The sequence below is a fragment of the Macaca mulatta genome, chromosome 11, assembly GCF_049350105.2.
Source record: "Macaca mulatta isolate MMU2019108-1 chromosome 11, T2T-MMU8v2.0, whole genome shotgun sequence".
Lineage (NCBI taxonomy): Eukaryota > Metazoa > Chordata > Mammalia > Primates > Cercopithecidae > Macaca > Macaca mulatta.
In genome coordinates this window covers 17,052,432-17,196,610 of record NC_133416.1, presented here as the reverse complement: position 1 = coordinate 17,196,610, position 144,179 = coordinate 17,052,432, and the positions used below count along the sequence as shown (strand labels likewise).

At 38.8% G+C, this 144,179-nt stretch overlaps 1 protein-coding gene across 1 annotated transcript; it reads left to right on the top strand.

The window, feature by feature from the left end:
• The first annotated feature begins 45,141 nt into the window (after positions 1-45,141).
• GUCY2C (guanylate cyclase 2C) lies at positions 45,142-126,850 on the top strand. Its single transcript, XM_001089601.5, has 27 exons — positions 45,142-45,509; positions 53,446-53,558; positions 55,280-55,344; positions 58,489-58,704; positions 60,171-60,292; positions 61,897-61,993; positions 64,679-64,796; positions 66,897-67,032; positions 68,693-68,778; positions 71,896-72,007; positions 80,844-80,925; positions 85,621-85,726; positions 87,821-87,883; positions 88,786-88,857; positions 89,306-89,410; positions 95,595-95,681; positions 97,189-97,321; positions 100,305-100,442; positions 101,571-101,659; positions 110,932-111,023; positions 113,840-113,998; positions 117,283-117,475; positions 118,254-118,428; positions 120,141-120,239; positions 122,730-122,824; positions 124,534-124,610; positions 126,194-126,850. The coding sequence occupies exons 1-27, from the start codon at positions 45,293-45,295 to the stop codon at positions 126,366-126,368; spliced, it is 3,222 nt and encodes a 1,073-aa protein (XP_001089601.1). The 5' UTR covers positions 45,142-45,292; the 3' UTR covers positions 126,369-126,850.
• Positions 126,851-144,179: the final 17,329 nt, after the last annotated feature.

The window sequence follows — 144,179 nt, the reverse complement described above, 5'->3', positions numbered from 1 at the left end:
TTCAAGCTTATGTACATGGCATTTGAGGTTGGGGCATGGAAAAATACGGAGGCACTGTGTGTATGTTCTTTGTGCATGAGCATGAAACTCCTTGACCCTGAAAACAGGACAGGGAGTGGAGTGAGTGGTGTAATAAGGAATACTGAAAAGAGCCTCCTGATAATGCAGTTTGAGTGTTTTTACAAGGCCACAGGTGTCTCACGACCCGACCTCAAAAAGGCCATCTAGTGAATGTTTGTGGTTTAACAAGCCCTTTCAATAAATACTTGGCAGACGGATGCTGGGACGGACTCTCTCAGGCTGCCCCCCGGCCCCACTCAGCTGGAATAGTCTGAGAACTTATTCTTGGTGTTCACTGCAAGCTATAAGCTCTGCAGGAGCTAAGAAATTTTGCACTCCATGACTATCTTTTCTTCATGCTGTCTGTTAAATGCTATCTTAATGACATTTCAGTCTCTTTTTTTTTTTTCTCAGAAGTCTAGATAGTGTTCCATGGTACTGTAGATTCTGAGGTTAGCTAAGGGTCCCATGCTAAGAGAAGATTTGAAATGTGCTCAGCACAAGGAAATGGTAAATGTTTGAGGTGATGTATATTCTAATTTCCCTGAGTTTATCACTACACTTTGTTTCTTTTTATTTTTGGTTTTATCGCGATGTTATTTGTGACAAACACTGCTTGTGACACCCTCCATTCTCTCTTTTGTTCTCAATATCAGAATCTAAACACGCATGTATCAAAACATCATATGTACTCCCTAAATATGTACGATTATTATGTATCAGTAAACATGTAAACATAAAGGAAGAGTATAATAACGAATAAAGAAGACCATCCACGATAGTTCTTTGGCCTTTATCTTATTGATTCCATGTCTCTGCAGAACCCTAATGCAACCTTCTAACACTTCATCATATTTATACATGTTTTATTATGTATTCAGAGCACAGTTGTTTGCATTTTCCATTTCCTTTGAACCTATATACAAAGGCACATGGATAAGGACAAGATATTATATCTCTAGATAACCTTAATTTATGTACAAATATTTTTCCCCATTGTCTTTTTCCCATTATCCTCCAAATATATTCATATCCCATCCTCTTTTTTTTTTTTGAAACGGAGTCTCACACTGTCACCTGGGCTGGAGTGCAGTGGCACGTTCTTGGCTCTCTGCAACCTCTGCCTCCTGAGTTCAAGCAATTCTCCTGCCTCAGCCTTCCGAGTAGCTGGTATTACAGGTGCCCGCCACCACGCCTGGCTAATTTTTTGTATTTTTAGTACAGACGGGGTTTCACCATGTTGGCCAGGCTGGTCTCGAACTCCTGACCTCGTGATCCGCCTGCCTCGGCCGCCCAAAGTGCTGGGATTACAGGCGTGAGCCACCGCACCCAGCCCCCATCTTCTTTTCCCTCCATCTGACCTCTCCAAAACTTGCCCTTGTTTCTCACTAGTGCTCCTTAATGCCAGATGTTCTGAAGGGCAGTCTACATTCATTGCCTCCACTTCAAGTCACACTCACTACTCAAATTTTAAAATCTTCCACACTTATAACATACTGAAATTACTCTAAGGTTATCAGTGACCTAATTTTAAAAACCCAATTTTGTAGCTTATTTTCTCATTACAAAAGTAGTGGTTATTTAACGGGGGAAATGGCAAAATATATAGAAAAAGCACACACACAAAAACAAAATTTAAAAGCCTCCTAAATACAGCACTCAGAGGTCATCGCTGATGAGCATATAATATATGCTAATAATGTGTTCGCATATACTATATGTGCTAATAATATGTTAGCATATATTATATGCAAATATATTCACATGGAATGGTATATTTTTATATTTGGGAGAACTTTCAAACATATAAGCAATGGATAATCAGAATAATAGTATACATATTACTTAAAATTTTTCTTTTTAACTTGTCAACATCTCAAGAATATTTCCATGTCAAAAAATACGTTTCCACAATGTAACTTTTATTAAATATCATATAAATACACCATGACTTATTTAACCAATTTCTTATTGTTTGACATTTTGTTTGTCTCTTTTTGAGAGCTATTATGAATTATGCCACAACAAATGTTACTGTTTATAAATCACTGTGACCCTCTGTGATTATTTACTTAGATACATACCCACAGGTAGAATATCTACATCAAGGGAAATGCATGGCTTTTGAAATATGGGCCTAACTTGCCCTTTTGAAGTTCTGCAATTAATGTGTTGAAATCCCCATTTCTTCACACTTTCATCAATCCTAATGGTAACATAGTTTTAAAACTACCATTTTTATCTGAAAATGATATTTTGATTTTTCATCTGAAAAAATGAAAAATAATATGGCTCAATAGTTATTTATTGAATGAATGAATGATTATAAAAAGATTGATCACTCATTCATATATATATACATAAGTCATTTAGATTTTGTTTTTTAAGAATTGTCAAGCTAGGCGCAATTGCTCATGCCTGTACTCCCAGCACTTCGGGAGGCCAAGGCGGGCAGATCACTTGAGGTCAGGAGTTCAAGACCAGGCTGGCCAATATAGTGAAACCCCATCTCTACCAAAAATATAAAAAATTAGCCAGGTGTGGTGGCACATGCCTATAATCCCAGCTACTCAGGACGCTGAGGCAGGAGTATCGCTTGAACCCGGGAGGCAGAGGTTGCAGTGAGCTGAGATCAGGCCACTGCACTCCAGCCTGGGTGACTGAGCGAGACTCCATCTCAAAAAAAAAAAAAAAAGAATTATCAGTTTCTGTTCTTTACCATCTTATTTTCAATACAAATGTTAGTCTTTGAAAATTTGCTTTAAAGAATCATCTTATATATTATGACCATAAACTGGTATGCCATATTTTTCAGATGCATTTTCCCAGTTTCTCCTGACACTTTATTTTAGTTTTTGAACTAAACCAAAACTTGAAAATATTTATTAAATGACTTGAAGTTTTCCTAGTAAATAAAAGGAGCATTTAAAATTTTACATAGGTTTTAACTAAAAAGTTATAAAATCTGAAACATGATATTGAGTTCTGTGAACATAGTAAAGCAAATATTGGTAAATGTTTTGAACTTATACTTCAGTAATAATATTTACTCCTCCAAATAGCAGGGTATGCGCCTTTGATTAGTGTGGGAGTAAGTAAGGTTTTTGAACATTTAATCTTCAGAAACAAAGCGAAAGGGAGAACATTTTCGTGGGGGCTCACGACAAAGTCTCACTTTTTCATTTGGCCACGTAATCCTGAAGAAAGACAGAGTATATGTGACTGAGAGGCAGGGAATGGAATGTTTCTATTTGCCTCGCCCGTAGCATGTTGCACAGGTAACAATTTTTTCTAAACACCTTGGATTCTCTTAGCTCTGTTTGTAAGCACTCTTCTTTGCTGTTTGCTTGCTCACCCCTTAAAATTGCCAGTGCTTATTTGTGGGGGATTCCATTCATCTTCTCTACATCTGGTTTTATCTGGTTTCACTGGGTGATAAAATTCACAAATGCACCTTCTTTTTTCAAAGTTTTTTTGTTTTGTTTTGTTTTTTTGTTTTTCTTTGAGACAGGGTCTCACTCTGTCGCTCAGGCTGGAGTGCAGTGGCACGATCTCCGCTCACCGCAACCTCTGCCTCCCAGGTTCAATCGATTTTCGTGTCTCAGCCTCCTGAGTAGCTGGGACTACAGGTGCCTGCCACCACACTCGGCTTATTTTTGTATTTTTTGTAGAGGTCAGGCTGGTCTCAAACTCCTGATCTCCAGCGATTCGCCCGCCTTGGCCTCCCAAAATGCTGGGATTACAGGCATGAGCCACCACGCCCAGCCTCCAAGTTTTTATATTGATACACAGTTGTATACACGTTTATGTGGTACATGTGATCTGTTGGTACATGCATAGAATGTGTAGTGATCACATCAAAGTATTTAGCATATCTATCACCTCAAACATTTATTATTTCTTTGTGTTGGGAACATTTCAAATCTTCACTACTAGCTATTTTGAAATATACAATACACTGTTGTTAACTATAGTCATCCTATTGTGCTAATCAAACATTAGAACTTATTCCTTCTATCTAACTGTATGCTTCTAAATTATTCTACTCTCTACCTCCATGATAACAACTTTCTTTTTTTTTTTTTTTTTCTTTTTTTTTTTTTTTAGATGGAGTCTCACTCTGTTGCCCAGGATGGAGTGCAGTGGCACAATCTCAGTTCACTGCAAACTCCGCCTCTTGGGTTCAAGTGATTCTCCTACCTCAGCCTCCCAGGTAACTCAGATTATACTCGGGTAGCTGGGGTGCACGCCACCACACCCGGCTAATTTTTTTTTTTTTTTTTTTTTTGTATTTTTCGTAGAGACGGGGTTTCACCATGTTGGCTAGGCTGGTCTTGAACTCCTGACTTCAGGTGATCCACCCACCTCAGCCTCCCAAAGTGCTGGGATTACAGGCGTGAGCCACCATGCCCAGCTGAGACCAAATTTTTTTTGTTAACTCCCATATTTCCTTATGAAATGCACCTTCTTTCTAAATTAATTTTCTTTTTCCTCCAAACTGTTCCTTATATTATAACTGTAAATAATGTTTTCTATTACAAATATTTATAGAGATTTATAGGTGCTGAACAAACAAATCCCAAACTTTCAGAGGCTTAATGCAATACAAGTTAATTTCTCACTAAAATAACAGTTCAATGAAGGTGGGTATTTGTAGTCAGAAAATAGTGTTCCTTCCAGATTTGATTCAAGTGTGCCTAATTGTTTTAATCAAGTGAAGCTATAAGAATATGATGAGTGTTCTTTAACACTGATCTTCTGTCTTCTACCTGGAACCACAGGTATGCCACCATGCCCAGCTATTAACAGGAAATCTTAAAAGATGTCACACATGCTGGAGTCAGTGGAGGTGTGGTGTGTGGCCATACAACGGTGTTCAGGTGACTACACGAATGCCATAAAAGCTTCACACAGTCTGGGATAAGGGTGCTCAATACATCATAGTTCTTTTCTTTAAAGAAGATATATTCTCATGAAATAAAATCAAGATTTGCTTACCATTAGAGGCTTACAGAAAAAAAGGAAACCAGCAGGCATGATAAGAGTTCTATGACTGCGCTCCAATTTATTAAATTTGTATTCCACTAGGGAATTCAACCCTACCATTCCCGACACATCTAAGTATGTATGCTAAGTACAAATCTCAAGTGCTGCCTTAGAGGATTCGGAAAAGAAGATGGGGCAATAATTTCTTCAACGCATTATTATTTACCATAATCATACAAGTTATATATGACAAGCATTTTCTTATACCCTAGTGAAACACATCATAGGCCTCAGGGTCTGTACAATTACATATAGTAAAAACAAGTATTTGCAAAACTGTTTTATAAGTGTAACACTAGAAATAAGGAAAAGAATATGGGTATAAAAAGAACCAGTAAGAGTGCTTTTTAAAGAGGAGTCAGGAAATTTATACCAGAATTTATGCACTACGCCTCTGACCTAGTCTCTAATAGAGGGAAGGGAGAAATGGTGCCCGGGGCATAGGAAATGACTATACCACTGTTAAGGAATTTAGATTTTCATCTGAATGAATGTGAAGTTATTTAAGAATAATCAGAGGAGTTGTATAAACCAAATTTCTGTTTTAGAAAGACCACTTTGGCTGAGCGCAGTGGCTCATGCCTGTAATCTGAGCATTTGGGGAGGCCAAGACTGGCAGATCACTTGAGGCTGGGAGTTCAAGATCAGCCTGGCCAACATGGTGAAACCCCATGTCCACTAAAAAAATACAAAAATTAGCTGGGCGTGGTGGTGCGCACCTGTAGTCCCAGCTACTCAGGAGGCTGAGGCAAGAGAATTGCTTGAACCCGGAAGGGGAGGTTGCAGTGAGCTGGGATCGTGGCACTGCACTTCCACCTGGGTGACAGAGCAACACTCCATCCCCCCCAAAAAAAACAAAAGGAAAACAGCTAGGAATGGCAGCATACATCTATAGTCCCAGCTACTCAGGAAACTGAGGACAGAGGGTCACTTGAGCCCCGGAGTCCAAGTCTAGCCTGAGCAACAAAGTGAGATCCCATTTCAAAAATAACGAAAACAGAAAAATGAATTAATTTATAGAAAGAATAATGAAAGATAAGAAAAATAAAAGAGATCAGTAAAATAAAAACATTAAGAAAACAAACTTAAAAAACTTTTTAAAAAAGGAGAACCAAAGCTAAAAGCAAACTTTTTGTAAACAATAATAAATTAGAAAAATGTCTGCTATGAGTAATTTTATTTTATTTTATATTTTTATTTATTTATTTAATTTTTGAGATAGAGTCTCACTCTATTGCCCAGCCTGTAGTGCAATGGCACCATCTCAGCCCACTGCAACCTCCGTCTCCCGGGTTGAAACTATCCTCGTGCCTCAGCCACCCATGCAGCTGGGATTACAGGTATGTGCCACCATGCCTAGCTAATTGGTTTTCTTTCTTTCTTTTTTTTTTTTTTTTTGTATTTTTAGTAGAGACAGAGTTTCACCATGTTGGCCAGGCTGGTCTCAAACTCCTGACCTCAAGTGATCCGCTCACCCTCCCAAAATGCTGGGATTACAGGCGTGACCACCATGCCCGGCCTGCTAAGAATAATTTTAAACAGCACACATATATAAAGAATATAAAAACAATTTAAGAAAACATTATGAGTAACTACAAGCTAAGTTTTTTATAATCAATAGCTAATTGCATTTACCAGTGTTTTTTACTGACACCTGATTCACAGTTGTTTCTTGCATCCTATTCCCTCTCCTGGACTCACTTGACATCTTTCTGAACCAGGTCTCTTTAGTATTTCTTTTAGCAAGAATGTGTGGGTTGCAAACTTTCTTTATATTTGTATATTTGAAAATGGCTATATTTGGTCTTTATTTTTTAATGATACGTTAGCTATTTATGACATTCTAGATCGAGGGAAATTTTCTCTCAGCACTTTAGAACTATTTAATTCTGGCAACTGCTACTGTAGCATGAAAAAGAAGCATGCTTTCCATTAGATTCTCAGTCTTTGAGGTGTTTTGCCTCAAGTACACTTAAACATATGTGGGTTTGGCCAGGCACAGTGACTCACGCCTGTAATCCCAGCTCTTTGGGAGGCCGAGGCAGGTGGATCATGAGGTCAGGAGTTCAAAACCAGCCTGGCCAATATGGTGAAACCCCGTTTCTACTAAAAATACAAAAACATTAGCCGGGCGTGGTGGCGGGTGCCTGTAATCCCAGCTACTTGGGAGGCTGAGGCAGAGAATTGCTTGAACCCGGGAGGCAGAGGTTGCAGTGAGCCAAGATTGCACCACTGCACTCCAGCCTGGGCAACAGAGCGAGACTCCGTCTCAAAAAAAAAAAAAAGATATGTGGATTTCAATTTGGGAAAATTCTCAGCCACTTTCTTTTTAAATATTGCTTGTTTTTAATTTTCTTCATTTTTTTACTTGTGGAACTCATAAAATACTAATATAACAAAACAAGAATTATTAATAGTATAAATAGTATATATAAGTATACTTATAGTTAATATTTTCTGAGTGCTTACTTTTTTTAAAGGGTGATTCACAAAAATTCTATGGAACAGGTGCTGTCTTTCCACCTGTTTTACGGATGAGAAAACTAAGAACACTGGCTGATAAGTAAAACTGGCTAGCATCACACCGTCAGTAAACAATGGATTCGAGATTTAAATCGTTATAACATAGCTTCAGGGTCCGCACTATTAACTCCTTACCAAAGTACCTGGGTCAATTGCCCATGACCTAGCCACTTGGTTTTGCATCTTCTCTCTCTCTATGGCATTCTGGGTTGAGGCTCCATACACTCTTTAATTTTACTGTGTCTCTGATTATTTTAAGATTGTGCCCACATGACTGACTGGGCTTCTCAGCTCCATTCCAGGCTTAAATTGATAGCTTATATTTAATGCTCTGTTGGCTATTGTGCACCTAGCAAAGGTTGGCATGGCCCTGGTCCTGGTATGCAGGCTGCCAGTCTTCTCTCTTCCCACTCTAAGCAGCAGCTTGACACAGGCCACCCCTCCCGCAGGGACTGTAATTCGTTTTAAGCCATTCCTTCGGAGGTGAGAGGGCCTCCATGTAAGTTCCTAGTTTCTCCCCAGATGATAGGCATTAATGGATCATGTTACCTGCCCATCCACCACACCGCGCCCTAAAATTTGAGTTTCTGGATCTTCAGTCTGTTTCTAGCAGGAAGGCTCATTCTCTCCTCATTCATTATTTGTCCTAAAATGAGTTCATTCAAATTAATGGATTAATTTACCACCTCGCTAAAGATGATGCTCGAATTTATGTTTCTTACCTAAACCTCCTTTGAAAGCATTAGACCCTTGTTTTCAATTACCAACATTTTCTGGCTATTTGGTTTTTAGCTCTTTGTAAATTGTTATTTATCTTTACTTTTATTTTTTGTCAGGAGTCTTGGAGCTTAGTGGGAATATGTGAACTCAACATACTTTCACAAGAAATTCTCCATTTAATCTTAGCGTTTCTTTTTGGAATTTAATCTTGTTTTTTTAATCAAAATAAAACATTTATTTAGTCTTCAAAATTTGTTTTACAAAGTGTATAATGAATGACAGAAATCTTTTGCTGCACCTATCCCAGCACCCAGTTTCTGCTCTCCAGATGTCAACCAGCTTTTTCTTCTGGTAATTATCTCTATACTTCTAAATAACATATAACAACTGCTACATCTAAACTTTTTAGTTTTGGATTTCATCTATAAACTTCCTATCACGAAGGAGGAAAAATTACCTCTCTTACATATCCCTCCCTTCTAGCTACTCATGAACTTTTCCAACCCCCATCTGTCAAGTCTATTTCAAAGTTTTTGTTTAGATCAGTATTCAAGTATTTATATTATTATAACTACATGAATATTATTCATAACTGAGCCATATATTTTATGATTAAATTTCTTGTAAAAATTTTTGTTTTCCCTGGAGTTAAAAATTATCAATCATGGTTGATCCTTTAATTCCCCCTATAGAAGTGAAAAATGTTGAATTTTTTTTCTGAAGCCTTCTGATTCAGTCTGTATGGGTTGGTCTCTAGGTCTTTGAGAACTTGTATGTCTAAATTAATTTTTATTCTCCTCTTAAAATTGACTGATACTTTTAAGTATAAAACATCATTTTTCCCTTGAATTTGAAAACATTTTTCTATTGTCTGCTAGTGTGTTAGTCCATTTGCATCACTATAAAGCAATACTTGAGACTGGGTAATGTATAAAGAAAAGAGATTTCATTGCCTCACGGTTTTACAGACTGTACAGGAAGCATAGCATTGGTATCTGCTTCTGGTGAGGCCCTCAAGAAACTTTCAATCATGGCGGAAGGCAAAGGGAAGCAGGCACATCACAGGAGGAGAGAGAGAGCAAGAGAGACTGGGGAAGTGCCACACCCTTTTAAACCACCAGATCTTAACCTGAATTCATTACTGCAGGGAGGAAACCAAGCTCTTCATGAGGGATCCACCCACATGACCCAAACATCTCCCACCAGGCCCCACCTCCAACATGGGGATTACAATTCAACATGCGATTTGGAGGGGATAAAGGTCAAAACTATATCAACTAGCTTCCATCAAGCTATTGAGAAATTTAAAGACATTCTGATTTCTAATCCTGTGTATTTGACTTTTTACGTCTTAAAAGCTTTTAGAATTGTATCTTTCTGGCTGTGTTTTGAAATTTCTTCATAGTGTTTGGTGTAGGTCTTCATTTATTGTGCAGGGTACTTGGTAGGCCTGTTATTTCTTATTATTTATTGATAATTTTCTCTTCTCTGTTTTCTCTCTTCCCTCTTAATAGAAATCTATTATTTATTATTATATTTTTATTCATTCTCTCTTTGCATTTTTTGCTGTACTATTGGAAGTTTCTTAAGCTTTATCTTTCATCCTAATGGAATTTTCTAATAGCTTTTTATTTCTTTGTGAGATGTTGTTTTGGTCTTTGAATGTTGCTTTTTACATAAACATAGAGTTTTACTTGTTTGAGGGTTGCAATATTATCTCATATCTTTGGGGCTGCTTAGATTTTTTTTTTAATGCTTCATTGTTCTCCTTACACTTTTAATTTTTTGGAGTACTTTTTCGGTTTTTTTTTTTTTTTTTTTTTTTCTGTATATTTTATAATGGAGGCTTCCCTCTAAATGCCAGATAATATTTAAGCTTCCCATTCATATTTAATCGTGAGGCACTGGAAAGCTGATTGCAAGCTTTGTACTTAAATTCTACCTGTTGACCAATGACTTTCTCTGTTTGGTAACAGGTAGGGACTTATTTTTAAGTGAATCATTAGCTGCCAGTATCTTTGGATTTTTTTTTTTTTTTTTTTTTTTTTCTGTATCAGTTTTCCATGAGGAGAATCTTCTGCCTGTAGAATAATAAGGCTACATGTAAACAAACCCAGAGTTGTGGAATGGAGCTTGGGGTCTCATTTTTCAGTGTGTAGGCTTCTAGTCCCTACCCTTTTCAGTTCAGCCTCCTCACCTTTCTGCTGTCCTGAGTGTGAAGGATAGCAGATGTCTATCCTTCACATTGAATCCTCTCATTCAGTGTCTCCAGAGAATAAACTTCCCATCTCTGTTGAGGTAAGGGTGGGCCTCACAGGCTCTAACTGCTTCTCAAACCAACTTTAAACCAAACCTTCTCTTTTCAGCCCTATCTGCGCAACTACCTTCAGAGGCACCTTGCATTTTTAATTTGTGACACTTTTGGAGTTCCTCAATGCCAACGGAGGTTGCTTTTTTTTGGCTCGCCCCTGAACTTGTGGAGTACATAGTTTTCATCTTTATTCAGTCTTCTAAGTGAATTTTCTCATGTCCATATTCTTTCCAATTTTTCCCAATTTTCTTGCTATCTCTGGTCTGCTATTATCTTCTCTTTTTTTCTCTTTTACAGTTTGTTTTTTTTTAATCTATGCATTATTTTAGAGAAATAAGGAGAAGTAAAGGTAAGCATTTACATTTAATTCACTGCACTTAACTAGGAGTTTGTATTTAATAATCCACTTTAATCAGATGTCTACCTAACATTTTATTGAATCTTTTCTGCCTCCTTGCTTTTCAGGTTTTTTTTTTTTTTCTATTCTTGTATCTACCATGTAGGCTTGCCTATTATCTTAGTTTAGCATCCTCAGGCAAAGCTATTTTTTATCATTGCCCTTCCATTGCACTGTGTACAACTCTGCTATTGCTGCCTTGATTACATATTGATGTAGTACAAATATGTGGATGGATGGCTCTCTTCTGTTTCTCTGGGTAGGGAATTTTTCTACAACCAGGGTCCAACATAGGACCCACTACTGATTCATGTTCCTTAAACCTTATTGAATGAAAAAAAAATGCCTCAGGGAATTTAATGGGGAACTCAATGCAAAGACCTGCATGTCCATGGGCCAGTCAAGCTATATTCAGAATCAGGATTTAGAAGCTTCGGAGATCATCTATTTAAACTACTTTGTTTTACAAATGAGAAAACTAAAGCCTAAATGAAGAAAATAAAACTCATTATATGGTATATAGCAGGGACTTCAATTCACATTTTCTAAGATCCTTACCCACAGATGTTTCTTCCACACTCTATTTCTTTAAGCAATGACATTTTGATAAGCAGAAGTCAGCAAATTAATGGCCATATTGTAAACAATACATTTTGTTTTTGTTACTGAATCTAATTACATTTGTGAAATGTGATACAGATAGCTGTGTAAAAAACAAACTGAGGTTAGGAAACTTTAGCAAACCAGATAAAAGGCTGATGTTTGAAACCATGTGAAGTGATAAAGACCTGAACTAAGATGGCATATGGAGAAAAATATTGATGGGATATATCAAAAAGCAGAAGAGAGAGATGCATTAAATAATAGGCAGGATAAGGAGGATGTTTGTACCATTTTCAACAATAGGGTGAGTGACAGAGCAGGAGCACCATCATCTTAGACAAACACCGCCACTTTAAGTTCCAGCTCCCTTTCTAGCCTCATGGATTTCAAGGAAATCACTTCCTTTCTAACAAGCAGCAGCCAGAAAGAGCAGACAGTGAAACAAAGACAAGACAGCTCCAGCACAGGGGGAAGTGCGGGGGAAGTCTCTGCCAAACTTCACCTTCATACGTTGGGTCCCAGTAAACAGTGGGCCTTAAAAAGTGCATTCCTTTCCCTTCAGGTGCACTAAGACAGGGAAGCTAAAAGCAGACTGGGGGGGTATTCCTGCAGCTGCAGGAAGATGTATGGGAACAGACACAAAACTCTCCCTCCCAGATAAACACAACAAAGACACAGAAGCAGTCCAAGCCTCTGATAAACTCTTCCACCCTGAATCCTTAAAAACTCTTAAGTCTGTAAGAGAGCGGGTTCTGACCTAACTCAGCCAGAAGCCCCTCTCAGGTTTGTTTTCTCTAAAATAAACCTGTCCTTGGCTGTCGAGTCACCTTTCATGTTTCCTTCCTCTTTCTTTAATTCTTACAGAGAGATTTTATATAATATTTTTGCAAAATAATTGGTCTTTTTTCCATGGAACCACATATACTGATACGGAATTCATTCTATAACAAAAATAAAACAGTGGATAATAATGAAACTTCAGCACCACACTTAGTTAAAATGTTTCTCTAGAAGAAACAGCCTTTTTAAAAAGTATAAGCCCTGATTCCTCAGTGTGGACTCTTTGCGATACCTCATTTTAACCTCTTAACTAGTAATCTGGTTTCAAATCAGATGTGCTGCAGTCCCCACCTTGGGCTCATAAGACCACAGACTTTTCCATAAAAAGAGATGAAAGGGAGATATGTGGCTATCACCACTTCCAGGTGTACAAAATGTTTAACTCTCTGCAGAGGTCAGTCTTCAGTAAATGTTACCAGGTAGTGAAAATTTTGGTGAGTGTATCTCTTATATTTTTTCTTTCACATATTCAAGGGCACACTGAGAAATTCATCCTTTCTTGGTTTTCATTATGTATCTTTTTTCTATTTTTCCTCCCAGGCTATTCCTCTTCAGTCTCTTCTCCAAGATCCTTGTCCTCTGCCCTCCTTTAATTTAATTTTATTTTTTTGTTTTGAGGTGGAGTCTCTGTCACCCAGGCTGGAATTCAGTGGCGCAATCTTGGCTCACTGCAATGTCTGCCTCTCTGGCTCAAGCAATTCTCTTGCCTCAGCCTCCCAAGTAGCTGGGACTACAAGTACCTGCTGCCACACCTGGCTAATATTTTTGTATTTTTGATAGATACAGGGTTTCACCATGTTCGCAAGGCTGATCTTGAACTCCTGACCCCAGGTGATCTGCCCACCTTGGCCTCCCAAAGTGGTAGGATTACAGGCTCTGCCTTCCTTTTAGATGCCAGGGTGTCCTGATTATCTTTCTCAGTGAGTTGTCTCTTTATTATATTGTGTCTCAACACATTCCCTGGGTAATCTCACACCTTTCCATGGCTCCACCTACTACCTCTTACCTATGGACTCCAAGTCTCTGTTGAGAATTCAGACCAATTCAGACCAATCTCCTTAGCTCCAAACCTGGATTTCCTACCTAATATTATCTCCTCTAAAATTTCCACAGTCACCTCCTCCTCAACATGTTTAAAACTGAATTAATAATTGTATGTCAAAATAAATTTTGTGTTATATATAAACTAGACTAATATATTGACAAAATAAGAGTCTTGCATGCATTATTTACAATTTAAGTACTCTTCCATTGTTGTAGATAAGTCATACAGTTACATAATCTTTGCCCACTTTCCTTGTTACCTCCTTTCTTCTCTTTAACTCTCATATCCACAGATCAGCTTTGCACTTAGCCAGTAATGCCACTCACAGCTAACCTCCATTCTTCCATCCTCCCAAAACTGGAAAACAGCTCCTGTAATCTCTGGTCTTTAACTGTTTATTTATCAGTTAATTGAATGCCATAGAAAAATTGCTTGGCCTCCCCACCTAAGCTATCTGCAAGCTAAGGATCTAGAAATGAAGTCATGGTGTAAAAGAAGAAAATTATAGCAAATATCAATGACAGACTTCCACTTCCAGAAAAATAGAGTTTATGTACTTTTTCCTATTCCTCATGCTAAGTATACCAGAAACCTTGTATATTATGCATAAAACAAACATAAGAAGACTCTGAAAGGTGGAGAGAAAAACACAGACCAATGAGGAGACTTAGAATGCAGTGAATAACATGGTGGTGAGTTTCCTGGGTCCTCCTCCGGCCTCATATATCCCAGACATGGAACTGCAGAAAGTGGCAGTCAGGAAACACTACAAGTGCAGACAAAACAATTCCCAACAAAAGCCTGCTGTCTCTATCCAGAGGACTAGGAAAGGGCAGCTTAGTAAGAAAAGTTTTAGATAAGAACTGCTGTATTCCAGCCAAATATCACAGAAAAAAATTTAGCTCTACCACCACCAGCAGCAGCAAAAGCTGAGTGAAATCCCAGATTTTCATCCTTGCCAGGATGTAAGAAGGTCCTCCAAAGGCCCATACCCCAGGATGGTATTAGAGAGGATCAAGTAGAGAGCCAGAAATTTTATCTTCACTGGGTAATAAGCACCCGCTCCCCCTGTCACAACACACACCCTCACCCATGTTGTTAGTGGAGACTACATGGGAACCTGAACTTTTACTGCCACATGACAGTAACTAGGCACCCCTACCACTACCTGCTCGGGTGGTGACAACAGAGCCCTACTGGAGAATAAGGACTTCCACAACCACCCAGTCAGTAATAATAAAGCCATGTACACATACTCTCACCATGGTGTCAGGGGAGGCCACCCGGGGTGCAGGTACTCCAATTCCTCCCAGTTAAGGAGTTATCAGTGAAGACCTCATGGGCAGCTAGAATTTCCACTCTTACACAGCAGGAATGACGAGCATCTACACTGGATGTCAGCAGAGGCTGAGTGGAAGACCACGATTTCTTCTTCTACCTGGCAGCAATGAAGCAGTGCTCCTCCGTTTCTCTGCCAGAGTGATGTTCAAGGACTAAAGAGAAGGTTAAAATAAAATCCACAGTCTCATTGCATAATACTCAAATGTCCAGATTTCAATAGAAAATCACAGTATGTCAAGAAGCATAAAGAACTCAAACTGAATGAAAAAGATGATCAATAGATGCCAACATTGAGGTGATGGAGATGTTAGAATGATCTTTTTCAAGCAGCTATCATAAAAATATTTCAATGAGAAATTATAAACACATTTGAAACAAAAAATTAAAAGTCTCAGCAAAACAATAGAAGATACAAAAAGCTATATAGGCGATTTTTATGGCAGTGAAATTATTCTGTATGATACTATAATGGTAGATATATAACATGACACATTTTTCAAAACCCATGGAATGTACATCAAGAATGAGCCCCAATGTAAACTATAGACATTGGTTGATAAAGATGTGTTGATGTAGATTCATCAGTTGTAACAAATGTATGACTCTGGTGTGGAATATTGATAGTAGGGGAGGCTGTGCATGTGTGGGAGAAAGAGATGTATGGGAATTCTCTGTATTTTCTGCTTAATTTTGCTGTGAACCCCAAACAACTCTAAAAATAATATCTATTTAAAAATAGAAAACTTATAACTAGAAAATAATTTTACCTAAAATTTTAAAAAACTGTGTATAGGTATAATGCAAAATGTAGAAGACAAAAGAAAAAAAATAGCAAACTTAAAAATAGAATAAAAATTACTCAATCTGAACAATAGACCACAAAAAAAAAAAAATAGACCACAAAAAGTAAACAGAGTCTCAGGAACTCATGAGAATATAACAGAACATCTAACATTTTTGTCATTTGAATCCTGAAAGGAGAAAGAGAGTTGAAAAAGTACTCAAAGAAATAATACCCTGAAACTTCGCAAATTTGCCAAAATACATAAACCTATAGATTCAATAAGCTAAATGAACTCCAAAGAGAAAACCTCCACAAAAATTTACATCAAGACACATCAGATTCAAATTTCTGAAAACTAAAGAGAAAGGAAAAGTCTTCGTAGCAATGAGAGGTAAACACCTTATATAGAGGAGAAAACAATTCCAGGAAGAGTATATTTCTCATCAGAGACCATGACAGCCAGAAAAATATGGCACAACAATTTTCTAGTGCTGAAAGAAAATAACTGACATCCCAGAATTCTATATACAGCAAAAATATCCTTTATGAATCAAGGGGAAATTGAGATATTCTCAAATCATGGAAAATGAGTATAATTTTCCCCAGTAGACCCCTCTAAGATAATGGCTCTAACCAGAAGGCAGAAACATTCTCTAACCAGAAAGACAGAAAAAAAAAAAAAGAGAAGTCATTAAACATTACAAAGGAAGAAAGAATATGGTAAGCAAAAACATCAGTAATTACAATGCACTTTTCTTTTCCTGTTGAGTTTCCATAATTCTATTTGATGATTAAAACAAAAATTACAACACTATCTGATGTGGTTCTAAATGTACACAGAGACAATTACTGGGAATGATAGTAAGAGGAAAACAAATAATTTTTTGAAAAGACAATTATAAATTGGGGAGGATAAAGAAATATAAAAGGAAGTAAGATTTCTGTACTTTGCTTGAATTGGTAAAATGATGACTCCAGTAGACCATAATAAGTTATGTATATATAACACCTAGAGCAATAATTTTAAAAACTATTACATCGGGATACACTACAAATACAATAGATAAACCAAAACAGAATTCTACAAAACTTTCAAGTAATCCACAGGAAGGCAAAACATAAAAATAAAAAACAGAACAAACAGAAAACAAAATAAAACAAGAAGGCAAACTTAAGCGCTAACATATTATTGATTACACTAAATGTAAATGGGCCAAATAAAGTAATTAAAAGAAATCTTGGCAGAGTAGACTTGAAAACATGACCCAAATATATGACGTCTATAAGAAATTCATTTCAAGTATAAAGATAATAGGCAGATAGAAAGTAAAAGGATGCAGAAATTCACATCATGCAAACATTAATCAAAGACAAATGCTGCATGATCTCACTTATATGTGGAATCTAAAAAAGTCAAACTCATAAAAACAGAGAGCAGAATAGTGACTGATGGGAGATGTCCATCAAAGGGTATGAAATTTCAGTTAGACAGGAGGATTTACATTCTGGATATCTATTGTACAGCATGGTGACTATAAAATTTATAATATAATGTATACTTGAAAATTTCTAAGAGAGTAGATCTTAAATTATTCTCATCATAAAAAATGATAAGCATATGAAATGATGGATATGTTAATTAGCTTGATTTAATTATTGCACAATATATACCTACAGTAAAACATTATGTTTCATGCCACAAATGTATACTATCAATCCATAAATGTATACTATTAAGGTTTAATTTGTTATTATAGACTTTTAATTTGTCAATTAAACCTTAATACAGCTGAAAAAATAAAATAAAAATAATCGAAAAAACTCTATCACATGCTTTTCCAACCATTTTCCCTTCCAATTCTAATTTCCAGTGCCTTGATATGGGTTTACATAAATCCCTGTTCTTCCTTTAAAACATACTGTGGGCCAGGCGTGGTGGCTCATGCCTGTAATGCTGGGACTTTGGGAGGCTGCAGTGGGCGGATCACAAGGTCAGGAGTTAAAGACCAGCCTGACCAACATGGTGAACCCTATCTCTACTAAAAATACAAAAATTACCCAGGCATGGTGGCTTGTGCCTGTAATTCCAGCTACTCAAGAGGCTGAGGCAGAAGAATCCTTGAACCTGGGAGGTGGAGGTTGCAGTAAGCCGAGATCACACCATTGCACTCCAGCCTAGGCAGCAGAGTAAGACTCCGTCTCAAAAACACACACACACACACACATATTGTGTATATTTATTTATTTAAGTAAATTATTATAATTTTTAGTGTCTGTCTTGGCTGGACACAGTGGCTCAGACTTGTAATCCCAGCACTTTGGGAGGCTGAGGTGGGTGGATCAGACATTGGAGATCAGCCTGGCTAACATAATGAAACCCCATCTCTACTAAAAATACAAAAAATTAGCCAGGCATGGTGGCAGTTGCCTGTAATCCCAGCTACTCGGGAGGCTGAGGCAGGAGAATCACTTTAACCCTGGAGGCAGAGATTGCAGTGAGCCAAGATCGTGCCACTGCACTCCAGCCTGGGTGACAGAAAAAGACTCCGTTTCAAAAATAATAATAATAATTAAAAAGTAAAGCATCTGTCTTTTCCAGTAAAACCTCTACAACTAGTAAAAGTATTATTTGCCAGTCACTAACATAGCAACCTAAACCCTATAGGCTTTTAACATATACTATATTTGATAATTAATGAACAATTTTACTGGTTGATATAAGTGTATCTGTGTTCTTTCTCACATGTATATTTATTTTAAATGCTTGAGAATAAGTAAGGCAACCAAATGTAAAATTATTTCAGCACAATTTTGGAAACCATACAATAGCAAGCCATCAGGAATAGCATTCCTTAATACCACACACCATACACCCCCTTGACATATTTCCCATTTGTGTCATATGCTAAAGAATGAAAATGATAGAAGAGCATAATCTGGCTTAGAAATGCTAGATTCTAGGACATTTGAAGGTATTCGTTTATATCTTCGCACAAATGTTCCAAGTTAATTAAATGTATTATAATAGTTTCTGTTCTCACACGAAAATTTCAATAAAGAGCCACCATGTTTCACTTTAAAAAAGAAGCATCAGTGACTGTATTAATATCAGACAAAGTGGACTTCAGAGCATAAAAAAAAAACAAACAAACCCAGAAACAGAGACAGAGACAGAGAGGGACACTATGTAATGATAAAGGTCAATCAACCAAGGAGACATATCTATCCTAAATGTGTATGCACCAAATAGCAGAGTTGAAAAATATGTGCAGCAAAGACAAATAGAAACAAAAGAAAAAATTGACAAATCCGCAACTGTAGTTGGAAATGTCAATACCCCTCCTTCACTAATTGATAGAACTAGACAGAAAATCGGTACAGTGATAGATGAATTCAACACCATCAACCCATAGGATTTTATCAATGTTTATAGAACACTCCATCCAACAACAGCAGAAAACACATTCTTTGCAAGTGCTCAAGAAATATGTAATAAGATAAATCACATCCCGGGCCATAAAACAAACCTCAAATTTTTTTTTTTAATTTAAATCATACAGAATGTGTTCTCTAACCACCAAGGAATTAAACTAACAATCAATAACAGAAAGATAACAGGAAAACTTCCAAACACCTGGAAACCAAACAACACATTTTACATTGTTCTCTTTCAAAGAAAAATTTCAAGGGCAATAAAAAATGCATTTAATTGAATGAAAACACAACATACCAAATTTGTGGGCTAAAACCAAAGCATTGCTAAAAAGGAACTTTATACCACTAAATTACATACATTAGAAAAGAGGAGTCTCAAAGTATTAATCTAAACTCTCTTCTCAGAAACACAGAAGAGAAAGAGCAAAGTAAACCCAAAGCTAGCAGATGGAAGAAAATAATAAGGATGGGCTGGGAGCAGCAGCCCACATCTGTAATCTCAGTTGTTGCGGGGGCCAACATGGGAAGATCACTTGAGACCAGAAGATCAAGACCAGTCCAGGTAACATAGCAAGACCCCACCTCTACAAAAAAGGTACCAAAAATTAGTTGGGAAGGGTGGTGCAGGCCTGTAGTCCCAGCTACTTAGGAGGCTGAGGCAGGAGGATTGCTTGAGCCTAAGGGTTCAAGGTTGCAATGAGCCATGATTGTGCCACTGTACTCCAGCCTGGGCAACATCGCAAGACCCTGTCTCAAAAAATAACAATAAATAAATAAAATGTACAATTTTAAAAAAAGAATAGGAATAAGAGCAGAAATAAATGAAAACAGAAAGGCAATACAGAAAAATCAGTGTGACAATCATTCTTTGAAAAGGTCAATAAAATTGACAAACCTCTTGAAAAGTTGTTTTAAAAAAGAGAAAAGACACAAATTACCAATATCAAAAATAAAATAGGGTATAGTGCTTCAGACCTACACACATTAAAAGCATAATAAGGAAACCAATCTATACACATAAATTTGGCAACTTAAAGTAGACAAATTTCTATTTTATTCTATTATATCTAAGATAGAATTATCTTAGATATTAAAATTATCTCAGATATCTAAGATAAATTTATCTTAGATAAAATAGAACACAAACTACCACAACTCACCAAAATGAAATATGTGCTGATAGACAGATAAGTATTAAGCAAATTGACTTCAAATTTTTTTAAACTCTCCAAGAAGGAATCTCTTCAGGCTTAGATGGTTTCATTCAAGAATTCTACCAAATATAAAGAGAAGAAGTAATGCCAACTCTACACAGTCTCTTCCAGAAAACAGAAAAGGAGAAAATATTTTCTGAATTAATTTTATAAATCTAGAATTATCTTGATATCCATACCAGACAAAAACAGCACAAGAAAGCAAGAAATAAAAAAAGAAAGAATGAGGAAAAGATATTAATAACTACAGACCAATATTTCATGAACATAGATAAAAAATCTTTAACAAAATACTAGCAAGTAGAATTTAGCAATTTATAAAAAGAATTATAAACAACTGTCAAGTGGGGTTTATTTCAGGATACAAGGATGGTTCAATATTGAAAAATCAATATCATTTATCACATCAACAGAAAATTACACAGTTTTTATCAATTGATGCAGAAAAACCATTTGTTAATATTCAACATTAATTAATGATAAAAATTCTCATAAAATGAGAAAGATGGGGGAAATGCTTTAACTTGACAAATATCATCTACAAAGAAACTACAGCTAACATGATATTTAATGGTGAAAGACTGAATCTTGTGAACCCCAAGATTGAAAATAATGTCTGCTCTCACCAGTTGACTATGTTAGTCAACATAGTCCTGGACATTACAGCCACTGAATAAGGGAAGAAGAAAACTGAAAGGCATATATTTCAATGAAAACAATATTAAACTGTCCTTACTTACAGATTAGATGATCATTTGTGTAGAAAATTTTAAAGCATCTATAAAAAGGGTCTTGGAACTAATAAGTGAGTTCAGCATGGTCACTGACCCAAGATCCACCTATAAAAATTAATTCTATTTCTGTATACCAGCAATAAATATTTGAACATCAAAATTTAAAATATCATTTATAATCACTCAAAAAATGAAATACTTAGGTACACATCTAAGAAAATATGTATATTATTTTAATGCTAAAAATTACAAAACAGTGATGAATAAAATCAAATAAAATATACAGACTGTCAGCTCTCTGAACCCAAGCTAAGCCATCATAACCCCTGTGACCTGCATGTATACATCCAGATGACCTGAAGCAACTGAAGAACCACAAAAGAAGTGAAAATAGTCAGTTCCTGCCTTAACTGATGACATTTCATTTCACCATTGCGATTTGCTCCTGCACCACTCTAACTGATCAATTGACCTTGTGACATTCCTTCTCCTGGACAATGAATCTCAAGAGCTCCCCACTGAGCACCTTGTGACCCCTACCCCTGCCCGCAAGAGAAAAACCCCCGTTAACTGGAATTTTCCACTACCTACCCAAATCCTATAAAACTGCCCCACCCCATCTCCCTTTTCTGACTCCTTTTTCAGACTCAGTCCGCCTGCACCCAGAAGATTAAAAAGCTTTATTGCTCACACAAAGTCTGTTTGGTGGTCTCTTCACATGGACGCGTGTAACAGAGACAAGTCAGCAAAATGGTATAATAGGAAGTCACCACTCACATCCTCTCAAAACAAGAATTCTGCATTCATCCACAGACAAGTCTCTGCGGGATTCAGTTAGGAAGCTATGAATCCCTGGGGAGCCCAAGAGCTAGAAAGACTGTTTTGAGAGTGCAGACCAACAGCCAGGTGGCAGACCTGCTGATCATGCCCCTGGGATTTAAATCTAGAAACAGCCTTGTTTCCCAAAAGGCTTAGGTACAGTCCTGTTTATCCTTGAACCAGTACAAGTTGCCAAGGGGTCCAGGAGGAATCGTGCACATTAGTGCCTTGGCAGAAAGGCTTGTCTGTCCACTGACAATGGTCTTCGAAGTGAATTTGAAAGTTACCTTGTAACTGGGCTCTAGCCCTCCTCATCTGGGATCCCAACTCATTACTGTTTGTGCAAGAACTCAAGAGAAAGACTCGCCAATATCTCACAGTCTAGGGATTACACATGTCAGTCACGTAAGCCTACATGATAGAAACATCAGCCTCCATCCCAAAGCAGTTCCTGAGGGGGCCCAGTCAGCTCCAGCTCCTCAGTCGGGGAACTGTCCCATTTGTGCAGGAAATGACTGTGGGATGTGCACCCACCTGACCTACTGGGGTAAACTCACTGGCCTTCATCTCACAGTGAATTCTGAGGGGAACCAGTCTCAACTTCAGCATCTCTGGAGAACTGTTGGGATACATGCATATATGGGCCACAAGCCCCCATCCCACAGCAGGTACCAAGGTGGTCCAGGCTGAGCTCCATCCCCTCTTGTTGCAGTTGAGGAATTGGCCTGGAAACCTCGCCTGTCTTGGCCTATGGGACAGGCTTCCAGACTCGGGTCCCTGGCCAATATTCTCACTCTACTTGGGTACACTCGTTGGATCTTCACCAGGTCCATCTCTGCCAGAGTGCATGCCAACCTTGGAACTTTTGTGAAACTCACAGCAAATATGGGCTTAGGGCACCCTCTAGTGTTGGAACAGCTGCAATGTTCACAGTCTTTCATAACAGTTGGCTTGGATAACTGAACAGGTCCACTGAAGAAGGATGGGCACATATAAAGCCAGACTGAAGATTAAAATAAATACCTAATTTTTCGATGTGCAGACATCAACATGCAACCACAATCACCAAGTACAATCAGAATTATAACCTCACTAAACAGACAAAATAACGGGCTACTGACCAATCCCAGAGAGAAGATGTGTGACCTATTAGACAAGGAATTCAAAATAGCCATGTTAAGAAAAAAAATTGTACGGAACCAAAAAAGACCCTGAATAGCCAAAGCAATCTTGAGCAAAAAAAAAAAAGAAAGAAAGAAAGAAAGAAAGAAAGAAAGAAAGAAAGAAAGATGAAAACATCACAGTAGCTGACTTCAAAATATACTGCAAAACTATCATAACCAAAACAGCATGTCTCCAGCATAAAAAAAAAAATCACAATGACCAGTGGAATAGAATAGAGAACATATAAATAAATGCACATATTTACAGCCAACTAATTTTCAATAAAAGTGCCAAGAACTCACATTGGGAAAAGGACAGTCTAATAAATAGTGCTTGAAAAACTGGATATATATGCAGAAGAATGAAACTAGATCCTTATCTCACCAAATGCAAAATCAACTCAAAATAGACTAAAGACTTAAATGTAGCCAGGTGGTGGTGCACATCCATAGACCCAGTTACTCAGGAGGCTGAGGCAGGAGGATCACTTGAGCCCAGGAGTTCAAGGCCAGCCTGGGCAATGTAGTGGACATAGTGAGTTTCTATCTCTTTAAAAAAAAAAAAAAAGATCCAAAACTACAAGAATAAAATATAGGGTAAGTGGGCTGGGTGCAGTGACTCATGCCTGTAATCCCAGCACTTTGGGAGGCTGAGGTGGGTAGATAACTTGAGGTCAGGAGTTTGAGACCAGCCTGACCAACATGGCGAAACCGCATCTCTACTAAAAATACAAACATTAGCCAGGTGTGATGGCGTGTGCCTGTAATCCCAGATACTCGGGAGGATGAGGCATGAGAATCACTTGAACCCGGGAGGTGGAGGTTGCAGTGAGCCAAGATCATGCCACTGCACTCCAGCCTGGCAGACTCTGTCTCAAAACATTTATCTATCTATCTATCTGTCTATTTATCTATGGTAAATGGTTCATGGCATTTGTCTGGAGCAAGAATTTTTTTGATAAGACCTCAAAAACACAGGCAACAAAAGCAAAAATAGGTGAATGCAATTACATCAAGCAATTACATCTGCACAGCAAAGGAAATAGACCAAAGAGAAAGCCTACAGAACAAGAGAAAATACCTGAAACTATGCATCTGACAAGGAGTTAATATCTGGATTATACGAGGAACTCAAACAGCTCTACAGCATCCCAAAAAATCCAAACCCAACTTAAAAATGGGCAAGAAGCCTGACTAGACATTTCTCCAAAGAAGACATACAGATGGCCAAAGGGATATGGAAAATGCTCAGCATCACTAATCAGGGAAATGCAAATCAAAACCACAAAGAGATATATTACCTCATCTCAGTTAAAATGGCTTTCATCAAAGAGACAAAAAAAAAAAAAAAAAACAAATGCTAATGCTGATGAGGATGTGGAAAAACGGGAACTTTAATACACTGTTGGTGGGAATGTAAATTAGTATCAGACATTAGGGAAAACAGTATGGAGGTTTCTCAAAAAGTTAAAAACAGAGCTGCTGGGCGCAGTGGCACACGCCTGTAATCCCAGCACTTTGGGAGGCTGAGGCGGGCAGATCACAAGGTCAGGAGATCGAGACCATCCTGGCTAACACGGTGAAACCCCATCTCTATTAAAAATACAAAAAATTAGCCGGGCGTGGTGGCGGGCGCCTGTAGTCCCAGCTACTCGGGAGGCTGAGGCAGGAGAATGGCGTGAATCCGGGAGGTGGAGCTTTCAGTGAGCCAAGATGGCGCCACTGCACTCCAGCCTGGGCGACAGAAGGAGACTCCGCCTCAAAAATAAATAAATAAATAAATAAATAATAAAAACAGAGCTACCATATGATCTAATAGTACTACTACGGGGTATATATCCAAAAATTAAAAAATAGAATTAGTATGAATTAGTGTGTCAAGGAGATACCTGCACCCCATGTTTATTGCAGCACTATTCACAGTAGTCAAGATATGGAATCAACCATCAACCTGAGTGTACATCAACAGATAAGTAAATTTTTTTTTTTTTTGAGATGAATTCTTGCTCTGTAGCCCAGGTTGGATTGCAGTGGCGCAATCTTGGCTCACTGCAGTCTCCATCTCCTGGATTCTAGCAATTCTCCTGTCTCAGCCTCACAAGTAGCTGGGACTATAGGCACCCACCACCATGCCTGGCTTTTTTTTTTTTTTTTTTTTTTTTTTAGTAGAGATAGGGTTTCACCATGTTGGTCAGACTGGTCTTGAACTTCTAACCTCAAATGATCTGCCCGCCTTGGCTTCCCAAAGTGTTGGGATTACAGGCATGAGCCACCATACCTAGCCTGATATATAGATTTTTTAAAATGTGACATATTATATATACATATACACACACACACAGCGGTATAGTACTCAACCATAAAAACAATGAAATCCTATCATTTGTGGCAACATAATGAACCTAGAGGACATTATGTTAAGTGAAATAAACCAGGTACAGTAAAACAAATTCTCACTCATATGTGGAATATAAAAGAGATGAAGTAGAGAGTAGAATCGTGGTTACCAGAGGCTGGATAGGGTAGAGGACAGGAAAGAATGGGGAGAAGTTGATCAATGGGTAAAAAGGCACAGTTAGACAGCAGGAATAAGTTCTGGTGTTCTGTTGCACAGTAGGGTAAGATTAGTTAACAATAATGTATTGTACATTTCAAAATTGTTAGAAGAGAGAATTTTGAATGTTTTAACAACAGTAAATGATAAATGTTTGAGGTGATATATATACTAATTACTAGATTTGATCATTATAAATGTATACACATATCAAAACATCACATGTACCCCATAAATATGCACAATTACTATTTGTCAATTTAAAAAAATTTTAAAGATCTAAATAAATGGAGAGACATACCATGTTCATGAATTGGGAGATGAACTATAGTAATGATGTTAATTGTCCCCAAATTGTATAGGTTTAATGTAATGTCAGTCAAAATACCAGTGAGATTTTAAAAGGCATAGGCAGTATTATTCTAGAATTAATGTGGAATGCCAAAAGACCTAGATTAGCTAAAACAATTCTGAAATATTGCATGTTCTCACTTATAAGTGGGGGCTAAACGTTGAGTACATATGGACATAAAGATGGGAATAAGAGACACTGAGTACTACTAGAGTGGGAAGGTTTGGAGGGGAAAGGGTTGAAAAACTGCCTATTGGGTACTATACTCACTACCTGCATGACAAGAGAGGTCATTTATACATCCAACCTCAGTGACATGCAATTTACCCATGTATCAAGCCTGCACATGTATGCCCTGAACCTAAAATAAAAGTTGAGAATAAATATAGAGAATAAAGTGAGAAGGCATACCTCTGTCTAATAGAAGTTTCAAAAGGAAAGAATGGAGAGCATGAGAATGAGGCAACATTTGAAGAGCTAGTAGTTGAGAATATTCAGAAATGGTGAAAGAAACCAATCCTCATAATCAAAATTATCAGTGAATGACACGTAGAATAAATAAAAATAAATATCCACCTAGAAACTCTGTGGTGGGACTGCAGAACCCAAAAGACAAAAATAAGTCTTTAAAAGCAGCTACAGAAAAAAGATAAAGTGATTATATAAGACAGATAACTTCTTAACAGGAATGATGGATGCCAGGGGACAGCAGAATATGTCTTTAAAGTACAGTCAGCCTAAAGTTGTATAGCTATTGAGAATTATTTAAACTTACAACATTTTTTATTTTATTTTTAATTATTTTCTTTTAACCAACCAAACAAGCAGCATTAAGAAAAGATTCTTGATCCGTTAATAAGATGTTATAGGAATACCACTGAAATATCATTTCTCACCTATTAAATAACTAAAAGTCAAAAATTTTAACAACAGATTCTGCATCAGAGGCTGTGAAGTAGGCCGGGCACAGTGGTTCACGCCTGTAATCCCAGCATTTTGGGAGAACAAAGTGGAAGGACTGTTTGAGCCAAGGAGTTCAACACCAGCCTGGGCAACTTAGTAAGACCTCGTCTGCATGAATAATAATTTTTAAAATGGCTGGGTGTGGTGGCGCATGCCCATGGTTCCAGCTACTTGGGAAGCTGAGCTGGAAGAATTGCTTGAGCTCAGGCAGTTGAGGCTGTGTGAGCAATGACTGCACCACTGCACTCCAGTCTGGGGGACAAAGTAAGACCCTATCTCAAAAAAAAAAAAAAAAAGAGCTGTGAAGAGCCAGGTATTGTCACACACTACAGATTGGAATGTTAACATGAAAGGGCAAAATGAGTAATCTAGCAATATCTACTAAAACTAAAGCCTGCATTTACTCTTTGCCCCAACTATCTCCCTTCTGAAAGTATTTCTGGGATACACTTATACAGCTATAAAGTGACATGTGTATAATGTAACTCATTGTAGCATATTGTAATAGCCAAAAATTGGGAAAAGTTCACATTCACAAAACTGGAGATTTCTTTAAAAACAGTAAGAAACCCACAAGATAAAAATACTATGCAGCTATTTAAAAAATAAGAATGAAGATCTGTATGTACCGATATGGAAATATCTCCAGGATTTTTGCCGTTAAGTCATGTCACTAGATATAAAAGGAGGTGAAACACGAATACATATTGCTCTAAGCATTTAAAAAACTATAATGATTAAAGTAAAAGTAATAAAAATTATTACCTACATTAGGTGGGTGAAACAGAGGAGAATGATTCAAATAAGATTATACAGATAACTTTTATATTCAATTGTTTTCTTATTAATTTGTAAAAGTTTTATTATACACAATTATGCACACGGCAATTATTTCTTAGTTGTATTTTCATTCACTTTATAGTGCATTTGATAATTTTTTTACCTCTTAATTCTAATGTAGGAAGAAAAAAATTAGCATTTCCTCTATGATTTGTACTTTTTTGTGTTTGTTTAAAAAATCATATCCTCCATACACATTCAAGAACAGATGATTCCAACCTTATATAAACTCTTCCAAAGAACAGAAAAAGAAATAATGCTCATCAACTAATTGTATGAGGTTAGAACAACTTTGACACCAAAACCTGAAAAAGGCAGTTTTTTCTCATATGAGAAAGGCAAATTGTGGACCAATATTACTCAAGATACAGATGCAAAAATCCAAATAACATACTAGCAAACCAAACCTAGCAATATATAAATAAGAAAATAAATATATTTTGACCAAGTTGCATTTGTTTTAGGAATGCAACTATTCCATGAATAGTTCAACATGACAAAATATGCTGATATAATTTTCTTATTAAAAAATAAAAAGTTGACTGGGTGCTGTGGCTTATGCCCATAATCCCAGCACTGTGGAAGGCCAAGAGCAGGAGGCTCACTTGAGGCCAGGAGTTCAAGACCAGCCTGGCCAACATGGCAAAACCCCGTTTCTACTAAAAATACAAAAATAATCTGGGCGTAGTGACGCATACCTGTAATCCCAGCTACTCAGGAGGCTGAGGCACAAGAATTACTTGAACCTGGGAGTCAGAGGTTGCAATGAGCTGAGATCATGCCACTGCACTCCAGCCTGAGTAATGGAGCAAGACTCTTTCTCAAAAAAAAAAAAAGTTTAAAAAAGCATTTTGATAATCTCACTAGATGCAGAAAAGTCAGTATCAAGTTTAAATAATAAAGTTTTTATGATTAAAAACTTTAAAAACTAGGGCTAGAAAAAAATCTCTCTATCCTGATAAAAAAAATCTAAAACTATAAAATAAAATAAAAGCTAAATGCCTACAGTAAATATCTTACTTGGTAGTAAAATGTTAAAAGCATTACCTTTAAAATCAGAAACATAACAAGATATAAACTGTTAGGTAAAACGGTAGATAAGACAAGAGGGGAAATAAGAGTATAAAAACTGTCTTACCTCCCCACCTAAGCAAGCTAAGATGCAGATTCTCCCCGCTCCTATTTGAAACAGTATAATAAAGAGAGAAGAAAGGGAAAAGAATATTTAGCAGTTGATATGTTTGCATACATAGAAAACTTCTTTTGTCTAGAAATTACTAGAATGTAATGAAAGAGTTTAGCAAGGTTATCAGATGCAAGATCAATATTTTGAAATTTAAGTTTCTAGCCAGGAACTTATTTTTAAAATATGCAACATATGATTTCTAGTAAAACAAACATATATATACTAGTTATGAATACTTCTCATAAATAATATATAAATAGTTGGGAAGATAAGTATAAAACTTCATTTAGATACATTAAGAAATATGTAAATAAAGGCGTAGATATACCATGTTCCTGAATAAGAAGATTCAATATACTAAAGATGTCAGTTATCCCCAAATTGATCATGTCCATAGTTTTTAAACTTTACGCTATCCTCTAAAGACACAAATGGAAGAAATCTCTTTTTTTACATATAAGGAGGATTACATTGCTATACCTTAAAATATTTTGCACTTCATCTAAGTGTAATAATAGGAAGGAAAAATAAAAGAATACAAGTTCCATATTGCTATATAGAGAATATTAAAATCCGATTATAACATTTAAAAAATGGAAAATAATCATCAGAAGATCATAGTCATCAGGAGATTAATATTGAAAACTATAGCAAACAACTTTGTAAGGCTTTATATGATTCAAATCACTGTCATATTCACCTTTTCTTTTTCATTCCTCAATGTCCTTTGAAAACCTATTTATTTAATAAGTATTTATTGAATTTTGACTATACTGTTCTAAAAGATAGGGATACAGAAATGAACAAGATAGTTCAATTCCTTGAATTCAAAAAGTAAACTAATATCAAATGATAGAATTTTTTCTAGAAAACGAGTAGGATAATGTAATAGGGAATGACTATGGGTAAGGGGTGTCTTCAAACTGGGTGATCACAGAAAGTGTCTTTGCAAGGTGACATTTGAGCTGAGATCTGATAACAATAAGGACACCAGGGGGCAGAGTTTTCCGGGAACAGCAGATATAAATGTCCTTTAGTGGGTGGAACTTGGAGAGCCAAGCAGAGAGTGATAGGAGATGAGACCTGCAATGTGAGCAAGACAATTATGCAGAGGAGTGGTTCTCAAAGTGTGGTTCATAGACACCTTAGGTGAGGGTCCCCAAGACATTTAAAGGGGTCAATGAGATCAATATCACAAGAACACTAAAATGTTATTTGCCTTTTTTTTATATTGACATTCATGTGAATAGTGTGAAAGGAAAATATCTTGAGCCCCAAAAATCACTAAGGAAAACGCAAGCTGGAAACTGTTTAGGGCAAACCTACCTCCCACTCTATTCAAAGTCACTCCTCTGCTCATGAGATAGATGAATATCTGATTGCCTTCTTTGGAAAGACTAATCAGAAACTCAAAAGAATGCAACTGTTTTTGTCTCACCTATCTGTGACTCGGAAGCTCCCTTCCCACTTGGAGTCTTCCTGCCTTTGCTTCAAGTCGCCCCACCTTTCCAGACCAAACCAATGTACTTCTTACATATACTGATTGACGTCTCATGTCTCCTTAAAATGTACAAAACCAAGCTGTGCCCTGACCACCTTGGGCACATGTGGTCAGAACTTCCTGAGGCTGTGTCATAGGTACATCCTCAACCTTGGCAAAATAAACTTTTTAAATTAACTGAGGCCTGTCTCAGATTTCTGGGTTCACATAGTATTATACAAAAGCAATAACGGTAAAACCACTGTAACTTTGAGAGGAGGTGCCAGCTGGGCTTCCTGGGTTGAGTAGGGGCTCAGAAAGCTGTGAAACTCACTCATTTCCTGCATCAGGACTTAGTTTAGTCCTGGGTGAATAACATTGAAGATATATGCTTAAAATATTCCTAACACCAGGATTTGTGCATGTGTTTTCTTCCCCAAGAAAGCTATCAACAGCAAAAATTTTGCTGTAAGTTTCCCTGTGTCCTCTCTCCCTGTCTCCTTTCCTCCTCCCCCAAAACTAAAGTAAAAGAAATGTTAACTGCCGGTTTTTCTGTGATCAGCGGACCTTATCTATACTCCCAATTCCAATTCCTTGTAAACATATTTTGTAAAGTCCTGTAAGATCCTGTCTCCTTTGCCATGCCGCTGCAAGGTCATAAAGTAGATAAAAACCTAAGTTGCAATTCCAGTTTTCCTCAAAATCTAAGACATGTCATAAAATAATTTACTGCCTTTGTTTCTCCCTCTGGTAACATCTTCCCGCCCCACATATCTCCCGCCTTAAAGAGTTCAAAAGGCAATCTCCCAAAACCAGCAGTGGCTACCTGTTTGGGACCCCTTCTTTGTACTTTCACTCTGCTCAATAAAGCCTACAGCTTTTTCTCTCTCTCCGTCGGTGTCTCTAACACTCGCTGCAGTTAGCCGCCACACCAATTCTTTGGCGTGGCTAGGCAAGAACCTTAGGCGTTGCAACCTCAGCACAGATCAAAGTAGTGGCACCAAACTCTACTAGTGGTCATTATATTCTTCATCCACTACAACTTATTTGTATGATTGCTTGAGTCATAAGCTGCAATAGACACTGTTTTATGGAAATGATTTTTACTTGAAAGGCAAATTATGGTTATTCAGACTTGGGTGTTTGATAGATAATCTGAGTAGCAAGTTCCCAGTAGGTGCTCAATAAATGGCAGATGTTAATTCACAGCATTTGAGCTTTCTCCCACTTTCATTTCAGTGGCCTTTTTATGATTCCCTAAATTCTTATTAACAGGATTTATAAAGAAATTATTTTTAGGCAGCCAGAAAGGGTACAAGTTCTTGGTGAAATTTTCTTTTAATGAAAAGCAGCCCCAAATCATTTCTTCCCTAAAAGAAAGCAGCCTGAAAAGTCAGGCATAGATACGCAAACTAGGAGATTTTATATGTAAATGCCGGCAGCTGTACCTGGAAGCCAGGTACATTCAATATGGCACCTCCCGCCCTCTTTCCCTTGTCACCACGTGTGCCAGTGTTTTGGCAGCCTCTAGGTAAAACCATGTGTACAGGTATCATGGCAACCAGCCAGGTAGAAGCCACATTTGCATAATGAAAGACTAGGGTGGGAGGGCCAGTCTTTTGGGGCTATGTAAATGGCACACCTGGTCGAATCAATCCCCTGGGCCGTATGTAAATCAATCACGGCCTCCTCAAGCCTCTGTACAAAATCGATTTCATTTCGCCACAAACCGGAGACCCTCTCTTTGGCAACCCGCTTTCTCTGAATGAAGAAACCTTTTCTGTCTCTCTTCCTTTTTGGCTATTGAACTTTCCGCTCTTAAACCCACTCCTCATGTATGCCCGTGTTGTGAATTCTTTCTCGACCGTGACAAAGAACCAGGGTATATACCTCAGACAACGGAGCCATTTCAGTATCTTACAGCCCAATCATTTCTATTTTAAGTATAGGTTTTTGTATGTTGTCTGCCTCACATGCAGACATTTATTAAGCAAACACAAGCAGAGGAGACAGAGTCAGATGAAGTCAAACCCTCTGTTCTCTAGGAGGGCCTCAATAGTTTCATACTTTCCTGCGTCGAACTTTCCTGAAGGTCCATTTTAGGTCCTCAGCCCTCTCCTCCTTCTCAGCAATCTTCTTCGCCACGCTGTTTACATGTTTTGATTTGGGAATGATTTTTTCTTTGTCTGAGCATACCACTTCCAGGAGCCCTTCAACTTGAAGAGAGGGAATTTGAAATCTGCATCTCAACTGCTGTCATCGCTTCTTTCCTTTTTAGAGTTAGTTTCCAAAGCTTTGAGCTGTAAAACTATTATGTGATTCTTAACCATCCTCCTTTTAAGAGCAAATGCCCAACTATTTTTTTGTCTCCAATTTTTCTGTGGGGGTCATGTAAAAAGTCCACATGCCTTCTGCATGGCAGTTACACAACAAGAAGACACAAGAAAATTGACACCAGAAACTTCATGATGCGACTTCCTCCATGTTCTCGTGCTAAAAACCAAACCTCTTGTATCAGTTATCATTCTTGCTAACTTCGGGTTTATGTTGCAACCTGCTCTTGCAAATTTCTAGATTTTTTCCAAGAATTCTCACTAGCCTCCACATTCACATTTTCTATATAACAGTATTTTCTTTCCCCACAAATTTACAGCTTTGTATTTTGTTGACTCTTAGCTTCTGCTTCTCTTGCAAATGCCTTAATTTAAATACTCTCCCCTTTTATTTCCCAAGGATGTTGTGAGCGCCAGCTGTAAATGGCCTTGGCTTCCCTCTGTTTATTTTCCATCCTTAGTCATCAAGGTCACTCTATCACTGTCTTGGTCTCTGAGAGTTTTAAAAGCCTACAATGATGTTTGAGAACTGGAGGAAAAAGTATTGGGTCCAAAGTACACAAATATAACTGTCACCGGTGGAGGGTGTCCAGGTTCCTGGCCTCTTGAACAAAGAATTGGACAAAATGCACAAAGCAAGGAAGGAATGAAGGAATTTATAGAAAATGAAAGTACACTCCACAGTGTGGGAGCCAGCCTGAGCACAGGGGCTCAAAGATCCTGTTACAGAGTTTTTGTGAGTTTAAATACCCTCTACTTGGGGTCTGCCCTATGTAAATGAAGAGGATGAAGTAAAGTTACAAAGTCATTTACTCAGTGTATGCCCTATGGAGAGGATATTTCCTGTCATAGCTGAAGTGTGAATCGGCCTTATGTTCCCTGCCTCCAGACCCTGTTTTCCTGCCACATAACGACAAAATCAAAACTAATTTATTATCCCAACAGCAAAACTGTACAACTCCTTTCTGTTTTTAACAGAAAAATAATGTGTGTGGAATGTGACTGCATTTAATACATTTGATTTAATGAGTCTTTGGGCAGCTGGTTTTGCAATCTTGAAGGATTAAGAAATCTTTTCTCCTCCTTGATCTTCTTATCACTTTAAATCTGATTCTTTCCATCAGACATTTGTTCATCCTTTGAATAATTCTGCCAAGTTTTAAGCATTAGAGAAATTATTTTTTCCTAATCTCATGCATAACATGAAAAGGAGTATGTACCATTTTATATTTCTTAAATTCTGTTTTTTGTTTCAAATATGTTCTGCTGGTTTGCTGTAAACATATTTCAGACAACAAATAGATAGATCTAAATAAATATAGTTTAAACCTCTGTTCCTGTGGTAGATTCTAAATATTTGTTTTAGAAATAATTTTTGAATCACATCTAGCCTATCATTTCGTGAATATCACTAAAATTTCTTCCCACTACCATTCTTTTCTAATATAATAAAATTGGCATATATTTTAAAATTCCAATTAAATTAGTTTTAATTAAATAAATTTTTAATTAATGTTAGAGAAGAAATATCTATAATGCACAAAAGCATCGAAAAGAAAGGAGTAATCTATTCTGCTGTGTAGAGAAAGGCATCGAAGAATAACAATAATTAACATTTGTTGAGCACCTATTCAGCTAGGTGCCAGGAACTTTATGAAACCATTTTCTGATGTAGTGAGCCCAAATTTCCCCACACTGGGATCTGCAAAGTTTACAGCAAGAGTAGTAACTGTCACACACGTCCCTGTGAAGAGACCACCAAACAGGCTTTGTGTGAGCAATAAAGCTGTTTGTTTTGCCTGGGTGCAGGCGGGCTGAGTCTGAAAAGAGAGTCAGTGAAGGGAAATGAGGTGGGGCCTTTTTATAGGATTTGGGTGGGTAGTGGAAAATTACAGTCAAAGGAGGTTGTTCTCTGGCGGGCCAGGGCAGGGGTCATAAGGTGCTCAGTGGGGGAGTTTCTGAGCCAGAAGGAATTTCACAAGGTAATGTCATCACTTAAGGCAGGAATAGGCCATTTTCACTTCTTTTGTGATTCTTCACTTGCTTCAGGCCATCTGGATGCATACATGAAGGCTTGGGCTCAGAGGCCTGACAGTAACTTACTTTCACTTGTTATTGCCCCTGTATTTCTAGAAGTTGCTGGGCATGTTTTGAACATTGTCCAATGTGCCTATGTGTGCTAGGTACTGCCAAGGACCTACTGAGCATGAGCATTCATCAGGTGGTGCTCAGGCCTAATGAACAGGGCCCAGGTCAGGAACAATAGCCTCACTTTTATGTGATGGAGCCTTGTAGAGGGGCCCTAGGCAATGATATCTATGTCTTAATATTCAACCAGTGCGCCATTGGATTGTTCTTCCAGTTTTTTATTCCAGGCCTTTTTCTCCCTCAAACTAAGGTATGAATTTATGAACTGAACTGCAGACAGATTTGAGTAATATGACAGCTAATCTCTACACGCCAATGCTTGCCTGTTTTTCTTAGAATGGATTACTTACTCTTCAACCACAGGTATCTGGATTTTGTTTGAGCAGATCCCATCAATCGCCTGGTGCACTTACCCATTTCCAAAATCCAACAAGGGTCATAGCTTAGGCTTAAGTTGGAAAATTGGTTAGGATAGAAAGTAAATTTCTTTTAGAAATGAGAAAACTGAGGATCAGCAAATATAAGTAACCTGCCCAAAGTTCATATGCTTAGCAAAGAGTCAAAACAAGGTTCAAATCCAGCTCCAAGTTGTGTGTGTGTGTGTGTAAAACTGTCTCCTAGAATTCAAAGAAGCTCCTCTTTATCTCAAGATATGCCATTCTGTATTTAAATGCTTTCCCTGCCTTTTTAACCACCAGGTGAGGATATGTCAATAAACAAAACTGACCATTTCTCTGTTTACACTTCAGAGAAATAATCACAGTCTTTCTTTCTTCTTTTCCAAGCTATTTTAACCTTCATAAGGAAGTAATCTTTCAACTGCCCTAAAGGGCAAAACCAAGAGTGTTAGCTGGCTTTCCTGTGGAAAATACAGAGTTTCTTTATAACTATTGAAATATCAGCCCAACTAACCATGCTTTGGCACCCTAGGGAGTGAACTCTGTCTGTTCCTTCTGTTATGTTTGATTTAAGAGAAAACAGGAAGTGTTTCCAGCACACAGACAAGTTTATTATAGCTGAGACATATTGCTACTGTCTGCAAACACACTTTCCTTAGTATGTAAACACAACCACCTGGACAGAAGAGCCAATCCAAGAGGCAGAAGAAAATTTAACAGATTTTTCATCTATCCCTGACAAGTATAACAATCACCTGCTCCAGCCTTTCTGGAGCACAGAGAATACTGTACTTAAAAGGTTTGGGAAGGAGGGAGAGGAAGACACCGCTCAAGCATTGAATAGAGTTGGAATGGGGGAGGGGAGAATCCAGGACACAGGTACACCAGGGAAAAGAAACAAGTCTGTCATCTTGAAGCATCCCAGACACTAGCACTAGGTTTAGATGCAAAGCACTAGTAATGATTTTGTGTCATTGGGTTCATCCCACCTTGTTGTCTAGCTAAGACAACTTTGAATCTCTTTTCATACTTGTAGAAGATCCAATAACCCTCCCCAGCTGATATAGTTTGGATGGTTTTCCCCTCCAAATATCACGTTGAAATGTGACCCCTCATGTTGGAGGTGGGCCTAGTGGGAGGTGTTTGAGCCCTGGGGAAAGATCCTTCACGAATGGTCTCCCTATGGTGATGAGTAAGTTCTTGCTCTATTAGTTCATGCGGGATCTGCTTGTTTAAAGGAAACTGGCACCTCCTACTACCCTCTCTTGCTTCCTATCTTGTCATGTGACACACCTGCTTCCCTTTCACTTTCTGCCATGAGTAAAAGCTCCCTGAGGCCTCCCAGAAGCTGAGCAGATGCTGATGCCATGCTCGTACAGCCTGCAGAACTATGAATGAACCTCTTTTCCTGATAAATTACCCAGTCTCAGGTATTCCTTTACACCTGCAATGCAAAATGGACGAATACACCAATGTTTGACCAAGTCTCTGAAGTCTTGAATTACCCTGATGACCTTTCTTACTTTAAACTCCTGCTTCTGTGAATCATCTGGACATCCTGTTCCTGTTCTTATCGCATCAATCTAGACAAGGATCTGATCACCTTTCCATCATTCCCATAAATTAGGCAAGCTGCATATGGCACAGACTTGAAGGTTTGGGAAAAGTTAACTATATTGTCATGTTTCATCAGTTTTAAATTCCCACTAGAATACAATGATCATGAAGGCAGAAATTTGTTTGTTTGTGCCATAACTTTGATGCTGAGAACAATTAGAAGGCTCTCAATAAATATCTGCTGTGTGAATGAAATAGGCATTATTCCTTATGGAAAATAAAAGCAACCTTATGTGTATTTTAGACATCCTTGTTCTTTTGTTTTATTTTGTTTTGTTACTTGAGACAAAGTCTCCCTCTGTCGCCCAGGCTGGAGTGCAGTGGCGCAATCTCGGCTCACTGCAAGCTCCACCTCACATGTTCACACCATTCTCCTGCCTCAGCCTCCCAAGTAGCTGGGACTACAGGCGCCTGCTACCACGCCCGGCTAATTCTTATGTATTTTTAATAGAGACGGGGTTTCATGTGTTAGCCAGGATGGTCTCCATCTCCTGACCTCGTGATCCGCCCTTCTTGGCCTCCCAAAGTGCTGGGATTACAGGCGTAAACCACCACGCCCGGCCGACATCCTTGTTCTCAGAAGTCTTCAACCCATATCCCATTATGTCTTTTTCACTGGCCATTTATTTCTTTGTAGCGCTTCACCTCTTGCCATTTTGTTGTTTTACCTCTTCCTTTTTCTTTATCTTTCCTCTTTACCTCCTTCTTCTTGGATTGCTCCTGGAAACTTCAACTTTTTCTCATTTTATTACATTAAAAAATATGTATTTATGCCTAACTCAGAAAGTTTGCATACCTAAATCCATTTAGTCTCAAACTCCTTCCCTCAAGTGAACCTCCTGCCTTGGTCTTTGAAATGCTGGTATTATAGGCATGAGCCACCGTACCTATCCAAATCCATGTGGGACCTCAGCAAAATCATGTCTCCTTTTTGCTGCCTGACTTATCTGACATTACGTTACTTTAGGTGAAGAGGACCAGCAAGTATTCCTTTCACAGGAAAAAACATCAGTTAAAACAGGAATCATTAAAAATTATAAATTTATTCCTGAAAACTTTTGTCTCAAAACATATTCATGTTCATTTATTCATCTATTGAAGTCAGGCCAATGAATTTTCTTTGAGCACAGATGCCCTGATTGGAGCTCTGAATCAGCTTTTGTAAGTAAACCACACATAGTGCATCGTCTATTTCAGTGTTTGATGTTTTTTGTTGTTGTTTTTGTTTTTCTTTTGAGACAGAGTTTTACTCTTGTTGCCCAGGCTGGAGTGCAATGGTGTGATCTTGGCTCACTGCAACCTCTGCCTCCTGGGTTCAAGCGATTCTCCTGCCTCAGCCTCCCAAGTAGCTGGAATTACAGGCACCCGCCACCATGCCCAGCTAATTTTTTGTATTTTTTTTAGTAGAGATGGGTTTCACAGTGTTGGCCAGGCTGGTCTCGAACTCCTAACCTCAGGTGATCCACCCACCTCAGCCTCCAAAATGCTAGGATTACAGGCGTGAGCCACCACCCCCGGCCTCAGTGTTTGATGTTTTAAAACAATTGACAAGCGCTGTAAGGACAGAACCTTTTTAGATTTTATGTAGTATTCTCCAGCATTTTAGAAAGTCTTGCCACAGTAATTTTCTTAGTAATTTGACTTTAAGATTTCCAACAATGTATGTATGCATTTTATTAGATCACCATTTAATTATATTCATTAAGGACATGATGAAATAATAAATAAAATTGGCAAATTTGGGTGCAAACAGAAGGAAGTTTTAGTAAGCATACAACTTAACTGGACTAAGCAAAAGTGCATGTGTCCACTGACTGCAAGCATACCATGCCTATTTCTGTTAATCTGGTGAGTCTATTAAATCATCTGTTAAGAAATACTTTACTGCAGTCATTGTGCTTTAATACATTTCGATCAGAATTTCTACCATTGTGTTTAGCACACAATTTTCATGTTTTACTTCAGTTAGTTCCTTGGTAAAATTCCTTTTGAAAAATCATCTTTGTTTCTCCAGTGAGATGAGGTGACAAGGGAAAACTAGGATTGCTATAGACAGAGGAGATGCATGTGTTCCCACAGGCCAAAGGGAGGGAAGGGCACTGTAATGGAAAGGATAAAAAAGAGACCCAAACTGTTGTTAGAAACTAAAGAGTGGCAAACACAGGTGACTTGCTTAGCTGCCCCTTCCCATGTGGAGTAATTTCCTTTCTTTTCCTTTTTTTTCTTTTTTTAGACCAGAGTCTTGCTCTGTCGCCCAGGCTGGAATGCAGGGGCATGATCTCCGCTCACTGCAACCTCTGCCTCTTGGGTTCATGCGATTCTTGTGACTCAGCCTCCCAAGTAGCTGGGATCACAAGCGCCCACCACCATGCCTAGATAATTTTTGTACATATAGTAGAGATGGAGTTTCACCATGTTGGCCAGGCTGGTCTCAAACTCGTGACCTTAAGTGGTCTGCCTGCCTCGGCCTCTCAAAATGCTAGAATTGCAGGTGTGAGCCACCACTCCCAGCCTCTTTCTTTTCCCTAATCTTGAAAGGATCTTGTTCTGTATTGAAGAGTGTCTTACTCTGTTTGGGCTGCTATAACAAAATACCATAAACTGAGTGACTTATAAACTTCAGAAATTGTTTTATGTTTTAAAGTTAAAATTGTGAAAAATAAGTGTGTTCACTAGCACTACGACTCCTCCCCAGAAGCAGCTGTATTTGCAGTTACCTCACCAAACAAAAGATACAAATTGTTGGTAAGTTCAACGAATCCAAATGGAGGTAACCCATTAAAAAAAAAATCTATAAAAATTAGACTGCAGCTACTCATCAGTTCACTTGAGTGGCCTTTCGGGGACCTTCTTTTTCTCAGCTGATAACACTTTGGCACTGGGAGCCGCATCCCCCATTGCAGGGCCTACAAGGAGGAAGTCCAAGATCAAGGCACTGGCAGATTCCGTGTCTGGCAAGGGCCTGCTTTCTGGCCCAGGGCAGCTGCCTTTTTTATGTGTCCTCACATGGTAGGGGGAGGAGAGGTCTCTCTGGGGCCTCTTTTATAAGACCTCTGGGACCCTTATAAAAGAGGCCCCACATTTTATAATCCCATTCATGACGGCTCTCCTCTTATGACTTAATCACTTCCCAAAGCGCCTACCTTCTAATAGCATCACTTTGGGGATTTCAACATATGGATTTGAGGGAGACCTAAACATTCAGACCATAGCCAAGAATATGTCTCCTAAAGCTGCCAACTCAAATGTTCTATTATTTGGTTTTGATTCTTGAAACTCTCCAGCAGAACCTACCTACATTTAATTATGATCTGCATGTTTATAGTTTTATGACATGTAGAAGACACACTATTTGTCTTAAGGGATTCAGGAAGGACTGCTATTTTGATCCTTCACATTTGGAATTATGTTCCTGATTGCGTGCTATAATCAGAGGATTCCCAGAACTGCACCTACCAACTGTCTTGATAGCCGAATCAAAGTACCTGGCAGTTTTATCTATCTCACCAACTCCCTCCACGTGGCTTTCTTTTATACTTGTAATTTCTGGACCACATTTTTTAAAAGTAAAAACAGTGTCTTACTTCTATTCCTTCTCCTGCCACAGGAAGTGGAAAGAGCAACAAATTAATAGTTAGAAAACCATGTTTGAGTTCAAACTTGGCCACCAATGTGCCACACAGAAAATCATTACCTATAGCAAAGGCTGAGCCTCCTTGTGATGGCCGTGTGCCTCTCTGCAGCCTGATATTCCATTCTTCCTGACATCCATTACAAATCCCCATGCGGCACCCAGTCCTGACCACTGTCAATCACCTACCACAACCTATCCTACCCCATAAAATAATCACAGCACTTTTCTTCTGTATCAAAGCTGAATCCTGTGAAGGTCCCATCCTCTCTCTAGGAGACCCAGGACTGAACCCATCCTGTTCCACATCAACCATCTCCAAAACAACAGCCCTTGGCATCATGTCTCCTCCAGTATTCTTTTACCCTCATACTATTTCCTCTCCGCCTGATCTTTCTTCCGTCCCATTCTTTATCTCAAACATTTAACAGTGCCTTCTGAAACACCCATGCTATGGTTAACAAATGCCTCAATATTCTTTATCTCTTGGTTAACTGTTCCCTACACCCCTTGGCTACACTGGGAGGTGAAAAGGATGATGTTTTGGGGATAGAGTACCTAGGAGTGCGAAGGTCCTAGGTTGTAACTTGGCTATATGAGTGTTCATTTTCATATTCTTTTAATTTGTACATATTCATTACATATAGCCTTTATATGCATGATCTGCTTCCTCATTTTAAAATATTTTATAAAAACACAATCTCTGTTCTTTTGAGGCACATGTCATTTAACCATAACACTCAATCCCTTTTCATCAGTCTCTGTCAATTATTGAAGTCCTGATTGTTCTCCCTCATCTATTGCTGCATTATAGATCGTCTTCTCCAGCAAGCACCTACTATCAATCTGGTTGATTTCAATATTCAACACGTGACCTGTCCAACAAACTGGATTCTGAGTTCCTTGAGCTCCTTGGTTCAAAGTCATTTTCTTCTCCCCTCTCTCAGCTGCCCTGAACTGTTCAAATCAGTAATGTAGAAAATCTACCCTCTAACTCCAACACTACCTTCCAGGTGTTTGCTTCAGTAATCCCCTTTTTACCGGGGCTGGACTGTGAGACCAGCAAAGCTGAGTTAAGGGAACCAGTGTTATATCAAGCAATCCCTGTCCTGCCCTAGGAGACAGAATCCCCACAATGCTCACTTATACAGTCAGTTCCAGGCTGAGGCCTGAGGAGTCCATCCTCCTGCAATGGGAGATGCAGCTCCCAGTGCCAGGGTGCTATCAGCTGAGAAACAGAAGGTCCCTGAAAGGCCACTCAAGTGACCTCATGAGTGAGGTCATGAGGTCTAAATGTTAGAGTCTAAATGTTAAATGTTAAACAGTCTAAATGTTAGTCTGCAGTCTAAATGTTAAAGATTTTTTTTTTTTTTTGGTGGGTTACTTCTATTTGGATTGGTTGAACTTATCAACAATTCATAAATTTTGATTGGTGAGGTAACTGCAAACGCAGCTGCTTCCAGGGAAGCACTAGTTGACACACTTATTTTTCACAATTTTAGCTTTAAAACATAAATGTTGCCATTAGTGGTCAAGTCAATGTTGTCAACAATGACGTTATCTGATAAATCACACGTTCCTGATTTTAATTCCCAATTCCCATTTAAGTTCAGATTCTCTTCTCAAAATTCCATGGGAACTGTTCTCACAACTGCACAGACACCTTAAAATCCATATGTCCCAAGACAGAAGTCATTATCTTCTCCCTCAAACCTGCTCCCGTTCCAGAATTCTAGAGCTCAGTAACCAGTTGAGCATATCAGGGGTCATCTTTGATTCCTCCTTCTTCCTAATGTCCTGAATCCAGTCAAATACCAGGTCCCATCCATTTTACCTTTTATTTTTTTATTTTATTCATTTATTTAGAGACAGGTTCTTGCCCTGTCACCTAGGCTAGGGTGCAGTGGCATGATCACAGCTCATTGCAGCCTTGAACTCCTGGCCTCAAGCAATCCTCCTCCTGCCTCAGCCTCCTGAGTGTCTATCTGGGTATACAGGCCTGGGCCACCATCCTGGTTAACTTTTTACAAAATTTTTCTTTATAGAGACGGGGTCTCTCTATGTTGTCCAGGTTGGTCTTGAAATCCTGATCTCAAATGGTTCTCCGGCCTTGGCCTCCCAAAGTACTAGGATGACAGGCATGAGCCACCATGTCTAGCTAATTTTTTTTTTTTTTAGTATAGATGGGATCTAACTATATTGCCCAGGCTGGTCCCACATTTTACCTTTTAGATATTTTTTGAACCCATCTCCACTGCCACCATCCTTATCCAGGCGTTCTTTGGCTCTGTCTATAGCAGTAGCCTCCCCATCAGTTCCCTGTTCCTGTGCCTGCCTCTCTCCAGGACATTTCTTCCATGGAAGTCTAAGCAGTCTGTTCAAAATTCATGTCCTTTTCTTGACTCTTAGGATATAGTCCCAAATCCCTATTGCCTTACAGGAAAGTCCATGCCCTCTCCCACCTACTCTTTTGGCATCCTCTACCACCACTTGACTCCCTAGTTCTCTCCACTCCAACCAGGCTGTAGCTCTTCAGTTTCTCAAACATGCTATGCCACTTCTCACATCTGGGTCTTTGCACAAGCTGTCCCCCCTGCCTGGTATGCCCTCCTTCCTTTCCATTCAGCTAATGCATGTATCCTCTTGTCTTAGCTAGTGGACACTGTCTCAGGGATGCTTCCTTGACTCTCTAGAAAAGGTTATGTTAATTTGCAATATGCTCCCGTAGCACTCTGAATTTTTTTCATTGTTGAATTTAGTTATTCATATATTTATTTATCCCATAAAAATAAACAACTACTACATACCCCTAAAAATTAAAATGAACGCTGGGCATGGTGGCTCATGCCTGTAATCCCAGCACTTTGAGAGGTCAAGGCGGGCCGATCATGAGATCAGGAGATCTAGACCATCCTGGCTAAGATGGTGAAACCCCGTCTCCACTAAAAATACAAAAACAAAATTAGCCAGGCGTGGTGGCAGGTGCCTGTAGTCGCAGCTACTTAGGGGGCTGAGGCAGGAGAATGGCGTGAACCCAGGAGATGGAGTTTGCAGTGAGCCAAGATTGTGCCACTGCACTCCAGCCTGGGCAACAGAGCAAGACTCTGTCTCAAAAAAAAAAAAAATTAAAGAAAAGCTTTAAAAAATTAAAATTAAAAAATAAAAATAGAAAATAGACATAATTATTTAATGTTTGCCTTCTCCCATTAGAATGCATGTTCAGTGAGGACATTAACATATCTATGTTGTTCATGGCCATATCTTCAGTGCCATGCCAATGCTCAACACATAGTCAAATCTTAATAAGTAGTTGCTGCTTAACCTACAGAATGGGAGACAAATTTTGCAATCTATCCATCTGGCAAAGGGTCACTATCCAGAATCTACAAATAACTTAATCAAATTTACAAGAAGAAAACAAATAACTCCATCAAGAAGTGGGCAAAGGATATGAACAGACACTTCTCAAAAGAAGACATTTATGCAGCTAACAAACATGAAAAAAAAAACTCATCATCACTGGTCATTAGAGAAACGCAAATCAAAATCACCATGAGATACCATCTCCTGCCAGTTAGAATGGTGATCATTAAAAAGTCAGGAAACAACAGATGCTGGAGAGGATGTGGAGAAATAGGAAAGCTTTTACACTGTTGGTGGGAGTGTAAATTAGTCCAACCATTGTGGAAGACAGTGTGGCAATTCCTCAACGATCTAGAACCAGAAATACCATTTGACCCAGAAATCCCATTACTGGCTATATACCCAAAGGATTATAAATCACTCTACTATAAAGACACATGCACACACATGTTTATCGCAGCACTGTTCACAATAGTAAAGACTTGGAACCAACCCAAATGCCCATCAATAATAGACTGGATAAAGAAAATGTGGCACATATACACCATGGAATTCTATGCAGCCATAAAAAAGGATGAGTTCATGTCCTTTGCAGGGACAGGGATGAAGCTGGAAACCATCATTCTCAGCAAACTAACACAAGAACAGAAAACCAAATATCACATGTTCTCACTCATAAGTGGGAGCTGAACAAAGAGAACACATGGACACAGGGAGGGGAAAATCATACACCAGGGCCTGTTAGGGGGTGGGGGGCCAGGGGAGGGATAGCATTAGGAGAAATACCTAATGTAGATGGCAGGTTGATGGGTGCAGCAAACCACCATGACATGTGTATACCTACATAACAAACCTGCATGTTCTGCACATGTATCCCAGCAACTTACAGTTGCTGCTTGAGTGACTGAAACACAGCTCTTCCTAGTTAAGGATTTCGTTTCGATGTGCAGCTAAAACCTAAGCACTAATAGTCCATTGTAGCTGTGTTTTCCTAAAGCCCTTTGACCTTTATTTTCCATTTCACAAAGTTTGTTATGTATGTGATATATTGCCCTCTTTCTCTTTTCCCTCTTCCCAGTGATGCGTCAAAAATTATTGCATTTTTATTGGGTGAGGCCCAGGTAATCTCTGTTTATAGCTCTGACCTTTCTGGGTGCAAACACAAAGTGAACTTTGGTTTATCTCCTGCCATAATGTAGCTGCTAATTACTGGCAAGCAGGCTGTATTCCACGGCCCATGTGACCAGTTGGGCATGACCAGAGAGAAGCGTGGGGAAGAGTGGGCTGAGGGACTCCACTAGAGGCTGACCATCTGGATTCCCTGCCTCCCAAGGAGCCCAACAGAGCAAAGCAAGTAGGCACAAGGAGTATGGTTCTAACGTGATCGGGGTCATGAAGACGTTGCTGTTGGACTTGGTTTTGTGGTCACTGCTCTTCCAGCCTGAGTGGCTGTACCTGACTTCCCAGGTGAGTCAGAACTGCCACAATGGCAGCTATGAAATCAGCGTCCTGATGATGGACAACTCAGCCTTTGCAGAGCCCCTGGAAAACGTGGAAGATGCGGTGAATGAGGGGCTGGAAATAGTGAGAGGACGTCTGCAAAACGCTGGTAAGAAAATGTTAATAGAATCCTCCTCCACTCTGTTACTACCTCTGGGGACAAAATGTTACTAAGCAAAGACCTTGTGTTCTTTGTCTGATCACACAACTTTCTCTAAGGGCTGTCCCTAAACCTCTATTTCATGACAGTAGATCCTTAGAGAGTAGAATTTGAACCCTATTATGCTGTGCTCACTCACACTTCACCTTGCTCTGGGACTAGCCCTGACTCAGGAAATGTAAAGTGTTCACGGCAGTGAAATGTCCCAGTTAAAACTGGGTTTAGGCCAGATGTTGTGGCTCACGTCTGTAATCCCAGCACTTTAGGAGGCCAAGGAAGGAGGGACACTGAGCCCAGGAGTTCAAGACCAGCCTGGGCAACATAGCGAGACTCCATCTCTTCAAAAAGAAAATAAATAAAAATAAACTCAGTTTATTGCCCAGTTCCAGGAAGGCATCATGTTTCCTTCTGTACACAGAGGTAAGATTTGGTCTAGACCTAAGATTTCACAGGGATACTAATCAAGAAGATGAATTCAGTCAGTTTCACACAGACACCAAGTCTTTCTTTGGGCCTTTTATCCAAAGACATTTGTGTCTAGACTGTTCACTCTTTTTTTTTTTTTTTTTTTTTGAGATGGAGTCTCACTTTGTCACCCAGGCTGGAGTGCAGTGGCATGATCTTGGCTCATTGCAAGCTCCACCTCCCGGGTTCACGCCATTCTCCTGCCTCAGCCTCCCGAGTAGCTGGGACTACAGGTGCCTGCCACCACGCTTGGCTAATTTTTGTATTTTTAGTAGAGACAGGGTAGCCTGTTCACTCTTTACATATTCTGTGGCTGTCATTACCAGACATAGTTAATATAAAACATTTGCAATCAAATTCATTGTTGCAGTTCTTCATTGTATCTTTTAGTTATAAAAATAAATTTTATAACATTACATAAAATGTATAAAATAAAGGGGGAAAAAAAGCATCCATGATTCCCAGCCACCTGGATGTTTCCAGTCTGTTTTCATGTGCTTCTTAGTTTCCTGTTTTTAAGAATGTGGTTGGTGATCACTATGGCATAGAAACAATTTTGAATCCTTCTGGTTCGCTTCACATTATTGCACAAGTGACTTTCCAAGAGCGGCATGGCCTTTCTAGTCATCACGTGAATTGATGTGTAATATCCACTGGATATTATAATATCAAGTATATATCATATCCACTGGATATAAATTACCTAATTTGGGGGATACATATGTTAATATATATAATAATTCTCTGATGTAGGATATTTCATCTGTTTTAAACTTCTCATTATTTTTATAATACTTCAATGAATATTTTCATGTAGTTTTTCTCCATTCTCTGAGATTAGATTACGAGAAATAGACTTACTGAGTCAATGAGTATTTAATGCATCTTAATGGTTATTTGTGGTTTTAAGGATGGTATGTCTTAATTGTCTCTATTTAAAATTCTGTGGAAGTAGGCCAGCTGTTCAGATATGAATAATAAGTTACTTCTGTGCACACACAACATCTCTGCAATTCTGAAACTAGATTCACACATAAGTGAACAGATCTGATCTAGAGCCATAATGGAACGAGGAGGTCATAAAATCCCCTTATTTACCAAGGCAATGTGGTGCAATGGAAAGAACACTTGATTTGTCCTTTGAGGACCTGGATTGGGATTCCTGCCCCAAAGTTTTCTCTCTCTGTGATCCTGGGTTAGTCTCCCTGAACCTTGGTTTCTTCAGTTACTAAGTACCTGTCATGGGGTAGCTAAGTTCTAGGTACTTCAATTACATCACCTCTTTAATCACCACCACTCTGTGACGTTAGCATGGTTGACACTGGTTTCACAGCAGGAGTTCAACAACTTTGGTAAGGTAATGTAGGTTGTCTGTTTGAAGTGAAATTCAGACCCACATCTGTCTGGTCCCAGGGAGTACATGGGTCACCCTTTGGAATCCATCGTAATATCTTTACCCAGTGTGAACTAACTTTCTAACTAAAACAAGGCAGTGGAACATTATGGTTAGAAGCAGATATTTGGAACCTGACAGATCTTGATTTATTTTCCAGCCAGAGCATTCTATGACAGGTATGACCTTAAGCAGCTAAATTTTTGGAACCTGAGTTCCCACACCTATAAATTAGAATAAGTGGTAGTTACCTCATATGGATAGCATGTGGATTCAATCAGAAAACTCATATAAAGTACCTCCTTCACTAACTGAAACATAGTAAGAACTCAATAAATGGTAGTTTTTGTTGTCATTGTTGTTGTTGTTGAGGACGTTAATGTAGTTGTTTTTATTGTTGCTGTGCTGTTGTTACTGCTAGAACATATTACCAAGCACCTAAAATAATTAAATAGTATATTAGTTAGAGCCTTGGTCCCTGACTCATACAACCTGAATTTGAATTCCTACTCCATTATTTACAGCTGAGTGACATTGGGTGCGTTGTTTATCATCTCCAGGTTTCACTCATGTCCTTTGTAAAATACAGTTATTAGTGGGCAAGTTGTTAAATGGATCATTTAAGTGGAGAGCTCTTTGGAGATGAAGGAATGAGCTGTGATGCCAAGACTTTTACATCTGTTAATGCATTTTGTTGGATGGATATGCATGCATAGTAAACACAAAAGGTACAGGTGTTGGAGGGAAAGATAGCTCATGTTCTAAACATGTTGAGCATCATTATTTGGGAAAAATTCTAAGACAATATATCTGAGGATTACATTGAAGAAAAGTAAAAGTTCAGGCATTATAGGTGATGTTCAAAGGGGAAATGACCATTTTTCTAGGAATCAGAAAAGCTTTGAGGGTCTTGAAGAACATTCAGGATCTAGTGGGAAAGAACATGAAAAAAAGAGATTCCTTTGACTTCATGACATCACCTCCCTGAGGATGTATGGTTCCAAGGCTAATCACATGACCCATACCCTGGGTGTGCTCCCTCGTGCTGAGCCGGTCCCACTCCTAGACCCTCGCACAGAGCCTTCAGCTTCATGTTGGTCCATGTTGGTCCAACCCCATCCTTAAAGCCTTCGATAGGAAGAGAGAGTTCTGAGCTCATCCCATATTGTTCAGCTTTCCCATCCTCCCAGGAATGAGATATCATTGTGGGACGGACAGTGCCGGTAGGAGAGGATGAAAAGTTGCAGTGGGGGAAATGGCTTATTTTAAAGGTAAAACTTTGATTTGAAGTTATGTCATTGTCCGAAAAATGTTTAGTATTTTCTAGAGAAATCACTTGAGTTCTGGAGTGATAAAAAGGAAGATATTATCCCCATCAAATTAAAAATAAGAGAAAGTAGTACACATAAAAATAAAATATTGAGAGGCAGCATATTATACTATGCTCCATAGAAGCCGTTCTCAAATATTTTGGTATTAGGACCTATTTATTTATTTTTATTTATTATTATTATTTTTTGAGACGGAGTTTCGTTCTTGTTGCCCAGGCTGGAATGCAGTGGTGTGATCTCGGTTCACCGCAACCTCCACCTCCCAGGTTCAAGCGATTCTCCTGCCTCAGCCTCCCGAGTAGCTGGGATTACAGGCATGCACCACCACACCCAGCTAATTTTTTGTATTTTTAGTACAGATGCAGTTTCTTCATATTGTTAGGCTGGTCTCGAACTCCTGACCTCAGGTGATCATCCCACCTCAGCCTCCCAAAGTGCTGGGATTACAGGCGTGAGCCACCGCGCCTGGCCTAGGACCTCTTTAAACTCTTTAAAATTATTGAGGGTGCTGAAGAGTTACGTTTATGTGATTACATGTATCAGTATTGATTGTACTGAAAATTAAAACTGAGAAACATTTTAAACATTTGTTTATAAATTCATAAAAAAAACAAATAAATACCTGTTAGCATAAATAATATTTTTATTAAAGAAGATCTATATTTCTCAAGCCAAAAAAAAAAAGTGGGTGAGAAGACTGGTTTACACTTTTGCAAATGTTTTTAATGTCAAGCTTAATGGTAGAGATCTATATTCTCATATTGGCTTCTACATTCAATCTGTTGCAATAATATATGTCATATAGTCTCTGGAGAACCCTATCATATGCTCATCAGAGAAGGAGACTGGAAAAAGTAAGGAATGTCTTAGTATAATTATAAAAATAACTTTGACCTCATGGATCCCCTGAAAGGGACTAAGGGTACCTCAGTGGCTCATACTTGGAGAACTGCTGTTCTACAGCATATCAAGTTCTGTATATGCTGTTGGATATGCTGTTCTACAGCATATCAAGTTCTAGAATTAGACTTCCCTAAGTTCAAATCCCTGCCCTACTACTTACTAGCTCTGTAGCCTTAAACAAGTTAATCTACCTCTCCAGACCTCCATTGTCTCATGTTTAAATAAGGATGACAAAATATTACCTTGAAGGATTCAGAGAGGATTAAGTGAAAAAATACCTGTTAAAAATCATAGCCCAAAGCTAGGCATATAGTGAAAGAGATCACCTGGCTCTATTCTGTTAATAAGTGAATGAGGAACTGGGGCTTCAGTAGGGAAGTCACTTGTGTAAGGTCACACTCAACAGATGTTGGTTCCCTTTTTCCCAGGCACTGTACCCGAGTTTCTACTTCAGTTTAGCTGTGTCAGTCATGGGCTGCCTGGAGCACTGGATTTTAAAGTGTCATTTTCACTGTCCCTCATGGTGGTAGGAGAGAACAGAGCCCTCATAGAGACAGGAGGTCAAGAGAGAGGAGCTGCAAGTGTGGCCATCTTCCTGTGACTGTGTGCTACCCTTCACATCACTTTCTGAGTCCTCTTGCAGTGTTCCAAGACCCTCTCCAACCCTATTTTCTATAGTTCCTCACATGCCCTCTGCCATTCCCCCAGATGCACTGTAGCCTCATTCATTCTGTTCTCCTCATTTGAAATTATCTATATCCTCTCTATTGGCATGAGAATTAAAGAAAATAAAGGGCATATGGGGCTTAGTACTGAAGCTGGCTCATGGTTACACTCAATTAAGTGTGAATTGCTATTAAACCCATCACTCCCCTCTTCTCTTCCATTAAATATCCCTGACTGGTCTAATTACATTGATGTCTCCTATTTGGTTAGTCCTACCAAAGTACTGGCATCTCTCATTAAGCTCTCTTATAAATAAAGTATCAGGGTTTTCAAACTTAAAAAAGCAAGGCATGACTTGCAGCCTAGTTGGTAGACATCTCTCAAGTGGCTGTAGAAGTACAAAGACTCCTCCATTCTTTGAAAGAACAAGTCTCTACCTTTTAAAACATTATTTGTTCAGAAGAACAACTTCTATTATAGACACGCTTTGCTCTTTTAAAGGTGTGATTAAAAATTATCCAATTTTACAAACCTGGTTTTAACCTCATTTTACATGCGAGAAACTAAGTCAGAGAAATTAAAATGGCTTGTACAAGAACACATAAGAAATCACTCATAATCCCGGACTGTGGACTGAGGTTTCCAGACTCCCTGTGGACTTGACAGACTTAAGAACATCTCTGCTTAGGAATCAGACATTTGTCCTGATGATTTTTTAATGGAAGGAACCAAAATGTAATAGACAGATTGAGGTCAAATGGTTCTGCTATAACCTTCTAAAACGTGGTGCCTAGCAATCCCCAGGGATATCACCGGCAAGACCCTTGCTTTCATCTAAATACGGGAGTTCTCCATTATACAAACACCCCAAGCCAGAATGAGCATAATTCACTTTGGCTTTGGGAGTAGCCCACAGAGGAAATGCCTAACACCAGGAATGGTGTTCTGGTCAGTAAGGCCAGCCATCCTTGTGACCAAACAGATATTTCAAAGAGAAACTTGTTTTCAATTTATAAGAGGAGAAATGTGTGAGTCAGAGTGAAATCTGAACAAAACTCTCATCTAATTTAAGATGCTAATGAACACATTTTTGTTTTCTTTATCCTTGATGAAAAACATTTTAAAGTAAGAGGACGTGTTTTAAAGACAAAGGGGTTTTCTGGAAATTTTGTAATGTTATACAATCTCCTTCCCTGTCTACTAAGAAAGAAAACAGAATTTTGCAGCACCTTCTTTGGGAAAAATAGATGACAGACTGTTAACCATGTTCATTTCATGTGAGAAGTGTGGCCACGGCTGCAGGGAACTTCCTGAGGGCATGCAGGAAGTATTTTTCTCATCGTCTATTTACTCTGTATCTTGAATGCTCCAGGAGAGACAGGGGCTAAAGATTGTAATACAGCAAGATTCGTTGAGAACAAATAATCATACCCATTGATAAATTTTGGATTTAACGCTTTGATGCATCACTAAGCTGGTAAAAGGCCATTCCCTCATGTATGAGTTTTGATTTGAGATATCAAAAATGTATAATTGGTTTAGGACGAGACAAACATGGCTTCAATTTCAGATCCCACTATTTACTGCATATGGGACTCTGGTAAGACAAACTCAATAAAGCTTTTGTCTCAGGCTTTGATTTGTAGGAAACTGACCAAGACACCCCTTTTGAGCAAGAATGGTAAATCTGAGACACAGATGTGACAGCTTTTATCAATAAGTATGATTGCATTAATAACTATTTCTGATGGGTGTATTTCAACTGCTTAGTGTCCTCTCTATCTGGAAGTGTGACAGGCATCTCACACCTGACTTGTCCACCTCCATCACCACACACACCACATTAGCAAACCTGCTCTTCCCACATTCTTTCTCATCTTGGTCAATAGGAGTTCCCTTCACCCACTTGCTCAGGTCAAAAATATTGGCGTTATCCTGAGTCCTCTTTTTCTCATATTTCATATTGCATTTATTAATTTCCTACCTTCAAAATACACCCTAAATGCAACCATTTTTCTCTACTTTTGCTCCAACTAGTGTAGTCCAATCTAACCTAGGTTATGAAGAGCATCTTCACTAGTCTCCCTGCATCTGTTTCTGTTCCCCACAATCTATTCTCTGCATCAAGATCCAGAGATGTCCTTTAAAAATAATAGTCAGAAAATATCATTTCTCTGCTCAGAGTCCTCCAAAACTCTTATCCTGGAATAAACTGAAAGCACTTACTAACGCCTACGTGGTCATGCACGGTGTGGCCCTCACTCTACCTCACATCTCACCCACACTACCTCTCACTTACTCTGTCAGGACCACACTGGCCTCCCTGTTCTCCCTGAAATGCCAAGAAGGGTCCTGCCTGGGATTTTTGCCCTTGCTGTTCCCTCTGACCAGAGAAACCATGTATCGCATGGCTCAGTCTTCACGAGGTCCCAGTTCCCCCTAGGGCTTTGGTGACCACCCTATCAGAAATGCATTATTCTGTGTAACGCCCAAAGAAAATGTAAGCCTCTTGAAAGCAGGAACTTTTGTTCAATGCTGTATCATGAGCACAAAGAAGAACGCCTGGCACACAGCAGGAACTTAGTAACTGTTTGTTGACTGGATGGATAAAGATCAGAGACCAAGGAAGACTGCAGCCTCCTGCAAGTTGGCAGCAAACAGCACCTGGGGACCATGAAAGAACAGGTTATCATAATGTCTATGTCTTTGCTTCCCAACACTCTCCAGTCCATACAGGAGACTTGCTGCATCTAGGGTTGTGAAAAGATGAAGAGGGCGGTGAACACAATGAAAATGTTCTAAAACTGGACCACGTGGATGGTTGCACAACTATATATATTTACTAAAAGTCATTGCATTGTAAACTCAACATGTGTGATTTTTATGATGGATAAATTATACCTCAATAAAACTGTTGAGAGAGAGAGAGAAACACAGATGCAAAGACATAGAGAGACAGAGACACAGAGAGGAAAAAAGTGACCAGGAGTAAAACAAGGGACCGGGATGTAAATATTCCTAGGCCTGAAAATAGATATCCACTTTTTCCCGGAATCAATCTCATGGCTGGTATCAATTACTGAAAAATAACGCTAGTGTTCTATTTTCCCTCATCTCTGGATGACAGGCCTAAATGTGACTGTGAATGCTTCTTTCATGTATTCGGATGGTCTGATTCATAACTCCGGCGACTGCCGGAGCAGCACCTGTGAAGGCCTTGACCTACTCAGGAAAATTTCAGTAAGTATTTGCTTTTGTGGATACACCTCATGGCCTACGGGTACCGGATAATCTTAGTGTAAAATGTAAGCACATAACCATGAGGCAGCTCTCCTATCATTTCTAGCCACATAGATGAATGAGTGGCCAAGTACCAGGCAGGAGACTCTGGCTTTATCCCTACAGATTACCCAAATGACAGGGGCCCTCCATGAATCCAGGAAAGTGAGGAGAGCCTTGGCTATGTACTGTGCGTACACTTTCAATTGTAAGGAAAGGAATTCTTTTGCTTTAAATTGTTTTTAAAATTTTGCTTTGTTTTGTTTTTTTGGTTGTTTGTTTATTTGTTTTCTGAGACAGGGTCTCCCTCTGTTGCCCAGGCTGGAGTGCAGTGGCATAATCATGGCTCACTGCAAGTTGAGCTCCTGGGCTCAAGTGATTGTCCCATCTCAGCCTCCCAAGTATCTGGGACTACAGGCATGTGCTACCATGCTCAGCAAATTTCTTATATTATTTTAGAGACAGGGTTTCACCATGTTGCTCAGGCTGGTCTCGAACTCCTGAGATTAAGTGATCTGCCCTCCTTGGCCTCCCAAAGTGCTGGAATTACAGGCGTGAGCCACTGCACCCAGCCAGTTTTTAAGTTTCTTTATTTAATAGTATAAACTGCTATGCCTTTGTGTCCCTCAAGAAATAACTGAGAAATCATGTTTAAAAACATATTTCAAGGCCCCACACCAAAAATCTCTGTTTCAAGTCATCGCCATATGTCAGATCATAGTTAATTGCTTAAGGGTTGAATCTGACACCTAACTTACAGTAGTAACTGCAATGTCAAAGGATGGAAATGGGAAGAGGGAGATTCTTGCCTAGTTCCTCCTCCGAATCCCCAAACCCCAGTCCCAACCAGAGCTTTATGGAGATAAAGAGTATTACAAGCTCTCTAGAGACAAACAGATGTGCGATGCACCCCCTTACTACAGAAACTAAAGGAAAGGCTGTCTGAGCAGCAGAGCACTGGGAGTAGAGCCATGCCTCTAAACTTTAATCAATAATATCACACCAACCAGGCAGACCACACTCCCGTCAGGAATAATGGCTCCCACAGCAGTGATTCTCAATCTTGGGAAGGTAAGGTGTGCACAAGCATAGTTCGATAAACTCCACATCACAATTTCAGAAATGTATGCTGCTTTTCTCTGCCTCCACAGAGAGAGGTATAACCTGGTTCTCCAAAACCAGGGAAGAGATGGTCCCAACCAGATTCCCCTTAAGAAATAGGAGAAAATAAGATCAATAATCACCCAATCAATTGCATAGCATTTTACTCACTTCAGCCCTGTTATATAGTTCTCTCCACAACTGAAACTTGCCCTCTCCCTTCAAAGCACCTCCAAATCTCATCTCACCACTATCTGGCCTACAGACACTACTAATGCTACAGGCTCCCAGTCCCTCTTCTGCCTCTTCCCATCCTGCACTGAGAAGGAAGCCAGGTTCACCTCCAGTCAGCGCACCTTTGTAAAATACCTTCCCTCCCTGTAGCATCTTTTCCCTCTTGAACCTCTCCATGCCTCAGTTGATCCTTGTCCAGCTCAAGGCACCCTATGCTGCTCTGAGTTTGAGCATCTTGGGAGGCCCCACTTTCTAAACCTCTGGGAGCCTTCCCCTTGCTACTTCTTTCCTGTCTACGGAGTACTTTTCTTAGTTTTAGGAATTCATTGTTGTTTTCTCTCCTACAGAATGCAAAACGGATGGGCTGTGTCCTCATGGGGCCCTCATGTACATACTCCACCTTCCAGATGTAGTAAGTAATACTACTGTGAACCGAAGTCAGGACATGATATTGCAACTTAAAGAAACAACAGTCTAGTCCAGGCAACACAATCAGAGGTGTTGAGGTCTAGTATTTTGCCATCTCTCCATAACTGTCATTCTCTTATCCAGGTAACTTCCCTTGCTCAGCATGGAGTGAATGTCTATAGCCACCCAGGTTGAGTCATTAACGTGTGACCTTGAGAGAAAGCATGGTATGAGTAAAAAGTCAGAGTATTGAGCAAAAGCAGGAAAGATAGTGAAACTGGATAATTTGAGGAGTTTAATAAATAAAATATTCACAAAAGTATGGGTAGAGGGCTGGGAAACACAAAAGAAAGTGCAGCACCCCAGGGTATTAGTAGGGTTCTGTTCTATCCTGTAGGTCTGTGAAAGTGGGGAAAATAACAATATGTTTAGTTCATGGGGTTATTTGAGGATTATATAAATGAGATGTTAAAGTCCTCTGTACAGTGCCCTTACTATCTTAGAACAAAGCTCTCAATATATTCTAGAATGAATATATTTTTCTGGCTCTGGGAAAATTACCCTCATCTCTTTCATTCATTTTACACAATGTAATTATCACCAAAATATACTGTGTTCTGCTAATTAAACCTCCCTAATCAAAATCCTGCTCAAGTTCCTTTTTTGTGCCTGTTCAATCTGACCCTGAATCAAGAATCACCCTTCATCTACACAGAAAAAACTGTGCAGAGGATCACTCGCAATGGATTTTGGAGGGTAAACATTAGACCTCTGAAAATTCTGTTGCGAAGTTTGCTTTTGTCACCTCACACCCACCATTACAATCAGCCTCAGATGCTCAGGCTCACTGAGCACTTTTTCAGCTTCTCTTTCATACCAAAATGCAGACAGATCCAGAATCTTACTCTTCCTTGCATTTGTTCCTAATTGTCATCTAACCTGATCACTTACTATATTGCTATAGAGTATGCTCAAAAGGAAAGGAGGATTGGAAAAACCAATTCACCATTTATGAAGACCTTCTACGTGCAAAGAAGCATTTTAGCTGTTTCAGAGTAGAGAGAATTAAGTAAAACACAGCCTCTGCCCACCCAAATAGAGAAGGTGACAAGGACTCTCCTGACCAATACAAGGCAGTGAGATCAATGCCACCAGGGAAATAGAAACAGGAAATTGCAGAGGGCAGGGATCAGTGGCACCCGCCTGTAATCCCAGGGCTTTGGGAGATCGAAGCAGGAGGATCCCTTGAGCCCAGGAGTTTGAGACTAGCCTAGGCAACATAGCGAGACCCTGCTCTACAGAAAATTTAAAAATAAAAAAATTAGCCAGGTGTAGTCATGCATGCCCAGCAATGTGGCAGGCCAATATGGGAGGATCGCTTGAACTGAGGAGGTCAAGGCTCCAGTGATCCAGGATCACACCACTTCACGCCAGCCTGGGTGTCAGAGTGAGACCCTATAAAAGAGAAAGAGAGAAAGGTGAGAGAAAGAGAAGGAGAGAAAGGAAGGAAGGAAGGAAGGAGAGGAAGGAAGGAAGGAAGGAAGGAAGGAAGGAAGGAAGGAAAAAGAAAGAGAGAGGAAGGGAGAGAGAGAAAAGGGAAAAGAAAAGAGAAGCTGTAGCGTGCACAGAAAGGAAGAGTCACCTCTGTTTGAGGGGACTTAAGATTCAATGGGGGGAAGAAACCTCAAGAAGGAGATGCAATTGTTTGCATGTTGAAGAATGGGTAAAATTTTAACGGGTAGAGAGATGAGGAGATGAGCTTTCTAGCCAGGCAAGGGAGAAGTATGTGTAAAAGCAAACAAGCAGGGAAATGAAGAACTCTGTATTAGCCAGAGTTCAGGAAATGTATAGGGGAATAATAGAGATAAGACTAGCAAAATTAAGTAGGACCATATTTGGAAGTTCATGGGAGGAAAGTCCAGGTGAAGGAAGTTGCATTTAATGAGATTCGCGTCAGAAATCACTAAGGTTTTAAGCTTGGGAATGCCAAGAGAAGCAGCCCGACTTTCAGAAGAATGATTGACCACAGTGTATAGGAAAGACACAGGCAGAGACTGATGACAGGAAAGTCAGCAGAGAAGGAGGGCCTCGATTAGCAAGAAGGAAGTGGACATGGAAAGGGAGAATAACTGCAAAGATATTTGAAGGTAGAATCAATCAATAGTATCATGCTGGGGTGAGAGATGGAAAGTAGTCAAAGAAGCCTTTACAATCTCAAAACACTAAAATAAATGAAAAACAGTTTGGAGGAACAGAAATGAAAGAGAATGCTGACTGTGAACATTGTAGTTTGAGATGCAAGCAGGAAGCTCACTGAAACCTTTTGATGGAGCACTGAAGAAGGAAGGGGATGTTGTTTTCCTTCCTTCATTAAATACATATTAAGCACCTACATATGAGCCTAGCTGACTGGAGACACCAAGGTGAATAAGCCAGGCATGACCCTGCCTTCAGGGAGCTTATAGTCTAGTGGAAGAAACAGATATTAGATACTCACCCAAATAGTGACATGGTCTTAGGTACCATGGAAAGTTTTCCTGATAGATAAAGAGATACATAATCTAGGAGCTGAAGAATGAGTGAGAATCAGTCTGGCAAAGAGGCAGGCGAACATCATTCCTGGCACTTGTCAAGGCCCTGATTGGGAATGAAGATTGATAAGTTTAAGTAACTATGAAATGGTCCAGGTGTTGAGCAAGGGAAGGAAAGCTCTCAAATCCCCAGCTGATGTCTCACAGGCAGTTCATTGCAGAGCTGGGAAGAAGGCAATGCACGGCAAAGTGTAGATGGCATCTTTTTGGCTTTACAACAATGGTGGCTGTGGTGGTCCATCCTTTTTCTGAGTCCGACTTCCCTAGTATCCCAGCCCAGATATCATGACAACTCACTTTAGAATAAATCAAAATAACCCAGCCACATATTCACAAAATTGCCTAGAGGGTGCTTAGAACACAGCATATGCTCAACAAGTGTTTTTAAACTCAGCTTTGTGAGAAAGACTCCTATATACATGATAAATCTGCTTTAATGACCTGATTTCATTCTTACCACTCATACATACATGCTGAAACAGGTTAAAGAGGGATCTTATTTGTGCTACTAAAGTTAATCCTGATAATGGTTTTTTCTTCTCAACCTCTTGACACAGCCTTGACACGGAATTGAGCTACCCCATGATCTCAGCTGGAAGTTTTGGATTGTCATGTGACTATAAAGAAACCTTAACCAGGCTGATGTCTCCAGCTAGAAAGTTGACATACTTCTTGGTTAACTTTTGGAAAACCAATGATCTACCCTTCAAAACTTATTCCTGGAGCACTTCGTATGTTTACAAGAATGGTACGGAGTCCGAGGACTGTTTCTGGTAAGCAGGATCATGAAATTTCATTAGCACTGGCCATGGAAAGAAGCCATAGGATCATGGAGGCCACCTAGTTATTATCAGATACACCTTCCACCGGTAACAGCATTGGGTATAGACACCAGTTCACTTTCTCACACATAAATAAAAGCAAAGGGGATCAAGTAAATATAGAGTTGTAAAAATAATCAGTATAGTTTGCATCTGCAACACTCTTTACTATTTTGAAAGTACATTCACATCAGTTTTATTGATTTCCTACAGTACGTTATCTGAAGAAAATAAAACAAGTAATAGGATCCCTATTTTACAGATAAGGTAAATGAAAGCCAGGGGTTAATGTTTTCACACTCCTGTGTAAGAAACAATACCAGAGAACGTGCATCTTGCCTATTCCTACAATTAATTAGAAAAAGATGATCTCACACTTCTTCAGAGGAACAAGAGGTGGGGAAGAAACAGGAATAATGGGTATGGTATTAATAATAGTTTGTTTACATACTGCTATAAAGAACTACTCGAGACTGGGTAACTGATGAAGGAAAAAAGGTTGACTCACAGTTCAGCATGGCTGGGGAGGCCTCAGGAAACTTACAATCATGACAGAAGGCGAAGGACAAGCAAGGCACTTTCTTCAAAAGGCAGCAGGAAGGACAAGTGCTAAGCGAAGAGGGACGAGCCCCTTATAAAACCATCAGAACTCATGAGAACTTACTCACTATCACGAGAACAGCATGGGGCAAACCACCCTCATGGTTCAATTACCTCCACCTGGTCTCTCCCTTGACACGTGGGGATGATTGAGATTATGGGGATAACAATTCAAGATGAGATTTGGGTGGGGCCACAAAGCCTAACCATATCAGGTATCATTACTAAAATAAAATGGAAAGATTCATTCAACTCCAACAAAGGTGGTAGAGGAAATCTTCTGGCTGGGTTGCTGCCTGTACTTCCAGGATGCTGCTTAATTCTGCAGTCTCTCTCCACCTAAGTATGCAAAAGACAGATGGGATACCACCAGGGGTGCGCATCCAGGGACCTACAGGAATCAACCCACAGTATCTAATGTGAGGTTTAAACAGGAGCAGAAATTATTCCTATCAACTTTGAATTTTTGTACTGTAGATTCAAGGGTTTCAACTTATCTATGATAATGGGACTAGTTGATAAAGCAGAGGAGGACCCTCTTCCTGCAAGCAGCTGGAAGCCATCACAAAGGACTCACCAAATGTCTACTATTTACGTGTATACATGAAGATCCCTAAAAGCTCCCCCATCCTTTCACTAATTTAGAGCTTCACAATCTAAACTAGTGGTATCATGGTGTGTGCTGTCTATCGTGTTAATAGCAGAAATGAATTTTAGATGAACAAATCTTAGGATAGATCTGCAAAAAAGAAGTGAAAGGCCTGAAAGGCCATAAGGGAACTAAGCTGTTTTCTTAGTTTCTCTCTTTCCTATTCCAGGTACCTTAACGCTCTGGAGGCCAGTGTTTCCTATTTCTCCCACGAACTCAGTTTTAAGTTGGTGTTAAGACAAGATAAGGAGTTTCAGGATATCTTAATGGACCACAACAGGAAAAGCAATGGTAAGAAGACATGAAGATAATTTTGTTGGGTTTTTTTTTTTGCTAACTTCTTCTTTATGACTACCACCTCCTTATAAGTCATTTCAACAAATCTTCCACTGCAGAGCTATCATCATTCCTCCTACATATTTTGTCTATTTTGGGAGATCTATAATTGCGTGCAACTTCATTATATTGTTCCTTTCATTGATTAAAACCTTATCCTCTGAGAGAAAATCCATAAGTATGACTGAGTAATTAACATAATAATGATAATGCTAAAATCCAGCTTTTATAAACCCAAATGATATTATGACCCACCCTCAGCAAACTCTTATAAAATTCACCTTAATGCAACATATTATTGGATTTGTGACTAATCTTCACACATTCTGAGCCCCAGTCCTCCTGGTGACCAAGAGGATGAATTTATTGATTATATAGCTTCATGCAAAATTATAAGGTAAGCAAAGATTATCTCACTTTCCTAATCTTTCTGTATCTTACCTGCCCAGTGATCTACCAGCTAGAGACCAAGTATGAAAGCCTAATTGGATAAAATTTATCCACAGATAAAAGACCACACATTGGGTACAGTGTACACTGCTTGGCAGATAGGTGCACCAAAATTTTAGAAATCACCACTAAAGAACTTATTCATGTAACCAAACACCACCTGTTCACCCAAAAACCTATTCAAATAAAAAAAAACTCATCCTCACTAAGATATTAGGGGATTTGTTGCACTTTCCACAGAATTCTGTCTACGAACAAGAATGTATCAGGGGCAAAGGAATCAATTGTGAGAATTTTCTACAAGGGAAGATACTTGCTTGGTGGATTCCCTGATATTCAAATTATCATTTATTGCCATTATCAAGCATTTGTTATATTAATGACCTACCAGTTGCAAAAACATTAACCAAGATATGGTGGGAAAGAAATATGTGAATATTTATGTCTCTAAAGACTTTACAATTCAACAGGGCAGCATAATGGCACAGCATCTAAAAAGATCTAATGAAGTCTCCCCCGACTCCTCTCACTCATAGAACTGTGCATTCAGGATAGCTGGCAGAAATTCGTGGTAGACTTCAGATTGGACTCTGGCATTGGAGTTACTAAGACGAAGTTTTGAGTTAAGAGGCTACAGATAAAGCCCAAGTTGCTTAGGGAGACTTTATAAATTCTTCTCCGTTCTCGCTTTTATAATATCTTTTTCAACCACTTTTACAAATGGTGAGGTATACTTCACTTATCTATGCCAACATATTCTGTAATTACTCCGGCCTGGCATAATGGAATAAGAACTGAACTTGACTGTCACAGCTATCTTTGTCATCTACTAGTTTCTTTGACCCTTTGGCATCTTCGCTTCAGCTTCCTTAAATCTATAAAATTAAAAGAATGATGGACTAGATGATTTTTTTAAAAAGATCCCATTCAGCTCTATTCTGACTCTATAATTGGAAATGGAAAAAAAAAAGGAGGAATTTAAGAAATTGGAGTTTATCTTTAAAAAAATTTACATTAACCTACTGGGTTCATATTCAGGCAACTGGTTCCCTCTCTGTTTGTCTGTAGACTGTCATATATTTATCTCCTTGTCTTACCTTCTCCTCCAGTGATTGTTATGTGTGGTGGTCCAGAGTTCCTCTACAAGTTGAAGGGTGACCGAGCAGTGGCTGAAGACATTGTCATTATTCTAGTGGATCTTTTCAAGTAGGTATAATATTTCGAAAAACCCTCCTCCTTTCAAAAAGGAAGTATTCCAAGGATTTCCGAAAGGCACATTCTCTTTTCTCTTGCTTTGCACAACCCCTTATGGGGTTACGTATGATGATAATATTTGAACTCCGTCACACCCTCATTCTTATTTACCTAATTGTGGCTTTAGCAGAGATGCATTCCTTTGATACCTTCACCATTTGTAAATATAAAAGGTTTATTATAGCCCCCATTAAACCCACATGTGTATTTATGACTGAGGCCTGCTCAGTCAACATAGAATCCTGGCTGGGTATGGTCGCTCACACCTGTAATCTCGGCACTTTGGGAGACCTAGGCAGGAGGATCGCTTGAGTCCAGGAGTTTCAGACCAGCCTGAGCAACACAGTGACACCCCATCTCTATTAAAAAAAGAAGAAGAAGAAGAAGAAGAAAGAAAAAACATATGACCCTGATCTCTAGCCAGATTTTAAAGTCTTTATCCAGGAAATAATAAATCAACTAAAGACTCAATAATATTGTTCCTGGTAATGCCAGCCCCATTTTCTTCCTTCAGTTGCTAATGGCCTTTGGTCCTAGATTACTTTTCCTTCAGCCACCTCTGATAAGCTTGAAGTTTCAGTTATATGAGTCTGATATACACAATTATTCCTCACCCTCTGTGGTGTAGTCACTAGGTGGTGCTCTTTTCCTCCACATTTCTCTGGGCCAAGGAGAAAAATTGCTGGAGAGAAGAAAGCACCTTTGATCACATCTCATCTTTTTTTTAATCGCTAATTATCTGATATGGTTGGAGACCCCACTGACAAGCTGTGCCAAGGTAATATTTGAATCAAGTTAGGCTTGAAGAAGGTGTCACTGCCATGCCCATGCCCCTTGTCTCCAGAAGCCAGATCACATGACTTCACTTATCTGACTGGACCATTAATCATTACCTGTCTGTACTCAGACAGGAGGCTGTTACTGTCTAGATCTTTCCCATATTTGCCTGATCATTTCACCCACACTAACAATACTTCTCACAGCATGAATGGAAATGAAGTATAGGAACTGCAGGCTTGTTTGATGGCCAGACATTCATGAAAGTAATTTAATTAACCAACTAGACTCTTAACTACAGAAGTACAGGGAAGAGGTCAGAGTTACCGATATTTCACTCCAAGAACCTCATTGATTTCAATAGCTGCTTTGCCCCTGGAAGGAGCCCTTAGTGTACCCACGTTGGTGTAATTTTACTTTCAGAAATCCTCAATAAACCACCAAAGTGCTGGCATTCCTCTGTCACTAATCCCAAAGGACACCTGGCTATGTTTTGGAAAGCTCATGAGACTAAATTAGACATAATATGTTCACATTCTAATTCTGACACTTCTGGTTGTTTTGACTCTTGGATTTTTGTTAGCATTTTGAGATTAAATCTTCTCATTTGTAAAATGAGAATTAAAATGCCTTCTTCATAGGGGTGCTTCTAGGATTAATGTGATAATAGGAGTAAAATATCCAATACAGTTCTTAACACATAGTAGATGTGTTCAAATATTAAATATGCTGGGCACAGTGGTGCATGCCTGTTGTCTCAGCTGCTTGGGAAGCTGAGGTGGGAGGATGGATAGCTTGAATCTAGGAGTTCAAGACCAGACTAGGTAACGTAGCAAGACCTTGTCTCCTAAAAAAAAAAGTTTTTAAATAAAAACATTTAATAATGGTCAGCCTAATTACAGCAGTTCAAACATCAGATTCTTTTCAAACCTCAAAATAATAGGAAGCTTAGAAACCATAGCATTTGAGGCCGGGCTATTGGCTCCCACCTGTAATCTCAGCACTTTAGGAGAGGCAGGCAGTTCACCTGAGGTCAGGAGTTTAAGACCAGCCTGACCAACATGCTGAAAACCCGTCTCTTCTAAAAATCCAAAAAAAAAATAGCCGGGCGTGGTGGTGGGTGCCTGTAATCCCAGCTACTCGGGAGGCTGAGGCAGGAGAATCGCTTTAACCTGGGAGGCGGAGGTTGCAGTGAGCCGAGATCATGCCATTACACTCCAGCCTGGGCAATGAGAGCGAAACTCCGTCTAAAAATAAAATAAAATAAAAAGTAAAAGTAAAAATAAACCATAGCATTTGCACAGCAATCTTAGACAGTACTGAGAGTCTACAATGTGCCAGGCATTGTCTAGGAGTTGAAGGTACAAGAATCAATAAGCTAATGTTCCATATATCAAAAAGCTTACCGTGTTAGAGGAGAGGTTTAGTCTTTTTATGCTTATGTTTCACCATCTAAAACATAAGTTTAGTGGTAAAATTTCTCTCTACCATGTCTCAATATCTCTAAATTGTTAAAAGCACTTAAGGAAAAGAAAGTTTCTACCTACAAACCAAGCCTTAAAAGCAAGCATGAGCTCACATGTCCACAGCCCCCCAAAATCTCAAAGAAATCAAGAAATATCTGTATTCTCGTTTTCTTTTCCTTTATGTATGTTAACCACAATTGCTTAAATTCTCTTATTTAACCTAGCAAGCACAGAAGAAAACAATTCTATCTGGGGAAAGTAGAAAGTTTTGCAGATTAATGAAAAGAAATGTTTTAAACTATTTTCAAGGATGATGATATAGTTTGTGTGAACTGTAGAAGATATATCTCTATTTTTCCTAATTTTCATGAGGAATCTGTGCTTTTTATTACAGTGACCAGTACTTTGAGGACAATGTCACAGCCCCTGACTATATGAAAAATGTCCTTGTTCTGACGCAGTCTCCTGGGAATTCCCTCCTAAATAGCTCTTTCTCCAGGAATCTATCCCCAGTAAGCTATTATTTTATGTTATAGTATAAATTATATATTATTATTTTCCTTGTCAAGGGTAAGATACTTTTTGTCCATTTAGGACCCAAATTCTAAAATGAGCAATTATTTTTACTTGCTCCAATGCACTCAACAAATGTCAACTGAAACCAACTACATATACAGCATTTTGAAACAGCAGGGTCCCTATCAAAGCTCTTAACTGTAGGTCACTCTGCTAGACTATAGAACAGCCCAACAGCGGACACATGTGCAACATTGGCATGAAAGTAACAATATGGAAAGACAGGAAGAAGCCCTGCTAATGAGGGTCAGTCTTACACTTATAAGAGGTAGACATTAAACAATGTAAAATAAAGCAAGGGTTACGGGAAAGTTCCCTACGTCCTAAAGCAAAATTTTCCTGTCACTGATATTAAAATCCTCCCATTAGAAATGTGTATTCCTAGGTTAAGACATTGTCTTCCATTATAATTAAGTTGACCATTGTCCAAATTTGCCCAGGAGAGTTTTGGTGTATTCCTGTTATCCCACTATACCATCTGCTTTAGCATTTGTGCAGAAATAAGAGCCTCCATTTGGACACTAAATCATGGCTACCTTATTATAATGCAGGGCTCCTGATTCTAATAGTATATTGGGCTTTGTCAGTCCCTGTACTTTCATACGATTAAATCTATTAGATGCATTCTGCCCACAGAGACAAACCTTTGAGAGCAGACTGGGATGGGAGGAGAAGGACGGGGCAATGATGATGACATTAAAACAACTTTGGGATGGCAAGTCAAGGGCCAGGCCCAAAAAGCTGCAAAGAAAGATGGATATCTCTGGGGTGTCACAGTTTTTCCCAGCTAGAAGTTCTAAGTCCCCCCATTTACGACCGTGCCAAAATTAGAGACTGCATCCTCTTTTGGAGCTGGGTCTTAACTGGATTTTTTTACCTCATGAAATGATTTCAGCAAAAGAAACTGAAACCAATGAAAGGGTTTTATTTTTCCAGCAAATATAATTCTGAGTGTAATATCTGGATATCACTTGACCCTCTTCATGGTTCTAGCAAAAATACAATTCTTTGCAAATGGGCAGTTCAACATGCCCGAGGTAATGGAACCCACTTGGTCTCAGTTCAGCAAGGGCTTTTAATCCATCACTCAGCCCTGTGAAGGTCACCATTCTCCAGCAGCCGAGGCACAGCAGTTCTGACCCTCTCCATTATTTTTCCCAGGGCAGGCATTTGGGGCATGAAATAATACCCAATCAGAATTGTATTCAAAGCAAGTTCAGTGGTATCATCCAATCAAAACTGCTCATGTTCCATTCAGAATACTGAAATGCAGGGATTGTTTTTGGTTTCTGATTTTTGGGTTTCTCTTTTGCACTTTAATAAAAACAATCAACTACAAGCTAACATTATTTCTATATAAAATCTTATAAGAATTATGAAAATGCTTCATGTTGCCTTTCCTGGTTGATTTGTATTTTTTTCATCATAGGAATGAAGTATAACTGCTTATAGTTACTTCCCTCATTTTACTGATTCCAAGAGAAGACAGAATTGTGACATGGGATCATAAAGAACACTGACCCAAAGAAGAGTTATTTTTCTTTCTTTCTCTGTTTCTTTCTTTTTTTTTTTTTTTTTTTTTTTTTTTGAGATGGAGTCTCACTCTGTCACCCAGGCTGGAGTGCAGTGGGATCTCGACTCACTGCAACCTCCACCTCCTAGGTTCAAGTGATTCTCCTGCCTCAGCCTCCCGAGTAGCTGGAATTACAGGCGTGTGCCACCACAGCTGGCTAATTTTTTCATATTGTTATAGAGATGGGGTTTCTGCATGTTGGCCAGGCTGGTCTCGAACTCCTGACCTCAGGTGATCCACTCACCTTGGCATCCCAAAGTGCTGGGTTTACAGACATGATCCGTCTCACCCGGCCTCCAAGGAAGAGTTTTCTAAAAGTCTCATTAAATAACATCCCTTCAATTCCCCTCCTATCCCTTTAAATTTCCAGTTACCCTGCTGATCCCAACAACCTTTTGTTCTAGGCTCAAGACCAGATTCTTTTCTGAAGGACCCGTTTTAATATTTTCCTTTTTTTATTTAGACAAAACGAGACTTTGCTCTTGCCTATTTGAATGGAATCCTGCTCTTTGGACATATGCTAAAGACATTTCTTGAAAATGGAGAAAATATTACCACCCCCAAATTTGCTCATGCTTTCAGGAATCTCACTTTTGAAGGTACTGGTCTATAAAGAGCAAATAACCCCAAGGTGAAGAAATATGGGCTTTCTGAGTGGATTTGGGGCAACAAAGAGGGTTTAACAATAGATGATTCCACAGCTAAATCCCTTTAAATTCAACTGGATGCAAAGATCATTACATAAACTTTGAGGGTGCTGTTATTGATAACTGAACCCCAGTTTATGCTTCAGTCTTTTAGAATCTTTGGATGTCACAGAAAGGGCAGGTAGTGCAGGTTCTGTACTTATGAACCAAGCTCATCGTAAAGCATTTTGAGCAGTGATGTCCTGACTGTGCTTGGAGACTAACAAAAGGATAAATATTTGCAGTTCGATTTGGGTCCGTCCATATCCCCTTTTCTATCCTTCTAGGATCTGGGACCCTGTGTTAAACCTTTGGCTATCAAAACTCCACGAAATAATACCCTCCAAAACAACATGAATCTCCTGAACTGCATGGATCAGCGTTGCCCTTTCCTACAAGTCCCTAGTGAAACTCCCATCTTTCATTTCCCAGATCTCATCCTGAGACTGTGAAGAAATTTTCCTCTAAATGTAATGTGTACTAAGTCAAAGAAAAATTATAGTGGCCTTTTCTAACTTGCCGCAGAGTCTTCCTCTATGACACCTTGATTTTACTGCAGAGGAAGTGACTGTCTCTGCAGGCTTCGGAGGGCAGCAGATGCCCAGCATTAGGACTGAGGGCTGCACCAGTGGCTATGGTGTGTGACAGAGGTGGGACGAGATCACTTCTGCTTCACTGAAGATGCAGCGAGGGAGACACAGTAATTTGTTGGTCATCCCATGTGTCCCAGGTTCTACCAGGCACTTTATATGAACTCTTAATTTCCTCACTTCCATGACCATGGTTGAGCATTTTAATGGATTAGCACGGGCTTAACATTTGGCTTAACATTTAGGAAACAAACAAATGTTGGTTCCCGCCACCTACCAGCTGTATGACCCTTCATATCTCTGACTAAATAAATGATTTCTCACCAATATAACAGAGATAATAATAGTTTCTATATCATGACATTCCAGGAAGAATAGTATGATAATGCGTATAATCACTTAGCACAGAGCCTGGTATATCGTAAATAGGAAATAAATGTTCATTGTTATGTTGAACCATGTGAAGTTGCTAATTTGATCACTTTTTTTTTAACTAAATAGGTTTATCTTATATTGCTATTTCATAGATGACAAAACTGAAACGCAGAAAACTTAAGTAATTTTCTTCAATGTCTTCAGCAAACAAGTGATAGTGAAAAAATTTTGATCTTCCTACAATCTATGTTAAGATTGTGCAGTGACCCTATACACTATGCTAGGAGTTCTGGAAATATTCTTAGCAAAAATGTATCACTAATAATCGAGGGACTTATTGACTCATTACATTTAGTACCACCCTAAATGCAATGAAAAGGTTTTTTGTTTTTTCTAAATAAATACATCTCCCATAAAAATGCCCTCCAGAGATCTCTGGGCCAAGAAGCCAATCCAGGTGCCATCTGATTAGACTATTAATGTCAACAGTGTTTTCAGTACATTTGAAACAGAGCTATTTGAACCTGTTTTACACTCTCTGTCATGATCCAACTTATCTATAGACAAAAATCAACAATGGCCTCTAACATGCTCTGATCTTGCCCTAGGGTATGACGGTCCAGTGACCTTGGATGACTGGGGGGATGTGGACAGTACCATGGTGCTTCTGTATACGTCTGTGGACACCAAGAAAGTATGTCTCACTGCTTGTCAGAAAATGCAGGGTGCTATGACTGGGTGAGGAGGGATAACTTGGAGGAGGAGCACTAGCAAAGGAATTAGAGAAATTATGTTTAGAATCTGAAGACAGTTCATTTCAACTTCACAATTACACCCCACTTCGGGTAGTATTCCTGAAGCATTTTGACCCATAAAACTTCTTACTAAGAATATCCACTTTATTTACTATTAATATATCTATACCTCTATATCTATATCCATATAGATAGGTATAGATATTTTAAATATCCGCCCAGAACAAATTATATAATATAACAACCAGACTATTGAGGGGATACCAATGAGAGGATCACAAGTCTTTCCCAATAATTTTTTACTCATTTTCACAACTAAAGAGTTCAATGAAATATTCCCTGTTATCTCCATTTGAACTCTCAGGAAAATCATTAAATGTATACATCGGAGCCCCAAATAAACAGCCCTATAATGCTATGCTTTTATTCATATTACATTCATTTTTTTTTTCCTCACCTACATAGTAGGTTCTTTAAAGAAGTGGTCTACTCACCTCTCCATCTCTTCGGTGCATAGCTTCTTATCTGGCACACCACTGATGGCTGGTCAGCATTTAATCACAAAAAACAAACAAACAAAACACCTGTCTTCATGTCATCCAATGTTGTATTCATCCAAACTATAAAAGCCACTGTTTCAGCTAACCAAGTGGTCGGTAAAAAGGTTTATATAGGAGGTCAGGTCCTAACATAACATAAGATGTATTCATTTTTTTTTATTTTCCAATGCAAGTGTTATGACACCCTAAGTCATGTACTAAGTGTGTCTATCAACCCAGCTTTGTAAAAGATATCTGCAATGGAAAATGTGAAAAGCTAGAGAAACGACATCCAGGTTGAGAAAGCTAAACCAGAAATTTGCTAGCAGCATTCCATAAATGTAATTCGTAGTTTCTAGATCCTATATTGAACCTTTAATATAATGTTATGTTTAGTATACATTCCATAAGAATACCTTAACATAAGATCCCATCAATACTTCAGTTACTAATAGTGATTACAAAGGTACATGCATTCCTCTCTGAGTTATTCGCATCTGGGATGGTGCCCATGACCTTCATAGACAGAAGCAGGCAGAAACATGTGAGATCTAATGTCAGTCTCATAACTACACTTCTAAATGGAAAATGTTGCTCTGTGCATTTATTCTCTCTATAAGCAAATTCAGTTGAATTTTTCAATAATGTAATACCATCGGTTGTGCTATATAACATGTATATTTGGGGAAATGGGATCTTCTCAAAATGTAAGGTTAAAAGGATGATAATCTATATTCAGGATAGGTCTCAAGAGAGATTCAATATGCCACATCCTAATATAAAGGAAAAAGAGAGAAAGAAAGAGTAAAGTTATGAAAATATAACATTGGGCTGGGTGCAGTGGCTCACCCCTGTAATCCCAGCACTTCTGGAGGTCGAGGCAAGTGGATTACTTGAGGTCAGGAGTTCGAGACCAGCCTGGCGAACATGATAAAACCCCGTCTCTACTAAAAATACAAAAATTAGCCAGGCATGGTGGTGCATGCCTGTAATTCCATCTACTTGGGAGGCTGAGACAGGACAGTCACTTGAACCTGGGAGGCGGAGGTTGCAGTGAGCCAAGTTCACACTACTGCACTCCAGTCTCGGTGACAAAGCAACTCTGTCTCAAAAAAAAAAAAAAAGAAAAAAGAAAAAGAAAATATAACATTGTTGTCCAGAACATTTTGAGGGTACAGTGGTAAATTTAAAAGGGTGGTCATTGATATGGTTTGGCTGTGTCCCCACCGAAATCTCAACTTGAGTTGCAGCTCCCAGAATTCCAATGTGTTGTGGGAGGGACCCAGGGAGGTAATTGAATCATGGGGGCCGGTCTTTCCCGTGCTATTCTCGTGATAGTGAATAAGTTCTCACAAGATCTGATAGGTTTATCAGGAGTTTCTGCTTTTGCTTCTTCCTCATTCACTCTTGCTGCCACCATGTAAGAAGTGCCTTTCACCCTCCACCATGATTATGAGACCTCCCCAGTCATGTGGAACTGTAAGTCAAATTAAACCTCCTTTTCTTCCCCAAAAACGAGAAAAAAATTTTTTTTTCCCAGAGGTTTCATGGACTCACAGTTCCACATGGCTGGGGAGGCCCCACAATCATGGTGGAAGGCGAAAGGCACATCTTACATGGTAGCAGGCAAGAGAGAATAAGAGCCAGTGAAAGGGGAAACCTCTTATAAAACCATCAGATCTTGTGAGACTTATTCACTACCACAAGAATAGCAGGGGAAAGACCGGTTCTATGATTCAATTACCTCCCCTGGGTCCCTCCCACAACACGTGGGAATTCTGGGAGATACAATTCAAGTTGAGATTCTGGTGGGGAAACAGCCAAACCATATCAAGTCATCTTTCAGATCTCCCTTACAAAATTGACTCAATATATGCAGCAGTAATTTAAGAATATATTAATATTTCCATTGGCAAATTACTTGAAAATGAAATCTTTTATTTTAGAAACTAATTAGTGTCATGTACGAGAAAAGTATATTAGAGCCAAGGAATAGAAGAGATTAGAAAATTAAGTAACTGATAGAAGTTGAGAAGTGTAGTTATTTCAGGGCCCCTTGACATGGATCAAAATGACATAATGGATTTTGGCTCTGCTGCATTTTCTTGAGAGCTTTTTTCAAAAGCAACTTAATATTGTGGAAAGCACTAGTGTTTCATTTGTCATGTGACTTGGAGCTAGCCGTTTAATATTTCTTGGCCTCTAGTTTAACATTTGAAAAATGAAAGACTTGAACTAGGTTACCAAAGGCCCACAGAATCTGTGCTGGACAGACAGGAGTTAATGGTGTAGTGTATGGGCATAATGAAACAGGAAAGTAATCGGTCCATCTGAACTTATATCTATGTTCATGCTGGGAACCAATAAATGATCCTAACTAGCTGGTTAACAGTTGCCTTTTTTCACTGAGAAGTGTTGTGTAAATCAAGTGTCATTGAGTAGAATCATTAATCTCACCAGAATTTGTTCTAAAATGATTTACTGTTCATCCTTTTCCTTTTTTGTGCCCTGACACAGTACAAGGTTCTTTTGACCTATGATACCCACGTAAATCAGACCAACCCTGTGGATATGAGCCCCACATTCACTTGGAAGAACTCTAAACTTCCTAATGATATTACAGACCGGGGTAAGATATCCCTAATGAATTTTCTTTCCCTAACGCTGTTTTCCTGATAAGAAAAGTAAACTCTATTGTTTATGTAATTAGCCTGTGCTTTTTGCTGTGTTTTGTCTGCTGTCCCAGTTTGATTTGCTGGGTTTGTAAATGTGGTCTTTACTTCCCTGCACAATGAATGATATTATAGTTCTGATTCAACACTGATTTCTGGCCAGGCGTGGTGGCTTATGCCTGTAATCCCAGCACTTTGCGAGGCCAAGGCGGGAAGAATACTTAAGCCTAGAAGTTTGAGACCAGCCTGGGCAACATGGTGAAACCCTGTCTCTACCAAAAATACTAAAAGAAAAAAAAAAAAAATTGCCCAGGCATAGTGGTGTGCACCTGAGGTCCCAGCTACTTGGGAGGCTGAGGTGGGAGGACCACTTGAGCCCAGGAAATCAAGGCTGCAATGAGCTATCTTTGTTCTACTGCACTCCAGCCTGGGCAACAGAGTGAGATCCTGTCTCAAAAAAAAAAAAAAAAAAGGAAAGAAAGAAAATATTCTTATTCTCATTTAGCTATACGTGTCTTTAAAATATGTCTTACCATTTGACCTAAATTATTCCACAGAAAACCGGGTTTCATAACTGGCAAAAATGAGCACAGAGACATACATTCTTACTCCATTTACATTTTACTGCAATAAGCTAAAAGGTTGTGTATTTCAGCAAGAAATACTTGACATATCAGGCTGAGGGGTGACCAGTGATCCTGGCCTTTATAGTCTCCCCTGTTCCCTCCCTGGACACATATTTGGGTTGCAGTGATAGTCACCCACCTACTTAAGATTAGGTCCTATCATGTCATGAATAGCCCTAACATGACTTGGCCAGCTTTCACCCGTGCAAGCTGCACACTGACCATCCGCAGCAGGCAGGGCCAGTCAGGATCTCCCGGGCAATGAGGTCTCAGGAAAATCTGTCCATGACTGGCTTGGCCAGGGCTTGCCATAATGAGCAGTAATTCCATGTGACTAGGAAAAAGTCTTTAGGAAAAAGTCTTAAATCTGGACAGATATTTAGTCCAAAGATTAAAAAAAAAAAAAGTAGAAACACCATCAATAAAATTATTTAGAGCCAAGCATGGTGGCTCACGCCTGTGATCCCAGCACTTTGGGAGGCCAAGGTGGGAGGATTGCTTGAGGCCAGAAGTTCAAGATAGCTTGGGCAACACAGTGAGATCCCATCTCTACAAAAATTTATAAATTAAAGCTGGGAGTGGTGGCTCATGCCTGTAATCCCAGCACTTTGGGAGGCCGAAGTGGGCGGATAACGAGGTCAGGAGTTCAAAACCAGCCTGACCAACATGGTGAAACTCTGTCTCTACTAAAAATACAAAAATTAGCTGGGCATGGTGGCACATGCCTGTAATCCCAGCTACTCAGGAGGCTGAGGTGGGAGAATCGCTTGAATCCAGGAGGCAGTGGTTGCCGTGAGCCGAGATCACACCACTGCACTCCAGGCTGGGGAACAGAGCGAGACTCCGTCTCAAAAAAAGGGAAAAATTATAAATTAGTGGACATAGTGGTGCATACCTGTGGTCCCAGCTACTCAGGAGGCTGAGGTGGGAGGATCACTTGAGCCCAGTAAGTCAGGGCAGAAGTGAGCCATGATTGTGCCACTGAACACCAGTCTGGATGACAGAGCAAGACCCTGCCTAAAAAAAAAAAAAAAAAAGAAAATTATGATATATTCACAAATAGAGCATCAGGCAACCAATTAAAATAATTATTTGCAAAGAATGTTAAATGACATGGGAAAACTTATGATGTAATGTAATAGAAAAATACAGCTTCTTATTTAATGAGATTCTAACTTTGTAAAACAATGTATAGAAATAAGACTGGAAAGAAATATGTTAAACTGTTAAGAGTGGTGTCCTCTGAGTGATGGGATCCTGGAAGATATTTTTTTGCTTTATTCTATTTTTCTGAATTTTCCAAAATTTCCACAATGACTCTGTATTACTTTATTATTTTCAAAAAGTATTAAAAATTATAAGCTACAAATATTTTTATACCAGCTCCACTCTATAGCCAGAAACTCTGAAAGTTTGATCTGATATAAAGGGAATGTTTCTGGTTTGAAGGGCTTACTTGTGTCAGAGCTATACCTACATTTCTAGTTTTCTTTCACTCTGAGTCAAATTTAGTCCAAAATGATTCCTGTACTTTTATCCAACAGGCATTAGCAGCTGATTAACGCAATGAGGGAGGGGGGGATGAAGATGGCATTCTTCTAGACAATAAGCAATACTGAGCTAACTTCAGATTTATTGCTATGGTTGCTTTTTAAAGTTGAGTTTTATTTAATAAGCTTTTAAAACTATTTCTGGAACCATCTTCAGGTTTTCTAGTTTTAAACCAAACTTGACTTCTGAAATATATCTCTTTTCTCATGGGCTTCTGCAACTCTCAACTTCTTTCTTTTGTAACTTTTTGAGTTCAAATTATGTTTTCTTTCTTCTTAATTATAACCGTCAGTGACAATGTTAGGTTTCTGTTTTTAATATATTTCCTTCAAGTTTTTTAGTATTTTGGTTATTCAATAGGTCTGTGATCTGTAAAGTGCTGAACTTCTCAAAAAGTATTTTTTGAGAGAGTTCTCCTTACTTAAAACAGATCACATTAAATATTCATACTATATCCTACAGGGACGTTATATTATCCTGAGCAACTTTACTTCAGCCTCAGTTAACTAACAACCTCAGTTAGCCAGAGCTTTTCAGTACTTAACTGTTACTTACTACATTTAGCTCTAAACCTTACCAATGAAGCGATAATATAGGAGTTAAAAAGAAATTATTTAGGCAGGTAGCGAGGGTACTAGAGTCCTCAGTAAGTCTTTTTCTTTTCTTTTCTTACTCTTCTTTTTTTTTTGGAGACATTGTCTGGCTCTATCATCCAGGCTGGAGTACAGTGGTGCAATCTTGGCTCACTGCAACCTCTCCCTCCCGGATTCAAGCGATTCTCCTGCTTCAGCCTCCCCAGTAGCTGGAATTACAGGTGCTTGCCGCCACGCCCGGCTAAAGTTTTGTATTTTTAGTAGAGATGGGGTTTCACCATGTTGGGCAGGCTGGTCTTGAACTCCTGACCTCATGTGATCCGCCCACCTCGGCCTCCCAAAGTGCTGAGATTACAGATGTGAGCCACGGTGCCCAGCCAGGCTTTTTCTTTTAATTGAAAACAGCCTCCAAACCATTTCTTTTCTAGCAAAAAGCAGCCTGAAAAGCTGAGCTGCAAGAATAAATAAGCAAGCTGGAAGTTCGCATAGATGAATGCCCGCAGCTGTACTAAAAGCCAGATCCACCCAATATAGCGATTTCCCCTCCCTTTTCTTTGTAGCCATGTGTGGGGGGTGTCGTTGTGCCGGCCAGGTAAAGCCACATGTGTGGGTGTCACGGCGCCAGCCAGGCAGAGGTCATATTTGCATAATACAAGATTAGGGTGAGAGGGTCATTTTCTTCGTGGGCTGTGTTAATGGCACACCGGTCAAACCAGTCCCCTGGGCCCTATATAAATCAGACACAGCCTCCTCAAGCATCCCTATATAAACTACTGCTTCCCATCACAAGCAGGGATTTTTCCTTTCAGAGCCTTCCTACCTCTCTACGGTGAGCTGTTCTCTTCTTTCCTGCCTGTTACACTTTCCGCTCCTTACCCCGCTCCGTGTTTGTGTCTGTGTCCTTAACCTTCTTGTCACGAGATGACGAACCTTGGGTATGTCCCCAGACAATGAAGCCGCTTCAGCAACTCAACCTTTGAAATAGTATGGAAATAAGATATGCATGACTAGAACTTTCATCTGTGCGCACACAGCTACTAAGTAACGAAACATTTCACCAGGAGATTACACTATCCCCGTTCTTTCGTTTATTTAACAAAGATGTTTACTTAATGCCAGACAATGTTCTGAGCACCTGGGAAACAGCAATGGACAATGCAGATTTGGTGCCCGTCCTCATTTTCAAGTCCTCAGCATCTGCTTCCTGTATCACAATGACGTCCAACTGACTTCCTGCATTAGTCCTGCCCACTTCCATCCAGCCCATCCTGCTACCAGAGAGAAAGCACAAGTCCAGTCATGTCACTGCCCTGTTGCTAACATGTCAATTGGCAACTCTGCTTTACCTACAGAATACAATCCAAAATACTTAATACAGCACAAAGTGTCTGTAATCTCCCTACTTGTCCAGCCTTATCTTTTACTCACCTATCCCTTCCCCATGCCCTCAACTTCCTCCCTACTTCCTTAAAGGGTCGTGCAAATTTATGCCACTGTGTCCTTATTTATGCTGCTCCCTCTGAATAGAATTTATCACATCTCCATAGAGGTGGGAAACATCTACTCATCCTCAAGATTTAACTTGAATCTCATCTTTCCTTAGCTTTTTTTTTTTTTTTTTTTGAGGCGGAGTCTTGCAGTGTTGCCCGGCCTGGAGTGCAGTGGCACGATCTCAGCTCACTGCAACTTCCGCCTCCCAGGTTCACGCCATTCTCCTGCCTCAGCCTTCCAAGTAGCTGGGATTGATTACAGGCACCTGCCACCGTGGCTGGCTAATTTTTATATTTGTAGTAGAGATGGGGTTTCACCATGTTGGCCAGGCTGGTCTCGATCTCCTGACCTCGTCGTGATCCACCCGCCTTGGCCTCCCAAAGTGCTGGGATTACAGGCATGAGCCACCGCGCACCCTCAGGGCTTATTCTTTATTCATATCTCCTTGCCCCAACACAGAGCCTTGGAATGAATAAATGAATGAATGAATGACAACGTGAGATAAGGGAGTATATTTCTACTCTGGACTCCAGTACTCAGCTATACTCTGTTAATTTCAGTCAATTTATTTCTCTTTTCTAAGTGTGAGTTTCTTCCCCTGTTAAATCAAGAAGTTTATCAGGTTCCTTCCAACCGTAATGTCATTTGACCTGGAGGTTATACTCTCTCATTCATTGTGAGATGAGTTAAATAGAATGCGATAACTACAGCAGCCACCAGAAGGCAGCAGAAGCTTAACCTTGGAATTTAGATCGTGATACTGCGTTTATCTAAAAGGCAAAACTAAAAAGCATGTTTAATTAAAAATGACTACATTTACATAGTATATTTAAATACTATATATAAATATTATAATTATATCTAGTGCAGTGAAGTGTTCATACTGGAGGAAGCAGAGAATTGAGGTGGGCTGAGGAGTCCCCATATTCCCTCCAGTTTATACTCTAGTCTAGGGGAAGTGCAAATTTCATAGAATTTGATAGACCAGTGAGTGTTGAAAATGTATTTCTTGTACTCACTTTTGTTTTCTGTCTGGGGTTTAGGGCGTGAGAATGGTGGTAGTGGCAATGGTGGTGATAGTGATGGAAGCGGTGATTGTGGTAACAAACAGAATTCACCAGTTAGATGTGCCCATAATGCAAGTTCAACTCCAAAGTATGAATTTATTTCTGCTCAGTTGAGAGTAGAAATCCAAAGTTCACATTTTCACCATTGAAAATTTCCCCTGAACACAAAACAAGGTAATAGAGGCAAAGTCACATGTTTGCAAAGCATAAACCCTTCAAATTCAGCCCTTATACAAAGGAGCTGTAGTATTTACCCCAAGCTAAACCATCTACTTCAGAAGGACATAATGTGATTAAACAAAAACAGTTTTAAAATACACGTGGCATGAGACCCCTAATGGCACAGGAGTCTTTATTTATGTATTTTAATGTCCAAGCACCTTCTCCTTGCCTCTTCTCAGGCAATAAGATGACCAGGGCCAGGTTTTTCTTCTATTATTTTTCATTAGCCATTTTTATTGATACTTTACCACATACCAGGTCTCATGCTGGGTGCCAAAGGTATAAGGATGAACAGGAATGAATAAGTAGGACATGGCCTGTACCCCCAGGAGTTTAGATTACGGTGCCATGATAGAGAATACAGCGTGAGGGTTTAGGATGCTGCTTTCATAAAGAGATCCTAATACCTCCTTTTCAGGGGCACCTACATCCATTATATTTTAGCACAGAAAAATTCACATATGCCTGGGCACAGTGGCTCACGCCTGTAATCCCAGCACTTTGGGAGACCAAGGTGGGCATATCACCTGAGGTCAGGAATTTGAGACCAGCCTGGCCAACGTGGTGAAACCCCACCTCTACTAAAAATACAAAAAATTAGCTGGACGTGGTGGCGTGTGCCTGTAATCCCAGCTACTTGGGAGGCTGACGCAGGAGAATCTGAACCTGGGGGAGCGAAGGTTGCAGTGAGCCGAGATCGTGCCATTGCACTCCACGTGGGCAAAAAGAGCGAAACTCTGTGTCAGAAAAAGAAAAATTCACACACATGATTTTAAAATCCAGTAGCAGATGTGTTCCTAATGGAAAGTGAATGTGTCTGATCCCACCTGTGCGCATCTCCGCTCTCTCAGTCATTTCTGCTTTTAGTGTTTTGCATATCTAAATAAGATGCTTCTATTTCTTGATGTATAAGCTTTAGCAGTTATCTATTAATTTTTTGTATTGATACATGAAGATTTAGCTCATCTTCGCTAGCCCTCTTTCTCACTTCTTCCCATGTAGTTATATCTCTTTTGTCAGTACAATTATTGAACACCTTTTTCATTTTAATTAATATGCATGAGCTTCTAGTGTTGTCCCATCAGTTGTATATAAAATATCTTGCCTCCCACTTTGTAAGATGAAGATGTTAGTGCCATAATTCTTTCTTCTACCTCCTTCCCATCTCCAAAATTCTCCTATATTTTTCTTTGCCAGGGTTGATAATATTTATTTGGTAACCAAAATAAAGACCTCTGTTCTTTACCTATAACTTGATTCTATAAGTTGAAAACAAGGAAACATTTTAATTACGTATACATAATAACATCTTTCTTTTTTTTTTTTTCTTCTTTTTTTTTTTTTGAGATGGAGTCTCATTGTGTCTCCCAGGCTGGAGTGCAGTGGCACAATCTTGGCTCACTGCAACCTCCACCTCCTGGGTTCAAGCGATTCTCCTGCTTCAGCCTCCCGAACAGCTGGGATTACAGGCGCCCACCACCACACCCAGATAATTTTTTGTTTTTTTAGTAGAGACAGGGTTTTGCCATGTTGGCCAGGCTGGTCTTCAACTCTTGACTTCAGGTGATCTGCCCCTCAGCCCCCCAAAGTGCTGGGATTACAGGTATGAGCCACCATGCCCAGCCAACATCTTTCTATATAGCCCCAATGTCTCCCTTTTGTACCACAAAGGAAAATTGATTTTCTCTCCTTTTTGAATACCTAATTCTCAAAGTCAGGGCACATTTTACTTTGTTTCATTTTGGACAAATGTTCAACTTCCTTGAACATTTTTTCCTTAGAATTCCTGATTGGGTTTCTCTTTTCTTTCCTTGCTATATAAAGAAACATGTCTTTTTCATCATATTCCTAATCACTTCCCAGCTTCTTCCACATTCTGTCTATTGCTTGGAATCTATTCCGTTTTTAGTTCTTGAGCCTACTGACTTCCTAATAGGGATTCATTGCGGCATATATGAACCACGACTTTCCCATGCAGTCTTATTGTTGCTGTCCTTCTCTGTGTAGGAGTATTCCTTTGCATACTCAGACACTGCTTCAGTGCTTCCTTGGGTTGGATCCACATTTTCCTGGATTCCACTTACTCTTCTGACAGTCTGTCAGCTTACTCCATCTATACAACTCCACCCACACACTAGTGTTCTAGTAAATAAAATCCCATTCTTCATTGACTTCCCTCACTAACCCAGGACAGCTTAGAAAGAACTGGCATGCAACACTGTCACTTAATGTTCTATACTGACTTACTTTTCTTCCAGTGTGTGCTCTGTATTTAAAAACAAGTTGTCTCAGTTGGGTGTGGTGGCTCATGCCTGTAATCCCAGCACTCTGGGAGACTGAGGCGGGCGGATCACTTGAGGCCAGGAGTTCATGACCAGCAACATGGCGAAACCCCATTTCTACAAAAAATATAAAAATTAGCTTGGCATGGTGGCGCACGCCTGTAATCCCAGCTACTCTGGAGGCTGAAGCAGGAGACTCACTTGAACCAGGGAGGCAGAGGTTGCAGTGAGCCAAGATTGCACCACTGCACTCCAGCCTGGGTGACAGTGAGACTCTGTCTCAAAAAGAAAAAAACGAAAACAAAAACATGTCTCATCCTCTATGAACCCTTCTTAGGTATACTGGTTTCAAGGACACCAGGTAGACTTCTACCACCAACATTTTTTTGTGTGCTATGAACTATTTAATGTTTGTGTAACATTTGGTGATTGCTGTTAGAAAGAATAGAGATGTATATGCTGTCAGAATAGCCAAAATTAAGCCACTTTCCCTGACTGTTCAGAGAGTAGAGACACGGGACTTACGTTACCAGAGAGAAATTAATGAAAGATAATTTTTTTTTTTCAAACGGAGTCTCGCTCTGTCACCCAGGCTGGAGTACAGTGGCTCAATCTCAGCTCACTCCGTTTCCTGGGTTCACGTCGTTCTCCTGCCTCAGCCTCCCGAGTAGCTGGGACTACAGGCGCCCGTCACCATGCCCGGCTAATTTTTTGTATTTTTAGTAGAGACAGGGGTTCACCGTGTTAGCCAGGATAGTCTCGATCTCCTGACCTCGTGATCCACCTGCCTCAGCCTCCCAAAGTGCTGGGATTACAGGTGTGAGCCACCGCGCCGGGCTAAAAGATCAATTTTTTTAAGGGGTTCTCTTTTCCCGTCCCCAAATTACATTGTACAGCTAGAATCTTGGAAATGCCTTTGCTCTCTTGACAAAGGTCCTTCCTAACGCATTTTCCTCCACAGGCCCTCAGATCCTGATGATTGCAGTCTTCACCCTCACCGGAGCTGTGGTGCTGCTCCTGCTTGTCGCTCTTCTGATGCTCAGGTACAGTCGCCTCTATCATGCCTGTGCTGGGTATCCAGAGAGGCAAGGAGGGAAAGCAGGAGAGGCCTGTTGTCTGCTGCTGATGATGAATATTCACAAAGAGGCCTGTAGACTGGCCTAAGATAGTGAAGACATTCTGCATCAAAGACTATGTGAAGGGCCGAATATTATTGAGTGAATAGATTAGGGCTTTGGAGCCAGAGATGCCTGAACTCAAATCCCAGTTCTTTGAGTTACTAGTTCTGCGGTCTTAAGCATGTTACTTAGTGACTTAAATAGGTAACTTAGCTTCAATTTCTTCATCTGAGCTGTTGGAAGGATTAGAAATGGAACGTGTATACAAACTACCATATAATAAGCATATATAGATTAAAATAGTTATTTTTATTATGTTGGTATATCATGGGAGACATCAAACGCATTACATTGCATGCTGTTTAGGCTGGGGGAGGTTTTAGAAACAATTTATTCCAAATCTCCTATTTTAGCCTGAGGAGAGAGAGCCCAGAAACTCAAATGGCTTCTCTAGAATCTTATCACCAGGTGGTGGGTGGGGCCAGAACTAGAACTCAAGCCTTCTCACCATCAGTTCCAAGATTTTTCGGCTCAACTTGGATCTACCAAATGCCTAGCCAGAGACCTTGTGTGTACTAAGAAATATTTGTTGAATACATAAATGAGTGAGTAAATACCACACTACCTCCTAATCTGCATATGTTAAATGCCAAACTTATAATACCCTATTATACTACCAGGTTCACTTGCATTTCCTAGCTAAACAAGACAACAGTTTTATCTGTGTATTATACACTTTGGTCTGTGTGTCATTATTCTTTCTCTTGTGAATGTCCAGCCTACCATACAATGGTTGATGTTTTCTCCAGAAAAGGAAGTAGACTATTTTCTTCAATCTGACAACAGTGCTTGGCTCCTGTAACTGTGTTGCTCAGAAATATAGGTGATGGTCTACAGTGTGTGGTGACCATTACCATTTAGTGAAGAGTGAGAAGAAACCAAAACTTCCCCCCAAAAGCAAGTCTAAATGGGAATCAGTTTAAAATAGGGGTAAATCACAAGATCAAAGATAATAACGGGTGTTTCTCATTGTCTCTAAACATAGGAGGCAGAGATAGGGCTTCCTAATGGCCAGTGCAATGCTATGCCCATGAGGGGGCCTGGCAGACAGGTGGTACACATGCAGTTTGCCATTACAACGGCCTATGCAAGAAAACTAGCAAACCATTTAAGAAATCCCCTAATTCAGTATGAATGACAGTTGGCTTTGCTGAGTCCCAAGAGTCTCCTGGGGTACAGAGGTGACAGCCCAAGAGCCTTTAAGGTCTTGATATTCATCCTACTTGCCTCCAGGTCTTAGGGTCAGTAATATGCTATTTTATATGCATTTACTCGAAGAATACTCAGACTTAGATGGAAGCATATGAAGAGAATAATCATTTCTGCTTAGGGGACATTAAGGAAGGCATGGCCTTGAGAAGGTGAGTATGAGTTTGTCAAATAACCAAAAAGCAAAGGCAAACTAGGGACAAAACAGGTCAATGAATATCAGTTCCAGAAACAAATACAAGCAAGAACTTATAATATGACAAAGATGACAGTATGTGTCAGCTAAGAAATGATGTTGGTGGCCGGACACGGTGGCTCACGCCTGTAATCCCAGCATTTTGGAAGGCCGAGGTAGGCAAATCAGGAGGTCAGGAGTTCGAGAACAGCCTGGCCAACGTGGTAAAACCCTGTTGGTAAAAATCTCCTAAAAATACAAAAAATAAGCTGGGCATGGTGGCAGGCACCTGTAATCTCAGCTTCTTGGGAGGCTGAGGCAGGAGAATCTTGAACACAGGAGGCAGAAGTTGCAGTGAGCCGAGATCTCACCACTGCACTCCAGCCTGGGCGACAGAGCGAGACTCCATCTCAAAAAAAAGAAAAAAGAAATGATGTTGGTAAAGTAGGCTTTCCACATGTAAAAAGCAAAATTAAAACAGGTAACTTAGCTTCAATTTCTTCATCTGAGCTGTTGTAGGGATTAGAAATGAAACATGCACACAAACTACCATATAATAAGCATTATATAAATGAAAATAGTTATTTTTATTATGTTGTATCATGTTATATTTTATTATTATTATATATTTAAAAGAATACACAAAGACATAGTTTACTCTATATGGAGTTTTAAATGTTAAAGCATAGTTTATATGGAGTTTTAAATGTTTGATTATGTGAAAATCAAACTTCAAAACTTAGAATAAATTAATAAAAATGAGTTTTTAAAATTAAAATTATTTTTATTTTTTTGAGACTGAGTCTCACTCTTGTCACTCAGGCTGGAGTGCAGTGGCGCCATCTTGGCTCACTGCAACCTCTGCCTCCTGGGTTCAAGCAATTCTCGTGCCTTGGCCTCAGTGGTAGCTGCAGTTACAGGCGTGCACCACCACACCTGGCTAACTTTTGTATTTTTAGTGGAGACGGGGTTTCACCATGTTGGCCAGGCTGGACTCAACTCTTGACCTCAAGTGATCCACCCACCTTGGCCTCCCAAAGTGCTGGATTGTAGGTGTGAGCCACTGTGCCTGTCCAATAAAAATGACTTTATGATGTCACATTAGGAAAGTACTTCTCAGTCAAGATAAAAAAGGAGAAGTCAAAGAAAAAATACATAAATATGACCATAATAAAAATCAAAACTTTCTGGAAAACAAAGTTAAAAGAAGTAATAAACTACGAAAAGGTATTTGAAAAACAAAAGGACAAAGGATTTATTTCTCAAAATATATTAAGAACATATGTAAGTTAACAAGCTTAAGAAAAAGATACACAGTAGGGAAAAATGAGCAAAATTATAAATACATAATTCTATATAATTCTGAGTCTATATATTCTACTAAATAGCTAGAAAATATTTGAAAGGATAATCTCACTAGTAATCAAGAAAATGCAAAGTAAAGCAATAATGAAACACTGCTTCGCTTACATCACAAAGGTTAAAAAAAAGTTTATCGATACCAAATGTTGACAAGAATATAGAAGATGGGAATTCTCAAGATAAGAAGGTAAATTAATTGATAACCACTGCTTTGGGAAGCAATTTGGTGATATCTGTAAAGTTGAAAGTGTACATCCGGGCCGGGCGCGGTGGCTCAAGCCTGTAATCCCAGCACTTTGGGAGGCCGAGATGGGCGGATCACGAGGTCAGGAGATCAAGACCATCCTGGCTAACACGGTGAAACCCCATCTCTACTAAAAAAAGAATACAAAAAATTAGCCGGGCGAGGTGGCGGGCGCCTATAGTCCCAGCTACTCGGGAGGCTGAGGCAGGAGAATGGTGTGAACCCGGGAGGCGGAGCTTGCAGTGAGCTGAGATCCGGCCACTGCACTCCAGCCTGGGCGACAGAGCGAGACTCCGTCTCAAAAAAAAAATAATAAAATAAAAAAAAGAAAGTGTACATCCTCTATAGCCCAAGAATTCTGCCTCATCTATACCCAGTCTCCCCAGCCTTTTGGCACCAGGGACTGGTTTCGTGGAAAACAATTTTTGGGGGTGGGGGAGTTTCGGGTTGTAACTGCTCCACCTCAGATCATCAGGCATTAGATTCTCATAAGGATAAGGAGTGCACAACCTGGATCCCTCCCATGTGCAGTTCTCAATAGGGTTCACGCTCCTATGAGAATCTAACGCCACTGCTGATGTGACAGGAGGCAGAGCTCAGGTGGTAATGCTGACCTCTCACCTCCGGCTGTGCAGCTTAGTTCCTAACAGGCCATGGACCAGTACCAGTCCACGGCCCAGGGGTTGGGGGCCTAATCCCCAACCTACACTATCTGGGGACCGATACTATCTGAAGGAAACTATACATTCTTAACATTTTGTAGTTGAGATAGGTGTTGTTACATTTTCTCTGTACTTTTCCATTTTCTTTAAACATATTTTTTGAAAAGGCACAGATGGGTAAGAGGAACTGGCTTATTTAGGGATCTGGTGTATTCTCTGGTGGTTTAAAAATTAACATTTTTGCCTGTCAGCGTTACCAACTTTACATTTGTTTCCTATATTTTTTCCTAACTCCTTCTATGTCATCAGTTTAAATCCTTTACTATCGTGAACGACTGCCTTAGTGAAAAACCTGGGAAAGTGAAGCGAAAAGAAAAGAAAGACTAGGAAACAGGGGTCCCCAGTCGCCAGTCCATGGCCTGTTAGGAACCGACCGCACAGCAGGAGGTGAGCAGTGGGTGAGCGAGCATTACGTCCTGAGCAACCCTTCCTGTCAGATCAGTCAGGGCATTAGATTCTCATAGGAGCGTGAACCCTATCGTGAACTGCGCATGCGGGGGATCTACGTTGCATGCTCCTATGAGAATCTAATGCCTGATCTGAGGTGGAACAGTCTCATCCTGAAACCACCCCCTGCTACCTCCATGGAAACACTGTCTTCCAGGAAACCAGTCTCTGGTGTCAAAAAGGTTGAGGGCCACTGCTATGAAAGCCCATCAGAAACCCTTGCAGGTCCACTGGCAGTGAGCACTTTTCAGTTTGGAGAACATGGTGTTCTGTCATTGGGCTGCCTTCCCCCACGCACATCTACTTGAGCATACCAGGGTTCTAAACTTCTCCCAGTCTTCAGAAGCTGAATGGCGTGGATACTAAGAAAAACATATTGACCGGCTTTATTCCTTTCACAGAAAATATAAAAAAGATTATGAACTTCGTCAGAAAAAATGGTCCCACATTCCTCCTGAAAATATCTTTCCTCTGGAGACCAATGAGACCAATCACGTTAGCCTGAAGGTAAAGCCTACCTTACTTGTTGAAGAATGGGCGCAATTTGCCAGGTATTTGACAAGACTTAGCATTGCAGGATATGTGCCAAGTAGGGATAGTTGTTCTAGAAAGCAAGACTTAGATGCTTTCTAATTTTCAACTCTCTGCCTTCCCCTTGTTTCTCCATTCTCCTACATGTCAGCTAGTTAATCCAGTGAGCACTCCCTGGAGGCTGAGATATGGTGTGTTCTCATTCTCTGCATCTGACCCAGAAGAGAAATACACATAAAGGGAATTTGCCATGGAAGGGATGTAGGAATGGGCAGAGCATTTGAGTTCCCCTAAACCTTGGATGCTAATCTATCCATACTAAGGACCTATGACTTGTCTTACTCATTCCTGAAGAAAGACGCCTCCTCTGCTTATATTTGCTCACATTCACCTTCAACCAGGAAATAGCAGCAGCCAATAATAACTTACTCCATTTAGCACAGTCAATGCAGGACCTGTGCTGTCTCATCTACTCCTCCTACTCCAGGAACCCAAAATTAAGCTTTATCATCATAATTTTGCTGATGAGGAAACTGAAGGACAAAAGATTAAGAAACAGTGCAGGGACACATGCAACTAATGAGTAAGATTACTGTAAGTAATAATAGCTAACACTTACTGAGCACTTATAATGCACCACATGCATTAACCCATTTCATCTTCTCCTGAGCACTGTGAAGTAGCAGGGCGGAAATTCCAGGAACACAGCTACAATTTAAACCCAGTCTGTCTAACTGCAAAGCCTGAGATTGTAACACATTCCATATACCATATAATTATCCCAGCTTTTATACCAAAGCATATTAAGAGAATATGGAGACCCAAGACCTCCACAGATGGGAATTCGTGGACTCCTTCAGACTAGGGCCAAACTGATAGTGTGGTGTGATTTGAGATGCTTCCTTGCTTAAAATCAGCAGGAATATAATTGCATTTGGTCTAAGTTTGTCTCTGGAACCTCTCTACCAGCTCTTGACCCTCCTCCCCAAGTCCTGCGTGCTGCCCTCTAATGGCTCCGATCCCCTCATATCTATCCAAGGACCAGGTCTTCCCTTCTTTCAGAAATATGACATGCTCCAATGTGACCCTCCTCCTGCTGAACCTCCAACAGAAAAATTCTATTCACAAAGAATTTTTGTGAAAATTCTACCCACAAAGACCAATCTGTCTCAGCTAAGTGTCAGGATGAAATCAATTTAACAGTAATTCACAGTCAGGTATAAACAACCTTAAGACTACTGAATTTCCAAAGAGAGAATTTGTTGACCTAAATGACAAACTGGAAGTACCTAGTGTTAAAAGAAAAACTCTGGACAGATGAAATATAATTTATTTGAGCAAAAAGTGATTCATGAATTGTGTTGCACTCAAAACCAAAAGAGGTTCAGAAAGCTCCACCCCGCAGCATGGGCAGTGAGCTTTCATAGGTTGTACAAGGAAGTAAAGTCCACAAATAACTTGATTGGTTACAGCTAGGCATTTGCTTTATTTGGGCATGGTCTGTTCAGTTAGCTGCCTGTGATTGGCTGAAATCGAGCCATTTGTTACAAAAATAGACTCCCAGATCAGTTTTCAGTTTGCCTATATACTAAGTTAGGTCTGCCATTTATAGGAACTCATAATACAAAGACAGTCTCATGCCAGTGGTCTCCTGTCTATTTAATATAACACTAGGAAGAGGAGAGGGGACTTTCAGAAGGAGCGTGTGCACCTCTGTCAATGCACAGCATCCGATGGGCTCCCACACGCGCCACCTCTGCACAAGTCCAGCCTTGGTGTCATTCCTCAAGCACCCCCCCACTGCCTCAAAACCCCATATTTCATATTTTCTCTTTTGGAGTAAGCCCAAAACATGTGTCTCTGTATGTTTTCTTAAAATCTAAATATTCCTAGAAGTATAATTCATCTATTTCTTGTCAGTTTCTGTACAAAATGTGTATGAGTACAGATTTTATTCGTTCATCAGAATGAATGAGTCATCTGGCTAAGGAAATAAGTCTTTGGGACAGTAAACTCAAAGGAGGGAAGAGATACGGAGTTTCTGGAATAATTAGCCTTTTCTTGTGCCAGATCGATGATGACAAAAGACGAGATACAATCCAGAGACTACGACAGTGCAAATACGACAAAAAGGTGACGTCTCCCACTTCTCTGAACTCTCCACTGGGGTATGCTCGGGGCTTTCTGACCCCTCGTTGCCCCGGCCCCTGATGTCAGTATCACAATGATGGGAGTGCCCAGTCTGTTCCCAAGGGCTGTTCTTAGAGCTTCACAGGGGTGGCCAGGGCCCTGCTTCTAGGGTTACAAAACTCACAATCCTGGGGAAAATGGAAGACAAATAGAATGTTGGGGAAGGGTGGAGTCTAGGCAGAAAAATGAAATATAAAAGATATTCAGAGTAGTCGAGGGCAACCCTAGTATTATATTTTGGCTCATTGCTGAGAAATACAACAATCTCATATGAGAGATTTGCATCTTATTTCCATCCTTCCTTCTTCCCTGCCTCCCTTCTGCCTGCCTTCCTTCCATTTAGTCATTCTTAAAGAAACATTCAAGACTGAACTTACCATATCCCAGGTACTAGGCACCAGGGATACAAACATCAATCACGGCCCGGCATAATGGCTCATGTCTGTAATCCCAGGACTTTGGGAGGCTGAGGCGGGTGGATCATTTAAGGCCAGGAGTTTGAGACCAGCCTGGCCAATATGGCGAAACCCCGTTTCTCCTGAAAATACAAAAATTAGCTGGGGACATGGTGATGCATGCCTGTAGTCCCAGCTACTGGGAAGGCTGAGGCATGAGAATTGCTTGAACCCGGGAGGCGGAGGTTGAAGTGAACCGAGATTGCACCACTGCACTCCAACCTAGGCAACAGAGCAAGGCTCTGTCTTTAAAAAAAAAAAAAAAAAATCAATCAAATACTGTCACTGCTCTCAAAAGTTTACAGTCTAGTGAGACACACAAACTGTTATAATATGCATGTAACAAGTTACACCACAACAGTGTCTCCTAAATTTCATTGATTTTTGCAGCGAGTGATTCTCAAAGATCTCAAGCACAATGATGGTAATTTCACTGAAAAACAGAAGATAGAATTGAACAAGGTATGTAGCCCTTACTTCAAACTCTTGAGAAATAACTTCACTCCATTTCTTCTAATCACTGAGGTTGTTCGTGGAGTAAGAGGCTGACAGAGAAGCCCTCAGGCCAAGAAATGGTGACTATATTTCTTGTTGAAAATTCTACGAAGAGATATTGGAAAGTGAGGTCAATGGCGTAAAAAATTCTGGAAATCTACTAGTCTTTCCTAGAAAGTGGACCTGATACTATTTGAAAGTAAAGTTTGTACTCAAGGCCTCTTACTAACAAAGGAAAGGTTGTTGAATGAGATTAATGTAATGTGTGATAAGCAATGGGTACTGACATTCAATTTGTTAAGAGCAACACATCTTCTCAAAGATCTGAAAGAAAACACATTTTATTGGCATATTAATTTTTACTTTGGCACCCTGTTCTGCCTAATTTGCTTTGTAAACAAACATGTTCTTCTAGTTGCTTCAGATTGACTATTACAACCTGACCAAGTTCTATGGCACCGTGAAACTTGATACCATGATCTTCGGGGTGATAGAATACTGTGAGAGAGGATCCCTCCGGGTAAGAAACCATGGTCATTTCCAATGTTCTAATTATATAAAAATATTCAGCAGGACTTTAAATAAAAATATTTATCGAGTAAAATAATATTAAAGAGTGATCATGGAGAGTTGGTGGGGTCACAAGCTTTCCAGACTTTCCGAGATTTTTTCAATCAGTCTTATTATGTTTTTATAAACAAGCCAAAAAAAATTTCAGGAAAAAGATAATAGATTTAGGGAGGGGAGTAAACAGAGAATGGAAGTGGAAAAAATGAGTGATTACCTCCAAATACATTTTATTTTACATGAATACTTGCTTTTGTGTTAAAAGAGAAAAGGATAATCATTATGATAGCACCAAATAAGCATTAGAAGACTTGGTCATCATTCTTGGTTCTGCTGCTGTCCAAATTATTACTCCACTCTTGGACTAAGGATCATCCAGGAGTTGCCAGATGAGGTCAGGTATTTGGACTGAGCAAGTCCAACGCAAACAGAGAAACTAAGAAAAAAAGCGAGAATATTAGCTTTCACACTATGCAGTATAAACTCAAATCTACCCTCCAAGAAAAAATCGTAGCCCTAAATGTTACTATTTCTTTTAAAAATTCTTTCATGCTTGTTATTCTGACATCTGAGGGCTCTTCTCTGTATTAATCCCTATGAAATGTAACAGTGGTATAAGGAAAAAGTGACACATTAAGCCATTAACTATATTTAGCACTTTGAGAATTCATTTGCTGTACAGCAGAAGGGAAAGCAAGCCCATGAGGGACTAGCGTAATGGAATGTGGTAGAGAAATCTTGAGCAGGCAGCTGGCCAGGAGAATTAAGATCAAAGAGGAAAATGGTGCTAAGGTAGAAGTTCTTAAAAAATAATAAACAAGGCTGGGCACCGTGGCTCACACCTGTAATCCCAGCACTTTGTGAGGCCGAGGCAGGCGGATCATGAGGTCAGGAGATCGAGACCATCTTGGCCAACACGGTGAAACCCCGTCTCTACTAAAAATACAAAAATTAGCTGGGCGTGGTGGTGCGTGCCTGTAATTACAGCTACTTAGGAGGCTGAGGCAGAAGAATTGCTTGAACCAGGGAGTCAGAGGTTGCAGTGAGCCGAGATTGTGCCACTGCACTCCAGCCTGGCAACAGAGTGAGACTCCGTTTCAAAAAAATAATAATAAAATAAATAATAACAATAATAATTTAAGTATCCAATGCAAAATTTAGAAGAATAACTATAACATAAGGAAAGGAAGCTATTAAATATCAATCATTATAAATCAAATAAAATAGGATAGGATTTTAAAATGCACTTGCAACTTAAAAAACAAAATTATTAAAACACACAAGCCTTTCACTTCTAGATATTATTTTTAAAACAAACATGTAAAGACACAAAATCGAGAATAAAAAAGCAGTGAAAAGATGTTTTAATTGTGGAAGAATACTTTACGACTATTAAATTATAATCTTTAAAAAGGGAAACTTTCAGAAGCGATATAATCATGAAATCTGTTTCCAAAAAAAAATTTAATTAGACCAATTCTGAATCAGTTTCAGGCAATAATAAGCCATGTGAAACCCTTTGACCAGGCTCTATTAATTAGTATTCTAAAATTTCTGTCTCATTGAAATTAAATGAGAGTGTGGTCTAGACCTCATGTGAAAAGTATTTCTAATTCTGAAAGACCTGAAATAGTTATTGTTATTCCTAGAAATGTGTATTTATTTGATCAGGTATCAATTAAAATGATCACTTTCATCATCCATTAAAACACTCGTGGTTTTTCTCCTATGACCTTTTGATTTGGTACATTATAATAATATTGTTCCATTCATAGAATTAACCATATCCAATTGTTTGTGTTATGCTTTTTGTATATACAACTGGCTTAGCATTTCTTTTATTTTATTATGTTTTTTCCTCTGCATTCACAACTACAGTTAGCCTTTGGTCAGATTTTAGTTTCAATCTCATGCTAACTTTGTTCAATGTTAAATGAATTTGGAGTATGTTCATGTTTTTGTTTAACTGGAAAATAGTTTTTATATAGATAATGAGAATTACTTTTACTGAACTTCAACATTAGAAGAATTAAGCTGACTTTGGTATTCTCTCTATGGGAATTATCATTTCTTCTATGGCTATTAATGTAATATTGTGATATAGTAAGAAATATATTTTGTCTTCATTCTTGGTTCCTAAAACCCGTTGTTACTGGGTGGTGGGGGTGAGAAAAGCTCTTTTGTTATTTATAATAACCTCCTTTCAAACATACCTGAGTTATGCTACTTAAGATAAGATAGCCATGGAAGATTTCTCTGGCAAGATGACGTTAGAGTAAGACCTGCATGAAATGAAGCTGTGAAACCATAGCTCAGGGAAGAGGATACCAGATTTAATATTTGCAACCTGTTCTCAACAAGGAAAACAACAATTAAACGGTGATATGCCAGAGAATTCCCAGACCTCATTTCAGAAATATTCTTAGGCTCCCCCATAATAACAACTCCTGTAGAGTTAGAAATAAAACAATACTTTCTTAACATTGCAAAGACTGTCTATCATAAAATAACAACTGACTTCATCTCTATTAATGCAAAGACTCCCTAGCCGCACCCTTTACTACTGTTAGTTAACTTCTGAAAGTTCTAACCAAAGCACTAATGCATGAAACAGAAATAAGATACACGGTTATTGGAAGGTGTCCAGATAAATAACAAACAGAGAGTGGCTCTCTGAAAGAAAGATGTTTATTTGGAAAAGAACACTGTCATGGGAATACATATGCCATCATAAATTATGTGCATATTCAGAGAGATAAAGGAAGACAAAGGATTTTAAGGGGAAAAAAAAACAAAGAGGATTACATAATTGTTGTGTTACAAAGATCACTAGCAAGGATGATGCCAGTCAGAGGTTGGACAGGCAGATGTTGAGCAGATGTCCTTGTATAAGTATTTTTTGTGTGTGAGGTTGCGATGGCCTTTGTGGAAGGTTGAGGTTTCTGTGGAGTCTTTTGTGATAGTTTTTGTTATGAAGTACACAAGCATGACAACTCTGTTTTTCATGGCCTTTTCTAGCTGTATGTGTCAGGATTTTTTCAACATTTGCGATTCCATTCTGATTTTGACAACTTTCACAAAAGCAATAGATTTTTTTTTTTTTTTTTAAATTTAAAGATGAGGCCAGGTGCGGTGGCTCATGCCTGTGATCCCAGCACTTTAGGAGTCAGAGGCCGGGGTGGGGGGGGCGCAGGACACGAAGTCAGGAGTTCAAGACTAGCCTGGCCAACACAGTGAAACCTCGTCTCCACTAAAAATACAAAAAATTAGTGGGGCATAATGGTGGCCACCTGTAATCCCAACTACTTGGAAGGTTGAGGTAGGAGAATTGCTTGAACCCAGGAGGTGGAGGTTGCAATGAGCCGAGATCCCACCATTGCACTTCAGCCTGGGCAACAGTGCGAGTCTTCATCTCAAATAAATAAATAAATATAAAGATATGATTGTTTACCTAGAAAATGCAAAAGCCTCAAATACTAAAGATTATAAGAAATTTATATGATGACCAGAAACAAAATAAGTATATAGAAAATAATTTACATATATAATGTGTATATCATGTAATTGGTCAGAAAATACAACTCAAAAAATCCTCCTTAATATTTTTAACAAAAATATTTATTTGAAAATACTCAACATGAAATGCAAAGAATCAGTTAAGAACACTGAAAGTTTTCTAAGACATTAAATAAATCTTAACAGAACTTAGTCAAGTTCTTAGGAATCAATGATGTGCTGGAACTGGCTGGTACTAGCTCAGAGCTGACTGTTAAGTTATTCAAGAATTTGCCAGTCAGTGTTAAAGTTCTGGAAGCTGAAATCATTCAGGGTGGAAATATTTCACATCGTACTCAGCAAGCATATTACAAATCAGGGCTGTTGCTAACAGACAGCCAGTTTACCGACACCCTATACCGACAAATTCACATTGAAAATGTATGAATTCTTCTGAAAACAACGAACTTGCAATCGAAGGCAAAGACTTTTCTTAATTAACAGAGATCATCAGAAATACATATATATACACGCACACATATATATGAGCAATAATAACCAGAACAGTTTTGAAAAAGAGAATGAAGAAGCCACTTACTAGAAAGTTATTATAATCAAGGCAGTGTAGTGACAGCTCATGAACAAGCAAATGATTTATGGAAGAAAAACATATGGGCCAGGAATACCATTAAGTATATGACAAATATAACTAAAGAAGGGTAATTTTAAAAATGGGTGCTGACAGTATAAAATATAACAAAATAATAACCACGATCCCTTAATAAAGCAATTTATCATCTAAAAATAAATAAATAAATAAAAAATAAAAATGGGTGCTGAGATAATAGGACCTTTCCATTCTCTTTTCCACAAAAGGTTCTTTTCCCTTGCTGTTACCTCTTCCCAAAACTCTTGGCTCCCTATTTCATTTGATCTCAGCTCAACAGCCATTTCCTGAAGGAAGCCATATTTAATCTTTATAACAAACCCCAGATTTTAGGGGTCAAATTCCCAGATTTTAGGCAATTTTTCATCGCACTTATCACAGTGATAATTTTATGTTTATTGGTCTGATTGTTTTATGAATGTCAGTTTCCTTCACCAGACTGTGCACACTTCAACAGGTCCCTTATAATCCCAGCACTAACACAGTCCCTGCTCTAGAGATAACACTCAATAATTTTAAAAAACAAATATGCAGGTCACCTATTAAAATTGCTCAGAAAAAACATATAAATCTGCATATACATTACGATCCCACTTTTATAATATTTATTACATATACTTTCCATATCTACATTAAAGAAAACTAGAAGAAAATACCAAAATGAGAATAAATTAGATGGTGCAAATTAGCCATAATTTTATATACTTCCTTTTTATATTGTATAATTTTTTTCACATTTTGTATAGTAAACATGTATTCCTTTTATCATCAAAACAGAATAATATGCTTTTTACAATTTGGCAGATGAGAACAGGGTAGGATGGGTGAATGGTGAGCTAAAGGGAGAGAAGGCATAGAAAAGAATCTGTCTGCCCATGACTCCCCTCCATCAGCTTGGCCTGGTACCCACAGCCCAACCAGCCTTACCTGAAATGATTAAGGACTTCAGACCCCTCCTTGGAAATTCTTGGTACGGTGCCTGAGTTAAAATTAAAAATCAAATTGGGCTTTTTCCTAAAATAAGAAACTATTGCTATCAGTTAGAGTCCTTTTTAAAGTTCTACCGTGAAGAACAGTTACGTATTAGCTTAATTAAAATCCTGCAACTTTGTAAAACCATCATCATATTAAAATAGTGACTTGAAAATTCCAGGTATAGGCGGGGTGCGGTGGCTTGCGCCTGTAATCCCAGCACTTCGGGAGGCTGAGGCAGGCAGATTGCTTGAGGCCAGGAGTTCGAGATCAGCCTGGCCAATGTAGTGAAACCCCGTCTCTACTAAAAATACAAAAATTAGCTGGGCATAGTGGCATGCACCTGTAATCTCAGCTACTCAGGAGGTAAAGGCAGGAGAATCGCTTGAACCCTGGGGGCAGAGGTTGCAATGAGCTGAGATTGTGCCACTGCACACCAGCCTGGGCCACAGAGCAAGATTCTGTCTCAAAAACAAACAAAAAAGAAAAAAAAGAAAAAAAAAATCCCAGGTCATACAATTCACAAAAAAATCCAAGATCTCTCTTATTGAGAGAGGACTTAGTAAACTCTAAAAAAAAAAGGAATTAAGCCAATTTATGTAACTGATTAGGTGAGTAAAAACACAAGCTTAATGAAGGAATTTTCTTATAGCAATTGCCTGTTTTAAAACATGGGTCCAATTTAGATGAGACAGAACATGCAAGGCAGTCACCTGTTAAGCAGTCTCCCGACCTGCTGCTTATTCCTCTACATCTGTCTGATGGAAGAACTGAAGTTTGGGGTGCTATGGGTACCTCCTGCTCATATCCAGGTGGCAAAAACCGCCCAAAGCTTCTTATGCAGAAAAGAAAACAAAAATAGGTTCATGAAAACCCAGACAGTGGAATTCCAATTTGTTCCTGATCCTAAGGTCTCATAATTTGAAGTTCATTATTTGTTTCATAATAGTCTCTCCATAATATCCTTTCTTGCAACAACTTTTCTTCTTTTTTTCCTATTAAGGAAGTTTTAAATGACACAATTTCCTACCCTGATGGCACATTCATGGATTGGGAGTTTAAGATCTCTGTCTTATATGACATTGCTAAGGTAAGAGAAACACACACACAGAAAATATGAAAATTAAATATAAGAAAACAGATCTAACAAGTTATTCAACCTTCTGTGCATTGGTTTCTTCATCTGTAAAATGATAATAATAGCTATGCCATAGGGTTGTAGGATTTTAGGTTGTGAGGATTTTGTGAAATAATGCATGTGCTTATAACAAGACCTGGTACAAGGAAATGTTCAATATATATCAGTTATTGTTATGTTATTATATCCTTTGTAGTCTGGGTGTGGGGCATGCAGTTTCATAAATTTTCCAGAAATCGAAATCATATAAAACTACAAGAAAGACAACTGGGCTGAGTGCAGTGGCTCAAGCCTGTAATCCCAGCACTTTGGGAGGCTGAGGCAGGAGAACTGCTTGAACCCAGGAGATGGAGGTTGCTGTGAGCCAAGATGGAGCCATTGCACTCCAGCCTGGGTGACAGAGTGAGACTCCATTTAAAAAATAAAAAAGACAACTGAATCCTCAACTTTATAAGAGAAAGTATTAAGTACAGGAAACCATCTTGCAGGAATCAATAATAAATGTGGACATGTATATTTTCAGACGTGATAGGAAAACAGAAGTGGACATGAGTAACCAGGGCCTCATTCAAGAATGAAGAAAAGTTGGTTATGAGAGGGAGCTGTTTGATACAGTCTTAACCCACCTGAAAGTTATATGGGTTCAGAATCAGTTTGAAAAATGCGTTACGAAAATCGATTTGCCACACACATTTCACTCCTATGATCCAGGCTGAAAACCAGCTTCAGCTGAGACACCCTCTAACCACCAGAGAGAAGCACATCAGCCAAAAACAGGCTTCCTCTGTTTTTCCTTTTTGAGACGGAGTCTCACTCTGTCCCCCAGGCTAGAGTACAGTGGCGCGATCTCAGTACACTGCAACCTCGGCCTCCCAAGTTCAAGCGATTATCCTGCCTCAGCCTCCCGAGTAGCTCGGCCTCCCAAAGTGCAGGGATTACAGGCCTGAGCCATTGCAAGGGGCCAGGCTTCCCCTTTTGAAACAGAATGATTGAAACATTGTTTCAAAATAGGATGAAACCAATTCCACTTTAGGAAATAATCTAGCCTGGCAAACCTGCCCCTTTGGAAAGGCAAGGCACTATTATTTGTATGTTTATTTTAAATTCATGTAAAAAAGGACCAGAGACCTACCCAGGGTCACAGACCAAATAAGTGGTAAGCAGAAACACTTTAAAAAAAAAAACAACCCTTTGCCTCATATTATATACAACTACTTAAGCAGAGATTTTAGACAATTCCCTTCTACTCTGTCATTTAAACAGACTTTGAAACGAGATATAATGTGTAGGCAAATATTAGGGCTTCAGTAACATTAAAGTAAAATAGTGGGACTAAAATTAAAACCTGATGGTGTGACTGTCTGCTGAAATGGTTTCCAAATGTCACTTTTTTCTTTAAAATAATGAAGCAGCTGAAGTGTGTCACATTTCTGTTTTTCTATCATCTGAAAAATTACAGGGAATGTCATATCTGCACTCCAGTAAGACAGAAGTCCATGGTCGTCTGAAATCTACCAACTGCGTAGTGGACAGTAGAATGGTGGTGAAGATCACTGATTTTGGCTGCAATTCCATTTTACCTCCAAAAAAAGGTCTGTAATGAATGAAGTGTTCACTAGTTACCTAACTGATTTTTTTTTTCAAACCCATGTAGCATGGTCAGGAAATTGTAATACTGATCAGAAGATAAGCACTTAAAGCCACAAGAGACAACAGCTGGCTCATTCTCCAGACCTTCCCACTTGTCAGTCAGCAAGTATTTCCTGAGTTAAACAAATGTCCTCTGTGGATTTCCTTCATCCATGTGTCCCTTGATATCACTGAGAAATCATGAATAACTTAATGGCTTGTAGGATTTGAACTAGGTGAAAAAAATACAGAAGGTTGGAGCAGGAAAAGACCTTAGACATCATCTAATTTAACCTTTTTCCTTTATGGAGGACAGCACTGAGACTCAGATTTGTCCAAGAAGGTAGAGTACAATCCAGAGGACCGACTTTCCATTTGAGACATCATTCATTTATCTGTGGCAATAAGAAATATTAAGGAAAAAACTCTAACCAGTAAAATATATTCTTACCTCTTTCAGGATGTGGTGAGAGTCAAAAAAGATAACAAAGAAAACAGATTTGTAAAGTATAAAGGGCTTTTCATGTTGAACATTTACTATGACTCACAGTTAAACAGACTCAGATATCTAGCACTCACATTGCCTTGAAATACTACCTAGATCAACCGGGCACGGTGGCTCACGCCTGTAATCCCAGCACTTTGGGAGGCCGAGGCAGGTGGATCACCTAAGGTCGGGAGTTCAAGACCAGCCATGACCAACATGGAGAAACCCCGTCTCTACTAAAAATACAAAATTAGCCAGGGTGATGGCGCATGCCTGTAATCCCAGCTACTCAGGAGGCTGAGGCAGGAGAATCGCTTGAACCGGGGAGGCGGAGGTTGCGGTGAGCTGAGATCACACCACTGCACTCCAGCCTGGGCAAAAAGAGCAAAACTCTGTCTCCAAAAAAAAAAAAAAAAAAAAAGAAATACTACCTAGATCCAAACACTAAATTATATTTCTAATTCAACTTTGCGATCCTTTCGTTTTTCCTTAATAAAAGAAAAATTGCAATTCTGTCCCTACATCCACATCATGTAAAGTGTAATATAATATTGAACTCAATCCAGTAATTTCTTATTGAAGACCTGTGTGCCAAGCATCGTTCATGACATAATAGTACAAATCATCATCAGATAACCCAGCATGACAAAAATCAGATAAATTACAAGTCAAATCCTATCATCTTGAACAGCACTCACTTATACCTACCTACCTATGGTGTCGGTTACCTGAAATTCTAGCATAAGTAGATTTACTTACCTTTTCTACAACCCCTGACCTTTACGATCAACTGGGCATGAATCACAAGTCACAAAAATTCACAAGACATAAATTCAAAAAGGTGATGTACATTTGGACAGAGAACCAAATAAGGAAAACGTGCATCATCATAAACATGTTACTGCACCTAACAACATGAATCTATACATGTTTCATTGAAACTGGTGAAGACAAGTCTGAGAAAGTTTATAAGGAGTAAGGTGATCCTGAAAAATTTGTGAAGCATGTTGAAGAAAAATTAATTGCATGCCCCTGTTATTACTAAATAGGGTGTGTAATAAGGATTCAAAACTTGAGTATCTATGGGAGCTAAATACAGCATTGCACTCATGTGAAGTGAGTGAACTAGATGTAGACACTAGGGAGTGGCAGGGACAGGAGTAAACTGTGAGTAAATTATGTGCATTACTTTTTTAAGAATACTGCGGGAACCAACAAAAACGCCACTGCGGGCCCTAGCTCAGTTGGAGGCTGCCAGTATGTTATGCCTAGAAAATATCAGTCATGGCCGGGCGCGGTGACTCAAGCCTGTAATCCCAGCACTTTGGGAGGCCGAGACGGGCGGATCACGAGGTCAGGAGATCGAGACCATCCTGGCTAACATGGTGAAACCCCGTCTCTACTGAAAAATGCAAAAAACTAGCCGGGCGAGGTGGCGGGCGCCTATAGTCCCAGCTACTTGGGAGGCTGAGGCAGGAGAATGGCGTAAACCCGGGAGGCGGAGCTTGCAGTGATCTGAGATCCGGCCACTGCACTCCAGCTTGGGCGACAGAGCGAGACTCCGTTTCAAAAAAAAAAAAAAAACAAACGAAAATATCAGTCATAGTCTCTTTGTCTTAGTGTACTGTCTTTATCTTCTTTTGGTAAATTTATATTTAAATATGTATATATACACATTAAATAATAAATTATAATATTTAAATAAAATATATTTAGTATACATAAATTTTTTTTTTTTTTTTGAAATGGAGTCTCACTGTGTCACCCAGGCTAGAGTGCAGTGGCGCAATCTCAGCCTACTGCAACCTCCGCCTCCTGGGTTCAAGCTATTCTCCTGCCTCGGTCTCCTGAGTAGCTGGGACTACAGGCGCCCACAACCACGCCTGGTTAATTTTTGTATTTTTAGTAGAGATGGGGTTTCACCATATTGGCCAGGCTGGTCTCAATCTCCTGACCTTGTGATCCGCCTGCCTCAGCCTCCCAAAGTGCTGGGATTACAGGCATGAGCCACCACACTGGGCCAAAATTTGTATTTTAAAGGATTTCATAGGTTCATTCCATATGTCCCATAAACTACTAAATTCTTCAACCTCTCATATTCTACTGTATTCATTCAACATACATTTACTGAGCATTTACCACAATCAGACCCCATTCCAGGTAAACCTTGAGGGTTTTCAAGACTGTGATCCTAGCAGTTTTAAATAACATACTGCCATATGACCTCACCCAGATCCTAACATTTCATAGTTAGTCTAAAAGGTGTGTGTTCTCTCTTTGATCACCGGTATTTGCCAAAAGTTTTCAAAAGCTTGGAATCATATCAATTCAAGGCCACTCATAAGCGATCACCCATATTTAGAGTGGATGGTGTAGGGAATTAGAGAGCAAAGGTAGGTTGGAGGCCTATGAGCCACTCACCCTGCTCAATTTTGTAATCTCAATGTCTGCATTTACAGACCTGTGGACAGCTCCAGAGCACCTCCGCCAAGCCAACGTCTCTCAGAAAGGAGATGTGTACAGCTACGGGATCATCGCACAGGAGATCATCCTGCGGAAAGAAACCTTCTACACTTCGAGCTGTCGAGACCGGAACGGTACACCTAAACCCCTTCACGTGCCCCCTCTGGGAGTCAGCCAACCTGCTTTCTAGGCTTACTGAGACCCTAATCTGTTTGTAACCACATCACAATTCCTTCATCTGCAAAATTAATGACTTATTATCGGCATTATACATTTTATAAGAGGATTAGGAAGATTAAATATTACAGTGCCCTGAAAAGCATAAGACAACATACACTGCCAGGTGTTATTATTGTCGGTATTATTGTTAACAATCTTCCTTTACGATTCTCCTCTTTCCTTTTGATTCCAATAAGAGAATGTACCTGCTTAACATCTAAACTAGAACACTCTAACAGGTTGACATACATATTTTAGTTCTCACTAAGAGTAGATCTATAGTTTTTGGCCACGTGTCCTCTCAGGGGAAAATGGTTCCTTCCATTCGTTCAATTCTCACTTACTGAGCATTTATTATGTGCTAACTGTTAACTGGTTGGTGGGGAGTACGGTGACTAAGGGATGTAGAGAGGGTGGGGTCAAGTATGAACAGAAGAAGCCTACTGAAGGCAGTGGTGCCCGAGCTGAGTTTTACAGGGTCAGTAGCATTTTTTCTCTTTTTTTCTTTTCTTTCTTTCTTTCTTTTTTTTTTCAGACAGTGTCTTGCTCTGTCGCCCCCAGGCTGGAGTAAGTACAGTGGCATGATCTTGGCTCACTGCAGTCTCTGCCTCCCAGGCTCAAGCAATCCTCCTGGCTCAGCCTTCCAAGTAGCTGGGCGACAGGTGCACACCGCTATGCCTGGCTAACTTTCGTACTTTATGTAGAGACAGGGTTTCACCATGTTGCCCAGACTGAGCTCCTGAGCTGAAGTGATCCCCCAACCTCAGCCTCCAAAGTGCTGGGATTACAGGTGTGAAGCACTGTGCCCCACTCAGTAGCCTATCCCTTAAGGTAACCTTCTGGTTATAAGTGGGATGAGACCTTTTCACTGGGTGCCTCATCAAATTAACACCTGTCTACTGAGTGCTGGTCTAGGCTCTGCAGCACTCTCACTGAGCTAAGAGCCATCCAGGGGAGTGAACCAACTGGATTTCTGTTGAAATTCCTTCCATTTCTTCATGCTGTATTCTTCTTTGTAATTTAAAATTTTCTCACCCAACCAGAGAAGATTTTCAGAGTGGAAAATTCCAATGGAATGAAACCCTTCCGTCCAGATTTATTCTTGGAAACGGCAGAGGAAAAAGAGCTAGAAGTGAGTATATCTTCCCGCATTCGTTTCCTTGGCCTGCTATAAAAATCACCATAAATGTAACAGATTAAAACAACAAAAATTTATTCACTTACAGTTCTGGAGGCTAGAAGTCCGAAATCAAGTGCTCAGCAAGGCCACACTTCCTCCAGAAGAGCTAAGGGGCTAATCCATTCTGTACTTCTTCCAGAAGCTTCTGGTGGCTATTAACATTCCTTATCTTATGGCCACACAATTCAATCTCTGCTTCTTGGTCACAGCTTCTCTTCTGTCTATTCTCCCTCTATATCCTTTCTATTAGGACACATGTGATTGCATTTGGGTCCACTCAGAAAATACAGAATAATCACCTCATCTCAATAATTTTAACTTAATTATATCTGCAAAGGCTCTTTTTCTAAATAAAGTAGCATCCATAGGATCCAGGGATTAGGACGCAGCATGTCTTTGGGAGCCAGCCTCAGCCTACCACATTCCCCATGCCCTCCCACCACTCCCCAACTCAGGAATGATCTGGCTTCTAAAGTACACATCTCATTCTCTAATTTTTTTTTTTTTTTTTTTTTGAGACAGAGTCTTGCTTTGTCTTCCAAGCTGGAGTGCAGTGGCAGGATCTTGGCTCACTGCAACCCCAGCCTCCCGGCTTCAAGCAATTCTTCTGCCTCAGCCTCCCAAGTAGCTGAGACTACAGGCACCTGCCGTCATGCCCCGCTAATTTTGTATTTTTAGTAGAGATGGGGTTTCACCGTGTTGGCCAGGCTGGTCTCAAACTCCTGACCTCAAGCGATCCCACCTGCCTTGGCCTCCCAAAGCACTGGGATTACATAATAGGTGTGAGCCATTGCTCCTGACCTCATTCTCTATTTTTAAATTGATACATAATATTTGTACATATTTGTGGGGTACATGTGATATTTTGTCATATGCACAGAATGTGTAATGATCAAGTCATGTATTTAGGGGATCCATCACCTTAAGTAGTTATCATTTCTATGTGTTGGGAACATTTCAAGTCCTCTCTTCTAGCTGTTTTGAAATATACAATACATTGTTGTTAACTGTAGTCACCCTACTCTGCTATCAAACATTATAACTTATTCCTTCTAACTATATGTTTGTACCCATTAACCTACCTCTCTTCATTCATCTCCTCCCCTACTTACACCCTTCCCAGTCTCTGGCTATCGTTATTCTCTCCACCTCCATGAGATCAACTTTCTTAGCCCCTGCATGAGTGAGAACATGTGATATTTGTCTTTCTGTGCCTTTCATTTTACATAGTGATCTCCAGTTCCATATGTGTTGCTGCAAATGACATGATTTCATTATTTTTATGGCTAAATAGTATTCTATTGTGTATACACCCTGCATTTTCTTTTTCCATTCATCCATTGATGGACACTTAAGTTGATTCTGTATCTTTGCTATTGTGAATAGTGTTGCAATAAATGTGAGTGTGCAGGCATCCTTTGATACACTGATTTCTCTTCCTTTGGATAAATACCCAGCAGGGGAATTGGTGGATCATATGGTAGTTCTATTTTTAGTGTTTTGAGAAATCTCTATCCTATTTTCCATAGTAGCTATACTAATTTACATTCCTATCAAATCAACAGTGTGTTGATTTAATGGAATGTTTTTAACTGCTGAGTTGTTTGAGTTCCTTGTATATTCTGGAATATTACCCTTGTCAGATTAATAGTTTCCAAATACTTTCTCCCATTCAGCACGTTATCTCTTCACTCTGTTGTTTCCCTTGCTGTGCAGAAGCCTTTTAGTCTAATATAGTCCCATTTGTCTATTTTTGGTTTGGTTGCCTGTGCTTTTGAGGTCTTAGCCATAAAGTCTTTGCCTAAACCAATGTCCTAAAGTCTTTTCTCTATGTTTTCTTCTAATAGTTTCATAGTTTCAGGTCCTCTGTTTAAGTCTTAAATCTATCTTAAGTTGATTTTTGTATATGGGAAGAGATGTGATGTCCTTTCCCCATTGTATGTTCTTGGAGCCGTTGTTGAAAATCAGCTGGCTGTAAATGTGTGGATTTATTTCTGGGTTCTCTATTCTGTTCCATTGTTTATGTGTCTGTTCCTATGCCAGTAACAGGTTGTTTTGGTTACTGTAACTTTATAGAACATTTTGAAATCAGGTAATGTTATGCCTCCAGCTTTGTTCTTTTTACTTGAGATTGCTTTGGCTATTTGCGCTCTTTTTTGGTTCCATATGGATTTTAGGATTGTTTTTCCAATTTCTGTGAGAAAATGACCGTGGTATTTTGATAGGATTACATTGAATCTATAGGTTGCTTTGGGCAGTATAATCATTTTAGTGATATTAACTCTTCCAACCCATGAGCATGGGATATCTTTCCATTTGTTTTTGTCCTCTTCAGTTTCATCAGTGTTTGCAGTTTTCCTTGTAGAGGTCTTTTACCTTCTTTGTTAAATTTATTCCTAGGTGGGTTTTTTTGTTTTTTGTTTTTGTAGCTATTGTAAATGGGATTGTCTTCTTGATTTCTTTCCCGCTGAGTTTATTATTGGTGGTATATAAAAACACTACTGATTTTTGTATGTTAATTTTTTTTTTTTTTTTTTTGAGATAGTCTCACTCTGTTGCCCAGGCTGGAGTGCAGTGGAGTGATCTCAGCTCACTGCAACTTCCGCCTCCTGGGTTCAAGCAATTCTACTGCCTCAGCCTCCCAAGTAGCAGGGATTACAGGCACCTGCCACCAAGCCCAGCTAATTTTTTCTTTCATATTTTAGTAGAGACGGGGTTTCACCATGTTTTCCAGGCTGGTCTTGAACTCCTGAGCTCAGGCAATCCGCCCTCCTTGGCCTCCCAAAGTGCTAGGATTACAAGCGTGAACCACCGCACCCGGCCTGTATGTTAATTTTATATCCTTCGACTGTACTAAATTTATCATATCTAAGAGCTTTTTGCTGAAGTCTTTAGGTTTTCTAGACGTAAGATCATATCATCTGCAAAGAGGGACAATTTGACTCCTGTTTTCCGATTTGGATGCCTTTTCTTTTTCTTGCCTAATTGCTCTGGTTAGTACTTTCAGTACTATGTTGAATAGGAGAGGTGAAATTGGGCATCCTTGTCTAGTTCCAGTCGTTAGAGGGAAAGCTTTCAGCTTTTCCTCATTCTGTGTGATACTTACAGGTTTGTAATATATGGCTTTTATTATTATGTGGGTGTGTGATATATGGCTGGCCTTTATTATGTTGAGATATGTTCCTTCTATGTCTAGTTTTTTGAGAGTTTTTATCATGAAGGGATCTTGAATATTATCAAATGCTTTTTCTGCACCAATTGAGATGATCACATGGCTTTTTTTCTTCATTCTGTTGATGTATCATGTTTATTGATATGCATCTATTAAATCATCTTTGCTTCCTGGGGATAAATCCCACTTGATCATGGCATATTATCTTTTTGATGTGCTGTTAGATTCAGTTTGCTAGTATTTTTTTTTTTTTTGAGGATTTTTGCATCTATGTTCATCAGGGATATTGACCCACAGTTTTCCTTTTTTGTTGTATCCTTATTTGGTTTTGGTATGAGGGTAATGCTGGCCTTGTAGAATGAGGGAGAATTCCCTATTCTTCAATTTTTTTGAATAGTTTGAAGATAATTAGTGTTAGTTCTTCTTTGGAAGTTTGGCATAATTCAGCAGTAAAGTCATCCAGTTCTGGACTTTTCTTTGTTGGGAGACTTTTTATTAGTGATTCAGTCTCATTACTCATTGTTGGTCTGTTCATGTATTCTATGGTATTCTATTTTTTTCTGGTTCAATCTATGTAGATTGCATTCATCCAGGAATTTCTCCACTTCCTCTGTATTTTTCAGTTTGCTGGTATATAGTTGATCATAATAGTCTCTGATAATCTTTCACGTTTTTGTGCAATTAGTTTTTATGTCTTTTTCTAATTTCTGATTTTGTTTATTTGGATCTTTTCTCATTTTTTTCTTGGTTAGTCTAGCTAATGGTTTATCGACTTTATTTATTTTTTCATAAAAACAACTTTTGGTTTCAATGATCCTTTGTATTATTTTTTCAACCTCTATTTTCTCTAGTTCTACTCTGACCTTTATTATTTCTTTCCCTCTACTAACTTTGGGTTTGGTTTGTTCTTGCTTTTCTAATTCCTTTTGGTGCCTTGTTAGATTTGAAATTTTTCTATTTTTTTTGATGCAGGCATTTATTGCTATAAACTTCTCTCTTAGCAGTACTTTTGCTGTATCCCATAGGTTGTGGTATGCTGTGTTTAAATTTTCATTTGTCTTAATTTTTTCAAACTTCTCCTAATTCCTTTATTGACTCAATGGTCATTCAGAAGCATGTTGTTTAATTTTTATATATTTGTGTAGTTTCCAAAGTTCCTCCTGGTACTGAGTTCTACTTTTATTCCATTGTGGCCTGAGAACATATTTGATATAACTCTGATTCTTTATAAATATGTTGAGACTTGTTTTGTGTCACAACATACAGTCTATCCTGGAGAATGTTCCATGTGCTGAACACAGGAATGTTTATTGTTTAGCTATCGAATGAAATGTTCTGTAAATGTTAGGTTCACTTGTTCTAATGTGCAGTTTAAATCCAATGTTTCTTTGTTAATTTTCTGTCTTTATGATCTGCTTAATGCTGAGAGTGGAGTGTTGAAGTCCCCAACTATTATTAGTTTGGAATCTACTTCTTCCTTTAGATCTAATAATATTTGCTTTAAATGTCTCTATGCTTCAATGTTGAGTGTGCATATGTTTAGAATTGCTATATCCTCTTGCTGAATTGAGTCCTTTATCATGATATAATGACCTTTGTCTCTTTTTACAGATTTTTACTTAAAGTCTGTTTTATCTAATATAAGTATAGCTACTCTTGCTCACTTTTGGTTTCCATTTTCAGGGAATATCTTTCCATCCCTTTACTTTCAGTCTACATGTTTCTTTACAGACAAGATGAGTTTCTTGTAGGCAGCCTATAGTTGGGTCATTTTAAAAAATCCATTCAACCAGTTTATATCTTTTAAGTGAAAATTTTGATCCATTTACATTCAAGGTTATTATTATGTAAGGGCTTATTCCTTTCATTTGATTAATTGATTTCTGGTTGTTTTATATATCCTTTGTTCCCTTTTTTCCCTTGTTTATCATTATGGTTTCTGGTTTTCTATAGTGGTAACATTTGAGACCCTTCTCTTCCCTCTTTGTGTGATTGCTTTACTAGTGGGTTTCATACTTTCATGTGTTTTCATGGTGGTAGATGTCATCCTTTCACTTCAAGGTGTAGGACGCCCGTAAGTATTTCTTGTAAGGGAGGTCTAGTGGTGATAAATTTTCCTAGCTTTCACTTGTCTGGGACAGCCTTTATTTCTTCTTCATTTATGAAAGATAAGTTTGCTGGATATAGTATCCTTGACTGGAATTTGGTTTTTCTTTCAACACTTTGACTACATCATCCCTTCTCTCCTGGCCTGTAAGGTTTCTGCTGAAAAATTCACTGTTAATCTGATGGGGGTTTCCTTATAAGTAACCAGATGCTTTTTTTCTTGCTGTTTTTATAATTTTCTCTTTAACTTTTGACAATTTGACTATAATGTGCCATGCAGAAGATCTTTTTTAATTATATCTATTTGGGGATCTCTGAGTTTCCTGTATCTGAATGTCTAAATCTCTTGCTATTATTTTGTTAAATGGGTTTTGTATTCCTTTTATTTTCTCTTCACCTTTTGGAACACAAAAAAATTTAAATATTTAGCCACTTTATGGTGTCTCATACATCATGTAGGCTTTGCTCATTCTTTTTTGTTCTTTTGTCTTTATTTTTGTCTTACTGGATTATTTCAAAAGACCTGTCTTCAAGTTCTGAAATTCTTCTGCTTGATCTAGCATATTGTTGAAGCTTTCTAATGTATTTTGTATTTTATTGAATGAATTCTTCAGTTCCAGAGTTTGTTTTATTCTTTTTTATGTTATCTATTTCTTTGGTAAATGTCTCATTCATATCCTGAGGTTTTTTTTTAATTTCTTGTATTATTTTTCTTTATTCTCCTGTATCTCACTGAGCTCCTTTAATATTATTTTTGATTATTTTTCCAGAATTTTATTCATTTCCTTTTCATTGGAAATTGTTACTGCAGAACTACTGTGTTTCTTTGGAGGTGTCATATTTCCTTGCTATTTCATACTTCTTGTGTCTTTATGTTGATATCTGTGCATCTGGTGTAACAATTACTTCTTCCAAATTTTAACATTTGCTTTCATAGGGGAGGACTTTTTTCCTGAAGATGTATCTATAGTACTGGTTGGGTGAGGCACTCTGGCTTTGATTCTGGGTGCATGCAGTAGTGTAGTCTCCACATAATTTACTCATCTGTGAGCAGTGTCAGTGGGTCTGTTATTTCCCTAGTGGGTTATTTCCCTAGTGGTGTGTACAGGCACTGGCTACAGTAGGCAGGGGTCATTCTCAATTTTTATAAGCTCAATGAACAAGGTGTGCATGTGGAATACTTACTAGACTTATAAGTACCATCTAATGATTTAAAAGGAAATATGCCAACATCTAGAAAGAATAGAGAAATGTACTTTCACTCATTTTATCCTTCCTCTGAAGGAAATGGAGCAAAAGCTCTTTACATTTGCTTTTTAAACAGTCCCTCAAAAAGGCCTTGAAGCCCTGTGAAAAATTTCTAATTATTTTTCCTTTTAGCATTTTACCTGAGCCTTAATAATCCAAGAAAGTAGTGAGTAAAGTATTTTAAGATATTTATGGTCTTTAAATAAAAACATCTTTTGTTTCTTGTGGGATAAAAATAGAAACATTTTCCTTCCATTTACAAAGACACTGCCAGATGAATTTTATGGCCAGACTCTGCATGGCATGAGTGGGCCATTTTTACCTCTCCCCTTCCCTTTCTTTTTCAATAGTAATAGTATGTTGAAATACAACTTTCTGAAATACAGCTGCTCCTAGCCTCATTCCTTTCTTTCCTCATTCCTTTCTTTCCTCCTGCTTTTCTGAATTCCAGGATTCCTCCACACAATCAGTATATCCTTTCTCAAGCCCTTTTTTTCTAATCTGAGTGTATCCAACTGTTTAAAACCTTATTCACGAAAACAGCATCGTCTTTAATTCATTTGTGTAGTTGGACAGTTCTGGAATTAGAAATGAGGAATAAAATTTCATGTCAAGTAGCTGATGCCAATAGAATACAGAGTCGAAACTAGATCACTCAGCAATGCCCAGAAACACCCGGTAGAGTCATCCCTCTGTCCACAGGGAATTGGTCCCAGGAACCCCTGTGGATACCAAAATCCACAGCGGCTTAAGGATCTGATATAAAATGGCATATTATGTACATATAACCTACATAAATTATCCTATGTACTTTAAATTATCTCCAGATTGCTTATAATACCTAATATGATGTAAATACTATGTAAATATCTGTGGTACTGTATTGTTTAGGGAATAATGACAAGAAAAAAAAAGTCAGTACATGTTCAATACAGACACAACCATCCAGTTTTTTCCAAATATTTTCCATCCCCATTTGGTTGAATCCTGAATGCAGAACCCATGGAGACAGAGGGCTGACAGTATTTCACTCTGTGGCACTGGATAGGCCCAGTTGTTTGTTGTTTCTGCCTCTACTGCTCTAAGGGAGTCGGCAGATGACTTACCAAGGCAGGAGCATCATCTAGTGGTGAATATTGGCAACTACAGGCTATACCGCGACTCTAGCTCCTTCCCAGGGAATTGTTCAGGCAAAGTACAGGGACAAGGATTGCATCTAGTGTCAGTTATGATCTTGTTTTTAGACAGACTGAAAAACAAACTTTATTTAAGACAAATGGTCTTCACCACACATTTTGATACAAACAAAAAAAGCTGCAAACAGGTGGTAGGAGATAAGATGAGGTTTCCATGGGCTTCCTCCTGTCTCCCTACCTCTTCCTCCATACCTCCTTCTCTCCATGTCACTTCTCTACTGCAGCTGTGCATTATAATCACCTGAAGAGCTTAAAAATCTACGAGTGCCCTTTGCCCATACAATATTTGGGACATACTTATACTAATGAATTATTCATCGTTTGTCTGAAATCCAAATTTAACTTGATGTCCTTTACTTTTACTTGCTAAATCTGGAAACCCTCGTAAGACCACTTCAAAATATATTAAATCAGAATGACTTAGGGTGGGGCTTAGGCATAAGAAATTGTGCAGATGTTCCCCAGGTGATACTATTGTTTGCTATAAGTTAGAACCATAGACAGTAGGGCTTTTATTCTCATTTGGAGCCATTTGCCTCATACTCACTGAGCCTTTGTTCCCCCACCAAACTGAGGGTTGGGCTGATATTTCTCGTGGCCCAATAACAAGATGTAGATGAACTGAGGAGGAAAAGAGTTTTTATTTCTGTAACCAGTTATAGGGAGAAGGCCTGGAAATTATCACCAGACCAACTGAAAATTACAATTTTTTTCAGAGCTTCTATACCTTCTATATGTCTACATGTAAGTATGCATTCATTTAAAGACATGCGTGATTAACTTCTTTTAATCTATAACTAAGGTCTGAGTCCTGAAGACCTTCTTCTAGAGCCTCAGTAAGTTTACTTAATCTAAATCAGTCCAGGTGCTGGGATGATTACCCTTCTCTTGTCTCCTGCTAAATCGCAGAGGTTTAGGGAGTTCCTTCAGATGCCCAATAAACTTCTCTGTGGAGGTCTGGGGAGTTTCTTCAGACCCCCAATAAAACTTGTTTAATCCTAAATGGGTTCTGTTAAGAATTCCTTCGTTATTCTGTCATGCTTTAAGGCCCAGGAAAGGCCTACGCAAAACTCTTGGTGGACTTTTGTTACATTCCAGCCTTTGTATAAGGGCGCTGGCTTTTAATATTTAAGTTCACCATGCAGTCAGTACTGAAACAGTTGTTATGGAGGCCTGCCATACCTTCACTACGTTTTTCTCTCTCCAACGTAAACCTTGCAAGCTCTTGTAAATTCACTTAGTCTCCCCTATCAACCTGTCCTCCTCTAAATTGGTATCACATTTTTCATTAATTTCACCCAAGGGAATAACTGGATCAGATAATGCAGGTGGTCATGCCTGAGACAGAAACCAGCGAGCTGGGGATCTCTTGTCCGCATTGACAGACTTGAAGATATTTTTAAACTATTCCTTGCCTTAATCACTCCCATCAATGAGAATAAGAATTCTCTCTTGATTTAGTTTACTATCTACTGAGCTAATTTGTCCTTGTTTTCTTCCAGGTGTACCTACTTGTAAAAAGCTGTTGGGAAGAAGATCCAGAAAAGAGACCAGATTTCAAAAAAATTGAGACTACACTTGCCAAGATATTTGGGTATTGCTGCAATGTTTACTTTTATTCACTAATTTCAGGGTTTTAAAAAAATTGTAGCTGACATTCAGTGGCACCTAAGAATGAGAATGTCTATTCCAGTGAAAAATTCCAGGTTGCAACCAACACCTGTTTCATAACATTAAAATGATACGGAGACTATCAGACCATTTTCCCAGGGAAATAATCACTTGAAAAGTTAAATAGTCAAGGTCAAAACTTGTCTGATTAAAAAGCAAACTTTAGCTGATTATAAATTTGTCTGTTACAAATAGAGCTTCTGGGTCCTTCTGTGGGTAATTAGGATTTAGAAGTGTAGCGTGAGTCCTGAGAATCTGTAAAGCTTCTAGACAATTCTTAATGTCGGCATGTTCTTAGGATCTTAAAGTCTTAAAATCTCCAGCTTTGGCCCTAGGTACTTAAGACATGTCATGAATCAGAGCATAATTCAAGGTGGGGGAGAAAAGTACATAATTATCTGGTGAGATTAATTTCTAGATAACCCATGTTTTCAGTTAATACACTGCAGAATGAGAAAAATAACACTGAATTAAGAGTTAGGCAATCCAATTTCTAGACTAAAATCTGATAAGAGTTTGCTGTGGGGCGTTAGACAAAACACTTACCTTCACTGGGTATCACTTTTCTTGTTAGAAAATTTGGATTGAACAAGATGATTTTTGTGATTTTTTCCAGGTCTTTCTGTAGTTCTCATTAGGTCAAAAGATTCAGATACGTAATGAGAGTAAAAGTCTAGAGCTGGAGGAGATGAGGTGGAGTGAAGTTAATGAACATGTGGTCATTAATTAGTAGAACTAAGCTGTCAGTTGTGGGAATGGAGCAGGAAATAATAATTAATTCTAGCCCCCCTTTTTTTTTCTCCTTCGCTGTCCTGTCCAGATGAGACTTTATGTGTGACTGATAAAATGTATGCTCATGAAGACACTGGGTCCTTGACACTCAGCCTTTAACGTGTGTGGTGGTTCTCAAACTTGGCTGCAGCTTGGAATCACCTGAGGAACTTTAAAAATACTGATACTGGGGTTTTACCCTAGAGAGGCTGATGTAATTGGTCTGGGGTACACGCTGGTGTCAGGATTTTTAATAGCTCCCAGGTGATTAAAATATGCAGTCAAAGGTGAGAAACTGTTTTAATTGAATCAATTCATCCTAGAGTGAGATTACGCAACTTCATCTCTTACAACTGCTCCCACATCCATTCTACCCAACTAGACTCTGTACTGGCAGTTGCAAGTAAAAATTCCCTAGGGAACTTGTTAAAAGATTCTGTTTCTTCATTCCAAGCCTAGCAATTTTCAGTCACATAGGTCTGGTGTAGGGCACAAAACTGTACTGGATTTTTAACAAACATCTCTCCCCATGCCAGGGGATGATGATGCAGGCCATCTTCTCCTGAGATCAGAAGTGATTGTTATTGTTGCAACAGTAAAATGACTGTGATTTATTCAGCACCTTCAATTGTGCCTTAGACGTTATGAACGTTATCTCTGATCCTCACAATGCTAGGAGAACTCAATGTGTCTTCTCCCCGACCTCTGCACCAAGGTTTGTCAGACCACCCACTGTCACACAAAGCTGGCATCTCATCTCAGTCTCCTTGATCTGACAAAATAATCCAGAGTTAGGCTTCTGGTGTCAGGACCCTGGCTCTCTGTACTGAGGAGCTAATATGAGGCTTGGCTTGGCTTTTCTTAGTCCTTCTCCTACACTTTCATTTATCACTTCTAGACCAGCTTTTAAAAGATTTTCCTTTATTGCAAATTGTTTCTTTTATATTTTAGAAAATATAAATAAGCAAGCAAGAAAGTAAAACATCACCTGTTTCCCAATAGGTGACCACCAGTCTTCAAAAAATAAAATTGAGATTATAATTTTTGCTATTTTATAAACTGACTTTTTCACTTAATAATACAGAGGGAGTGTCTTTCTATGTATTCGACAATACTAATTTGTATTTTATGATACAAATTAGAATGTTAATGTTCCATTGTCCTATCATATTTTAACTACATTTTTGTTATATATTTAGATTATTTTCAAATGTTTGCTCTTGTAAAGAATACTGTGACTTTTTTTGCTGTTAACTCTAAACACATTCATGATTGTTTCCTTAGGATAATTCTCAGAAATAGAGTTATAAGCTGATTGGTATATGCATTCTTAAAGCTTGTGACAGACTTTTACCAAATTGCTCTTCAGGAAGGTTTTGTACTGTATGTATTTCCTCCTTCTACACTGATTACCATCATTTTTACATTTGTTTTCCCTTTTTTAATCTTATTTTTGTCCTGAGGTTAAGTTGGGTTTTTTGTTTGTTGGTTTGAGACAGAGTCTCACTCTGTCACCCAGGCTGGAGTGCAGTGGCATGATCTCGACTCACTGCAACCTCCACCTCCCAGCTTCAAGCAATTCTCCTGCCTCAGTCTCTGGAGTAGCTGGCACGATCTCGACTCACTGCAACCTCCACCTCCCAGGTTCAAGTAATTCTTCTGCCTCAGCCTCTGGAGTAGCGCCACTATGCCCAGCTTATATTTGTATTTCTAGTAGAGACAGGGTTTCACCATGTTGGTCAGGCTGGTTTCAAACTCCTGACCTCAAGTGATCCTCTCACCTCGGACTCCCAAAGTTCTGGGATTACAGGTGTGAGCCACTGTGCCTGGACGAGGTTGAGTTTTTTTGTTGTGTTTGTTGGCTTTTATTTTTCTTTAATTATCTGTTCATCATATTTGTCCATTGTTTTATTGGATGTTCATTTTTTTAATAATATATAAGAGCTCTTTATCTATTACTACCTACAGACTTTTTCATGACCAAAAAAATGAAAGCTATATGGATACCTTGATCCGACGTCTACAGCTATATTCTCGAAACCTGGAACATCTGGTAGAGGAAAGGACACAGCTATACAAGGCAGAGAGGGACAGGGCTGACAGACTTAACTTTATGTTGCTTCCAAGGTAAGGCAAATCTTGCTGATGTGGGAGCTGAAATATTCAGCATATCCTTCTAGCATTGCTTTTCGTTGTGTCTATATAGGATTTGTTTCCTTTTATATATTCTTCAGTAGATTATTGGTTTGAAAATGCATGTATTTTGCTAAGCCTTGTTTCAGTTTGTACTCCACTAAGTAATGTCCTGAAGGTCACCTGTGAATGGCAGAGATGGGATTCTACCCAAGAGGCCCAAGCTGGAGTCCCTGATCTCCTTTAGCAACTCTGACCTCAAAATCTCAAACCTCTGAAAGTCAAATCACCTGCAAGAAAACTAGGAGGCGGATCACAGCTTGGGGGAAAGGAGTTGGAAGACACTTGGCAAGTGGTGTCTCGTAACCTTGTGATAGAAGGGCAGAACCCATGAGCCCTCAGAGTCCCTGGGAACAGTAGGGAACCCTTCCTACTCGCTTCAAGGATGATAATTTCTATCAGAGCTCCATAAATGTTGGGTACATAATGCATAATTCCTTGCCTGGTCTTTAATGCTGAGTTGTGACAAAAACAATATCCTGGTTATCTGGCTGCCTTCCCAGGGTTTCATTGGCGGTGGTTTTAACCAGTAATGTCACTCAAGTGATTTGAATCAGCTGGCTCACCATTTCAGCTTTTTTCCTAGCCTTAGTTCAATATGCCACTTGGACCATTAGTTGGTAGATGTTTTTATTGGATTTCCAAAGATTATATCACACAAGCCTCTTCAGGAGCTACAATACATCATGGTTTCCACACAGCTCACTTTGGTTATTCATGTAAAAATTATATTTGCAAGATAAAACTAAAACATGCATGAGCAATAACTAGAAGAATCAAAAAGAAATACGTGTAGCAGAGGGCAAATAAACTTAAGACTGCATGTAGGAACCAGTTATCACTTAAACATTTATTTGAACAGTACCCCTTGGGGTAAATACATTAAAATAGAAGTTTCTTCTTTTTAAACTATTTTTATTTTTATTTTATTTTATTTTATTTTTTGAGGTGGAGTTTTGCTCTTGTTGCTCAGGCTGGAGTGCAATAGCATAACCTCAGCTCACTGCAACCTCTGCCTCCTGGGTTCAAATGATTCTCCTGCCTCAGCCTCCCAAGTAGCTGGGATTACAGGTGCCTGCCACCACACCCAGCTAATTTTTGCATTTTTAGTAGAGAGAGGGTTTCACCATGTTGGCCAGACTGATCTCAAACTCCTGACTTCAGGTAATCCACACGCCTCTGCCTCCAAAAGTGCTGGGATTACAGGCTTGAGCTACCGTGCCTGGCCAGAAGTTTTTTCTTACGGGAAGACTTTCTAAGAGATCCACTCTGTATACTAATTTTATCTATGTCAGCAACGACCTGTTATCAAAGCTCATCATGTTAAGTCCCAGCCCTTCCTTCATTTATTTACAACATGAGTTTCTCTCTCTGGAAAACACACTATTTTCCAAGTGTAATAGTCTGTTCTCACCCTGCTATAAAGAACTGCCTGAAACTGGGTAATTCATGAAGAAAGCAGGTTTAATTGACTCACAGTTCCACAGGGTGTACAAGAAGCATGGCTGGGGAGGCCTCAGGAAATTTACAATCATGGTGGAAGAGTCAAAGGGAAGCAAGCACCTTCTTCACATGGCAGCAAGAGAGAGAGTGAGCAAAGGGCGAGGTGCCACACACATTCAAACAACTAGATCTCATGAGAACTCACTAACATAAGAACAGCAATGGGGAAATCTGCACACATGATCCCATCACCTCCCACCAGGTCCCTCCCTTAACATTGGGGATTACAGTTCAACATGAGATTTGGGTGGGGACACGGAGCCAAACCATATCACCAAACTCATATGACTTTTCAGATATAAGCAGTACAATGAATTGCAAATATGGCAGAATATCCAATTTTGTCATTGCATCTATGTAGCCTCCAAAATACTATGCACTTTATACAGGGCACATCAAGAACAACCACTCCAGATGTGTCCCTAGGAATCCAAGCCACAGCAAAGGAATGTTTTTCAAAGGTTCCAAGTTTTGTCATTGCACCAATTAAAAAGGTTTCTCCAGATGCTCTGGAGGTTCTCCAAATGAGTGTTAGAAATCTTTGTGGTTGATTGGTTGTTTTCTTTCTGGGACAGCCCACCTCCTTTGCTGCAGTCAGCATACCTCCAAATCTTCCCCATCTCCCTGAATATCCAAGGCCTGGGTTATGCAGGGAGTATAGTGCAAAAAAAGACTGGTGGGTGCGACCAAAGTGTTCCTGAGTTCTAATCCTGGCTCTGTCTCTAATGGGCTGTGGGACGTTATGGAAATCATACTTTTTTAGAACTCAGCTTTCTCATCTGTAAAAATAAAAGATTTATTTTCAATGACTTCTGTGGAACCTCCCAGCTTCCAGTTTCTGATTCTAGTGGTTCCATACTCAGGGCCACTACAAAGTGATGCCAAGGACAGACAGGGAACATCCCACTTCATGTCAGCCTCCACTCCCTTTTCTCAATGAAGAGGTAACTTGGCACACCAAGTATGGAGTCCCTTCTGGTTTTCTTTCCTCAATCTTGAATCTGATATGTTGCTCCTCATTCACCAAAGATATTCTAAAAGTTGCTTTAATTTGACTTCTACAATTTTAGCGTAATTTATTTACATGATTAATTTTGCTTTTTAAATGACCCAAATCTGGTTCAAAATGTATCAAACAAACTCTGGTTCTTTAAATGCATAGTAATTTTTCATAGTAATATTATTTCATAGTAATAAATCATATTAATTTCATAATTATTTCATAGTAATATTAAGCAATGCCGTGTTACACATTCCAGGAAAGTAAAACTATCAATTTTGTTGGGAAATTCAGATCTGATACCTGTGGTGATTTAAGTAATACCACACTCTCCTCAGCCTCTGCATATAGAGCCATATCTGTAAGAAGTTGATTATCAATAGAGAAGCAAAAAGTGGGCAAGTATGTATATATGAGAGTTTTGAGGCTATTAAAGTTCTCTGTTCATGTGTATTAGGGCTAATAATCAAACACTAAGTTAATGTTGAACCTGCTTATATTCATCTGTGTTCACAACATTTATTATATGTGTATGTGTGTAATATGTTCATGTATATGATGTAAGCAACCTCTCTTTGTTTCCTATTCACTCAATTCACTGGAAGTCTCAAATTCTAGAATTTCTAGTAGACAATCACTACTATCTGAAAGATTTATGTGAAACAAGAAAAAATTTGCTGAAGTTGAAGGCATTTTGTTTCCTTTGTTCATCTAGGCTAGTGGTAAAGTCTCTGAAGGAGAAAGGCTTTGTAGAGCCGGAACTATATGAGGAAGTTACAATCTACTTCAGTGACATTGTAGGTTTCACTACTATCTGCAAATACAGCACCCCCATGGAAGTGGTGGACATGCTTAATGACATCTATAAGAGTTTTGACCACATTGTTGATCATCATGATGTCTACAAGGTAACCACATCACCTAACAGGCTGAAACCATTAATTGTACAACCCAAGGTCATCAGAGCCTGAATTGGTTGTTTCTGTTACTACTTTTGTCCTCTCTAGTTTCACATTTAGTGAATTGGTGGTTGAATCTGAGCTAAAGGTGAAGAGAAGTAGAAGAATTAGAGGAGTGAAAAGTCAAAATTACCATTTAAGCAGCAGCACAAAAGGTACAACAGGAAGTTCAGCAGGAATGAATTTAAAGTACTAAATTTAGACAAAATGGCATACTCTTAAATCACCTCCAAAAAAATGGGCAGTGTTTAGGCTGACTGCAAATGAAGCAGAGAAGACACTGGGGTTATAATAAATAGAAAATCGTACTACAAGAATGTGTACAATTACACATTACAAAATGTAATATTCTGTCAAATAGTACGTTGACATTTGCTAAAGGATTATTTTTCAGGTAATTAAGGGTGTTCCTCAAATTACATAAAACCATTCAGATTATTTATTTGAACATTTCTAGAACTGTCACCACATCTGGACAATTTATATACTTATGAAGTACTTTTAAATGGCTAAATTCCTTTATAGCAATTTTATCACCCATTAACCATAAAAACTCTGAAGGAATCAGCATAGAACTGATTGAATTGGCCCCAGAAAAAGTGTAAAGGGCTATGCTCATACTGTGTTCCCAAATCACTTTTTGTGTTTAATATGTGATTAATTACTTCTGTTTAATGTCTATGCTTTTCAAAGGGGCAGAGCCACTCATGAGAAACTGTTTCCACAGGTGGAAACCATTGGTGATGCCTACATGGTGGCTAGTGGTTTGCCTAAGAGAAATGGCAATCGGCATGCAATAGACATTGCCAAGATGGCCTTGGAAATCCTCAGCTTCATGGGGACCTTTGAGCTGGAGCATCTTCCTGGCCTCCCAATATGGATTCGCATTGGCGTTCACTCTGGTATGGAGTTGAGCATTTTGGCAAATTGGGAACCACATGTACTGCTGGGCACCAACTAAATCAGAAAGGATAAAAGGTCTTCAAGTGTGATCGACTTCACGTTTACTCTTAATTCTTTTTGCCAAATGTGAGGTCCCACTATGCATCCTGAGATATTCAGACCCAGTTCCTAAAGAGCTCTAAGAACAAGACCTTTGAGGGCACCACTGACTGCTGAAATAACATGTACAAAAACAAGAAGCTTTGGACTCCTATTTAAATCACCATACCTATGATTTCATTTATCTCCTCCCCATTCCCTTTCTCCCCACCCCCAACTTCAATATATTTTCCCACTAAAATATTATAGTATCTTCAGTGGATTAGATTATCTACCAGGGAAAATAAAAAAGAGCTGGTGAAATTTCTATACTATTTATGCCCCCTCCCCTCCCTGCCACTGCAGTAGTACAGAAAGTACATGAGTCGCTTTCAAAGACCATGAAAGTTACATAGCCTTGTTAAAAGAAAAGATTTATGCATATTAAATTTAATGCAGTTTGACTGAGCAAAGAACAATTTTCAAATCAGATGGCCCTTAGAACCAGAAGAGGTTCAGAGAGCTTCCATGGGCAAGGTGGGCAGGCAATGTTTATAGACAGAAAACAGAAGTGAGGGACAGAAACAACTTGATTGGTCACAGCTCTGTGTTTCCCTGATTTGATCAAGGTCAGATCAGCTGACAGCCTGTGACTGGCTGAAGCTCAGCTACTGCGATTGGCTGAGACTCAGCTATCGGTAACATAAGTATACCCTAGTTAGGCTTTTAGTTTGTTTATGTGTCAAGCTAGGTTGCAGTTTGTTTTGTAGGGACCCCTAAGAGGCAGCCTCAGGCCAAACTTAGTTTAATTCAACAGCCTTGAACGTCAAGATTTGAGAAGAGTTACAGGTGTTATAGAAAAACATAGTAAGAGGAACTCAGAAGTCATCTAGATGAATCTTTTGCAAAGCATTGCTTAAAACCCAGCTTTGCAGTTTCTGAGTTAATCTTTAACTTCTAAAACTGTTAACTCCTTGCACTCAGTCATTCTATGCAAATGCTTGACTGAATAACCCTTATTTCCTACCTAATACCCCACAGTGCATAGTCTAGCCTGGGCTTTTGTTCTGCTTGTTAGAACCTCCTTGTGCCACAGGCTTCCCCATCCAGCTGCATTCGCCGGGTCCATGAAATGCTTAAGGAAGGTTATGCCTTTGTCTTGTCTTCTGTCTTCCATTGTCATGGCACCAATCCCAGAAATGCCACCTTAAAATAAAAATAAAACAAACTTCAGCCATTGAAGTTTCAAGTCTACAGTGCCCTCCAGCAGTGTGAAATTCAGGGTTGTGTGGTTTGGCATAGTAAGCAAGCAGTGGGGCTCATCTTCATCCTTCCCAAGAGCCTTCTGTTTAAAATCACCTTTGCGATCTGGAACTCTGGATGTCTTTCTATTTGCTACAAATGTCGTTTTCTTTGTGAGAGCAAAATACTTTATGATCGCATGCATTGAATAATGATGCTTCATTGGATTCATCCATTTAAAGCAAAAGTCCCAGCTCACATTTCACATCGTCAGCCACTTGTCCATGACAGGAAGCATTCAGATTGTGACCATGCAGAGAGGCTTACCTGTCTTCACTCTACTCTGCAATTTCTATGGCCTCCACTTCCTGCTTTCTGTCCTTCATTTCAGGTCCCTGTGCTGCTGGAGTTGTGGGAATCAAGATGCCTCGTTATTGTCTATTTGGAGATACAGTCAACACAGCCTCTAGGATGGAATCCACTGGCCTCCGTAAGAAGGGAGATTGTTTTTCTCAGAGGACAAATATTCTGTCTTCCAGCAGAGGGCGACTGTGAGATAAAATGCACAATAAGTAGATACAAAGTGCCAGTGAGATGTAGAATAATTCTTCACATTAGTTGAACACAAACCTGTGTCAATCCAGCTTTTGCTACATTTGCTTTTGTTGTTGTTTACTGATAATTATTTTATTCTTCCACTTTTGCTCAGTTTTAGACTGCTTCTATATTTTTGGCTCATATACAATGAATCCGGGGATATTCTACTTAGAATAGTCATGGCATTTACCATAGAAATATGAAAGTTAAATTAAAAATCAGTAGGCAAGGTAAGAACTATACACCCTGGTTCACATTCTTGTTTCCCTCTTATTTTCCTTTTTTGTTTTTGTTGTTTAGAGATAGGCTCTCATTCTGTCATCCAGGCTGGAGTGCAGTGACATGATCATAGCTCACTGTAAACTTGAACTCCTGGCCGCCTCCTCCCAAGTAGCTGGGATTACAGGAACATACCAGCACATCCAGCTAATTTTTAATAGAGACTGGGTCTCACCATGTTGCCCAGGCTGGTCTCAAACTCCTGACCTCAAGCAATCCTTCCACCTTGGCCTCCCAAAGCATATTCGATTTTTCTGGAAATTGATTTTTGTGTATTTGTTTGAGATGGGGTCTCACTCTGTCGCCTAGGCTTTGGTGCCATGGCACAATCACAGCTCACTGCATCCTTGAACTCATCGGCTCTAGTGATCCTCCCACCTCAGCCGCCTGAGTAGCTGGGACTACAGGCATGCCACCATGCACAGCTAAATTTTTAAAGCTGGGACTACAGGCATGCCACCATGCACAGCTAAATTTTTAAGTTTTTCTGTAGAGATGTGGTCTCCCTATGTTGTCTAGGCTGGCCACAGACTCCTGGGCTCAAGGAAGTCTCCTGCCTTGGTCCCCCAAAGTGTTGGAATTACAAGCAACAGCCATCATGCCCAACTGAGAATTGATTGTAGTAAAGAAAAATCTAAGCGTTTGTTATATACAAAGGAATATATTGCATTTGCTTGGCAAGGTAGAGGCACAATGTGCTGCATGAAGTAGATGTTCAATAAATACTGATGACAGTGCTAGTAGTAGAAATATATAGAAGAGAAAAAAAAAGCATTGGTAGACATGGCTGGAGCTTACAAAACCACAGGAGGCACAATGGTATTTTGGTAGTGTACTGACAATCTGATACTAGTTTGTCCTGGCAAATCATGCCGTCAAGGAAAAGGATAAGGTCGGGGTCAGACACACGGGTTACGATTGAAATTATGTTAATCCTTATAAGTATAAGTTGGGGAGAAAGCTACCTGATCCTTCTAGCCCTCAGAAAGATAAAGATATAAATTGAAAATGGAATACCAACCTTGCCAGGAGGGTTTCTGAAATCATTTGGGATGATGTCATGTTAAGCGTTTAGCAATCATGGTATATGGCAGGTATATGGCACAATTTGGGATTGTCGTTATTCTTACTGTTGTTATTGTTCGTGGTATTGCTATTAGGCCCCTATATTGGGAAAGGTTGTACACATCAATGGACTTGTGAATGGGCGTGCCCTCACCATGTCTTTTGTCAAAGGATAACAATGTTCCAGAAGAAGGAAATTGGAGAAAATCAAGACCCCACGACTCTCCCGAATCTTCACCTTGCCCACAAGTCTTTAGCTATTTACTGGAACTTTTCCACAGGCACCCAAAGCCAGACTCCAACACCCAAGCTTGGCACTACCAGTCAAATCTAAAACGAGGTCCCTCAGGCTACTACTCTGAGCTGGAATGCGAATCTATGGAGCAAAACCTTGGGATCCCCATCACTCAGGGCCCTGAAAACTGATGCCAGTCCTTCTTTCTTACCATGTGAAATTATATTTCTTGTGTGAGGCCGTTCTTGCATTGCTATAAAGAAAAACCTGAGACTGGGTTATTTATAGGAATAGAGGTTTAATTGGCTTATGGTTCTGCAGGCTGTACAGTACGAATAGTGCCTGCATCTGCTTCTGAGGAGGCCTCAGGAAGCTTTCACTCTTGGCAGAAGGCAAAGCCGGAGCAGGCACTTCATACGGCGAAAGCAAGAGCAAGAGAGAGAGTGGCAGGGGGCGGGTGCCGCACACTTTTAAATGACCAGATCTTGTGACAACTCACTATTGCAAAGACAGCACCAAGTCATGAGGGATCCACCCCTGTGACCCAGACACCTGGCGAGGGGGCAGAGCTCCAGCACTGGGGATTAAAATTCAACATGAGATTAGGGTGGGGACAAATATCCAAATTATACCATTTCTTATCTCTCTGATGTTATTTTTAAGTGTTCTTTCATTAAAATAGCCACAATTGTTTCTTCTTGATTTAGGATTCTTATCTCAGGTGTTGTTGATATCCTGAATCAATGGAAAACAAATAGGCCATGTAATGGCTGAGATTTTTATTTATCTATTTTGCATTTCCAGCTTTGAGAATTCATGTGAGTGGCTCCACCATAGCCATTCTGAAGAGAACTGAGTGCCAGTTCCTGTATGAAGTGAGAGGAGAAACGTACTTAAAGGTAGGGAGTCCACAGACACAATACATGGGAAAAGCCCTCAGACACGCTTGGGCCACCTCCTTTGAGCCTTGGCCAGGAAAGCTGAGGAGCATGCTAATCCTTTTCTGTACTCGTCACAATGAGCACCCTCCATCCTCTGCAAGAGAAATGACCACCAAAAAATGTGAACTCAGAATTTTCCTTTACTCCAAAGAGCCCTTTTGACATTCTGAACTCTGCCACCATTTCCCCTCCCATATCCAGGTTTTGTCTCCAGTTCCTCCTCCAAACACAAGAGCTACAAACTGTCTGGTCCAGGACTTATTTAATTTAAATCAAAACCCTTGTCCCCCCACTGACTTCCCTACTCTTACTACACAACGCTGCTATGATCTGAGGTCACCTCTCTTGCCAGTTGCTTTACTATTCCGAAGCTCTAGAATCACAAGGAGTGAATGACAAGGTGTGGCCCCATTCTCCTCCTCCTCCTCATCTGGAAGTTTGTTAAAATGCAGATGTCTGGACACTCCACCAGGCCTGCTATGCAAGATTCTCTGTGGGTGTAGATCAGGAATCTATATTTTTAACAAGATGATGTGTTTTTTAACAAGATGACCACACTAATATTTGAGAATCACTACTCTAGCGTCTTCATGCAGTTCCTCACATTTAAAACAGCTGCCCTCCAAAGCCATCAGATGTCTTCAGTTGCTTCTCAGGCTGCTTTTCCAAAGTTATTACAATCTTTTCACAACTGGCAAAGCAACTATTAACTGTAAGTTACTTGCCTCCAGTAGCCATAGTGCTTCTGGCCTTTGTATTTTGATTGCACCTTGGAAAAGTCTCCTTTCATGTAAGTGTCCTAACATCATCACACTTGCTTTTTGAGTCCTCCATAGATACATTTTTTACAAAGAACATTTACCCCAAAATAGAACCGGTTTATGGATTACTATGGTCCAAACACAGCCAATGAACCACTATTTTTTTAAATGAGTTTAATAATATATAACAGTTTTATATATATATATATATATATATATATAGCATTCATTTTTAAATTATTTATCTATATTACAGATATATATTATTACACTTTTTTTTTAAATAATAGTTCACTGGCTGTGTTTGGACAATATGTATTTTGTATCTCTTTTTCAAATACCAGCTTTAGCAAAAACAGAGTTTCCAGTATTCCAGTAAATTTCCATACATTCCGTAGCCTCCAGATGGACCCCACAAATGCCACTTAATGAGTTCTTAATTGTGATGTACATGTGTTTGTAATAAGATAGGGAAACTGTAGCAAAAGTTTTGTGACAAAACTTTATTGCAAAAAAGGCTAGAAGGAAATATGGACAATGACAAGCAGTTGGATTTGTTGACGTAGCAGAATTGCAGATGAGTTTTCTTCCTTTTTAAGTTAGAGTTCTTGTGATGTTGCTAGAGTGATATTTTAAAATGTCTTTTGGGGAAAAAAAAGAAAACTCTACTTTAAGAAAAGGATGTCTGCTGAATGAGAAACTTATTTTTAAAAAGGCACTTGGAAATAAAAATCTGTCTAGAGATAATGCAAATCGTAACAGGAATGTGTGATGTGCTTAAATATTGGCACTGATGAGAAATGCGGAAGTGAAACGTGTCACGGAAACAGATCACTATGGGAACAGTGGTCTACAGCTGAACTGACTCATTGGCCTCCGTGGTACCTAACTCTTTTGTCTTACCAGGGAAGAGGAAATGAGACTACCTACTGGCTGACCGGGATGAAGGACCAGAAATTCAACCTGCCAACCCCTCCTACTGTGTAAGCTTCTGGGTGTGGCAGGGACAGGGAGGAAATCAGAGATCTTGGCTTTGTAAGTTACGCTACTTAAAGCCAATTTAAGTTGGCAAGTGCCTTACAAGTGGCATATATTGCATAAGAAGGGACTATACATGAGAAGGTTTAGAAACCTCCCTTCTTAGACTGCAAGAAGGGAATTATCCTGAAAGCCTGCATTTTCCTAAGACCTCAATGACAACAGAAAAGTATTTAGCCTTGGCTTCCCTGTCTGGAACATAGACCTTGCTTCCATGAATCAGATGTGTCGTCTCAGTATAAAACTACCTTTTTTTTTTTTTTTTAAGCTCTGGATCCTTTATCCCAAGAAGGAGCTTCCACCTGGAAAAGAGGAGGAATGAACAGACTATTTAGACCTTGAGGAGATTTTGTTATTTCATTTGTTTCATTTTGTTTACTGGCTCTGTATTCATGATATTTTTAACTGTCAAAATTATGTTTTAAATGTCTTATCTCCATTAAAGTATACTTACAGTTTATGCAGAAAATATACTATATATTAGACAAGAACGAGTTAAAAGTTTCCTGAGTCTGGATATGAGCTTCTACCTATTCTGCCCACCTTCCTAGACTGTACCAGTCATCATTTTGTCCCTGCTGAAAACCTGACTATATTACCCTGCAATAAAGCAATGGCAAAGCTAGCATTGTGTTCCAGGCTCGCTCGGGAGAACAGAAGACACTTTAGAGTTCACCTCATGTCTGTCTGGTTCTCACAGGAGTGGTGCACACTGGGGGCAAAGAGGCTCTCTGCATTCCACTCCTGTCTTCATCTTTCTGTTGAGTTGCCTAATGAAAACAGGACCTGCCTCAGCCCCAAGACTGTGGTTCTGGGTCTTAATATGAAGTCTGTGTTCTCCCTGCGATGAGGAAGACAAAGTTTCAGGGTTAACTGACAGGTTTCAGTTCTCCTAAAGGTGACTTAAGTTGTCATCCAGTTGCCTATCAATACATGTTACTGCAACCATATGGCCATTTCCTTGGCTTTTGCTATGGTTGAGAAACTCTGTCTTGCAGAGGCCTAGATGGCAGACCCAGAGAGATGGCAAGCTTCTAGAAAAGCCAAAACAAGCCAAATCTTCCCTGGGGCATGAGAAACCTAGCTCCTTACTTGGAGTGTCCCAGGTCCATTCTAAACTCGTGGCCCCCTCCACCATTCTAAGCCTTCCCCAAACAAGACTCACACTGTGAAGTATGTGTGGGACCAATGAGTTTTCAGGGTTGTGTGGCAGGGGCCGAGCATCCTCCCTGCTTCTTTTCCCCTTCCTGCAGTGGCATATGTAAACCTAGATCCTCCCAACCATGCCTCCAAATTCCAGCAGCAGATCGTTTCACTTTGAAATTGAAGTCTAATTTCCTAGCAGAGATAATAGTTTTTTAAGCTCATCAAAGGCGGGGATCATTTCGTATTCTTTGGATTTCCTGTGTCTTGTACAGAATAGGCATTCAAAGATTAACTGAGTAACTGAACTGATTATTCTGGAGCTAAGGAATATTCTGTATGAATTGCTGAGAAGTTCTATTTTCTCTTCCCACCCTGTTTGCAGGGAGAATCAACAGCGTTTGCAAGCAGAATTTTCAGACATGATTGCCAACTCTTTACAGAAAAGACAGGCGGCAGGGATAAGAAGCCAAAAACCCAGACGAGTAGCCAGCTATAAAAAAGGCACTCTGGAATACTTGCAACTGAATACCACGGACAAGGAGAGCACCTATTTTTAAACCTAAATGAGGTGTAAGGACTCACGCAAATTAAAATACAGCTGCACGGAGGCAGCGACCTCAAGTGTCCTGAAAGCCTGCATTTTCCTGAGACCTCAATGAAGCAGAAGTGTACTTGGGCTTGGCTGCCTGTCTGGAACATGGACTTTTTGCATGAATCAGATGTGTGTTCTCAGTGAAATACTTACCTTCCACTCTGGAGCCTCATTCCAGCAGTTGTTCCAGGCAGCTTCCACCTGGAAAAGAAAAGAAATGAATAGACTATCTAGAACTTGAGAAGATTTTATTCTTATTTCATTTATTTTTTGTTTGTTTTTATTGTTTTTGTTTACTGGCTCTTTTTCCTTCTGTATTGATAAGATTTTTTAAATTGTCATAATTATATTTTAAATACCTTATCTTCATTAAAGTATATTTAACTCATAATTTTTGCAGAAAATATGCTCTATATTAGGAAAGAATAAAAGCTAAAGGTTTCCCAAGACTGTGTATGCGTTTCTACCCATTTTGCCCATTTTCCTGGAATACATCAGTCCCATCATCTTGCGCTTACTGAAAAACTGACTACATTCACTCACCTTGAAGTATGGCAAAGCTAGCATTGTTACTCAAGGGTGAGAACATTGAAGGTTAGTATCACCTGCTACACGTGAGGGAATTTCTGACCTTTAAACAGAGGTATTCCTTCAGCTTGTCCAATTAACAATGTGGATGGCAGTGATCTAAGTATGGGACCAAGGCAAAAGTTAAGTTCCTGTACCGTATTTTCTAACTATAAAGTATTCCATGTCTCCAAGCCCCTGATCTTTCATCAGTAAATTAGGAATCATAATACCCACTTCATTAGACTGCACCACCCCCAAGCTGGCGTAGCACCACTCACAGATAATTTCCTTAGACCCACACTTTACAAGGTAAAAGGAGAAAATTGGAGATGGAAGTTTGATCTCCCCACCAGTCTGAGAATCTTCACAAGAAGCTCACTCTGGTCCTGTCTCATGAACCACTGTGAGGACCAGGTGGGCTGAAACACCAGGGGTGAACTGGGGACGAAAAGCGGAGGTGCTGATTGCTGAAACTGACATGCAGACCTTGCAGCTGCTCTGCTCCAATCAGCAGAGATGCCACACTGAGAAAACTGGATGATGCAACAGTCTTACTAAAGGCAAAACCCACAGGAAAGCCTGAATCTCTGGTTAGATTTCCCACAAAGCCCAGTGCTAATGTGGAATCTTCTTCTCACTTGGAAACAACTAAAAGGTTTTTCCTTTTAAACAACCTTTAAATTCTAGCACTCTCTTAAGGCTTCCCCAGACCAGGAAGCAACAGCAGACCAGTGACTAAGTTACACTATTAAGCACTAAAGGTCTAACACCACCAAAGAATGACTGTAAAAGCTGGAAGAGGTGACCATCTCCTCAAATGTGCAGCATCAATGTAAAGATACAAGGATTGTGAAAACTCAGGGAAATATGATACCATCAAAAGAAATCAACAAAGCTCCAGTAATAGACCCCAAATAATTGCAACATGTCTGACAGAATTCAGAAAAATCTTCTTAAAGAGTTCAGGGAAGCACAAGAGAGTATAGATTTAAAAGTTAAATGAAATTTGAAAAACAATCCAGGAACAAAATGAGAAAATTGACAAAGGAAAAAAATGTAAAAACACACATAAAAATTGAAATCTTAGACATAAAGGATATAATAGCTAAACTGAAAAAGCTCATTATAAAGCCTCAATAGCATGTTTAATCAGAGGAAATAATCAATACACTTGAAGAGAGGACATATGAAATTACCCATCAGAAAAGAAGAATTAAAAAGGATTATAGGATACCATCAAGCAAACTAACCTTCATATAATAAGAATTCCTGAAGAAGATGAGAAAGAAAAGGGTCATATTTTTAAAATTATAGCTGAAAGATTTTCAAACTGAAGAAAGATGACAGCACTCAGGTACAGGAAGCTCAGAGGTCACCAGTCAAATTCAGAGAGGAATTCCCCAAATCATATCATAATAAAATTATCAAAAATCAAAGATAAAGAAGGAATATTCAAACTAGGAAGAGAAAAAAAAGCACACTCAATAGAGCTCCAATATAGCTTGCAGTAGATCTCTTAGCAGAAACTTTGCAGACTAGGAGAGAGTGAGATATATATTCAAAGTGTTGAGAAAAAGAAACTGTCAGCTAAGAATACTGTACCCAACAAAGCTATCTTTCAAACATGAGGAACAGATAAAGACATTCCCAGACCGGGAGAAAAAAAAAGACCCTGAGGAAATTAATCAACATGAGGTTTTTCATACAAGAAATGCTAATGGGAGTCCAGCAGTCTGAAAGAGAAGAATGTTAACATATAACAAGAAAACATCTGAAGGTATAAAACTCACTGCTAAAAGTAAGAATAGAAATTCAGAATAATACTGTAATTATGGTATATAAACTGATAATATCTTATTTATGAAGACTAAAACTTATTAAAGATAATAATAACTACAACAATTGGTTGAAAGGCAATATGAAGAGATGTAAACTAAAACATCAAAAAGTCAAAACATGGAGGGGGAATGATGTTAAAGTGTAGTGTGTTTTGTTGCTTTGCTAAGTTCTTTTCAGTTTAAAATAACTTATTATAACTATAAAATGTTTTATGTAAGCCTCATAGTAACCACAAAGAAAGAAATCTATAATAGAGCCACTAACAATAAATAGCACAGAATTAAAACATACTACTAGAGAAAATTACTTAACCACAGAGGAAGACAGTATGAGAGGAAGAAAATAAAAAAATTACCAGAAAAATGCAAAAAAAACACTTAAAAGAATGGCAACAGAAAACATGTTCCTATCAATAATAACCTTGAATGTAAATGGATTATATTATCCAATTAAAAGACATAGAGTAGGGCAGGTACGGTGGCCCAACGCCTGTAATCCCAGTACTTTGGGAGGCTGAGGCAGTTGGATCACTTGAGGCCAGGAGTTTGAGACCAGCCTGACCAACACGGTGAAACTCCATCTCTACTAAAAATACAAAAATTAGCCAGCATGGTGTCACACACCTGTAATCCCAGCTATTCAGGTAGCTGAGACACAAAAATCACTTGAACCCAGAAGGTGGAGGTTGCAGTGAGCCGAGATCATGCCACTGCACTCCAGCCTGGGCAACAGAGTGAGACTGTCTCAAAAAAAAAAAAAAAAAAAAACAAGACAGAGTAGCTGAATGAATTTTTTTTAAAGAAAAACGGGACCTAACTACATGCTGTCTATAAGAAACTACACCTCTGGAGATATGTGCAGACTGAAATCAAAGGAATGGGAAAAGATATTCCATGCAAATGGAAATCAAAAAGATCAGGAGTAGCTGTACTTATATCATGTAAAATAGACTCAGGTCAAGAATAGTATAGAAACAATAAAGAAAGCTATTATATAAATATAAAGGTGTCAATACAACAGGGGATGTAGTAATTGTAATATATATGAACCCAATACTAAGGTAAAATGTAAAGCAAATATGAATAGACCTGAAGGGAGAGATTGTCTATAATATAAAAGTAGTAGAGGACTTTAGCACCCCACTTTTAGCAATAGACATATCATCCAGACAGAAAATTAATAAACATGGAGGTTAAACTGTACTTTAGACCAAATGAACCTAACAGACTTTTACAGAAGATTCTACCTAACAACTACAAAATACACATTTTTCTCAAAAGTGCATGGAGCATTTGTCCAGACAGATAATATGTGAGGGCATAAAACAAGTCTTAATAAATTTAAAGGCAAAATTATATTAAGTATCTTTTCTGACCACAATGGAATAAAACTAGAAATCCATGACAGGAGAATTTGACACAGTGGGCATGGGCATGTGAGAAAAAAGAAGAAAGAAAGAAAAAAAAAAAAAACAACCAGGAGCAATGCTGGAAACTCTACAAATACACAGAAATTAAACGACATGCTCCTGAATTACTATTAGGTCAAGGAAAAAATTAAGAAGGAAATTGACATTTTTCTTAAGGCAACTGAAAATGGAAATACAACATACAAAAATCTATGGAACAGAGCAAAAGCAGTTCTAAGAAGGAAGTTTATAGCAATAAACGCCCACATTGAAAAAGTAGAAAAATGGCAAGCAAGATGACTTTGATCTCAAGAACTAGAAAAACAAGAACAAACTTAACCCAAAATTAGTAGAAAAAAGAAGTAATAGAATGGAATTAAATGAAATAGAGATTTTTAAAACAATACAAAAGATCAACAAAGCAAAGAAAATTTTTTTAAATATAAACAAAACAACATGCCTTTAGCTAGACTTACTAAGACTCAAATAAATAAAATCAAAGATGATAAAGGAAACATGACAACTGATACCACAGAAATACAAAGAATCATAACAGACTAGGAACAACTAAATAACAATAGATTAGAAAATCTAGAAGAAATGTATAAATTTCTGAACACATACAACCTTTCAAAATTGAATCATAAACAAATAGAAAACCCGAACAGAACAGTAACAAGATTGATGCAGTAATAAAAACTCTCCCATCAAAGAAAAGTTCGGGACTCAATGGCTTTACTGCTTAATTCTACCAACATTTAAAGAAAAACTAATACCAATTCTACTCAAACTATTTCAAAAAGTTAAGCAGAAGGGAATACTTCCAAACTCATTGTCCAAGGCTAACATTATTCTGATTCCAAAACCAGGCAAGGACTTCAAACCAATACCACTGATTAACATACATGCAAAAACCCTCAACAATATACTAGCAAATAAAATTCAACAGTATATTGAGAAGATGATCATTCACCACATCAAGTGGAATTCATCTCAGGGATGCAAGAATGGTTCAACATACACAAATTAATAAAGATGATACACCAAAGTTTAAAAATGAAGGATAAATACCATAAAATCATTTTCACTGATGCTAAAAAAGCTTTTAATGAAATTCAGCCTGCCTTCATGATAAAAATTCTCAACAAATTGGACATAGAGGAAACATACTTCAACACAATAAAGGCCATAATGACAAACCCACAGCTAACATCATAGTGAACAAAGAAAAGTTGAAAACTTTTTCTGTAAGATTTGAAGGAAGACAAGTATACCCACATTTACCTCATAATTTCAACATAGTATTGAAAGTTCTAGCCACAGCAGTTATGCAAAAGAAAGAAATAGATGGCATCCAAACTGGAAAGAAGGAAGTCAAATTTTCCCTGTTGGTAGACAACATAAGCATATATATAGAAAACCTAAAAGACTCCACCAAAAACTGTTAGAACTAATAAATAAATTTAGAAAAGTTGCAGGATACAAAACCAACATAGAAAAATCAGTAACATTTCTGTATTTCAATAACAAACTAACTGGAAAAAAATCAAGAGAGCAATTCTGCTTACAATAGCTCCAAGAAAAAAAAATACCTAGGAAAAAACTTAATAAAGGAGTTAAATGAGCTCTACAATGAAACCTATAAAACACTGATTGAAGAAATTAAAGAGGACACAAATAAATGGAAAAGATCCCATGTTCATGAATTCAAAGAATTAAAATTTTGAAAATGTTTAAATTACCCAAAACAATGTAAAGATTTAATGCAATTCCCATCAAAATACTAATAGCATTCTTCACAGAAATAGAAAAAGAAAATCCATATGGAAATCCAAAAGACCCCAGAAAGCCAAAGCAATTTTAAACAGAAAGAACAAAGCTGGAGGCATTTCACTACCTGATTTCAAAATGTACTATAAAATTGCAGTAACCAAAACCACAGGGTACTGGTATAAAAACAGACACACAGACCAATAGAATAGAATGGAGAACACAGAAATAAATTCATGTCTTTACATTCAACTGATTTTCAACAAAAACATCATGAACATGCATTGGAGAAAAGATAGTCTCTTCAATAAATGAGGGTAGGAAAACTATATATCCACATGCCAAAGAGTGAAACTAGACCCCATGTCTCACCATAAACAAAAATCAACTCTAAGTTGGTTAAAGACTTAAACATAAAACCCCAAATTATGAAAGTACTAGAAGAAAACATAGGGAAAACACTCCAAGACATTGGCTTAGGCAAAAGTTTTATGGCTAAGACCTCAAAAGCATAGTCAGAAAAACCAAAATAGACAAATGGAACTATATTTAACTAAAAATTTCTGCAAAGTAAACAACCAACAAAGTGAAGAGACAACCTGCTTGAGTGCAACAAAATATTTGCAAACTATTCATCCAACAAATGACTAATATCCAAAATATATAAGTAACCCAAACAACTCAATAGCCAACACACACACACACACACACACACACACACACACACAATCCAAATTAAAATTTCAAAAATAAGCAAAATACCTGAATAGATATTTCTCAAAATAAGATATACCAAAGTTCAAGAGATATATGAAAAAATAAATGTTCAACAGGGAAATGCAAATCAAAACCATGGTAAGATATCACTTCACCCCTACTTATACCTGTAAAGCTATTTAAATTTTTAAAAATTAAAATAAAGATATCACCTTACCCTAGTTAGAATGGCTATTATCAAAAAGACAAAAAATAACAAATGCTGGCAAGGATGTAAAGAATGGAATGCTTGTGCACTGTTGGTGGGAATGAAAATTAATACACCCATTATAAAAAACAGTATGAAGGTTTCTCAAGACATTAAAAATAGATAATAAAAATTACACACAACTAATTTAAAATATCAATATACTTTAACACAGGAGTAAAAAATTTTGCAAACTAACCAACGGGAAAAAGAAGTGCATGAAACAAAACAGAGCTACTAAGAGCTGTGGGAGAATATCAAATGGTCTCACATGTATGTGACTGGAATCCCAGCAGACAAAATAATTCAGAAGAAATATTTGAAAAAATAATACCTAAAGTTACAGTAACCAAAACCACATTACTGGCATAAAAACAGACAGATAGACCAATAGAAGAGAATAGAGAACACAGAAATAAATTCATGCCTTTAGATTCAACTGATTTTCAACAAAAGCACTATAAACATAAATTGGAGAAGGGACAATCTCTTCAATAAATAAGGGTAAGAAAACTATAGATCCACATGCTGAAGAATGGAAGAATTTACCAAATGTAATGACAGCCACCAAATCACAAGTTTAAGAATCTCAGAGAAATCCAGTTAGGATTCCCAAACCCTCATATGGGCATATTATATTTAAACTGCTGAAAACCAAAAATAAAGAAAAAATTGTGAAGATAGCCAAAGGGGAAAAAAAGACATTGCACACAGAAGGACAAATATTAAGAATTACTGCAGACTCATATTCTGAAACTATGCAAGCTAAAAGACAATGGAATGACATGTTCAAAATGCTGAGAGGAAAAAAAAAGAATTTTATACTCAGCACAAAAAAAAAAAAAAACCATATTTCAAAATAAAAAATAAAGATGTTCATGCCCCTAAAATGAATGTGAGGATTTATTGTCAGCAGACAAATTCTATAGTAAATTTTAAATAAGGTTCTTCAGGCAGAAGACATTCAATACCAGATACAGACTTGGATCCATACAAAGAAATGAATGGTACCGGAAATAGAATATACACAGGTAAAATTTCTTATTTTTAATGTTCTAAAACTAGTCATGTATTTACCTTCTTGTTTTTGATTTCCTATTGAATTACACAGATTTAGAAAATTGTAGCTTTATTTTAGTTTCCTTTATGACACTTCACCAAAGGAGACATATAAATGCAAACATATATCTACATATATAAATGTTCAACATCATTAGTCATTAGTAAAGTGTAATTAACACAACAAAAAGATAATACTACAAATGGCTACAACTTAAAGTCTGACAATATGAAGTGCTGATGGGGATGCAGAGCAAGTGGAACTCTCATACATTGTTAACAGGTATTTAAAACAGTAAAGAAACTTTGGAAAATACTTTAGCCCTTTAAAATATGAATTAAATAGACACTTACAATAGGATCTAACAACACCACTCCAACAAATTATGCAAATAAAATGAAAACTATGTTCATATGAATATGTTTCTGAATGTTTATAATAGTATTATTGATAAATTTTAAAAAACATATTTTTCAACAGATATATGAATAAAGTGACTATGGAGTACCCATACAATCATATGCCACAGAGCAGTAAAAAATAAACTATTGTTCATAAAACATCATGAGTGCAATAGGTCAATTAAAAAATTAAGAAAAAAATTTTTAAAAATTTTGAAACAAATAAAAATAGATATTCAACATACCAAAACCAATGGGATGCAGCAAAACCAGTACTAAGAGGACATTTTATAGCAATAAACACCTACATCAAAAAAGTAGATAAAGATCTCCAACAAACAACCTAATGATGCACCTTAAAGAACTATAAAATCAGTAACAACTTAAGCCCAAAACTAGAAGAAGGACAAAAAAATAAAGACTAGAGAAGAAATAAATGAAATTAAGACTAAAATCATGATATCAACAAAATGAAAAGTTGGTTTTTTGAAAACATAAACAAAATTGACAAATGCCTAGCTAAACTAATAAGGAAAAAATATTCAAATAAAAATTTCAAAGATGAAAAAGGAGACATTATAACTGATACCACCAAAAATTCAAAGGACAGTAGATACTATTATGAGCAACTATATGCCAATAAGTTGGAAAATCTAGAAGAAATGGAAAAATCCTAGACTGACACAACCTACCGAGATTGAATCATGAAGAAACAGAAAACCTGAACAGACTAATAATCAGAATGAGATAGAAATAGTAAAAGGTTTCCCATCAAAGAAAAGCCCAAGACCTGATGGCTTTACTGCTAAATTAAACCAAAAATTTAAAGAAGAATTAATATCAATTCTGCTCAAACTTTTGAAAATAATTGATGAGAAGGCATTCTCCCTAACTCATTCTGTGAGGTCAGCACTACCTTGATTCCAAAGCAAAGACACCACCACCACCACAACAACAAAAAGCTATAGGCCAATATCACTAATAAATATAAATGCAATAAACCTCAACAAAATACTGGCAAAATACTGGATTCAACAACATATTAAAAAGATGATTCATCATGATCAAGTGGGAATCATCCCAAGGATGCAAGGATGGTTCAGTATATGCACATTAATAAATGTAACACACCACATTAACAGAATCAAAGACAAAAACCATAAGATTATTTCAATAGATCCAGAAAAAGCATTTGATAAAATTAACCATCCTTTCATGATAAAAACTCTCAGCAAATTAGACATGGAAGGAGCATACCTCAACACAATAAAGGCCATATACGACAAATTCACAGCTAGCATCATACGCAATGGGGGAAACTGGAAAGCTTTTCCTCTAAGATCTGGAACAAGACATAGATGCCTAATTTTATTTAACATAATATTGGAAAGTCTAGCCAAGCAAATAGGCAAGAGAAAGAAAAGAAAGCATCCAAATTGAAAATAAGGAAATCAAATTGTCCCTGCTTCCAAGGGACATAATCTTATATATCCAAAACCCTACAGACACCACCAAAATACTGTTAGAACTAATAAACAAATTTAGTACAGTTGCAGAAAACAAAATAAACATACCAAAATCTGTAGTGTTTCTATATGCCAATAGTAAACAACCTTAAAAAAATCAAGGAAGCAATCTACAGATTTTGTGCAATCCCTATCAAAATACCAATGATATTCTTCATAGAAATAGAAAAAACAATCTTGAAATTTGTACAGAACCACAGAAGACCCCAAATAGCCAAAGCAATTTTAAACAGAAAGAACAAAGCTGGAGGCATCACACTACCTGACTTCAAAATACGCTTCAAAGCTGTAATAATCAAAATAGTATGGTATTAAAATAAAAATAGACACATAGACCAATGGAACAGAATAAAGAATACAGAAAGAAATTCATGCACTTACATCTAACTAATTTTTGGCAAAGACACCAAGAACACACATTGGGGAAAAAGATATTTTCAATAAATGGTGCTGGAACTGAATCTCTATCTCTTAATATATACAAAAACCAACTCAAAATGAATTAACTTAAATGTAAAAACAGAAACTAAAAAACTTCAAGAAGAAAACATAGGAAAAATGACTCAGGACATTGGTCTGGACAAGGATTTTTTGGGAAAGATCTCAAAAGCACAAACAAACCAAAGCAAAGACGGACAAATGAGAGTACATCAAACTAAAAAGCTTCTGCAGAACAAAGGAAACCAATCGATGAAGTGAAGTGATAACCCAGAGAAAGGAGAAAATATGTGCAAATTACCAATCCAACATGGGATTAAGAACCAGAATATATAAGACATTCAAACAATTTAATAGCAAAAATTTATTAATCTAATTTAAAAATAGGCAAAAAGACCTCAATAGACATTTCTTAAAAAACATAAAACATAGAAATGGCCCACGAGTATATAAAAAAAGTTCAATATCATTAATCATCAGATAAATGCAAAGAAAAACTACACTGACATATCATCTCACCCCAGTTGAAATGGCTTTTATTCAAAAGGCAGGCAGTAACAAATGTTAGTGAGGATGTACAGAAAGAGGAACACTTGTACACTGTTGGTGGGAATGCAAATTAGTACAGCCACTATAAAGAACATTATGATGGTTCCTCCAAAAACTAAAAATAGAACTACCATATGACTCAGCAATCCCAATGCTGGGTATATAGGCAAGAGAAAGAAAATCAGGATATTGAAGAGATATTTGTATTCCCATGTCTATTGCAGCACTCTTCACAATAACCAAAATATAGAATCAACTTAAGTGATTACCAATGGATGACTAGCTAAAGAAAATGTGGTCTATATATATAATGAAATCTCATTCAACCATATAAAAGGAAGAAATACTGTCATTTGCTGTAAGATGGATGGAACTGGAGGACATTATGGGTAAATAAAATAAGCCAGGTGCAGAAAGACAAATATTGTGTGTTCTTACTCATGTGTGGGAGTTAAAATAAAAATTGATTTCATGGAGGTAGTAAATATAATGGTGTTTACCTAAGGCTGGAAAGGGTAGTGGAAAAGTGGGGGTGAAGAGGGATTGGTTAATGAATAAAAATATATTTAGATAGAAGGAATAAGATTTAGTGTTTGGCAGCACAATAGAGTGCTCATGGCTAACAATAATTTCTTGTATATTTCAAAGCTAGAAGAGAAGATTTGGGATGTTCCCAACACAAAGAAATGATAAATGTTTGAGGTGATGGGTATCCCAATTACCCATATTTGATTATTACACATTGCTGGCATATATCTAAATATCATATGTAATACATAAACATGTAGAACTATTATGTATCCATAGAAAATAATAAATAACAAAATTAAATGTTAAAAAGCCAACACAGATGATTCCTTAAACACAATTCCCTAAGAGAAACCAGACCCCAAAGACTATATATTGCATGATTTCATTTAAATAACTTTTTGGCAAAGGGAAAATTCTAGAAATGGAAACCAGGTCAGTGATTTATAGGAATTGTGAGCTGGAAGAATTTGATTACAAAAAGATAGAACAAGCCAGTTTCCGTGGCTCACGCCTGTAATCCCAGCACTTTGGGAGGCTGAGGCAAGCAGATTGCTTGAGCTCAGGAGTTCAAGACCAGCCTGGGCAACATGGTGAGACCCCATCTCTACCAAAAATGAGGAAAAAAATAGCCGAGTGTGGTGGTGTGTGCCCATGTTACCAGCTACTTGGGAGGCTGAGGTGGGAGGATCATTTGAGCCTGGAGAGCAGAGATTGTAGCAAGCCAAGATTGTGCCACTGCACCCCAGTCTAGGTGACAGAGAGAACCTGTCTCAAAAAAAAAAAAAAGAAGAAGAAGAAGAAGAAAATGATAGAACAAATGTATTTTGGAGGTAATGTAATTGTCTGGTATGGTACTGTGATGGTAAACACATGACCATGCATCTCTCAAAATTTCAGAACTGTATACCACAAAGGAAAACTTTCACTGTAGGCAATTCTTTATAAAGCAATCAGATGTGGATGGAACCCAATATGGAATGCAGACTGTGAAAAATAAATCTAACTTTATTATACAAAACGGCATACCCTCATTGAAGAGGGTGGTAAAGAAAGGAGCTGACATAAGATACTTTGGGAAACAGCATTTTTAGTGCCTAGTGTAAGGCTAAAAAAGGCACTGTACAAAACATTGTAGTCTAATTGATAAATTTGTTTTTCAGAAGTGTGTAAGTTAGAATTGAAACTACTAAATGTAGACTAGGTTAATTAGATAAATGTATTTTAGATTTGAGCAACAGGTTTCTCATTGTCAGAGAAAAAAGTTATAAATAAACAAAAAGGGAATGCCAGAATTAACCTTGAAGAGCTGGATTGGATCAGTAGTAACATTATGAATCTTGTTGATTTTTAATAGATAGCTAGAGAAATAAATGTATATATGTGTATATACTAACTCACTGAGAAGACCTAGAATTGGTCATACCCCCAACAGCAACAAAGACAACTAGTGTCAAGATTGTGGTTTCTAAATACCATTTTTTTTTCATATAGGGTCTTGCTCTGCCATCCAGGCTATGGAGTGCAGTATTGCAACCATGGTTCACTGTAGCCACAACTTCCCAGGTTCAAGCAATCCTCCTAACTCAGCCTCCCAAGTAGTTGGCATGTGGACCATGCCCAGTTTTGTTATTTACTTTTTGTAGAGATGGGGCCTCACTATTTTGCCCAGGCTGGTCTCAAATTCCTGGCCTCAAGCAATCCTCCTGCCTCAGCCTTCCAAAATGCTGGGATTACAGGCATGAGCCACAATACCCAGCCCCCAGATATCATTCTTAAAAAGAACCAGGACTCCTTAGGGAAGTGATTGATTTCAAGGCTGTGACAGGAAAAATACAAAATAAGACTGGATCATCTCACATTGCCAGAAAGTAATGAGGTGCAAAAAAACAAACAAACAAACAAACAAAACACACACACACACACACACACCAAAAAACAAAAAGTGGAGGCTTGTCAAAATGTCATGGAAGTTCATTTTAAAAAGCTCCCAGTGACCAAAGCTGAAAAAAATAAAATAAAATACAGAATTATAATCTAAAGAATAAAGTAAATATCCATGACTCCATACAGATATAAATAAATGATTAACCATAAATAACTGATGGAGAAGAGAGAACTCCACCTTACCAAAAAACTGTATTAACAAGTAGAAAAATGAAGAAAATTTAAAAATAAATATTAGAACACTACTATAATCATTGCTACTGGCAAGGTCCACCAATTAATGCTAATATTTGTGAGTGAAAGTTTAAGAAGAAAGAGGATATTTGCATAGTTTCAAAGTACCTTCCTTCAAAGATGTATTGTTACACAGAAAACATAGTAATTTAAAGTGGAGAAGCCTTCAGATACCACAGTAACCAGATAATTAAGGTTAATTTCACAAGTAATGACATATTAACATCATGTTATGCACTGGGAGGGTTCTAATACCTCTGTAATATTCTTCCTTAAAATGAATAACCTCGAGAGAAAGAAAGATGGCTGACTAGACATAGCCAGGGGGAGCAGCTGCTACTGAGAGACCAAGACAACTGGTACACTCCTAACAGACCTTCAGAAGAAAAGCACTGAGAGTGGATGGAGGGAAGACACAGAAGCTGGACTGAAGCAGGAAGAATCGGGGAATCCTGCATGGGGCTACCCTGCATTGGGATTTGTTTCTGGCCACCAGTGACTCCAGGGAAATGGATGAGTTGAACCATCAAGGAGCAAGGGTTCTGAACCAGGCTGAGATGGCTGAAATGACAGAAATAGAATTCAGAATACGGGACAGGTGTGGTGGTTCATGCCTGTAATCTCAGCACTATGGGAGTCTGAGGTGGGAGGATCACCTGAGGCCAAGAGTTTGAGACCAGCCTGGCCAACATGGTGAAACCCCAACTCTACTAAAAATACAAAACTTAGCCAGGCATGGTGGTGCACGCCTGTAATCCCAGCTACTCGAGAGGCTGGGGTGGGAGGATCACTTGAACCTGGGAGGCAGAGGTTGCAGTTAGCCAAGATCACGCCACTACACTCCAGCCTGGGCAATAGAGTGAGACTCTCCTTCAAAAAAAAAAAAATCAGAAAATGGAGAGCAATGAAGATCATTGAGATGCAGGAGTACATTGAAACCCAATCCAAGGAAGCTAAGAATCACAATAAAATGATTCAGGAACTGACAGATAAAATAGCCAGTATAGGAAAGACCGTAACTGACCACATAGAGCTGAAAAACACACTATAAGAATTTAATAATGTAATCACAAGTATTAATATTAGAATAGACCAAGCAGAGGAAAGAATCTCAGAGCTGGAAGACTGGCTTTCTGATATAAGACAGTAACACAAGAATAGAGAAAAAAGATGAAAAGGAATGAACCAAATCTCTGAGAAATATGGGATAATATAAAGAGACCATATCTATGATTCACTGATGCCCCTGAAAGAGATTAGGACAGTGTAAGCAATTTGGGAAACATATTTTAGGATACCATCCATGAGAATTTCCCCAACCTAGCTAGAGAGGCCGACCCTCAAATTCAGGAAATGCAGACAACCCCAATAAGATACTTTACAAGAAGATCATCCCCAAGAAACAATCATCAGATTCTCCAAGGTTGAAATAAAAGAAACAATGTTAAAGGCAGCTAGAAATATTATGTCACCTATAAAGGGAAGCCCATCAGACAAATAATGGACCTCTCAGAAGAAACTCTATAAGCCAGAAGAGTTTGGGGGCCAATATTCAACATTCTTAAAGAAAAAATTCCAACCCAGGATTTCATATCTGGCCAAACTAAGCTTCAAAACCAAAGGAGAAATAAGATCCTTTTTAGACAAGCAGATGCTCAGGGAATTCATTACTACTAGACCTGCCTTACAAGAGCTCCTGAAGGAAGCACTAAATAAGAAAAGATTGCTACCAGCCACTATGAAAACACAATGAAGTACACAGACCAGTGACACTAGAAAGCAATCACATAAACAAGTCTGCATAATAACTGGCTAACATCATGATGACAGGATCAAATCCACACATATCAATACTAACTTTGAATGTAAATGGACTAAATGCTCCCAATCAAAAGACGCAGAGTGGCAATCTGGATAAAGAACCAAGACCCATTGGTATGTGGCTTTCAAGAGATCCATTTCACATGCAGTGACACCCACAGGCTCAAAATACAGGAATGTAGAAATATCTACTAAGCAAATGGAAAACAGAATAAAGCAGAGGTTACAATCCTAATTTCAGACAAAACAGACTTTAAATCAATAAAGATAAAAAAAGACAATGATGGGCATTAAATAATGGGAAAGGGTTCAATTCAACAAGACGACCTACTTATCCTAAATATATATGCACTCAACACAGGAGCACCCAGATTCATAAAGCAAGTTCTTAGAGTCTTTCAAAGAGACATAGACTCCCACACGATAATATCTGGAGACTTCAACACCCACTGAGTATTAGACAGATCACCTAGGCAGAAAATTAACAAAGACATCTAGGACCTGAACTCAGCACTGGACCTGATAGACATCTGCAGAAATCTCCACCCAAAAGCAACAGAATATGCATTCTTCACATTGCCACATGACACTTACTCTAAAATTGATCACATTACTGAACACAAAATACTCCTCTGCAAATGTAAAAGAATTGAAATCATAACAACCAGTCTTTCAGACCACAGCACAATCATATTAGAAATCAAGGCTAGGAAATCTGCTCAAAACCATACAATTACCTGGAAGTTGAACAATCTGCTCCTGAATGACTTTTGGGTAAATAATGAAACTGAGGCAGAAAATAAGACGTTCTTTGAAACTAATGAGAACAAAGATCCAACATACCAGAATCTCTGGAACACAGCTAAGGGAGTGTTAAGAGAGAAATTTCCAACACTAAATGCCCACATCAATAAGTTAGAAAGAACTTAATTTAACAACCTAGCATCATAACTAAAAGAACTAAAGAACCAAGAGAAAACCAACCCCAAAGCTAGAAGACAAGAAATAACTAAACTCAGAGCTGAACTGAAGGAGATTGAGACATGAGAAAACACTCAAAAGATCAGCAAATCCAAGAAGTGGTTTTCTGGAAAAATTTATGAACTAGATAGACCACTAGCTAGAGTAATAAAGAATAAAAGAGAGAAGATCCAAAGAAACACAATTAGAAATGTTAAAGGGGATATTGCCACTGACTCTACAGAAATACAAATAACCATCAAATAACATTACAAACACTTCTATGCACATAAACAAGGAAATATAAAAGAAATGAACAAATTCCTGGATGCATACACCCTCCCAAGACTGAGCCAGAAGAAACTAAATCCCTGAACAGGCCAATAATATGCTCCAAAACTGAATCAGTAATAAATAGCTTACCAAAAAAAAAAAAAAAAAAGCTCAGGACCAGACATATTCAAGCCAAATTCTACCAAATGTACAAAGAAGAGTTGGTACTATTTCTACTGAAACTATTCCAAAAAACTTAGGAGGAGGGACTCCTCCCTAACTGATTCTATGAGGCCAGCATCATCCTGATGCCAAAACCTGGCAAAGACACAACAACAACAAAAAAAAGGAAACTTCAGGCCAATCCTTTCATGAACATTGATGCAAAAATACTCTAACAAAACACTGGCAAACCAAATCCAGCAGCACATCAAAAAGCTCATCAACCATAATCAAGTAGGCTTTATCCCTGGGATGCAAGTTTGGATCAACATACACAAATCAATAAATGTGATTCATCACATGACCAGAACTAAAGACTGATTATCTCAATAGATGCAAAAAAGGCTTTCAATAAAATCAAACATCACTTCATGTAGAAAACTCTCAATAAACTAGGTATTGAAGGAACATGCCTCAAAATAATAAGAGCCATCTATGACAAACCCACAGCCAACATCATACTGAATGGACAAAAGCTGGAAGCATTCCCTTTGAAAACTGGCACAAGACAAGGATGCCCTCTCTCATCACTCCCATTTAACATCATATTGGAAGTCCTGGCCAGAGCAATCAGGCAAGAGAAAGAAACAAATAAAGTGCATCCAAATAGGACAAGAGGAAGTCAAACTATCCCTGTTTGTAGACAATATGATCCTATATCTTAAAAAAAAAAACCCATAATCTCAACTTTAAAGCTCCTTAAACTTATAAAAAAACTTCAGCAAAGCCTCAGGATACAAAACAAATGTACAAAATCACTAGCATTCCTATACACCAAAAACAGTCAAGCTGACAGTCAAATCAGAAATGCAATCCTATTCGCAATTGCCACAAAAAGAATACAATACCGAGGAATACAGCTACCCAGGGAGGTGAAAGAGCTCCGCAAGGAGTACTACAAAACACTGCTCAAAGTAACCAGAGATGGCCGGGCGTGGTGACTCACACCTGTAATCCCAGCACTTTAGGAGATCAAGGCAGGTGAATTACTGGAGGTCAGGAGTTTGAGACCAGCCTGGTCAACATGGCAAAACCCCGTCTCTACTAAAAATACAAAAATTAGCTGTGCATGGTGGCACGTGCCTGTAACCCCAGCTACTTGTGAGGCTGAGGCATGAAAATTGCTTGAACCTGGGAGGCGGAGGTTGCAGTGAGCCAAGATCTCTCGACTGCACTCCAGGCTGGGTGACAGAGTGAAACTGTGTCAAAAAGAAAGAAAGAAAGAGAGAGAGAAAGAGAGAGAGAAAGAGAGAGAGACAGAGAAAG

Excerpts from the sequence above, each read along its gene's own strand:
- GUCY2C (XM_001089601.5), top strand. The coding sequence starts at position 45,293 with ATGAAGACGTTGCTGTTGGACTTGGTTTTGTGGTCACTGCTCTTCCAG. Across the intron at positions 89,411-95,594 it reads GTGAGAGAGGATCCCTCCGG|GAAGTTTTAAATGACACAAT; the intron begins GTAAGAAACCAT and ends TTTCCTATTAAG. Across the intron at positions 101,660-110,931 it reads CAGAGGAAAAAGAGCTAGAA|GTGTACCTACTTGTAAAAAG; the intron begins GTGAGTATATCT and ends GTTTTCTTCCAG.